The 124,349-nt window shown below is 37.8% G+C and overlaps 4 protein-coding genes across 8 annotated transcripts; 1 reads left to right on the top strand and 3 right to left on the bottom strand.

Annotated features, from left to right (window-relative positions):
- Nucleotides 1-4,047: 4,047 nt before the first annotated feature.
- LOC126380061 (PDZ domain-containing protein 8) lies at nucleotides 4,048-62,688 on the bottom strand. Of its 5 annotated transcripts, none has more exons than XM_050029243.1 (15): nucleotides 62,523-62,688; nucleotides 53,469-53,630; nucleotides 39,876-40,058; nucleotides 37,585-37,777; nucleotides 36,980-37,190; nucleotides 36,184-36,349; nucleotides 35,642-35,842; nucleotides 35,181-35,384; nucleotides 34,244-34,875; nucleotides 32,793-33,018; nucleotides 31,877-31,985; nucleotides 10,758-10,883; nucleotides 6,352-6,475; nucleotides 4,834-5,023; nucleotides 4,048-4,218 (listed from the first exon to the last, which is right to left on the bottom strand). In XM_050029243.1, the coding sequence occupies exons 2-15, from the start codon at nucleotides 53,619-53,621 to the stop codon at nucleotides 4,078-4,080; spliced, it is 2,859 nt and encodes a 952-aa protein (XP_049885200.1). In that variant the 5' UTR covers nucleotides 53,622-53,630; nucleotides 62,523-62,688; the 3' UTR covers nucleotides 4,048-4,077. The 5 variants fall into 5 exon arrangements, 1 of the variants encoding a protein (XP_049885200.1); XR_007568419.1 differs by lacking the exon at nucleotides 4,048-4,218 and adding an exon at nucleotides 5,651-5,713 and having other exon boundaries at nucleotides 4,961-5,023; XR_007568420.1 differs by lacking the exons at nucleotides 4,048-4,218; nucleotides 4,834-5,023 and adding exons at nucleotides 5,025-5,039; nucleotides 5,651-5,713.
- Nucleotides 14,399-17,264, bottom strand: LOC126380072 (uncharacterized). Its single transcript, XM_050029268.1, has one exon. The coding sequence runs from the start codon at nucleotides 17,256-17,258 to the stop codon at nucleotides 14,418-14,420; it is 2,841 nt and encodes a 946-aa protein (XP_049885225.1). The 5' UTR covers nucleotides 17,259-17,264; the 3' UTR covers nucleotides 14,399-14,417.
- A 5,490-nt stretch (nucleotides 62,689-68,178) lies between the features above and the next one.
- On the bottom strand, nucleotides 68,179-82,964 carry LOC126380484 (phosphoglycerate kinase). Its single transcript, XM_050029930.1, has 10 exons — nucleotides 82,795-82,964; nucleotides 82,501-82,704; nucleotides 81,754-81,980; nucleotides 80,964-81,081; nucleotides 74,032-74,170; nucleotides 71,750-71,884; nucleotides 71,234-71,355; nucleotides 70,278-70,378; nucleotides 69,817-69,915; nucleotides 68,179-68,288 (listed from the first exon to the last, which is right to left on the bottom strand). Exons 1-10 carry the CDS (start codon nucleotides 82,854-82,856, stop codon nucleotides 68,248-68,250), a joined length of 1,248 nt encoding a protein of 415 aa, XP_049885887.1. The 5' UTR covers nucleotides 82,857-82,964; the 3' UTR covers nucleotides 68,179-68,247.
- Nucleotides 82,965-83,413: 449 nt separating this feature from the next.
- Nucleotides 83,414-90,740, top strand: LOC126380618 (WD repeat-containing protein 5). Its single transcript, XM_050030154.1, has 8 exons — nucleotides 83,414-83,766; nucleotides 83,892-83,988; nucleotides 85,232-85,377; nucleotides 86,951-87,095; nucleotides 87,746-87,848; nucleotides 88,341-88,572; nucleotides 89,650-89,850; nucleotides 90,452-90,740. Exons 1-7 carry the CDS (start codon nucleotides 83,638-83,640, stop codon nucleotides 89,836-89,838), a joined length of 1,041 nt encoding a protein of 346 aa, XP_049886111.1. The 5' UTR covers nucleotides 83,414-83,637; the 3' UTR covers nucleotides 89,839-89,850; nucleotides 90,452-90,740.
- The last annotated feature ends 33,609 nt before the right edge of the window (nucleotides 90,741-124,349 follow it).

Raw genomic sequence — 124,349 nt, 5'->3', positions numbered from 1 at the left:
TCAATGGGGTAAACAGAGACCACGGAATTCCACTTACCTACTACGATCCTGACGCACCATCGATCACTTCTTCCACTTTCATCAAAGACTATGAAGTCTTTGATGAAAGTGGAAGAAACTGGTGGACTATGAAGTCTTTGATGACACTTTTAGAAAGAGTAAAAGTTCATTCACTGAGCCCAGCGAATTATTTGTAAACAGTTGTGAAATTATGAACCAATAGTTCTCATAATTATAAAATTTATGTTTTTGTAGGTGTTTTTGGTCTATTACAGAAACGACATGTAACCAGGAGGTGTTAAGTGCAACCAGTTAATTTATTAAGTACTTACTTACTTTGCAAGAAACTGATTGGACTTTTGCAGCTTATCATAATAAAATTTTGTTTGCTTTGTTTAATTCTTTATTGATAACATGACGTATAAACGATAACGACAATTTTATAAACGATAATTTAGACTTTTACTAGAGCAGATAAGTTGTTGTTACGATAGAATATACGTAGGTATCATTTTATTTAGATAATTTAGGTAAGTATAATTAACCATATTAAGTATAATATGTAGCTAGTATATTATGTGGCAATGTTAAAATATAATAACCGAGTAAAAACACAACGGTCATCGCCACTAAACACAAATAAATAACAAACAAAAACTGCCGCAAATCGGATAAACATAAAGCGTTGTTTTGGTTGATATAAAACAGCTGCTTTGCGATAAATAGTAGCACCTAATTTAGATTATCAAAAATACCAGTTTATTACGTTGTAGACGGAATATTTCACAAATAAGTAGGTAAATAAGTTGTGGCAACGATCGCTCTTGGCCCTTGACGCGGCTTACGCCAGATCTTACGGTACTGCGTAGACGCAGACATCGCACTACGAATTACGTCGAAGTAAATGATTACGGCGATGGTCTATTATAAGTCCAGTGTCGCATTATGCTTGTTGAACTATTAAGCAGTCAGTTAGATTCTTCACCGTTGTCAAGAATCGAATAGGACTATGGCTGCATAGCAAGCGAGCGAGGGAATATTACGAAAATTATCATAATCGGTCATCAAAGGTAAACTTCTGTTATCTGTCAATGCTTGGAATAACGATGCTTATAACTTGCGCGCGATTGCACTTGATATCAACATTGTGATGTCATAAAGGTTCGGTAATGATTTGTTTAATGATTTGAAAGGTCAAAATAAGTCTCTCTGTGATAACTAAGGGTCATAAATATAACATAAACAGCCTACTTATATACGTCCCACTAGGCACAGGCCTCCCCTCAAGCAACCGGAGAGGGTATGCAGCATACTCCACCAAGCTGTTCCACTGCGGGTTGGTGGAGGTATTTGGACTAGTAGCCCGGGACCAGCAAACAACAACTAAGGGTCAGATTATAGATAAGGCCGGTTTAAAACTATCTACACCAATCCGTTTAAAACGAAAAAAGCCGTTTAAAACCGAAATCAACAATTTATTTCGGTTTTAAACGTTTTTTTTCGTTTATTTGGGGTGTAAAACGACAACATTTGGTTTAAAACGTTTTAAATCGCTTGTTTTACATCTATAGGTCAGACCAAAAATCTAAACATCTCCAAATGTTTACTTTAAAACGTCATTGGACCGTTCTCGTGGCATATTTTTTGTTGCGGAAAATTACTTCAGCAGTTTTGTCGGCCGGTAAACTGTGAGTCTGTGACCAAGGTAATCCAGTCTTGCAAGACCTTTAGATGGGTTGTGGTTGTATGAATCATCCATGTAGGGCGCTTGAATAGTTGGCTCCTTTACGGATAATTGTTTACTGTAACATAAACGTACTTCCGTTTCCGCATATAAAATAAATTCTTACGACTTTTTGTAGGTGAAAAAAGAAATATTGCTATTGTTTCAATGTGGCCTTCATATTTGGTGTCATCATCATCATCATCATTATTAATGTCGTAAGACCTATTAAAGATGGAAATCTGGGAGTTACCAGGTTAGTGAGCTAGTAGGGGCCAGGGACCTATGCATCTTTTTTTTTTTTTTTTATTTTTTTTTATTTATTTGGGATAACAAACAGTTACATATTATAATGTTACAAATTGTAATAGCTTAAAACAAAATTTATCTTAACATGCAACCAACTACATTATCCACAGCTTATGTATACAGTTTACATTTTTAGGATCTCGTTAAGATGCGTGCTGACAACTGTACCCACATTTACGCATAACTATACGCAGTTATGTATAACTATACGTAAATGTAGGCATATGAAAATAGGTACAGTTTCTATTTAAGTATATAATATTGAAATATTGAAATAAATTTCCCAGGTGGATGGCGCCAGTGTTAGTAGACTCAACGTTATTTATGTAATTATAGGTTTTATTCTTGGGTGTGTCAAATTGATAAACTGAAACAAATCACTGTAACAATGCGCCATCCCTACAGTCCGGTTTTTTTCTTTAACCTAACAGAAATCTTAAGTACCTACTGATTATGCGATTGGCCGGTTAAACTGCTGCCGCTCATAGCACCAATTTTATTTAGTACTGAGGTTCTAAATGTAGGCGCAGGCAGTGAGAAAATGTCAATATCCTGGAAATGAACATTATAGGATGTCATGAGCGCGTTGAGCGGCGCGCGTCTACCAGCGTTTGTGCGACTGCTAATAGGCGCGAACACCGGGCGGGTTCGTAATGATCGCTGTCGAGCAGCTCGTGGTACGTTAAAACGCACCATGTTATGAATGTCGATACAATCTAACTTATGATTGCAGATCTTATAGAGCAGCATGGCTCCTAAAAGTAATCGACGGTTTTTTGTAGTGTGAAGTTTATATTTGATAAGCGATTGTACATATGATAAACGACCTATTTTGCATTTGTAAATCATAGATTTTAAAAATTTTCTTTGAACGTTTTCTATTATGTTACTATACTTATCGTAATATGGGTTCCAAATTTGACAGGCGTATTCTAATTGTGATCTAATTAATGTCTTGAACAGATACAGAAAAGTGTGGGGCGATTCAAAGTATTTAGATGATCTCATTACAAAACCATACATACTGAAAGCTTTATTAACGATCTTTTGGATATGAACATCAAAGTGTAGTTTTGAATCCAGATGTATGCCCAGGTCCCGCAGTGAGCGTACGTTCTTCAGTTGAATGTTGTTTAATTTATAGTTAAATTGAATTTCCTTTCTTTTTTTTGTGAATCTAATAAAATTGCATTTTGAAATACTAAGATATAGCTTATTTTCGAGACAGTAATTATCAAGGCGGTCCAGATCGTCTTGTATTAGATGGCAATCGTGAATAGACGTGATTGGTCGGAATATTTTCAAGTCATCTGCATATAACAGAAAATTGGAATGATGAAAACATTGGCCAATATCATTAATGTAAACGACAAACAACAGCGGTCCCAGTATGGATCCCTGCGGGACGCCAGAGGTCACGAGAATCGCTTCGGATTTATGCCCTGAGATGACTATTCTTTGACTTCGCCCCGATATATAAGAAGCAAACCATCGCAGTAAGTTACCTTTGATTCCGTTAAATGCAATCTTATCAAGCAGCATTTTGTGGTCCACCTTATCGAAAGCCTTCTGAAAGTCAGTGTATACCGCGTCGATTTGTATGTTTCTATCCATATTTTTGAAAAGGTTTTCAACAAACAGTAGCAGATTAGTGCAGGTAGATCGGTTTTTAACAAATCCGTGCTGCTCTTTAATAATAATTTTGTGAACAATGGGGTAAATTTGGCGATGGACCAGTCTCTCAAAGAGCTTGGACAAGGCGGGTAAAATTGAAATTGGGCGATAGTTTGCAATATTCTCTTTAGTCCCGCTTTTGTAAATGGGCGTAACATTTGCTTGCTTCCATATGTCCGGGAATACCCCTTCAGACAAGCATTTATTGAAAATAATGAATAGGGGTTTGCAGATATGACTCGCAGTGTTCTTGAGAAACAATGCTGGAACACCATCAGACCCAGCATCTTGTTTGATAATTGTATAAGCGTAGCCAGAAGTAACAATGAATAAAACTGTCATAGACAAACAACAATAATTTATTATAATAATCAAGTGGGGTGCTGCGCGAGTTGTGCGGCGGCGCAACAGTGCAGCATGAGCGCGGTGAGTGCGCAGGCGCGGCCTTCGCCCGCGTCATCGCCGCCGGGGCCCCCGTCCGCCGCTGACAACTCTTCACGTACTGCTTGCAACTGTGGGAGAAGTTTACATGATAAATTAGATAATCATCAAACCCAAGCAAGCAAACCCTGTGAAAAACGGGATAATGCTAGGGATGATGATCACCATCATCAAGAGCCTACGCTCGTCCACTGCTGGACATAGGCCTCTTCTATGGCACGCTACTAAGCTCGGTCCTCGGCCTGTTAGCTAGGTGGCTGGTGGTGATGGTTGTCGATGGGTTATGAAGGGTACGTACTCGCACAAACCCTTGATGAAGACGAGTTCTCGAGTGGAGACCGCGTCTTAGAAAACGTAGTGTAGGACGCCTTTGGGGATGGAGTGACGTCATCCGTAAGGTATTAGGTACTTCAGTTAAATTAGATGATTTAAGAAAGGATGGTTACGTGATCGTGTAGAAAGATGAAATGGTGAATTAATGGTGCATGATAATGGTAAAATACCTTGTGTTATCTGACCTAACCTACAGTTGACCTGGTTATTCCTTAGGAGATGAAACAGTACTCACTTTTGTAATAAAAAATGGTGCCTATTTAGTGCCCAACTGCTTTAGAACTGATAAGGAAAATGGCAGGATAATTTTCGATGGAAGAATACACAACACATTGAACTGGCAAACTCCTCACCATCTCATGTATCTGCGTGGGAGACAGCTTAGCAGCCAGCTCAGGCGCAGAGTCCCTTGCGGCCGCGAGCAGCGCGTCCGGGGGTAGCGCGCTGCGCAGTGCCGGCGTCAACATGGCACTCACGCCACCACGCTGCAGCCACGTGGCGCCGCAGCCCGCGAACGGGTTCCCTTGCTCCAGCGACTGCTTCCTTTACGGTACACAGACTGAGTGAAAACTAAAGTCACTTTATTTAGTTGTGCGATCTCTAGCTCGGCTACGCATGCAAGGTTTTGGTTTTCAGGGATATGCCATCTATGCTACACACCAAGACATTTAGGATCGAGTTATTAAAGTCGTAAGACCGAATGTCCTTTCAAAATCCAAACCCCATTGTTTAACTATTGTGTCTGGAAATCTCGGCCTTACGAGATTAAAGTTGTTGTTTTCTTGAATATGATTTGAAAATGTATATAAATTGGTTGGAGAAAGATAGGTATTCTGCGGGGTCTGCACGGGTTGCGTTATCGCGCACAGCATAGTAACACATCGACACAGCGAATGCTGTCTACGTGAATAAACGTACGGCTGGCCACACTATATAATTCGCACCGAGCGCGATAGTGTACCCGTGCGGCCGCAGAAGTAGTGTATAATATCAGAGTTTTACAACAAATGTAAATAGGGTTTTGACGACATTTATAAAAACGGAATATCTTTAGGTATCTCTTACAAGAATTTAAACTAGAAGGTAGAGCCGAAATGCGGCTACACTGAGACTAGCCATCATTGGTACATGTTAACAGTTTACCAATACTAGATCTAACCGGATTCTAACCTGCTTCACCCTGATGCCGGTCACGGTTAGAACTAGGTGCAACCGCTGCGTGTCGTCTAATATCTAAAACAAGGATTTTCGTCTTACATGCATGGGGCTTGGTTAGCAAACAGTCGGTGCAACCTTATCATGTCATTGACGCATTTATGAGATTATAAGTAAGTATGCATACGTATACGTATGGCGAAAAAGAAATTTAAAATTTTTGAATTCTGAATCATTTGAATGTATCTACGTATAATTCTAAAGGATATAAGAGCTTGCTTTCTGCCATGTTTTTGACTTGACTTGTATTGCCTCAGACACATATAGCATTTACTAATTGGTCGAAGGACAGCCCACGTGACTATAAACACTTGTTTGAAGCAAGTTTTATGATAAATATTGGAGTATAGTGTACTACCATATTAGAATAATACTACGTATACTACGAATGCTAAAGCTCCGCCCCGCATCGACCTCACCCCCTCTGGATCTCTCTTTAGTCTTAAAAGGAGTAAGGTGGAGAATGCAGACTGTCTGTCTCACTCGCACTAGGCGGCATGTAGTAAGGATGAGATTCTTGTAAGTGTCTGAGGTGTGGCACTACTTAAACTTTTGTACCAGGGGCCGTATTACATGACAGGAAACAGGAGCTGGGTAATTTCACTTTCAAACAGTAGGTAAGGTAACCTTATGTAAAGGCTTGTGTAAAGGCTCACCTGGGGGTGTGACTCGGAGAGGGCGGGAGGGATCGCGAAGAGGCACATGTCTTCGGAGCCGTCAGCGAGTGCGCGGACCCCGCGCGGCGGAGCCCGGCCACCAGGGCACTCATAGTGCCCCCGCCTGTATGGTGAGATAAGTATACTGAGATTCTGCTCTTATTGGCATATAGTCGTACTCTGAGGTCGTACTGCACTTTGTTAGCAGATTTACTACAGGATTTTTATAAAAACGTATTATTATAAGCATTTTTATTAGATTTATTTTTAAATGCATCTTAATACTCTTATTCTTTTCTTATGTTTGGCGGCTCAATAATAACCCTGATACCAGGGTTGATGAGGTTGGTTATCCACCTCACAACCCACACGATAGAAGAAGAATGAATAAAATGCAATCATAAGCAGAAGAATAGCTAGATAGAAGCAATATTTTTCTTTACTTTATTAATCTCTGATGTCTTTTTTTCTTCAAAGACTACGGTAGAATTTTCGTTGGTTACAATGCAGTAGAATTACGGAATAGAAGAAAGAGGCCGTCTCAAACTATTAGCCCTGCAAACAGATAACTACGATAGCTCTAAGGTTTCTCAAATTCCATAGCCACTTTACCGGAAATATAATATTATTATATATTTTTATGTTACAGATTTTTCGTAAGATACTGCATACAAAATTATTTTTTTTATAAATAGTCGATCATACTAAGGTTTTTAGCTTTCCTGTGATAAAGTGGGATCTCCTTGCATCATAGTCGATATTTGATTTTTTATCTATGCTATCGCAGAGATCCGTGCGTCGTAAAGTTTGCGGAAGAGTGGAGTGTAAAGTTGAAGTATGAACTATTTGCTCATAACTACTTGTATGGCGCGCGTTTCGCGCTCACTTGGCCCTTTCAACCTCTTTCTTCTATTCCTTGAGTAGATCTTAGGCAATTTATATCGTTACTATATATTAAATTCTCCACCAACCCGCAGTGGAGCAGCGTGGTGGAGTATGCTCCATGCCCCCTCCGGTTGATTGAGGGGAGGCCTGTGCCCAGCAGTGGGACGTTTATAGGCTGTTTATGTATGTATGTACTATATATTATAATAATTATGTGTACGGCCTTTGAATAAAAATACTGGTCAATCTCAGTGGCCGTCAGGTTACAACCTGACTATATACAAACAGATGTCCGTTGTCGACTTATTAGCTTAGTCTTATTAAAGGAAATATAGTATTTTACAGAGTTTGGCGTGTTTTAGTATATAGTCAGATTAATCAATATAATTTACTTGCTTATATAGGTACCTGATGGGTAATGGCGCACCAAAACGCGGGATCGGGCATATTATAAGGAAGGGCAGAATTTATGAACCTTCTTGACATATCAGTCCAATAAGAAATCATAAATAAAGTTGTCAATCCAAGATTATTTGAACAATGTTCTTTACGGTTAAAAATAAATACAAACAACAAACGAAATGTTGAACCTTAAAACAAAAAATACTACTCATACTTATAACGTCCTAATACAATTTGTAGTAACTTAAAGTAATTATCTAACAGTAATCTAGAAATAGAAGCCAGCCTAAGATGATCAGAAATCAATCTCACTTTTCTTTTTGATTTATTTGTAGTATTGTTTCTCATAAACATAAATATGAGTGGTGGTGACCAGGTGTCCCAAAACACAGGTCCTTCCTAGTTAGGTTCCTAGCATAATGTAAGTTAATGTAAACTGTTCTAAGGGAGAAAAAAAACCATTTATTTTATTATTCATTTTTAAAATATAAGCTCACGACTATATTCCTGATTGGGCTAGTCAGAGGTATATCCATATTATCCATCGCAAAGTAAACTATAACTGTACGTATATACACTACACAATTTATGAAATATATCTATCAAGATTTGCTTTAATTTTAACTAATTAACATGAATAAAAAAACGTTGCATATGCGTTGACCAACAGTTTCGATCGTAAGTAGGTAACGTTATAAAATATATCCCCACTATATGTATAATATTACAAATACAAAAGTAACTCTGTCTGTCTGTTACCTTTTCACGGTTAAAACGCTGAACCGATTTACATGAAATTTGGTATGTGGAAATGAGTCCTACGGATGAACAGGGTAGTTTTTATACCTGAAATCGTCCCCTAATGGCATGGAAAGGGGATGGAAGAAACGCGGAGCGCGATGGCCGAAATCCACGCGGACAAAATCGCGGGCGGAAAGCTAGTAAGCATGTAAATCTTAACTAATCATTAGCTCACATTTTGTGTCATGAATTATGATATATTTCTGTGGAATCGTATTGCGTTGTGTTTACTTAAGTTTTACACACTTGTACAAAGTAGAGTGCAACTTGCAATCCTTGGAATCTTGCTAACTAGAGCGTTAAAGGACAGACTCGTATGGAAATTTCTCAAAGTAAAAGTCTAGGTTAAAGGAATGTTTTATAACAGTACAGAAGTTAGCAGTAGCTAAACAAGCAATTAAACATTTTTAATTATGTTTTGCGTAGAAAATACCTATCGTTTCCGACGTCGATGAAATTCAGATTGAAAGTATAAGAGAAACCACTTTAAGGAAAAACATACTATATTTACAATAGTAGAGATTTTGACCGTTTTAAGATTTATACAACATTAGTAGAGGCAAAATTAAAAATGTTAGCTAATAGCGGCCACTCACGATTTCGACTGCATAATTAAACTTTATAAATTATAGCCTTTGGTGTTGGTTTCATACAAGACAGAGACAAGAGTCACCTTCTCTGCCCTCCTTTGGGGCAATTCCGGCGCGTCCTTGCTGCGTGGGTGGGATCCTCTTACTTCAGTAGGTCGGAGTAAGATGGTGGTTGAGTTCGGATAGGGACCCAGACCTACGGGGTATAACGTAGAACCCTTGCCCAGGGATACGGGTGAAGACCTCAACGGTTGCAGAGGCGGAGATGAGAGCCATCGGTACGGCAATGCAGATCGGAAGAGGCGCGTCACAGGGACTGTAACTACTACAGTACTATTCAGAGGCGGAGGACAGGCGTCCTAGTACGGCTTTTTCTGGGCGCCTTCCCACTCACGTCAGACAGAGTACTGCGGGGCGGAAGGCAAGACGGAACCTACCCTATTTTTCCCTAAAAAGTAGCATGGAGAATGCTACATCGACAAGAGCGTGGCTCTTAAATTGGTGATGATGAAGATGGTGTTATTCTGATGTATACATTTGTTCAGCAGTTTGAAAGACTAACAAATATACATCTCCACATACTGTCACGTTTATAATATTAGTAGGATGACCTGATAGCAAAATAACAGTAACAACGCAAAGTGTATGTACTTAGAATAGTTTATAGTCCATCCGATTGCAATCTATGGCCGTTATTTTACGCTGTATAGCCTGTTTCCTACTTTCCAAAGAAAATATTACTCATTGCGTTATAACTGAACGTTACCTTTCGACAACAGATAAAAATGTTTGCAAAAATTAGGTTAAGTACCTAGACACTGTTGGAAAAAGTTAGAGGAAAATCATAAAATGAATGGGTTTTCACACATGACAAGATTAGAAATATCCAAACACTACAATGGATGAGGGTGACACACTTTTGTAAAACGAAAGGCGTTTTTAGGACACAGACAATTCACAAAACTGGATATTATTCGTAAAAGAACCTGTGTTTACATGTGTAGGTAGAGTAGAGTCCACTTATAGAGCAATAACTCCATCTTTGGTCAGCATTCCCATAATTCGTCTGTGCACAAACAAACGAAAAGTAAAATACTTACATAAAAACCTAGTAAAATATAAAAAAGTGCGTTTATATAATTATATAAATTAGATGAAATGAATTCTAAATACAACTACTTATACTGTTTTTAATAAGTAACTACGTGCTGCAAATCAAAGCTTTAATAAACAAAAATGTTACAAATTCTTTCGTGTTTTTAAAATAACACATTTATTAATCCAATAATATAGTATCTAGTGTGTGTACAGGTATATAGTATATCTATACACCCACTCCTCGCCAGCTATGTTTTAAGACCCATGTAACAGGGGACGAGTGTATTTTCAAGTTAACAGATTACTGAGTACTTAGGTATATTTTTTATTTTATTTTGTATTGAGCAGTGGTGACTGCTTTTTTGTAGAAAGTCATAGGCTACGAGTGTTTTATTTAAATTAAATTTAAAACGATGTTGTAAGAAGCTTCCTTTTTTCTGATTATAAAGTAAAGTACTGATTCCTGATATATTTAAGTACTGAAAGTTTTCATATGGGGATACCAACTTCTATAAGCAATTTTGTAGTTACAAGACGTAGCTTTAAATGAACCTAGTGCTTAATATTATATAAACAAATTATAGCTTTGGTTATTGTGAATTTTATAGATAAAGTATTGGCGTGTCCTACCTTCTTCGTGCACGTCAAGAGAGTCCTTCCTCTCTGAGGCCTCCTCGTCGGAGTCAGGGTCGGCGATGGAGTCTGCCTCGGTCATGATCAGCTCTGGTGGCTGCATTCCGCTGCCTGCTGATGAATCTAGAAGAAAAAAATGAGTGAAAAGATATTTTGGGTCCATTTACTTTTTTATTTTCAGGTTGAATGACATCATAACATAAGCTCACGACTATATCCCAATTGGGGTAGTCAGCTTTCTGCTAGCACTGTAATAGATGGTCGAGCTAACTATGCTAGTGAACACACTGTAGTGGAGCGTTTTAGTGGCAACTTTTAAGAATGGCAGTGGACGACTTTATACACAGTGAATATTGTAAATTCAGTGCATATTACGGAGTGTTTATTGGGATTGTTCTGTAGTTTCACATTCATTACAAAACTAACACCGACTTGTATGTTGTAAATTACAATTGTCTTGTTTATGGTATAGTGACTTGGCTAAAGTAATTTAGCCCGGTGTCGACGATTTCCCTCATTCAGCGCTTATCACTATCGAGCCACTAGAGTCGATTGATTCTTTCAAATGTCTTCTCAGACGACGCCCTGAGCCGAGGTTCGCGCCCGACAGGGTACCCTCTGGCCTGTTGTCTTAAATGTTGTACCGAGTGAAAGCCCAGCGCTGCCCATTTGTCCGGCCAAGTAGTTTATGCCATTTGCGGCAAATTTACTATAGGTCACGTCAAAAAAGATATCAAATAGGTAACCTAGTTATTTTTGTACCGCAAACTACTGTAAAGAGTTAAAAATGTATCTATTTAAAAAAAAAAACATGTTTGAATAGTCTTTACGATGTACATGACCTATTTTTATCGCTCCCAATAAATGACCTTGTTTCCGGAAATGGTGTCGCCCAGTACGCCTATAAAACGTAGCAAACACAATTTACAACGCAAATGCTCGTATGTTGCCAAAAGAGTTTAAGGTCTTTTTAATAAGCTGAATATTTCAAAACTTCACGTTTCACAACTTTATTTTTAATATTTATGAGATTTTAAAATGCAGTAGGTACATTCGAATAGGTTGTAAGTACTCGTACATTTACATTTGCCTAAGTATCAGCCGAAACAACAGATATCTCTTGCTTCAAGTTATATTGTCGGGTAAAACCTTAGACGCGTGGGAAGGCCGAGGAGGATATGGCTGGAAAACATCAAGGAGTGGACGAATGTGGCGACCATGTATGGCCAAGGAGAAACAAACTCTATGAGTTGATCGCTAACCTCAAGAGAGGCACAACAAGAAGAATCTTAATGTTGAGATGGGTGCAGTTTTGTCGCATACTTACAAGGAACTATTACGGGGTGGGTCAGGTGATGCTTTTTAAAAAACAATTTTATTTACGCTAAAAAGATTTATTTAAAGAAAATGTATTAGAATTATACAAAACGTAGTTGCTATCCGAATTCCAAACCCGAACTAACGATTTCCCATTGAAATGAAACTTGATGGTTCCGGAGTCCTATTGCATTGACGTCAATGCAATAGGAATTGAGTATGCAGTTTTTATTTTATATGATTACCCTGTAATTTAATATATAACAACCCCCCGAATAAGATCGAACATCACCCTTAAAATGATGTGAGATTAAAATCAGATCGAACTTGGATTTCGGTTACATTATATTAAAAATTAGTATATTAATAATAAGTTCTTATCGACGAAAATAATAAGTATGAATTTGAAGTTAAGGTGAGTGTTTTTGAGATGCAAGGATTATATTCCTTTTGACTGTGACTGGTGTCCTTATCTCATCTTCCGTGTCTGAGAAAGATTCCTGCACATTCGACATCACTACGGTCTGTGCTACTGGTTTGTTAGAACTCTTTTTATTGTGACATTGGTTAAATATCTGGACTAAGCATGTGGAAGGATTATTTCGACACAGACGTTTTCTACATCTATAAAGTAAATATAACAAAAATATTATTCCTAGGACATAGCTTAACGATATATAATGAATGCCATACTTTTGCATATGAGTTGGACTTTCGATACTATTTAATTCCTTTTCCAGGTAATCTAAATGCACACTAGCATGTAACAGTGAATCTAAGTTATCAATATTTGTAAGCTTATTATAAGGTAATTTTGACAATGTTTTGTTCAGTTTAGTCCTTTCACAACAATCATCGAGTATTATGTTAAAGTCAGAAATTGAGTTTGTTACATTGGAAATGTAGTTTTCAGTAATAGGATCAAATTGTAAAGTTTTGTAAAAAGCTTTACAGTTTTTTGGCAATTTTAAAATACCAATAGAAAACAAAATTTCATCATAACTGATAGGGTTGTTCTTACAAGTGATATGGCATTTGCCTGGTTCGGATTGGGCAAAGAGCCACCTATTATTACTTATCTTATGAAAAATATCTACATGTCCATGTAACAATTTAACTTCACAAGAATCGGGTAAATTTTGTACTACTTCGGTGATTAAGGTTGTTTCACACGTAGGATTCGCAATTGTCGAATATACGTTCGTTAACACGCACACGTAACACTTGCCACTGATCACTTTACACTTCTCAATATCTTTTATCGGTGAATAAAACATATGATCAGCTGTAATTGCTACATAAGAACTTGTAGGTGCAATAAGTACAAAAGTATCTGGTTTTGAAACGTCGTAAGGAACGGGTAAAGGGATTGTATTAAATAGATTATAGGTTTGAGGTAAGACGAGCGGTATCTTGATTAACATAATTATTCTGTTAAGGTGATAATAACAAACGAGTTTAGAAATGTCTAATAGCTGATGAATGTTTTGCAGAGTTAGTGATACTGCCAATTCATGGTTTTTAGGAAGAGCATTCCTATGCTTATCTAACTCGTTATACAATTGATAAGGGCTAAGCACAGTAGGATGTAATATATTTAGCTTTGCAAAAAGGATAGCATTATTTACATCATCTATATCGAAAGATAATGTTAAAATTATAGCTTCTAAAGAATTGAATAAAGAACTTAATTGAGATTTTATTTCTAGCTTATCGTTAGAGTTACTAATCTTATTTAACATATTATTCACGGTGTCCATATTCTTAAGTAGGTTTTGTTCGTTTTCATTGACCTTAGACATAGAATTATTAAAATTTGAAATAGTTGACTTAATTACATGTATATTGTCTTTCATTAGGTAAGACAACTGTTTTTCGTCTGTCTGTACCTGGTTAATTGCGTCAGTGAATTTAATCGCATCTTCATTGTCCAAAGTGCCGAAAAAAGTTTTCAGGATGGAGCCCCCAAAATCAATGAGACCTCGTTTTTGACGTCGGGGTTGTTCATCGACAAGTAAGTATGATATAGAAGAAAATTTATTGACATTAGTTATATGTTGATTATGTAAAGCAGACAGAGAGTTAGTACAGTCTGTTTTTAGCTTTGACGATGAAAACGAATTGCAAAATAAATTTACTCTTTCGAATAAGAACTCCGCTTTATCTAAATTAGGTTTAATATGACTTATATCTAAATACGTAACGACATTCCATTCGCCGTTAGTGAATTTGACATCTAGAAGTTTGTCGAAGAAAAGTCCAGGACTATCTCGGATTTGTGAAACGAATTCACAAATAACCGGTGGTGCGGCCCTGGAATAGATAGAGACGCGCGTTATGTTACGGTGTTAAGGTTTGATCAGCTGCGAGTTTTATTTCGTCATAGTGATGACGTACATGTTTTCTATTTATAAGTAATGTAACGGTGTGGTGTCCATTTAGCTTAATGATTTGAAAAGGACCTTTCCACACCGGTGATAAGGCTTTATTTTGTTTGTGATGGCATTTAACGTATACCATATCGCCAATTTTATAAGTTGTAGGTTTAGTACGTGAATCATAATAGTTTTTTGAGCGTTCTTTTGAAGATATAATGTTTTCTTTAGCTTTTTGGCGGCTGTAACATAGGCGATAATTAAGGGCTCTGATGTAGTCGGTATATGTATTATTATCTAGCGAGTCAATACTACTCGGGATATAAGGTTTAAAACCCAGCAAAAGTTCCATAGGCGAGAATCCTGTGGTGCTATGGACGTTTGTGTTATACGCAATCATAGCGGTAGGTAAATACAGATTCCACGTATGCTGGTTTTCTCCAATGTAAGATCTTAAATATTCTTTAAGAGTCGAGTGGCTCCTCTCTAGAGCACCACATGTTTGAGGGTGATAAGGAGATGCATATATATGCTTTATACCGAACAACTTTTCTAATTGCTTAAATACATCAGAGCAAAAGTTAGTTCCCTGATCTGTGACTATCATTTTGGGAATACCTATGTGAGATATATACCGAACGAATAATCTGGCCGTTTCCTCGGCCGAGCATGTTTGCAATGGATAAGCCTGTGAATATTTAGTCAGGTCGTCTTGCAGTGTAAGAATGAATTTGAACTTATGTTCGTGAGTTTCAGGGAGAGGACCGACTAAATCTAGGAAGACCTTTTCGTTAGGCCTTGTGGCAGTCGATGTTATTATCATCGGCGCACGATTCACTTGGCGCAAAGGCTTATTTATTTGACACGAGCGACAATTTTTTACATAATCATCAATATCTTGGCGCATGTTTTTCCACCAGTATTGAGATTTGATTCGATCGAACATGCGAGATACGCCGGGGTGTCCGGCTGAGACAGAATCGTGATTTTCTTTTAAAATGTTTTTGACTTCACTAGGAGTAGGATATAGTATTGAATTTCGATAGATATTTACTTTGATTCCGGTATCATGGAATAGGAAAGATAGAATGTTGTAAATTTTAGTGTAAACTATTTTGTTAAAAGGATCGGAAAAATCTGAGATTGCGAATTCCTTTTCCTCTAAATACCAGTATTTGATCATATCTCTGTATTCGCGTAAGACATTGAATATATCCTTATAAGACATTTCGTCATAGTGATTGAGACGAATAAATAGATGAGTAAAGACATGCTTATCATTACTTGTGGAATAATAAGTGTTAAGTTCACGATCGATGTCTCGGATATTTGGTTCGCTTGTGGAGGAATTGATGATTTCTGTACAGTATGGGACAGATTCATCTAAGTCAATTGACGTTGGATAAGCTATCAGTTTACACTTAGCTTTAAGTAGAGATTGATTGTGTTCTTCAATGATTGTATTATAAGATACGTCTGGCTGACGGTTTATTTGTAAAAACTGTTCATAAGTTTCGGAAATAGAAGGACTCGGGTCATCGGACACGCGAGGTGATGAATTAGTAGAATTAGAATTAGAAGGATTACGAGTTGAATCGGGATCTCCAAAATCATTTAGAGTGTTGACAGGGCAACGAGATAAAGCGTCTGCATTACAATTAAGTTTCCCTTGTTTATAAATTATTTCGTAGTCGTACTCCTCCAATTTTAGGCGCCACCTTATTAATCTAGAACCAGGGTCCTTGACATTAAAAAGCCATACAAGTGGCCTATGATCGGTGACGATTTTAAATTTTCGACCATATAAGTAAGGTCGGAAGGTCTTCACTCCGAAAAGGATAGCTAGAAGTTCTTTTTCTATTGTGGAGTAATTACCTTCGGCCTTATTGAGTGTTCGAGACGCATAGGCAATGGGTTTATCCTTACCTATGTCGCCTTGCGATAACACGGCTCCGACAGCGTAGTTGGAAGCGTCGGTAGTGAGAATAAATGGTTCGTTAAAATTCGGATATTGGAGGAGGGGCGCAGATGTTAGTTTATTTTTTAGAATATCGAAAGATTGTTGTTGGTCGTATGACCATTTAAATTCTGCGTCCTTTTTAAGAAGGGAAGTTAAGGGTTTGGTGATTTTGGAGAAGTTCTCGATAAATCGTCGGTAGTAACCAACGAGGCCAAGAAAAGATTTAATGTCTTTGGCATTCCTTGGAATAGGGAAGTCTGTGACTGCCTTGATTTTATCGGGATTAGGTGACACACCTTTATCCGTGATTATATGGCCTAGATAAGCGACCTCGCGACGTAAGAATTCGCATTTATCTGGCTGTAGTTTTAGATTAAATTGACGAAGTCGGTCGAACACGAGTTTTAGTTTTTGAATGTGTGAATCGAGATCATGAGAATAGATTATGCAGTCATCGAGATAAATATAGCAATGTAAACCCTGGAGCCCTGTTAGAACAGTGTTCATCAATCTTTGAAATGTTGAAGGGGCATTTTTCAGCCCGAAGGGCATACGGGTGAATTCATAATGTCCTGAAGTGCCATTTGTGATGACGGTGAAGCCGGTTTTCTCAGCGTCTTCCTTTTTAAGTTTTATTTGATGGAAGCCGCTGACGAGATCAAGTGTCGTAAAATACTTGGAGTGACCTAATTGATCGAGGATGTCCGTTATTAACGGAAGTGGATAGATCTCGGTAACGGTTGCGTCATTAAGCTTCCGATAGTCAATGACTATCCTCCACTTTTGTTTCCCTGACGCGTCCTTCTTTTTAGGGACTACCCAAACTGGAGCACTCCAAGGTGACATTGAAGGACGAATGATATTTTGTTCTAACATTGTTTTGATTTGGCCTTCAACTTCATCCTTATGGCATTCGGGAAAACGATAGGATTTTACATGGATAGGAGCAGAGTCCTTTGTATTGATTGAATGTTCCAGTGCACTAGTGAAAGATAATGGTTCTCCCTCCAGATGAAAGATATCTGTGTACTGAGAACAACATTCAAGTAGACGTTTGGATTCCTCATTATTAAGATGATTTGCTCGTATAAGATCGAGGACTTGTTGATTCCTATCGGAATGTAAAACGTGGACATTGTAAATGTCTTTAAAATTATCATGAGATGATATTTGTGTTGAAGACTGCTTATCATATGGAGTGAGATTCACGCGGTAATCTCGAATGATGATCTCTGATTCAGTAGTATTTAGAACAGATAAGTTAACTCGACCATTAGGTTTGAGAAGAACGATACAATTTGCAATATATACGCCGTCCGAAATAAAATGGTCAAGGACCAAACTTTCTTTAAGATTTTCGTACTCCTTTAGATCATTAGAAATTGAGCATTCGATTATGGCTTCTGATCGCGGAGGAATGGCATATGTGGGCCGATTGAAGCGGATTGGTAGAGAATGACCTCGCATATACAAACAGTTGCGAGAATATCTAATATCGACATCTAAAGTTTTAAGAAAGTCGTTACCTAATATGCCATCGTAATTTAATTGAACATTGTCACTAATAGCATGAAACTTGAAATCGAAAGTTATAGTGGAAGGATTTTCGGATGACGTAATGCAATTGAAATTGATTTGGAATGACCCTAAGGTTTCACAATATGAGTCATCATCGCTAAGTCCCTTTAATTTAATTTTTTCGTTGGATAGTGAAGGTTTATTCGTAAAGTTTGCTAGTTTAGCTATGCTGACGGTTGAACCGGTGTCGATTAAGAAACATAAAGGGTGTTCCGCATAATTTGTTTTTAATAATATATGCGGTAATGAAATTTTATGTGAAATTGTGTTTACTTTATATATAGTATTATTTTCCGACGAAGTAGAGATAGAACTTATAGGACCTTCACTATTTTGAGGGTTTTCAGGATTTAGCAATGGATGACTATTTTGACTCAACGAAACAGTGTCTCTCGTAATATGAGAGGGTTGAGATTTAAGGGATGCAATATTTTTATTGCGACTCAACGAAACAGTGTCTCTCGTAATATGAGAGGGTTGAGATTTAAGGGATGCAACATTTTTATTGCGACTCAACGAAACAGTGTCTCTCGTAATATGAGAGGGTTGAGATTTAAGGGATGCAACATTTTTATTGCGACTCAACGAAACAGTGTCTCTCGTAATATGAGAGGGTTGAGATTTAAGGGATGCAACATTTTTATTGCGACTCAACGAAACAGTGTCTCTCGTAATATGAGAGGGTTGAGATTTAAGGGATGCAATATTTTTATTGCGACTCAACGATACAGAGTCTCTCATATGAGAGGGTTGAGATTTAAGGGGTGCAATATTTTTATTGCGACTCAACGATACAGAGTCTCTCGTATGAGAGGGTTGAGATTTAAGGGGTGCAATATTTTTATTGCGACTCAACGATACAGAGTCTCTCGTAAGAGAGGGTTGAGATAGAGATTTTGAATTAGATTGGCTCTTAGATACAGTGACTCTCTTTGGAGAGTTTTGAGCACAGGCTTTAGCGTAACTTAAGGAAGCAGTGACACGAGAGGATTTAGAATTTACTTTTGTGTCTAAACGAGCAGAATTACGTCGACACGTGTCCGTAATTCTGTTTACTAGTTTAAATTATCGTTATCACATAGTTCGCACGGGCCATCCGAGTTGTTATACGACTCCGGCTCCGATTGCGCTTCGTCCGCAACATGATTTATAGGAGCCGTGGGATTGTTGTTTTGATAATTAGAATTTCGTTTGGAATTATTATGTTTTCGTTTAAAACATTCCGAAATATCATGGCCCGGTTTTTTACAATATCTACAATTTTTTTGTGATATCGAATTTTGTTGCGATGATATAGAATTTTGAAAGTTGCGTTTTGGTTTGGAGATACCTTCCGAATGAGAATGAGCTTGCTTGTTACGATTAACCTTGTACACGAGGTTTTCAAGCTTCTCTTCTTCGAGAGCTATGTTGATGGCATCGTTCAATGACCTCGGTTCTCGGCATCGAACGATTGTGCTCAATCGTGGTGATAATCCTAAATTGAACGTAAACAAGGCAAGGTCTTCGGTCATAGCGAGTCGACCGACGAGCTCCTTTTTTAGGGAAGCTGAATTGTGTATCTCCGATTGCAAGGATGTTAAGCAGCTTTCGATACGCAAAGCGAATTGTGCAACAGTTTCGTTAAATTGTTGTTTACATGATTGAAGATCTAACAACAGATGATTATAATGCTTCCTTTCTCCAAAGTTTTGATTTAAGAATAACTTTAATTCGTCAAATGTTTCAAACACTTTGTTAGAACATGCTACCTGTGCTTTGCCTTCTAATTTAGCTATAATATATTTTAATAATATTATTTTCTGGCAAGGTGAAGCCAGATCAAGAGCATTTTGACAATTTGTCAGAAATGCGGTTAGGGTTTCTCGATCACCCTTATATGGATTAATGAAATTACAGAGAACCTGAAGAGGACAAGGTTCAGATATGAAAATTTCAGGAACCTTCTTCGAAGCTGAAGGAGTTGATGGAGGTTTGCTTTCCGCCATTATAAGAGGTAAGTAAGTACGTAAGTATGTAAATAGGATTTAGGTAAGTATTAGGGTTAGATTATTATTTTAGATTTTGGATTATTAAGACAGGTAATATAGAGATATTTAGGAATCGACTAAGTGATACAAAATTTAGAATGTTAAGATTAATTAAAAGAGAGTGGCGAAGCAATTACAGTGAATCAAATATTTTACTCACATTAACGCCAGCGCGAACACCACGTTGTAAATCTTCATTTCCAGCGAAATCAGGATACGTGCAGGAAAGCGGCAGCGAGGTGACGGCGGCGGCAGCGCAGCGGCAGGAAAAATATATGACGGCGATCGACTGGCAGGCTTACTCTGACAGTTTTGTTGTTGACCCCAGGATGCAGTCTCGGTGGTCCACCAGCAGGCTTCTCGAAGTAAGGCTTACTGTCGTGGTTAGACCTCCAGATAGACGGCGAGTATCGGCGAGCTGATGCGGGGAAGGTAGACTGTCGCCGTTTAACCGTACTTATTAATTCGACGGTGAGTTAGAAGATTTTGAGGAGTTTGACGAAGTGACGAAAATAACTTGAGAACTTGGAAGTCACTCCGGAGTCGGGTTGGCGATGACGAGCGGACAGGAATAGCGTATTAGTTTATAAGTTTGTAATTTCACAGACACATCACCAATGTTCCACACAATTTTATGAGATTCGTTTACGCGAACGCGTTATGGAATACCAGGAATCGACGAAGAAACGGTAAAAATTCACTGGTATCCCACTTCTGACACCACTATTACGGGGTGGGTCAGGTGATGCTTTTTAAAAAACAATTTTATTTACGCTAAAAAGATTTATTTAAAGAAAATGTATTAGAATTATACAAAACGTAGTTGCTATCCGAATTCCAAACCCGAACTAACGATTTCCCATTGAAATGAAACTTGATGGTTCCGGAGTCCTATTGCATTGACGTCAATGCAATAGGAATTGAGTATGCAGTTTTTATTTTATATGATTACCCTGTAATTTAATATATAACAGAACGGTTAGATTAGAGAGACCTGTTTATTGCGATGGTTGCAGTCTCTAAGACCAATGTACAAATAAATAGGTTATTTATAATTCTAAGCCGAAAGGCGTGAAGTATAGATAGTACAAGTTACTTGGAGAAAATATTGTGTTGGCCTTACCAAGCATGACAAGACTTCACAAAACAAATTCTGCTGCAAAATGATTTAATATCCTGAACGTAATTATTCGATGAATCACCTGCGAAATTAGTATACTTGTCAACAACAAATCAACGTCATTTTCACGCATTGTTCGTTGTTAACCCGTTATACCAAATACGTGAGTTGTTCTGTAATTTATAGCGAAAAAAACATGTAGAGTTGTTAGTGGGTCGCCTACTGTGTGAAGTCACTTTGTACTCGATAGACGCCAGGATAACGGTTTAGTAGATTTATTCGCGAAACGTCTTACCCCTAAAAAAAGGTCTATTCGTACAATGACTAATGATGATGATGTTCTTCATTCCAAAATTACTAGTACATTAATCGGACTACATCAGCAATTTGATAAAGTCGGTAAAAAGGTTGACTTATTTAAAAGTAAGAAGTACCTACATAACACGTTCCGGTACAGAGCGTCGAAAGGCACGAGGCAAAATTAACTCTGAATGATTTTTTCTTTAGATTTTTCACACATTTCTTCCTGTAAAAGTTTATGGTGTGAGACTACTCGGCTCCAATATCTCACACTACGTCATTATGATTGCCTGTTCTTAAGCGGTGTGGCATATATTCAAGCTCAAACCCTATCGTCGAAAGATGTTGGGTTAAGTATATAAAATTCTATTTCTATGCTCTGCCCTGGAACGTGTTAAAGAAGATCTAAATACTGTTGGAAACATTGTGGGACGCACATACATCACATGACATACAGCTCCATGTTATGAGTTATGCTAACGAATTTTACTACTAGCATTAGTTTCGATCAACCAGAAAATACTATTCGTATGTCAGGGGTTAATCCAGTATATACCCCGAATTAATTGTTCTAATTTCAAACTACTACAAAAAATCTACAGTGACGTGTGATTGTCACACGATTTACTTCATACAAATAGTAGAGGCCAGTAATAAAGCGAAGTGGAGCATTCTTTACTCTTCCGCGTCATTCGCAACGTTCACGCAACAGCCTTTACTTATACTTGGCATACTCGCATGTGTAATATTACACTTATTTTTATTGTGCACTTGAGACTTACATTACTTCATATTGCCGTCTTTATAACCGAACGTGTAATTCTGATTTGTAGGTATAAATCTTGCTCTAATTGGCAAATTGCGTTTAGGGAGTCCTCCGTCACGGAATGGATGCTTGATAATAATATAATATACGTAAATGGTTTTTTAACTTTGTATGATATAAGCTGTTACGATGATGTCTTTCAAATGGAGTCTGTATTTTCTATTCATGAGTGGAATGGATACTGTTGGACAATAGGTTTTTCTTATGTGCATGTGAAAGGTCGATGACAGTTAGTAATTATTGCGCTGCCAAAGGCCTCTGACGTGACTCGTGTAGCTACTAGACTCCTAAAGTATACATATTGGATTTTTGAAGACTTCATGTACGAATGTGGAATGAATAACCTCGATAGTCCACTAGGATTCCCGCTTTGTAGGTCCAGAGAAACACATTAGCAGAACATAGAATGCTATTTAATGAGACCCCTCAGGTACTACTGTTTCAACAAAGTGTCCAGTAGGGAATCGACCCCTAAGATTCCCTACTGAACTTACCATTAATGTTCATAATAGTAAGTTTTGTGGTAAAGAACGAAGGGGGATTCGGACTTTAACGGATTTTACGTTCGGACATCTCGAAAGTACCAGATGATAACGTTAAAGTACCGTGATGTAGGCGTGTTCTTCGAGCTGATTGATCATTAGCGTTAGTAATACCTTTAAGAAACGATATTTACGTCCTAGCTATTTTTGCGTGATCACGTGAATACTAGGAATTCGGAGGTCATTGTACAGTTCCGAGTTAAATTGAGTTTCTCTACTAGCTATAGAAGTTTTAATATAAAAATAGATGGCGACAACCTTGTGGTTATCTTTGATATTCTGAAGGACAGAAAAGGAATGCTGTGAATAAGTACTTTTTCTTTCCTGGTTTGCCTAGGAGAACATTTTGTCGTCTCTCAATAAGGAATTAGGTACTGCATTTAAAGGTATCGCTTGATGTGTGGATGGTACGTTTAAAGTGACTTTATAGACAATACGTTGTTACATTTCATTGATTTGTTGGGCGTAATTTCATTCCATGCTCAACATACTTACTAATTTTCCAGTAAACACAAAGGAGATGAATCGTTAAAAATAATAAACAAAGCTTGAACGCTTCAAAAACATCGGCATTATTCGATGTTTAAAAAGTACAATTTTAAGAAAATAAAGAAAATTGCGCACAGTTCAGTGACCGTACGTGGTCACTGGACTTAATTTTGGCTACCTCATGACTACCTATAGCTTAACGATGAATTTTGGCACTCGATCAAAGGAGATGGAACATATTTAAACATACGTGAAATACACGTCCTTTAGGCGATAAAAAAGAAGATACGTATTTTGTTACTTTGTCGGAATTTTAAAGCATTTGTTTGCGATGCTGGGAGTGACAGGCATTACCTTTCTTGAAGCTTCTTTTTGATATTACAATTACACACTGTTTAAAAGACATTTTTTCAAAGTTCTTTATACAACTATCCATTTACGGAAAGTGTTATATCTATGGAGAAGAAGATAGGAAAAGAAGCAATGATATCGCAGAATAATTCAATGATAATGTTGATCTATGGCGCTTAATCTAACTAAAATATAAAGAATAGAAGTTGGAATTTTCCTCGTTCATATTTGAACGGAGTGATGCTAGTGAATGCGGAAAGTGCAAATACTCGTATATATTTCACGGAAGCAATTATTTACCCGTGCCTATTAGGTGTACACTTGTACATGTATGCTATATTTTATTACATGACAAGTTTTTCGTCCATGGTTTAGTCATAATCATAACGTTTTTGGATAATTAAAAGGCCTATTTTACCATTTGATCCTGTGGTTGAGCGATGGGTTCACCATCCGGAGGATCCCGGTGGTGTCCATCACAGTTTAGTTAGGGTATTGCAGGGTGATCTTCCTTTCCGACTGCACGTTGGTCTCGGCTACTATTTACTTAAGTGTGTAGTCGTTACATGAGTCATATCAGGGGCATTTGATGGCTCAATAGTAACCCTAATACCAGTGTTGATGAGGCCGATCATTGATCTCACGATCTACACGAGAAAATAAGACACCATTTGCTGGCTCTTATGATCTAAGTGTTTCATTAACATTATATTCCAATTCAAAAATAACTTTATTCAGTAGGTAACATAGTTACACTTTGCATCGTAAATTTTTACGTAACGAACATCTCTAACAACAGCAGCTTCTCACAACCAGTAGGTATAGCCGAGGAAAAGAAGCTGCAAGAAAAACCTCGGCACAGCGCTCTAGACGTTCTTAAGCTGCTTAATATCGGTTCCCAGACAGCCAATCAGATGCCTTCATATCTTTTAAATAAATCATAGTTACCTAATTCTTTATGCAATTAGACCAACTTTGCATACGCAATAAAACTCGAGCAAGGAAAGCGTAGTGAGAGCTTTATTTAACGGTGATTTAGCGCAATGACATTACACGGTTTTGGAAGGTCACGCGTCGCTTAAGAATTCTAGGAAAAGGAAAATAGTTGGAAAGTCAACGTCCAATGTCAAACTTGGCAAAATATAGACGAGGCGAAATAATTTATGTTACTATCGTAACAAGATTCGTAATTTATGGCAGCCACGTGTGACTATTTGCGTACTACCTAACTGATGTATGCCGGCATCACTAGCGAAACGCTGATAAGGTAATAGGGATGTCTGTCGAAGTATATGAACGACGTGAGTTGTCATATTCCGGTAGAGCGGGTGAGAAATAACATGGCAGTATTTCGATAGATATACACAAGTGGACCAGGCGATAAATGAACCTCGGTCTGAGCTTGTATCGGGGATCATTAAGGTGACACGTACTTACAGTCACGAGCATCAATATGCATAGATTTTGGTACCATGTCACATGAATTTTTTTGACAAATTGCACTGTAAGTCTCACTAAATGTCAAATATCTTAGTGCGACAGAGTCCTAAAGTGGGTACATTATATTGCTCATGCACGCTAACCGTGCCGCGCGCGGCCTGAATTATATTAAGAGCTTCGACCAATAGACACAGTGAATGCTATCTACGTAGATAGACGTCGTACGGCTATTGGTCGAAGCCTTCGATATAATTCGCGCTGCGTAGTAACAAAGACCAACAGCTTAACATGCCTTTCAAATATTAGTAAATAGAATAGTGCATCACGTAGACACGACTTAATCTCAGCGACGTTTACGATAAGACAACTATGACGTCAAAGTTCAATCTCCTCTAAATGTCAACGAAAAAGTAAAAGTTCCATCCCAAATACTGAGAAAGTATTTTTGAACAAAGATATTTATACGGTTAATAATCTGGATCATTGGACGTCAAACAAAGGTTGTTTTCTAAACATAATTTATTTACTTGATATAAGTATTATGCTTCTCACACCTTGACCAACTAAACAATACGTTCGAGCTGATTCATTTTTTATTTTTATTTTTTTATTAGGTTTGCCAACAGACAAAAACACTTTTACATATAACTTAACCTATTTACAAATACTGGACTAGTGCTCGTCCAATTATAGGCAAACACAACATGCTACTTTATTAACGCTACAAAGGACGACAATCTACATAAAAAATAAAAAAAAACAACAGAGAAATAAATCCTAAAAAGAATAAAACAACACTTAACTTAAATGGTTAAAGATCACTCGGCCAAACGAACATTCACAAAATTATTTAATATTTTTTTAAATTTAGGTAAGGAACAGGATAGCAAATCGACTTTGGATTCCTTATAAAAGTTATTATGTTCACGACACATTCTAGGTACAACGCTAAAAAATCCAAGATTGGTTTTAAAGTTCCTGATTAAAAAAGGGCGGAAATTTTGTAATCTAGCATTTGATCGTGGTATCGAGAATCTTAACTTGGCCAGCAATTGTGGACATATTATATGACCATGTATAATTTTATACAATAACACTTGGTCCGCAATCCAGCGCCTATCCCTTAACGAAGTAAACTTGAAATACTCGAGCCTTTTTTTATATGATCCAACCACAGATAACTTACGCTGATGTACCGTTACTAGAAACAAAAATTTCTTTTGAATTCGTTCCAATCTATCGATGTGGCACTTGTAGTGGGGACTCCAAACAGGGGAACAGTACTCCATCAAGCTTCTCACCAAGGATGTATACAAAATCATCAAGGGCTTTATGGTCCTGAATTTTTTACAATTGCGCCATACAAAACCTAGCATTCGGTATGATTTTTTAATTATATTGTTTAAATGTGTATTAAATGTTAATTTGGAATCTAAGACCACACCCAAATCCCTAATTTCACACACTTCTTCTAAGACCGTTCCCTCTATTTCGTAATAGGTGCTCAGTGGATGAACCTTTTTAGTGAACTTTATGTGCTTACATTTCCCAATGTTTAAAGGTAGTCTGTTGTCAGTGGACCAAACTGCCAAGCGTGTAACATCTTCCTGTAATAGCCGCGAATCACAATCGTTTTTAATAATTTTACAGATTTTAAGGTCATCAGCAAAAAAGGAGACACTAGAGTGATGAATAATTTTCGATACGTCATTAACAAAAACTAAGAAAAGTGCTGGACCTAGGTGTGAACCTTGCGGCACACCTGATGGCGCTGCAAATATTGACGATTCGTGCCCACCGACCACTACTCTTTGCGATCTACAGGACAGATATGAACGAAACCAAGAAAGCAACATACCATGAATACCAATACCATCCAGTTTTTCGATTAGCAGATTGTGGTCCACTCTGTCAAATGCTTTACTAATATCGGTGTAGATAGCATCAACCTGCAAGCCGCTATCAATTGCCTCTGATAGTTCCTGAACATGGCAAACCAGGTTAGATACCGTAGACATATTACTGCGGAAACCGTGCTGCTCGGAAACAATTAGTGGTCTCAGATGCGCCGATAAAACTGTGCAGACGATGGACTCAAAAACCTTACCTAAAAGTGAAAGCAAGGAAATTGGTCTATAATTAGATATAACCCTAGCATCACCACTCTTTGGTATCGGTATTACATTTGCTATCTTCCATAATAAGGGAAATGTACCCGTCGCCAACGAACAGTTGAAAACTAAAGCAAGAGGTCGTGAAATAGCCTTCACACAATTCAAAATAAAGACAGCGGGTATGCCGTCAGGACCAGCTCCTTGTTGCTTTCTCAACTTCCTTATTACGCTCACAATATCGCTCTCTGTGATAAAAAAGCCTCCCAAAGTATTACTGCAAACAATGTGCTCTGAATTACAATTCTTATTGGAGTAGATATTCTTAGAGGAAGTCGAGGGGTCAGAAACGTAAACGGAAGAAAACTGCTCTGCAAATCCGTTGCATATGTCGACAGGATTCGATAGTTTCTTCCCGTTCAAAATCATTTCATTCGGCATTGTACCAGAATTTTTACGTTTCGCATTAACGTAAGACCAAAATACGTTCATGTTATTGTTTGATATAGAATCCTCTACCGACCGCATATACTTTGAATAACATAATTTAATTAAACAGTGGCATCTGTGACGTGCTAGGTTATATTCGAATCCGTCTAGAGGATTCTTAAATTTTTTATAGGTAATTCTAAGTTTTTCCTTTTCTTTGATGAGTTTAATAAGATTCCCAGTATACCAAACTGGATATTGGCGTCGTGTGGATTTACGTGATGGAACATATTTTTCAATAATATTGCGAATCTTCAAATAAAAATGATCAACCATCCGATTTACGTCATTCTCGCATGAATTCAAAATTGTGTCCCAGTCAATGCTATCCAGTTCCTTATTTATACTAGTATAATCAGCGACAAAAAAGTTTTTCTTATTAACTAACAGTTTTGGCAAAAATCTAATCGATGTAAAATATAATTCTATCGAAAGTGCAGGGTGATAAACATCTATATTGGTAAGAGGATCGTTACACATTTCAATATATATATTGTTCATTGTAGATAAAACGAGATCCAGCAATCTTTCATCTTTATTTCGGATTCCGTTAAACTGTTGGAGATCATGTAATGACATGAAATCGGAAAGAACTTTGCCATAACCTAAGTCATTATCCTTCATGGCCATTTTGCTGCAGTAATCAGAACTATTAGAACCAGCTAACCAGTCCACATACCGACCTATATTGAAATCGCCTGCAATAAAAACCTCACCATCTTTTAATTTAGAAATAGCACAACTAACATTATCACAGAGTTTATCAAGTTTATCTACAGTTACCACGTCTGGGAGGTAAACAGCACAGATGTGGATATTTACAGGTCGTCCGTGGGTAGTAACTGTAATGGTTACCCATAGATCCTCACAATTTCTGCTCTCGCAACTGGATTGTCTGTACGAACTGAACCTTTTTGAGACAGCGATCAGTACCCCACCCCCGTCAAGTTTGGAACTATTTCTAAAAGAGCGATCCTTACGGTATATACTATAATGACTGTGCAAGACCTCTGTGTCCAAAACACTATCATTTAGCCAAGTTTCAGTAATAATAATAACATCGTAATTACTGTTTAAGCTAGACAAATATAAACTTTCTAACTTACCACGTATACTTCTACAGTTTTGATAATACAAATTTAAACTAAACATCTTAAATTAAAAGTTATACAAAACAAGTTACGCTTAACTGCCAACTTAAGAAATCTTTTTCCTAATGTTTTACTCTTTCAGCTCTAGAAGTATGTTATCATTTTTAACCCAAATAATAGGTGAGGATTCGTCTTTCCTTAGCAAAACTCGACCATTGCGCACCCATAAGTACTTAAAGCCCTTTTCCTTTTTGAATGCACGTGCTTTGGCTTGTAAGACTCGATTCATGGGGGATAGATGTTCCGTTACGTATACTTGCTGTTTTTCGCCGCCCATCCCCAAGTGTGAACTGTTTAGCTTATCTGACGGGTTCTTCTTGTTAAACTTCAAACATGCTGTTAACAAGGTGTCCCGTTCACGCGGAGAAGACAGTTTTACAATTACGCTTTTTGGTCTGCTTGACTCAGGGCTCGATTTGGCAACTCGCGTGCACAGTAATATATTTTTCTCTTCAAGCGGACAAGTCACAACTCTTGCCAATTGTACAACAGTGTTGACCAAGTTCTCATTTGGGTATTCAGGAAGGCACTGTATTTCCACGTTGCTATCACGAGCATGCTGTTCAATATTCGCCACTCTTGCGTTTAAGTTTCCGACCGATTCGCGCAATTTAGAGTTTTCTGAACGCAATTCTGTGGTTTCGGAACGAAGTGCCGTTAATTCTTTGTGCATTTCATCATATCTTGAAGACATAAACTCGACAGACTTTATAAGTTCCGGAAGCAGATTTAATTTTTCCCTCATTGCAGAAAATTCCAGATTCATACTTTCCTGTATTGAAGTCCTCAACATGTTGCTGAACTTGGATAACAAGTCTGCCTCAAACTCTTTTAAACGACTATCCGTTAAGGTAATATAGAGAGAATCGACATCCTCGTCGGTCTGCTTCAAAGGTGTTTCACTGTTCCCCCCCTTTTTACGAGAAGCTTTGCAGCCCGGGCATTTCCATGAACTTTTTAATCTTACAGTCAATTTAGAGTATTCATCTTTACTCATATTTACGCATCCATGGTGATAATAGTTGTCGCAGCCAGTACAGTGTATTTTATCAATAACGCTAATAACACTACTACAACCACCACATAGACTCATCTTTACTATGTACCACGATAATTAATTATCGTTTATGATCGCGTAGCACACTGGTACCGGCCTTCCACGGCTCGTAGAGATGTAAAATTTCGCTGGGTGAGTTCCACAAACTTTGGTCCAGCGGTCAAGCGACCCGCCTCTTCTCACGCAGGCCCCGGGTTCGAAACTCGCACAAACGTTCACTTTTTAACTTTTCTAATTCACTTTTTCAATCTCCCACGAGCACAAGCGAGACAACGACACCAATTACAATATGGCGCCTGGCTTATATGACCATCTCCACAAGATAGTACGAGAGGAGCCGATAAATTGACGATTATGAAAATAAAATATTTAAATTAAAATTAAAATAGCAACTGCAGAACACAAAACACGTCCGAGTGCAGCGAGTGCAAAGCAAGGAAAAAAAAGGTTCATATTAGTCATTAGGTTATCTAAGCTGCTCTATATTTGTAGTAGATATCAATTAGGAGGCTAATTTATTGTTGGTATTTCTTTAAAAAAATGACACGATCATAAATTACAATGGTGGAGCACAGACCCTCGCCTCGCCTCTGTGATCGGGAGCGGATTTCTGTATGAATTGGGCCATACAAATTCGGAGAATTTGAATAAAGAATACGTATAGAATGGTACTCCCCCCTCCCTCCTTCTCCGCAAGTCATAACGACCGCCAACCTGGGTCTTCCATATATAAGGCAAAGGGAATTCCACTGTACGATACTGACGCATTAGTTTTCTTCCACTCGCATCAAAGACATTACATACAAGAATGGGGTCTTTCATTAGTCTTCAATGGCCGCTAAGAAGTAAGGGGGAGAGCGCGCGGCCTGTGTCTCGCTCGCGTTAGGTGCACACGATCAGAATGAGATTTTTGTATGGAGTCTCCGGGGAATGGCTCAGGTTAGCCTTTGTGTGCACTGAGTGTTTTTAGCCGAATAAAATTATTTCTCAGAAATCTTTTTTGTCTGTCTTCACTTTTTGTCTCGGTACTTGTTGTGTTAACGTAACGTTGTCACTCAATCTTATTCTTAGATCCGACTGCTAATTAACTTTCTAGTAAGCCAGTGACGAACTTGGCACAATGTTCTGAATATAAAATTTTACCTACATACCTATCCCAAGTAGCTGTTCAGAATTTCGTATCCAATATAACAACATTTATGAATATTTAAGAAGCATTTATGAATATTTAACAATATAATGGTGCTAATTCCTGTAAATACCATCTAATTTTATTTTAAGTTATATCTGTCATTTTCTTATCCGCCGAAAAGGAAAGGGACGGGTAATCGACAAGCATAAAATTTATGGAACACACGTCAATTTTAAGCACAAATCTAAACTAACCGTCTAAAAATTTTACGTCAGTCAATAACCCGACACATTAATTTACTCATTCTTCCTAAAATTAAGAGCTGTGAATCATCCGTCCCTTTCCTTTTCGACGGATATGAAAATGACGGATATAACTTAAAATAAAATTAGGCGGTGTCTGCAGGAATCGGGGCCATTAACAGTATAATAGTAAAATCGACGCACCTGTCTGAAATCTTCCCAGTCTCTTGGACAACAGTCGAGATCATCACGCAATCCTTGCCCATGTCTGCCCAAATATTATATTAAAAATATAATGTATGTATTTGAATAGTAAACATTCAGGACCCCGTTACCGATCCCGTCAGCGTGGTCGACGATTTCCCTCAATCAGCGCTTATCACTATCGACCCACTAGGGTTGATTAATTATTTCAAATATTTTTCCTCTCAGACGACGCCCTGAGCCGAGGTTCGCGCTTAACTGGGCACCCTCAGGCCTGTTGTGTTAAACGTTGTACCAGGTGAGAGCCTTCAGCGTTCTCCATTTGTCCAGCCAAGTAGTTCATGCCATCTGCGGCAAATCTACAATAAGTCACGTCAAAAAAAAAAAGAATAGTAGACATACCTCGGTCCTGTTTGGACACGCACGGCGAAGACTCCTGGCATTTGGTGACGCATTTCTTATGACAGCACAATCCGCAGCTGCGGCACTGCATTGCATCTTTCAGCCAAATCTGTTTGAAAAACAAGGATGTAAGTATATCATTCTTCTTCTCTCGTAAGGATTCTCTCGAAATGACCAACGTCATTAACCCTGGTGTCGGGGTTATAATTGATCAGTCAAAGGTCCATGGCTTCATAAATCATTTCTTCGGGTCAGGCTGGAAGCTCCACACTTCCTCATTGACATAGCTAGGATTCACTAATACTACTGTAATGAAAGTAATACTTAATAAAAATATAAGTTTAAAAACTAAAACCCGACTACGGATAAATGACGCTCTTCAAGGTATGAAACAAGAAAATAGGTATATTTATATCAAATTCTTAGGACAGATTGGCATACATTTTGCTTCGCCGAAGTCGGGTAGTACAGTCATGAGAAATATAATTTAGGACTCTGTCGCACTAAAATATTTGACTTTTAGTGAGACTTACAGTTCAATTTGTCAAAAAAGTTAACGTGACATGGTACCAAAGAGTATACATATTAATGCTTGTGACCATACAGGATTTTTTTGCACCACAAAATATGTTTTTTGATGACCATATTTCCATTTTTTTTCTGGATTGTGATAATTGCTGTTGGTTTTCACTCCGTTCAAATACCAACTTTAATGTTCAGCACAGATACCATCTGAACGGAGGTACCAGGAGCATTTTGTGGGGTGTGAATTTTTGTAATGTTCAAGATTGTATGCATCTTTTTACACGTTAATCGGGGCGTTAGCCTTTTATGCGGTTCATTTCATGCATTTGTGTACATAGCTACGTCAAAAATTGTGTACTTACATTGAGATTGAAAAGAATTTGTAACATACCTTCTTATTACAAAAATCGCATTGCGTCGACCTATGGAAGTGTGTGCGCACAAAGTCATGGGCCGCTCTGATAGGTTTAGGCCGCGGAGGGGTGTCCCTGTCCTTGGAAGGCGCTCGCGGTATACTCCTAGCGTTGCCGGCTCCCTCCCATTCCCACCATACTAGCGCGTCGCCGAAGCAGAGGCAAGGTTCAAACCCCGCGTGTGACGCTAGCTTGTGGGTTTTGCTGAAAGGAAATGTTAGAAGATAAAATTGAAGTGTTAATTGCAGCTAACCTAATACCTATTACGTCATAAGCGCGATATGACAAATTGACTATACTTCTGCGGTGCAACCGGGAACACAAGGAGAATTGAAGAGTTGTAGTTTTAAAGGCAATTCCGTTTGCCTATTAGAAGAATAAACAAGAAGAGGAAGATGGAGAAAAATATTGGCTTCTTTATAATGAGTGGTTTGAAATTCGACTAATTAAGGGATTCCCTACATATTCCTCAATAATAAACAGATAGATTAACTGGATTCGTCATACAAATTGCTATGAGTCAACTGTAATGAGTAACGACGAAGACTTGTCTTATCTTTATCAATATGGTTCATCGATAGTTGTAGGTCTAGTAAATCTTGTAATTAGAATACTTGTACACAATACGGTATGCGTAATATTTCTATTACGTATACGTCACATCACATTTCTTGTCCTATAAGACCTGGGGGGTTAAAATGGCCACATCGAAGCAATATTGCTATTTGACATTTGATTGCATTGCGCACTTACTTTATATGCGCAAATGTCAAATTGCAATATTGTTTTTTTAGAGAAATTGCTTCAATGTGGCCTTTTGAACACCCCTGTATGCAATGCTCCAGAGTGGGATCGTTAAAACTTCTTATGCTAGTGAATTGGGATAGTGAAACTGTTATGTTCTAAGCAATGTACTTTCAAGTGAATGAAACGGCCTCCGTGGTCCAGTGGTTTGAGCATTGGGCTCACGATCCGGAGGTCCCGGATTCAAATCCCGGTGGGGACACATCACGAAAATCACTTTGTGATCCCTAGTTTGGTTATAGGACATTACAGGCTGATCACCTGATTGTCCGAAAGAAAGATGATCCGTGCTTCGGAAGGCACGTTAAGCCGTTGGTCTCGGTTACTAATTACTGATGTAAGTTGGTAGTCGTTACATGAGCCATGTCAGGGGCCTTTGGCGGCTAAATAGAAACCCTGACATCAGGGTTGTTGGGGTTGGTAATCCACTTCACAACCCACACGATAGAAGAAGTGAATGAAACGAATGAATGTTTAAACCGTCGGTTAGACTAGCTATTAGCCATCTTAGACTACCAGTAAGTGACCGTTCTGTTGCTTTATTATATTCTTATGTTGAGTTGTAGGTTGAGTTACATATTTTATCACAATTAGCATTTTTATTAATAGAATTACTAGCACTTACCTAAACTTAATATCAACATCAGGTGGTAGAAACTGGTATCTCTTCATATGATGTGGGACCGTAGAGTCCTGACATTCACTCAGCAACGCCGCGAGCGGTATATTCAAATATCCTAACAAAACTTCCTCTTTCTCCCCCGGCACCGTGGCCCACACGTTTAAATTCAAATATTTATGATTCTCATTCAATTTGAATTCTGTTTCTTCGTCGAAAGGTATTATGGGTTTTATTTGCACGTTTTTAGTCCAAAACATTTGGCATATTTCTACGTGTTCTGTTTGTCTTGGGCCTCCTGTTTCAAATAATTGTTCTTCTTCTTCGGGGCCTGTATCGACTTTTTCTGACACTCTGCATTCTGAGGAATCTGTTCTTATGATAGGTATGTCTGGATGTTTGACGGTTTTGTTGGTAGCATTGGCTTGTCTGAGAGGGGTGCTTGCTCCAGAGGCAGGGGGCGTGCTTCCGGCAGAACTGTCGGAAGATTTGTTCTCGACGGAACATCGCCGCTTGCGAAGACCGAAGTTTCCTGGCGCTTCGGAACTCTTCGACAACTGTCGAACGGGCTCGGCTTTCTGTTTCGGTTCCTCAATCTCTTTTGGTTCTGGGGATTTTGCTGGGGAGCCTTCTGCATCCTTGGGGAAATTATTTATATATCAAAATAAAAGTAGGTTATTATGGCGAACTTGTAAATCTCTGAGTTTGGATTACTTTTACAGGCCTACTGTTAAATAATCTTAAAATGGAAGAATTTCAGGAAAGACGTACCCTAGGAAAAGTGTGGGTTAAGAACTAAACCTAATAGTAAATCCAAGTCAAGATTTTAAATCATCGCGATGATTGTCAACCTTCGCTAGTAATTCAAACTTCAAAAATAAAGCATGTTTTTGTTAAGAATTGGGTTCAACCTAAGGCGAAAAATAGTACTTTTAATACTAACCTGTAAACTAGTTTTAGAAACGGCAGACCGCATTCCTTGCATTCTTACACCCTCCATAACTTCCGACACACGTCGGAAGGAAAAGTTGGCGCGCATGCGCTTGGGCTCCGTCAATTCTTCCCGTCGAGCCGTGCTCGTATTGCCTCCGCGACGTACGCGCACTGTCACTGCGCGCCGCTCTACGCAGCGAAGAAGTTTGCCTACCTGAGAAGTATAATACATAACAAAATTACATTTAATTCTCACGATTATACCCCAAATGAGGTAGTCAGAAGTACATCCATCGCAAGATGAACTATATAATTCCGGATTGTGAATCCAACGTTCAACAACTGGACTGTTAACGTGGTCACTTACTCGGATGATACTGCGTAACTAAGATAATAAGCAGCTTGAAACATTCTAAGTTTGTCTTTTCGTCCCTGAACATGGATACGCCTTGAAGTTCATAAGATACTAACCTGAGCAACATTATTGACAGGTTTATTATCTATGGCGAGCACGACGTCATCTCTGCGCAAGTCAGCGCGGTAGGCCGGTGACATCGGCACCACAGTATCTACCAGAACCACGCCCACACCCTGGCAACACACGAGGCCCAGCGGCCCGCTCACTGCTGGCAACACTATGTCTAGGACTAGCACGCCTCGGCGGAGAGATACCTGCAGGAATAATGCAATTATTGGCACTATACACAATATAACACAACGCAAAATAGCTTCACGCCATCCTCAAAGGGGTAGAAGGTGTATCTTATAGTACACCCACACCTCGAGTATAAGTCCCATGTAATAGAGGGCAAGCCTATTGCGATTAATCGGTCACAAAACCTGAAAACCATGTGATATGACGGTTTTTAGGTTATGTAGATTTGGTAAGATGATACGTTATACGTTGATGTACCTTTCGGGGTTATGACCAGACTATGCCGACGCTAAGCTGTGGGACTTAGAACTCAGAAACAATACAAATTGCTTCATCTTCTACATGTTTAGAATCTCACCCAGCCGTGCGAGTCCACAGCCAGCGCCGCGCGCACAGTGGCGCTGGTGCCTGCCCATTGCAGTCGGGTCACCTCCACCAGCCGCACGGTCAGCTTGCCGTGCGGGGTCGGGCCCTCCTCGCCTTCTGCGCTACCCGGCTCTGACTTTGGGAAGAACGGTTTGTATCTGCAACGAGCCGCAATCAACACTTTATTATAAATATATATACCAACTGTTACCCGCGATTTCGTTCGCGTGAAACCCTACAATTTAAACTATAGAAGGCATCTTAGGGGTTGAATCTGGCAAAATCCCGTATTAGTGAACAGCTACGTCCTGAAGTCTCAATGGCGTCGCATGGGGTTCACTCCCATGCAAAATTTGAGACTTCTAGCACTTGTAGTTCCTGAGATTTCGTGATGAGTGAGTTACTGACCTTTTACTTTTATAATATAGGTGAAATATAAGGTTGATTGTGTCTAAGAAAGGATTTTTACAAACATAACTCCTAAGATGGCGAAAGAGAGTGAGATTCTATAGAGATGAAGTCTTCAGCAAGAGCTAGTTCCTGACAATAAGTAATTTATGTTTTTCGAAGTGTGCCTCGGTCAAAGCAAATGGGATTTCATAGTCTGATCTGTTGGAGATAGGCAAGAGTTTACGTATATATGTGTACCCAAACAATAGAGTAATAGGTACTTAATCTACCTATCGCATGGAAAAGAACTCTTCTAGTTAGTATAGAATCGCGAAGACATTGACAGTGAAAGCACAGGCGCGACTACGGTTTACTGTCTCATAAAGTAATTCCCTTACCGTATTTTGTAATTTGGAAGCGTATGTCTTTGTGCGACGGCTCTGCGTATGTGCGCGGCGACCAACGAAGCCAATCTAGGCTTGAGCTGTCTGCCTTGGAAGCGGCCTCGTACCCGGAGCTCCAGCTTCGGCGGTGCCTCGAACGCGATCGCCCAATGCATGTAAGGTGTACGACGGAACATTACTCGTACATTACCGCTTAGGCTTTCCACTGCGAAAAAATATATTCAGCTTAAAAAAATGTGTTTAGATAATGTTTTATTTGTTCATCGGGTGTTCAATAAAATGAACATAACATTTATGACGTTTTTCCTATTAGGGTAGTCCATCGCATAATAAGAGTACCCACGCCTCACCAATGGCATAAGATTATTCTGTAAGTTTCATCATCATCATCATCATCATCAGCCCATTAACGTCCCCACTGCTGGGACACAGGCCTTCCCTATGGATGGATAGGGAAGGCCCGTGCCCGATATTAAAATATGGTAATATAATTATTCATAACGCGATACGTAGAAACCAGATAGTCCATCGTGATACATAGCTTATCAGAAAGAAAGAAGAATTAAAAGTAACAATAATAAAATGTAAATAAATCTTACCAGTAATAGATATGTTAGCAATCTTTCCTAGCAGCATAACAGCGTCAACATCGATTCTGAAGTTGCCGTCGTACGCCAAGTCGAACTTCAAGTCTAAGGACCGCAGTCTTGCTCCGTCGTCTTCCAACTCGCCGCTAAGAAGACGCAAGTTATTGATGCTCGGAAACTCTGAGCCCACTTCTAGGGAACGGAGCTGTGGGGGAAAATTCAAAAGTTGGAGCAATTCGTTTAAAAAGCAATATTGCTTTTTAGATAAATTGCTTCGATGTGTCTTTTTTAACCCCCCTGGTTTTAAGATGTAGGTAAACTGTATTATGAAATTAATAAAGTAACAGAAGTTATTTGAAATAACGACAAAGTGATAACCCGATGTAACGAGACTAGACACCTCGCGTCAAACGGGGTTGCATATCATTTGAAGAGACATGGTCAATAAATAATTCTCTGCTCTATAAAATGTACCAATTGTTTAGTGTATTTTACGTAGGTATGAATAGGACTATTATAAAATATAGAATACGTCGATAACGATTACGAAGACGAAATATTTTCAAACCCTATAATCATGATAACTACACAAATCTGAATAATAAATATGAGAAAGCATTTTCAGTCGTATGTACCTCGTATTAAATTTCCAATTACTGTGATGGAAACCTTATCTACCGCCTGCCCTTGTGTCCTTCATCCCTTCACGGTTGCTGATAACAAAATTTACAGAGCATTACAAAATCCCTGTGGCGACCTTTAGTAATTCAGTTTGTAAATAAACCTCTAGCGACGGGAGGGTAAACGAATTAGTACTAAGTTTGTTTCGCCTACTGTTTTGATGTAGATGTGGTTTTAGTGATTAATAGTAGATGAACTGCTGAAGATTGACTGGAATAATTGTTGACGTTTCTTACCTATTATCTATTGCGTAGTAAGATATTTATTTTTTACCCTCTTATTATATTTTAACGTCAGAAGAGACGCATTTTCAGGTTAGCTATTATTTGTTGGGATTTTCAATCGGGAGTCGATGTTTGAAAAATATATATTCTACAACTTTGCGAGGCAGCTGCTGCAGCAGGTCAACCATACCAATGGATCCGTAGCTGTCATTTACGGGCTTCATTATCATCTCTACGAACCATCCTACAAGTTTTCATCCAGGAGGAAATGACTAACGAAATTTATGCCTGGCCTCATGACTTATCGCAAGATGAACCATGTACCCATACCGCACCTATCTTACGACTACGACTGAGATTACGATTTTAAACGAAATATTTTAGTTTCTAAGGACGCGCTTACGAAATTACTGATTTGAAAGAGCTACAGATCAAAAAATCATATTGACCCAAGTAAAAATAATTGCTACGTCACTGTGCTACGCTTATAAACATAATAATGGAATGGATATATCCCAGTGGGACTATCAATTCCAATTTGGTCAACAAAGTCCCACGTCTAAACAAAGGTCTCTTAATTTCATTTGGGTCATTTCGCAGTCCTGCGCAATAACTTAACTGGATACCTATAATAATATTTCATACTCATATCTAAGTAGAATTAAGATTTTTTTGAGTAAGAAAGGAAGTGTTATTGTATTAAATAAAATCTCGGGACCCCGGAAACAACTAAATCCGAATTTGTTCCCAAATCACGTGCCTAACGGTAAAGGAAATTATGTCTGACTTTTTGTCCGAGAAAATGTTTTGGGGGTATGTGACGTAACTTGTAATTAGGTTTTTCTCTTTGGGGTAGCAGGCCATCGCTCTATGCGCTAGTGGTTAGAGCGTGGCTTACGATTCGGAGTCCGGGTTCGATTCCCGATGTGCACATTGTCGAAATCGGTAACTCCTATTAGTTCTATAGAACTGTGACTTCATAGAACTGTTAAAACTTTCTTGTCCCTGTATTTCTATCCCAATTATCAAATTTTGTCTGTATAAGACATTGCAGATTAAATCACTTGAGTTTTTAAAAATGCAAGTTGGTTCTACATTGCGGGAGGTAGGATGACATGTTGGCCCTGGGTACTAGCTCGAATACCACCACCAATCTGCACTGGAGCAGCATGGTGGAGTATAGTATATATATTCAAATTCGAATTAAAAAATATATTTATTCGCTTGGTAACATAACTACCTACACTGAATTTTTACATAAGGAACGTCTCATCCGTCCAAAAACTGCTGCAGCTTCTCACAACCTGTATAGCCGAGGCAAAGTAGTTGCAAGAAAAACTTCGGCACTGGGTCCTAGACGAGGTTTTTCTTGCAGCTATTATGTCATGTAAAGCTTACAGTCAAGGACTCGAAGATCTTCCCAGAGGATGTCTTGGCGAGCAGCTCTGCTAGTTCCGTGGCCATGCGGCGTCGCAGCCAGCGGGTGTCGGCGGTGCTTTGCTGGAAGATGAACTGCAGCATCGCGTTCAGAGCGCCTTCCGGGGTGCTGCCTGCGCCTCGACTCAGTTCTGTGAGGATTTCCTGGAAAAAATAAGGAATTAAAAAGAAGATTTCAGTATTTTCAATAGGTATGGAACGACCCGCAGTGCTTGTAAATGCCGTCTTTGGAAAATCTACAATAAATAAACTCACATAACGTAAGCTCAAAACTATATCCCAATTACGGTAGTCAGAGTTACATCCGCCTCGCGGCACCGAGGCCAAGCATCACCTAGCTATCTGTTAGGCCAACGTGATAGGGTGAGCCGTATTGCCGTCTATAATGGTGGAGTCAGCTGTGTTAGTGATCATCGTCATGAGTCAGATTCGCAGTTAACCGACAAACATCGGTTAACTGCGAATCTGACTCATGACTAGTAAATAAACCTAATATTTGGCCCGAATATTAAAATCTATATTTTTACTTTTTCTGACGCCTTAATAATATAGTAGAGCTATGATGCTCTTTTACTGTTTTTATCAAAAATCTTATTAGGCGTGGTGTAGTCAAGAATATACCTAAATGTGAAGAAGGATTGAACGAAAAAGTGGTCAATATCAGGATTGTTTTTTTTTACAAAACGTTTTCGCAATTTGTATTTTTCATTAACCTTAACATGGCGGAAATAGGTTAAGACCGGTCTTAAAAGAGCAACGATAGTTCGAACGATTTGAACACGCGAACTTTGCCACAAGAACCGTTTACCTCACCTTTCGTGACCTCATTCGCTAAGATTCTTCGAAAATTGAACTGCAGCATGCAGGTGAAGCTTAAGAATGTTTATATGAAAATCTCTCAACAGATATGCAGACGCCTCCTAAGAATTTGAATTGCATGTGGAATTATCGGAATATTTTACTTGGTAGTAGGTATGTTGGGAACTTCGGGGAGTGTGCACAGGAGCTCCATCAGCTCATTCCACCAAGTCCATTCCATCTGAGGACATCCAGACGTACGGCGGGTTACCATCCTTACTTGGTTGACATACCACTAATCCGCACCAAGCGCTTCGCTTCATCCTTCATAATGCGCACAGCCAAGGAATGGAATGGGCTGCCGGCGTCGATGTTTTCTGAGTCTTATAACCTGGGGTCCTTTAAATCACGGGTGAATAGGCATTTTCTGGGTAAGCTCGTTCCAACGTCGATCTCTTCTTCTTGTGGAAGAACGAAGTCAAGAGCAAACCCATCTTAATTAAAAAAAAAAAACTGGATAATGTCAGTCTGATGTCCTTACGTAAGCATAACAGCTCAATGCTTTTGCATTTGGTCAATCTGTCATTTCACCACAAATGTGCGAATGTCCATATATTAATGGGAAAAGTTTCTAAAGTATAATAATATTTTTAGTCGTGAGCTACATCGTATCGTAGGGCCACAAGTTCGAATTCCGGCTCTGGCTATAAACCACTGAATTCGACTTTATGAGTTCGAATTCATGTTTGGATCATAGATAATTGATACCATGTGTTTCCAAGATTTCTGCCTGCTTAATAGCAATAGGCTCGCCCTTTATTACATGGGATTTAAACATAGCTGGCGACAAGTGGGTGTATATTCATATACACCCACTTCTGACTACCCCTTCGGGGATACAGGCGTGATGCTAAGTCATGTTGTTGTTTAGTTGTGACCGTACGTACTCGACACTACGCGTCAGTAGTCTTGAAATTGATCTGCAATCTGCATATTGAATTGAATAGTGAGCGACTACACTTAAAGCTCATTACGTCATAATTATATCTTCCGCCCTTACTTAGAACCTGTACTAGCATTATTGTGCATTGCCGTGCACAACATTTTCATTTTATCGTGAGTAATAGAGTCGTTACTTTCAAAACTGCGCTATGAATTCGCTGAAATGTAGAAATTTAAAACAAATGGCAATCGCATTATGTAAATCACCTATCGACATAGCCCACATCTCTTCCTGCGCGTAGATAGCGAGGCAGGTTAAGGTTAATAGAGGTAGGTTTGTAGGTTATAGACTATCTATATAATATGCTTTTTATGGGCGATAGGCTGATCCCTTGTAATCATAGCGTTATTCATATCCCTCTAAGGACTTCGTATCAAAGGCAGTAAGTCGTCTTTGATTACTTGTGCCTGGATTACAGGCGTGATTTTATGTATGTAAATGTATATGTGTGTCGTAGATTTTACCTAAATAAACTTTTTTATTATTATTATTTTATGTATGTGTATAGTCATATCCGTTTGTATAATGAGAGCCGTGGTGGCCCAGTTGAAAGAACGCTTGACTCTAATTATGAGGTCGCAGGTTCGAATCCCGGCACGGGCCTAAAACAATGATTTTAGAATTTGTTTTCGAATTCATGTTTGGATTATAAGTGATTAGCACGTTCTCAGCGGTGAAGGAAATTATCATGAGGAAACCCACATCCCCGAGAAATGTGTTTCTGTGACCTAATCTGTATTGGGCTGGTTTTCCCTTCGCGGGTTTGAAGGCCAGACCGGCAGCGGCAGTCGCTTCTGTAAAAAACCGGACCTGTCAAATCTTCAGGTTAGAGATCCTGTGAGAAACGGGATAACGCTTCGGAGATGATGATGACATGTATAATCACATCTTAACTATTACAGTACTATCCATTTAGAAGTGAGGGAAACTTTTTTCAACGAATGAACATTTATTTTCCATTGCTGGGCACATGTCTCCCCTCAATCTATCGGAGGTAGATTCTACGGTTTGGTGGAGACTAATTAATACATAAAATGAATAAGCAAACATTAATTAAGCCACATTCTATAGTGTTAATCACCATAAAATGACAAAGCAATTATCAAATTTATATGTGTTTGTTGGCAATTGGGGTCGAACGTGGAAAGTTCTATTTTAGGGCGGGAACGTTTAATGGAGGACATTATGTTGCTTTGGCAAAAATACTGGCAGAACACCTAACATGCTACCGAGGTTAAGCATATGATCGGCAGACCACAGGCAGGGCGAAATAGGGCTCGAGGCAGTGACCTAGCTCGATGAGATAGCACCTCGAGGCATAAGATAGGATGATCCCGATGGGGACATTGTCGAAAACACTTTGTGATACTGTCCTTTGTTTGGCTGGGACATTGAAAGCTGAATCACCTGATTGCCCGAAAAAGTAAGATGATTCCGTGCTTCGGAGCGCACGTTGAGGCGTTGGTCCCGGGCTGCTAGTCTAAACATTTCCACCAACTCACAACGCAGCAGCGTGGTGGGGTATGCTCCATACCCCCTCCGGTTGATTGAGGGGGAGGCCTGTGCCCAGGGGTGTGACGTATATAGGATATTTATGTTATGTTGGGTACTGGACGGGGCTTAAGATAATTTCAACAGACGTATTTGCCATTGCAAATAACAATACCAATACAAACAAGCTGCATTCGAAGCACAGAAATGTATAATAGTTATAGGTAACTGAAGTTAGATAATGATAGCTTACCGGCTTTGATACCGCACAATGCGAGGGTGCGAACTAAACCGTCAAATTAATGTAAGGTCAGCTATAAAACATTACGATAACTTTGTTGAAACCAGAATTTTACGTAGTACGAAAGGTTAAATGGAATATCTCCAGTCCACGGAAGGCGAAAGTAGAACGGACAATGCTTTAGACTTTATGCCTTTATTATATTGTGAACAAAGGTGAAAGAAAACGAAAAATGTTTTTTAAAATTAGGTTCTTTTCACGTTTTAGAGAAAGTATCATTATAAAATAACATCATGCCTGTATTCCCGCAGGGGTAGGCAGATGTGTATAGCTATAGTATCTACACTCACTTCTCGGCAGCTATGTTTAACTCCCATGTGAGCAAGCCTATTACAATGACAAAGAACAAGACCAATTTGATTATCTTCATTACAGGCTGATCACCTGAATGTCCGAAAGTAAGATGATCCGTGCTTCGGAAGGCACGTTAAGCCGTTGGTCCCGGTTACTATTTACTGATGTGAGTAATCGTTATATGAGCCATGTTAGGGGCCTTTGGCGGCTCAATCATAACCCTGACACCAGGGTTAATGAGGTTGGTATTCCACCTCACAACATCTCAACACTACCAACACCTCAATAAGAAAAAGAAGATTATTTTCATTATAAAAAGTATTCAGTTTTTAGTGTCACAAACCATGTACAGAACTAAATATATAAGTTATACCTAGTAACTTAATAAAAAGCCTACTTTATATTCTAGTTGTATTTCGACTAGCAACTCTAGACAATAACTCAGCAAAAACTTCGTAGAATTTAAAATCGCACTTTACTAATTGTATTTCTGCCCATATTAACTGCTTTCGACTCATGGAAAGTTTAAGTAACTGTCAACAGCCCAGTTTGATGATTTCCCAATTGGCCTTGTTAGGTAGATTGGGGCTTATCCAAAACTTTAACGGTAGCTATAAATAAGGGGCCGACATGGCTTAAAATATGGGCTTTGGATACTACAAACTATGTAAATAAAATATCCACATACTCGCTATTGGGATAGGTATAGCTCAAAATTGTTGGAAATCTACTTGTAGACACTTGGCTCGAAAGAGCCGTGGTAGCCCAGTTGGTAGAACGGTTGCCTCTCACTTTGAGGTCGCAGAATCGAATCTAGCACAGGCCTAAACCAATGATTCTCGAATTTGTTTTCAAATTCATGTGTAAGCCTCTAATAATTTCAGATTCACTTCTTCATACTTTTCTTGTAAGGCTTGCAAACACTGCAAGGGCCTATATCTTACGGTACTCTTCCATTCGTATCGATGACAAGTCATTTAAAATCTATATACGTATATACCTCTAAAAGCGAAAGGTCACTGAACTAACTCACTCACTCATCACGAAATCTGCGGAACCACAAGTGCTAGGAATCTCAAATTATGCATGGGGGTTTTTAACAACCCTTAAAGGCGTAAAAAAGGGGTGGTAAAGTTTGTATGAAACTTCTTCTATCGTGTGAGTTGTGAGGTGGATAACCAACCCCATCAACCCTGGTGTCAGGGTTACTATTGAGCCGCCCAAGGCCTCTGACATTGCTCATGTAACGACTACTAACTTACACTAGTAAGTAGTAACCGGGATCAACGGCTTAACGTGCCTTCCGAAGCACGGGAAACTAAAACTTAACTATATGAAACTTCTATAGTTTTAATAGTAGGGCTTCACGTGAACGAAGTCGCGGTTAATAGCTAGTGGTCCTATAATTTGCCAGCCCAATATGCTGCCACGGCCATATTGACATATGGACGGAAGCGCTCATCAGGTTCCGCGAGCAAGTTAAGGCACAGTGGACATGCGATTAGGTGGAGCATGGTCTGCGGAGTTGCTCCACACGCATAAGGTCCGCCTCACATGTGTATCCCCACCACTTACGGAACTTTGTAATTCGAACAAAATAAAGAGGTAATAATAGTCAGTTAGTCAACAAAAGTCTTTCTAATGACATACAGGTCATCTGTGTTGGTAGGCTAGGCCAAACTGTCATTGGGGGCTCGTCCGGGATGGATACATAGTTGACGATTACCAAGTTTTACAAGGATTACGGAATGACAGGAAAATGGCGGACGGTTGTTTGAATAAGAGAAAAAGTACAAAATTATACCACGTTTAAAATAAAGAAAGTTAAAGAAATAATAATCGTTTCCTTCATGCCCTATCCCACAATTTTCACAGTTTCCCTTTGGCGAGGATAGGTATAATAGTATAGGTAGGTGTTGTACGTATCTTTTACTCTATAAGGAAATTTTGTCCCCCAACAGCCTTGAACGATAGTTTACCTTTTTATTTATAGCGTATCTTCTTTCAACCGTATATTTTACTTCGACATTTTATAGCATCAAGGACTTATGTCCCACGCTTAGGGTTATTGGATGCAAAGGTTTAGATGTGAATCTATATTTATATCTTAAAGCGAAGGGTGTAGGGTTAATTTACAGTGCATTTTTCTGTTGTACAATGTCGTCTGTGTAGGACCAAAAAAAATATATATTTTGATGTATGAGTATTAGCTGAGAAGTGTCCTCCTGAATACGGTCCATTGAGGACTTTCTAATATTACAGCGTAGGTCTAAAAAGGGTTCTTGACAAAACAGTCTTTACCTCTGTTGTCAGAATTCTTTTTGATTCATTAGACCTGGGGGTTAAAAAGGCCACACTGAAGCAATTCATCTAAAAAAGCAATATTCCTATTTGATATTGCGCACTTTTATATGCGTAAATATCAACGAATATAGTCCTTCAGGTATAGGAAATGAATTTAATAATAGCGTAGCGAGATAGACAGTGCAAAATAAAAGGTAATAATGATTATAAAAGTATACAAATGCGGTTATACATACATTACTATAGAAAGAGGAAAACATGACAGTACTATATCTACTTTGTAAAGAAGATGTAAGAAGAATGGAGAAGAGGAAGAAAACGTTATAAAGAAGAGGAAAGAGAGTTGAGAAAGTGCTGCTTGACTTCCCCTTTAAAAGCATGTAACGACGGAGCCCTTTATAAATGAATTAATTAATTTATACAAAACATTATTATCCAAATATAAAAGCTATCAAAATGATATGCCCTTTACAGCTTTGAACTTGAAGCGTTAACCTTTCTAGAAAATGTGATAGTAGATACCGATAAGCGAACACTTAGGACCAAAATACACGACACACTTTCCTTTGACAACAAATAGAATAAATCAATACCTAACCACAAGTAAAACGGTTTAATTTATTTAATTGAGTTACGAAAACAGGACAACGGTATTTGTAAGAATATTTTGGCTTTTGGAATTGGAAAATTCTGTCCATTCGAATTAAATATAAAGTCGAATATATTCTGAAGGGTTTTTGAATGTTATAAGTACATTGAAATTGGATGACGTTTTTCCTTTGTTTTAGATCTGCGTGTTTTTTTGTAGGTACTCAACTGGGAGTAAAGCAAAACTATAGATATAATGATACTTGCCAATAAACAAAAAATCTCAAACATCATAATAGCAAGACATTACATACCTATCCCGTGTCACAATAGTCGATTAACTGACTAAATATCGACTGTATTATAATAGAAGACGGCGACTACGGACAGGTAACCAACCCCTGCCATCGTATCCCAAGCTTCTCTGCTATGTATCGGTCAAGATGGTCCATAATGATGGAAGAGGAGAATCCCTAGACGACTTTTACTATATTCGGGGAATAATAAGCAGCTAAATGTGGAGGAAGCAAGAGGGTGTAGAGGTAAGTACGGTCACGAGCATTAAAATGTATATGGTACCATGTCACATTAACTTTTTTGACAAATTGAACTGTAAGTCTCACTAAATGTCAAATATGTTAGTGCGACAGAGTCCTATAGTGGGTACATTATATTGCTCATGACTGTACATCGCAGCAAATGGGATTCCATAGTCTCTGCTTAGGGATATAAAACACGTGTACGAACAAACTTTTGCATTTTACTAATTTAGTGACGAGGTTTCTACATATTTTAAATCCACAATCTAATTCAAACTTTTAAAGTACGTTCTTATTTCAGTAATCAAATACAGGTAAAAGGAAATTGAATTACTTAAACTCAATTTATTTCGTGGTTTCTATTAGGGGAAATAAAACGGGGAGAAACGTTCAAAGGATACCCTCTGCAAAGGGAATTAAACGTTTTGAATAACTAAATAGCTAAATTATATTTGCATTTCATTTGTAAGGCTGCTGTCTTATAGGACAGGTCATCATCTCCCTAGAGGTATCCTGTATTTTATAGGGTAGAGCTTATGTAAGTGGACTTATCTAATCTGAAAATTTGACAGGTCCGATTTTTTACAGTTGCCTGTCTGACCTTCCGGAAAACCAGCGCAATACGAGTTAGGTCATATACCTCCGAAACGCAATTCTCGGGAATATGGACTCCTAACACTATTTTACTTCCCCGCTGAGCACGTGATAAAACATTCATGATGCAAATATGAATTCGAAAACTGCAAATCATTGTTTAGGCCCGTGCTGGTATTCGAAACTGCGACCTCACAGTACCTATTCTTCCAACTGGCTTAACATAACATAACAACAACTGGCTTAAAAGTGATTTATTTAATTAGTAGTGACTTAATTTATTTAAGTCTCTAGCCATCAGTTCTCTCTCTATTTAGGAGCTGCGCTCTTGTCGGTGGAGTAACCGCCATCCCTCTCTTCTTCCCGCCAAAACCTTCACCTCCCGATACGACACGACCTGCACCTTCTCTTTTATTTGTTTCATAAATGTTATCCTAGGTCTACCCCTTCCTCTCTTCCCTTCAATTTTTCCTTCTATAATGTTTGTATGTAGCCATCAGTTATTTAATCATTAAAAACTATGGTCAGCGTTTGCTCGCTGTAAAAATAACACTAGTTTTTCCCATCCCATTTATACTTGGGGCATAGAATAAGAAATAATAGGTACTACGTATAGAACGGCAACTATCCGCTCCCCGGCTGAGCTAGGTTTACCTCACCCCCCCTCGGACATAGTTTAGACTTGAATAGTATGGCGTCAGAGGTCACACACACAGACGCGCGTGTACAATAACGTCAGAGTGTAATGTCTGTGTAAAACGAGGTTGTTTGTATGAAGTGTCCGGGGTGTGTTTGGGGGTTAAAATGCCACATCGAAGCAACTCACCTAAAAAAGGAATATTGCTGTTTGACATTTGTTAACTTTGCGCGCAGTTTTATACGTGTAAATGTTATATTGCAATATTGCTTTTTAGATGACTTGCTTTGACGTGGCCTTTTTAGATCCTCTGCCCTCGCGGCACAGCAACCGCGCCGCGCGCAACGTGCTTTGCAAACTTTAATAAGTAAAAGCTAAAAAACTAAAGTCCGTACAAACAGAGACGATCGGGGATTATTATGAAACCGCACCTTACCATCATCACTTGGTAAATCTTAGATAAAATATTTAAAAATAGATATAAAACCTTCATTTAGGTTTAAGACGTGACGTTGTACCGGATTTACCGTAGTTGGGTTTTTAGTTTTTACACATAATTATACACCAATCGAACATTACAAAGAAATCCCGGCGCGGTACTCTCCTGCTTCCGCCTCTACATTCAGAAACAAAAGAAAAATAAACATTGGAAGTCGAAATTACTTCGGATAAGTGTACAAAGTAAGTACAATATTGTTATTAAGTTATAAATGTATGGAGGTTTGCGCGGCATAAACATAAAGTAAAGAACCAACACAGCGAAGTAAAATATACAGCTGTTGTTACTCGTGTTAGACTTTGCTAGCAAAACAATACGGTGTTATTACGTGTAAGGTTTGTTTTCCTGTTTATTTTTAGGCACTTTTATTTTTACCAAACTAATCAGCTCCATCGCGCCATAACAAATGAATAACAAAGCTCGGAATAACAGGCATACGTTTAAAATTCTCATTCATTTCTATTTAAATCCAGATGACAGCATTTTCACGGAACCCGATCTAGAATGCGCCAGAATGTTCTATAAAATTCATGTATCCATAAAAGCTCTTGATGATTTTTTGAAAAATTCCATCAAAATATGTTATTTTTAGAATATAAAAATTAAATAAAATCCATTCTCCCTTTGTAGCATGTTATGTACCTCCACACCTATGTTATACAGGGTGTTAGTGACATCGTAACGAAAACTTTGAGGGGTGATTGAGGCCATGATTCTGAGATGATATCAAGTGGAATTTTCCGTCGCAAAAGTATGGAACTGAAAATAATTTAAGAAAACACAAAAAAAATCATGAATATTAAGACTGAAAATTCCACTTGATATCAACTCAGAATCATGGTCTGAACCATCCCCCTCAGTATTCGTTACGGTGTCACTAACAACCATACCTACTTGTATGGCTACCGTATGTGCGGGGTGTAAGTGACATCGTAACGAATACTGAGGGGGATGATTCAGCTGATTATTCTAAGACAATATCAAGTGGAATTTTCCATCGCAAAAGTATAGAATTGAAAATAATTTTAAAAAACTAAAAAAAAGCATGAATTTGCGACGAAAAATTCCACTTGATATTAACTCAGAATCATGGTCTGAATCATCCCCTTGAGTATTCGTTACGATGTCACTAACACCCTGTATACATCGTCTCCCAAGCGTTATCCCGTTTTCACAGGGTCCGCTTATCTAACTTGAAGATTTGATAGGTCTGGTTTAATACGAAGGCGATTGACTACCTGTCTAACCTTCCAACCCGCGAAGGGAAAACCAGCGCAATACAGATTAAGTTACACACATCCGCAAAACGCATTCCAAGTCTAATTACATATCAAATATGTTAATGCGAAAGGGTCCTAATTTTTTTGATAGATCAACGTATTATGTGGCGAACCGTACGTAGATCAAGCTATTTAATAATGTTCGATAGCCAACTCATCGTCATCAGCCGTATGACGCCCACTGCTGGGCATAGGCCTCCCCCAAGGATCTCCACGACGATCGGTCCTGCGCTGCCCGCATCCAGCGGCTTCCCGCGACCTTCACCAGATCGTCGGTCCACCTTGTAGCGGGCCTACCCACTGAGCGTCGTCCGACACGTGGTCGCCACTCCAGAACCTTTCCGCCCCATCGGCCATCGGTTCTCCTCGCTATGTGTCCTGCCCACTGCCACTTCAGCTTTGCGATTCTTCGAGCTATGTCGGTGACTTTAGTTCTCCTGCGGATCTCCTCATTTCTGATTCGATCGAGCAGGGAAATACCGAGCATAGCTCTCTCCATTGCCCGCTGAGCGACACCGAGCCTCCTCACGAGACCCATAGTAAGCGGCCACGTCTCACTGCCGTAGGTCATCACTGGCAACACGCACTGGTCAAAGACTTTCGTCTTGAGACACTGAGGTGTTTTGGACGAGAAGATATTCCGCAGCTTCCCGAACGCTGCCCATCCGAGTTGGATCCGACGAGAGATCTCTTTCTCGAAGTTGGACTTACCTAACTGGATTATTTGTCCTAGGTAAATGTACTGGTCTACAAGTGTACCGTTCCCAACCTGAACTGGAGTGGGTGCGACATGGTCGTTGGACATAATTTTTGTCTTTGCCATGTTCATGCTAAGACCCACTCGTTGGGATGCGTTACTGAGATGCTCGAGCATGGTGTTCAGGTCTTCCAGGGTCTCAGCCATTAGGACTATATCATCGGCAAATCGAAGGTGCGTCAGGTACTCGCCGTTGATGTTGATGCCAAATCCTTTCCAGTCCAGAAGCTTAAAAATATCCTCCAATGCAGCAGCGAACAGTTTCGGAGAGATGACATCTCCCTGTCTCACTCCTCGCTGCAGTTGGATCGGATTAGAGCTCTGGTTCTGTACTCGAACTGACATAGTGGCATTTTGGTAGAGGTCCCTTAGCACTTCGATGTACCTATGGTCCACTTGGCACCTCTGAAGAGACTGCAACACCGCCCAGGTCTCGATCGAATCAAAGGCTTTCTCATAGTCCACAAACGCCAAGCAAAGTGGCAGATTATACTCTTCGGTCTTCTGTATAACCTGCCGCAGCGTATGGATGTGGTCTATGGTGCTAAAGCCTTTTCGGAAACCGGCTTGTTCGGGAGGCTGGAAGTCGTCAAACCTGCAAGCGAGACGATTCGTAATGACCCTCGAAAACAACTCGAAAAGACATGGCTCAGAAGCGAGATAGGTCTGTAGTTCTTCAGTAGGGCTTTATCACCTTTCTTGAAGAACAAGATCACCTCGCTTCCGCTCCATGCCCTCGGCGTTTTGCCCTGAAATATGACGGAATTGAAGAGCCTTTGGAGGACTTTAAGTATTGGCGTTCCGCCCGCTCTCAGAAGTTCTGCTGTGATTCCGTCATCTCCTGCCGCTTTGTTGTTTTTGAGTTGTTTGAGGGCCATCCTAATCTCGTACAGGCTGACGTCCGGGATATCTTCAGTGTAGTGTCGGATAAGCTTGGCTCGAGGGTCTCGAGCCATGCTTTCGCCTGATGTTTTCGTGGAATATAGCTGTCTATAGAAACTCTCAATCTCCCTCAGGATTTCGGGAGTCGACGAAATGATTCTGCCGTCCTCAGTTTTCAGTCTCGCTAGTTGACTTTGCCCAATAGACAGATCTTTTGCGAACACCTTGGAGCCCTTGTTCCGCTCTATAGCCTCTTTAATACGTTTAGTATTAAATTGGCGAAGGTCGGTCGTCAAAGACTTCGAGATCTGTCTATTAAGTTGTCTATAACGTAAGACATCCGCTGAGTCCTGCAGCCTCATTTCGTGTCTCTTATCCATGAGTTCGAGTGTGTGTGCGGAGAGTTTCTGCGTTTTGGTACGGCGGGTTCTAAAGTGTTTAGAACCTACCGTACGGACAGCATCCACCATCAGGTCGTTTATATCGTCCACGTCTGCGCAGTTCTCAAGGTACTCGAAGCGGTTTTGAAGCTCGAGCTGAAAGCGCTCGGGGTTTTGGATTTGGGCTGGCGCCGGTCGGAGCGTGGATTTTATCAGTCGCGATCTTTCTAGCTTGATATTGCTATTCAATGTGCCTCTTACCATGCGGTGATCGCTTCCCGTCTTAACGGCATTGATCACAGAGACATCATTGAATATGTGCTTTTTCGTCGACATGATAAAATCGATCTCATTTTTATACCTGCCACTGGGACTCATCCAGGTCCATTTGCGGGTCGCGGGCTTCCTGAAGAAGGAGTTCATCATATAGAGGTTCTCCTTCTCCATAAAGTCCGCAAGCATCCCGCCTCTGGTGTTCCGGACCCCAAATCCAAATTGCCCCACTCTCAGCTCGTTACCGCAACGTTTCCCCAACTCTGCATTAAAGTCCCCCATCACAATCGTGTAGTGGCTTTTATGGCTATGCATGGCTTTAGAAATCTCCTCATACATAGTCTCCACTTCGTCATCATGGTGTCCCGAGGTCGGAGCGTATACCTGGATGACAGCCAACTACACATCCACAATAATTTGGTGAAATGCCGACGTCTAGTGGTTCGCAGATGGAACGGTGGTATCAGTGGCTGGTACTCATGAAATGGAAGAAAGAGGTTGGAAGGGCCAAGGTAGCGCGAAACGTGGGCCATACAAGTATGAGCAAATAGTTCATACTTCAACTTTGCACTCCACTCGTTCCCAAACTTTACCACCCACGGAGCTCCGCGAAAATATAATAAAAGGTCGTTGTGTATTTGAACCTGCAGGGCAATAAATCAAATATCTACTATCATGCACAGGAAAGCTAAAAACCCTTAGGATGATCAGCTATTTATCGAAAAAATACTTTTGTATGCTGTATCTTACGAAAAGTAATGATAAAATTGCAGTCTATGACATAAAATACGGTGAAGTGGCTATGGAATTTGAGAAGCAAAGTAGTAGTAAAAGAGAGTGGGGTTGAACTGGCGAAAGTGGCCCTCATACAAAATGCGCCGTAGGGTCTTTCCAACCCCTTTCTTCATATTCGTGACACTTAGTTAGTACTTACAGGAGGTATCGTGACAGGCAAGCTGTACTGGTGGTCGGGCTGCTTCTTCTTCTCGAAGGGCCGCATGTAGTGCACCAGGAACACCAGGGGGATGGTCAGCGCCGCCACGGCTCCAAACACGGCCGCCGCCAGGAGCCACAACCAGTCCGGCATGTTGGATGGCTTGGGGAGGAAAGATTGAGGTTAGTGGAGTTTAGATATAAAATAACTCACCTCTGTAATCCCTGTGTGTGTAAGTGGCTGAATGACGATTTTCTGCAAACTCAATATTTCTAGTTCCATCCATAATTTATTTTAGATTTAGTTAGCCTACCTGGCCATCGGCACTTTTTTTAGGCTTCTGTACCCAAAGGGTAAAACAGGGCCCTATTACTAAAACTTCGCAGTCTGTCCGTCTATTTGTCACCAGGCTACAACCTGATAGATAATCCATTATGTAAGAGAGTACGTACGTAATCATTAATAGACTTTAGCTACATATTCGGGATAACAAGATAATGATGACTTGAGTACTCTTTGAAGAACCCCGATTTGTCGACGATTTCCCTCATTCAGCGCTTATTGCTATCAACCCATTAGGGTCGATTAATTCTTTCAAATATTATCTTCTCAGACTACGCTTTGAGCCAAGGTTCGCGCCCACCGGAGCACCCAGGCCTGTTGTCTTCAATTTTGTACCGGGTGAGAGCCCTCAGCGCTCTCCATTTGTCCGCCCAAGTAATTAATGCCATTTGTGGCTTGACTCTTTGGAGAAGGAATTTTGCTCGCTCCTCCGAGGACGAATTCCGTTGCGGAATATTGTCTCCGCGATTTATTCGCGGCACGGTGCTCCAGGCGGTTCCTCGGCAAGTCTAAGTCATACGGGATAGAGGTATAGGTCACGTCGGCACTTTTTTTTTGACGTGACTTATTGTAGATTTGCCGCAGGTGGCATTAACTACTTGGCCGGACAAATGGGAGCGCTGAAGGCTCTCACCCGGTACAACGTTTAAAAGACAACAGGCCTGAGGGTGGCCAGTTGGACGCCAACCTCGGCTCAGGGCGTCGTCTGAGAGGAAAAAACACGTCGGCACGTATCATATAAAATATATTTTGAAATGAATTAAATGATGAGGTCGGTAGGTATTTATTTTTTAATTCTGTGCAATAAAGTATATTTTATTTGATTTATAAAGCGGTTGATAGTGAGCAATAAAAAATGAGACATGCGATTTAATGGATTGATAAAATATTTTGAACAGCGCCATCTATATTTTTTGGGGAACGTAGTTTGGAAAGTCCCTCATTGATGCCATGTACCTTTGACTACCCAAATTGGGAATATACGACTGTATTTATATTATGTTGTTCTTAAAAATGAGCAAACATTATGCTAGCTTGGTAGAGATGTTTAGCTCTTGCGGTACACAGCTTTTTGTATTATTAGGTAAGTATTATTTGTGCCGGTTGTATATTTATATTACGATTTTCTAATATTCAAGTTGAGGCTATCCAAGTTGGCATCAAAGAAACTGTAATATAATAAGCAAACTTTGAAGAAGATCGACTTCTAACTCGAAGCCTCATTACAAGTTCGAAAAATTTTCTTTGGTGTAAATCATCCCTCTTGGTTTAAAGTTCTACTTTCTACAGTTAAGTAATGGAAATATATAATTATTATGCGATTTTACCCTATGGTATTACTATTGCTAGTACAACTATTATTAACCATAAAGGCAGTCAATAAGCTCGGGACAACAAACGCTTCAGGACATCTTTTCTTTGACGTGACTTATTGTAGATTTGCCGCAGATGGCATTAACTACTTGGCCGGAAAAATGGGGAGCGCTGAGGGCTCTGATTAGAATTGGATTGTTTATTATCATGAATGATAGCCATTTTGTAATTATATAACTACTTTCTCATCGTCATTAATTTAAGAGCCACGCTCTTGTCGGTGTAGCATTCTCCATGCTACTTTTTAGGGAAAAATATGGCAATATATTATCTACTACTATTAACTTGCGAAAACTATTGCCTATTTTTCGATAGATATCAATAAGAATAGGTGCGCATACTTCAGAGTACAGGAATTCAATATCATTTGTAGCACTACAAACTTCGTAATCGTCTTGAAACCATCCAGTTGGAAATTACGTAAGTTGGTAACTTACAATAAGTTAAGTTATTACCTAAAATGGCTGGTCCTACATGTGTTCCTCTGGTTATAAAAAAAACCTGTAATGTAGCCTACATTGATTTAAAAGATGTGTTGTTGTTTCTGTTTCTTGTCATTTCTTCTTCTGAGCCATAACACCTTGCGAAGTTATGTAGATTCAAAAATAATAAATTAACCTTCAACAAATGTATCCATGATAATTAAGTACGTTGAATAAATGAGTATGATCCTGTTACAACCGGATATTTGCAATAAGACGAACCTACATTGATTTTCTAGTTATTTCTTCTCCTCAGCCATAAATGCGAAATGGCGTAGGTACAAAAATGTTAAATTGACCTTCAATAAGTTTATCCATGATAATTACGTTGAATAAATGATTCTGATTCTGTTACAACCGGATATTTGCAAGAAGACAAGTTATATTGACGTTAGACGCGATTTTGATGTTATAACAAGCTTTTTAGCAATTTATCAGTAATCTTAATACCTAATTGAAACGTTGATAAATCAGTAGATAATATTTCCTTGTCTCTTACAGCTACTTTGACAAGTAAAGATGTAAAGTTACGAACCCATTAACATTTCTGAGATTTCAATTTACAATCATAGGCTCCGATTCCTGCAAACACCTCCTAAGTTTAAGTTATACCTGTCATTTTCTTATCCGCCGAAAAGGGCATCTCCCTGATATGCAACACGTTTTACGTGTACTGTCAACTTAATTCTGTCGGGTTATTAACTCCTTATGGAATGTAAACATTTTAGACGGTTGTTTTAGATTTCTGCCTAAAATTGACGTGTGTTCCATAAATTTTATGCCTGTCGATTATTCGTCCCATCCCTTTTCGGCGGATAAGAAAATGACAGGTATAACTTAAAATAAAATTAGATGGAGTGTACACGAATCTGGGCCATTGTATCATTGATTTTTGTCTGGCTGGAATACAACCGAATTTCACTCTCAACCTGTTAGCAGTAAAGCTTTTAAGGAACAATGTAAATGTAATTCTGGAGTTACAATTAGAAGAAGATTAAAGTACATTATTTTTCCATTTATGTTTAAAATTGAGTTACGTTGGCAGTTTTTCGCGTAGGCAATTTAATAAGTATACCTACCTAAATATTCTCTCTGATATTTAAAGGAGTAGACAATTTTTGTATCTACAGTCATTTCAATGTGTGCTTCATATAAGTTCATAATATGAGGCTTGCAAATTTTCCCTCCGGTATAATTAGTAATTTGCATGTTGATTAGAATTTAGTCCATGGCATTCTTTACAAGTCTTATAATAGGCACCATTAATCGTGCAAATTATTGATCTGTTGATCATGGTGGAATTAGGTACACTTTTTTGGGCAATGAAACATATGGCAAACATTATCAAGAAAAATGTTGGTTGGCAATCAAAGCACTTTGTGAAACGTTTATTAGGTAATGAAAATGACACCGTCTACGGAGATTATGCCGTGTCAATGTACCTACAAAGGTCTCTTAACCTTCTTACTGTACAGTACGGTACGTATACCCAAAATAGCTGCAAGTTGTTTTCTTAGGGTTTGTGGTCCTAGCCACCTCAGAAGAGATTACTAACGCAGGTTTAGGTATTATGAGCAAACAGTTGCACTAGAATAAAGAATACGAATATTACGTATAGAACGGACACTCAGCTCCGCAACAATTCGTACCTATCAGTGCCGAGAGAGAATTACCTCACCTCCCCAATGGGAGTCACTTTAGTCTAGCCGTATGTCTTTAAGGAGTAAGGGAGAGCGGACAGTGTTTGTCTCGCTCGCACGCACGAGGTAAGGAGGCACATGTTAGGAACAAGATTTGTATGGAGTATCCAGTCTGTGCCTTAGTTACAAACTATCTGACATTGGATGTTTTTAAGAGACTGCTATTCGTCTTTCGGTTCGGGGCGAAGGTAAACTGTAACACGGACCCAGATATATGTCTTAAACTTTTAGTTAAAAGGTGCTTAGTATTCAACGAGTGCCTTGGTGCCCGGGATAGGATTGCGTTAAATTGATGAGATTCTTGCGTTCTTTATAGCTGTGCAGAACAATATAATATGATTTATTGTTCTGAAGTGACGAAGTATAGGATAGAAAGAATGACTCAGTATCATATCATGGCTGACTTTGCAAACTGACGTATCTGCAATTTCTTTGCTATAATAATTTGTGTCTTATTGTCAATAGCAAAAGGTACAAGTCAGAATCGCGAAAAAATTCAGGTACGTCATTTAGCGACGTCAGCGACGATATATGTATCTGCATGCTGCTTGTTAACCCACGAGTGTGGTAGTCTCTTGTACATATCGTGTTTTAAAGGTATGTTTGGTAACTGCACTATAACATACATCCGCATTGTAGGTTTGTAGTTTGACCTCTTGTTGTCTACTTACTTCATCCACCTAGCATTATCGCGTAATCCATAAGGTCCGCTTATCTAACCTGAATATTCCACAGGTCCGGATTTTACAGAAGCGACTGCCTGTCTGACCTTTCAACCCGCGGAGGGAAAACCAGCTCAATAAAGGTTAGGTCACATACCATAATGTGGGTTTCCTCATGATGTTTGGTGATGTTGTCTACTTACTTATTTTTTACTATTAACGTCTAAGGTGATTCTGTTATCTAATAAGAAATCTCCCACGAATGTTGGCAAACTATGGGAAATTACGGAACCCTAAATTGTTTTATTTTAGCCCTACAACATAAAAGATCATCACCAATGTCGAGATTCGTAAACTTTGCATACTTAAAAGCTGCGCAATAATGGCATTACAATATAAAACGCTTTTTTTAAAATAGGAAGCAACAATCTTCTTATTTAATAAAGTACAAAGGACATAGCAAATGTGCAAATGTAAACCGTTGAGGTACAAAAATAAGGACGAGATATATTCGTCTAAACCGCAATAAGTCAAATTAACGGTCTTCCTTGAGACAGTGCAACGGAACACGTAGAAAGCATGTATATAACACTAGTACGTTACCTATCTGTGTTCACAAGCATTCTGTAAGAGGATAAGAAGAGTTCCTTGTATTAGATTGAGTTCGAGAAATAAACCTTCTAGAGTTCGAGAAATAAACCTTCTTATCGATTTGACAGATCTTTATAGAGACTATAAGACCTTTGACAAATATTGACGAGAGCTTTTCTGCTTAACTGGGAATAAACGCTTATCATTCCGAGCATAAGCAAGTTGACGGAAGGGAGTCAGTCACAAAGTCAATGGGCTGGGAACCTGTCACTATAACACTACCACATGGTACATCAAATCCAGCTCTCACTAAGCTTCGAGTTCGCACATGCGCTTATTTACTTTTTCTGAACACAAAGGTCAACGTACTCGTTGTTTTATATCCCAGTATTCCACCTTCTGGGATAGCAGTATACAAGTAGGAACTACCCGTAACTGGCACACAAATGAATGCGCACCATCCTTTGTTCTCGTCCATTCACAAGATATGAAGGAAACTAGAAGCAACAGAAAAGAAACTGCAAGACAGATATGTTTTTATACAAATTCTCTTCTGTTACCCGTTGGTGTTTCTGTTTGTTTTATTTGGTATGTACATAGTAAAATACAGGGTATCCGGCTAAGTTGTTAATGCCATCTGATGAAAACCTACAATGAATTCACGTCAAAAAAATACAGTTAAAGTTCAACGTTTACAAATTACCTTGTCTTAACATAATGTTTATTATTTATTTTAATTTTAATTTATTTGGGCAACTTACAGCGATTATAAAAATAGAACCAGCCTTTACAAGTTACCACGTAATATATTTATGGAGGGAATAGAGAATTTCCTTCACTATTATCTGAATCTTAAAAATGGCTTTGGCTTTTCTAACGTAGCCAACGTTGGTCGTTTTAACGTTTATATATAATTATAAATATATTTTGTGGGTCCAAGTTCATCATCATCAATTTAAGAGCCACGCTCTTGTCGGTGTAGCATTTTCCATTCCAGTCTATCAAAGGCCAATTCCTTGACTTCCCTTAACTTGACTTAACCTTTTCTTTAATCTGTTCCATGTAAGCTCTTCTTGGTCTTCCCCTTCCTCTCTTTCCAACAACAACACAAACAAGTTAGTGGGTCCAAGTTACCCGTAATTAAATTTATTTTATTTTTTTAGAATACCACCGTCGAGCATGATGATACGAGACCGTTGAAGGATAAAAAGAGGGTAGACATACAGACGCGTAAATTTTTAACCATGCATGGAATGTTGATCCTAGCCTTTAGGTACAACATATTACATACGAACATAAACTCACGCCCGTAATCCCTAAGGGGGAGGGTAGAGACACAAGTAATCAAAGACTTGCAACCACTGTTGATATAATATCCTGAGCTGGATATGATGAACCTTATGGTGATAAGGGATCAGCTTATCATAACCCATAACAGTAGTCCATCATAATTAAAACACATCCCGTGAATCATGGCACTTGCAACAGTGTCGAAATATCGGGAGTCTCATATCCCTGCTTTAAACGCGGTAAGAACCCGTTATTATGTATTTTAATTATGATACTAAGCGCGTAATAACCGCGTAAACTTAAAACAATGTATAATAGTCCATCATGTAGGAAAGAGCAGAATCCCTCTGTCAGGTTTTACGACATGTATAACTTTTAGGTAGTAATATTCCTTATAGTTTCAGCATAGGTATAATTTTCTTTTTCTCCACTAATGGAGTTGTTATCAGTCACGTCGTCTGTCAGTCAGACGGGAACAGATGAGATCGCGATGGCGTTACATCCCAAGTTGGGAGAGTAATCGAACATTAATTACACATCGATCACAACTTTCGCATCTGTGGTTATACGAATGTTATTTACGGATAGGTACCTAAATTCTAGATGTTGTGAGATGAAGGATGGCGAAAGGATTGGTGAAGACAATACATTTTGGGAGGGTTTAAGTAAATAAGTTTTTTTGTCTTGACTTAATATTGTAGATTTGCTGCAAATGGCATTAACTCCTTGGCCGGACAAATTTGGAGCGCTGAGGGCTCTCACCCGGTAAGTAAATACGTAAATTCTTTACTTCAGATAAGAAAACGATCTAAAAGTCCCCTTGAAGATCTATATATGTATGTGTGTATGGTTGGTAATTATTTAGAAGATATTAATGCATGTGATTAACTATCTGAGAAGTGATATTAGGCAGCTAAATTACTCAATTGTATAATAATATTTTATGTTTATTTGTTTTTAAAAAGAACGTCTAGGGCCTTGTGCCCAGGTTTTTCTTGCAGCTTCTTTTCCCCGGTTGATATATTTCCCGGTTGTTATACAGGTTGTGAGAAGCTGCAGTAGTTTTACGTTCGTTACGTAAAAATTGACGATTCAAAGTGTAACTATGTTACCTACTGAATAAAGAAATTTTTGAATTTGAATTTGTAAGGCATGTAACGATAGAAGCAAATGGAATTCCATAGTGTCTACTTACCTCAGTGGGAAATAGGTTTGAGTTTATGTTTGTATCAAACTCTATGTCATTCATCTTAGAAGTTCAATTTCGAGTGTGACTCCGGAAGTTATTTCCGGTAATATGTATTATACCTATATATGCGCGTATCCCAAGGGCTACGGGCGTGGGTTATATCTGTCTATCTGTGGTATGAAGAAAAAGATAAATTGTTCAAGAATGGTGAAACATTTTTCATAATTCTATCTGTTTCATCAAGTCACAAGAGAGCAGGAACTTCATTGTGTTCTCAGAAAGCAGCAATATGTAAAACTACGTTCTTCAAAGAATCAAATTTGAATAAATGGATAGCAATGCAATGGTATTCAAATCCAATCGTTTTAATGGTAAAACTGAATATTTTCTATCTTGCTGGTATACAGGTACGACTGGTTGAAATGTTATAAGATTTTTCAACTTTCGTATCCCTAACAACATATGCAACTACAATACAATATGCTACATACTTCATTTTCCTTTTAATGACCAAATATATTAATGATAATTAAGTATATACATAAAACTACCTACTCTATTGATTGACTGAAGCGCGAATTACTCAAGCAAGCTGTACCTACATTTTTACACAATAAAAAAATAATCAAGATTATAATGTTCTTATTTGTTGAAGTAAAATCATAACCTTCATTAAGTTTAACTATATTTCGACTTAAGGCGTTTTGAAAAACTTATATGTGATTGGGTTGGCTATTAGCCCAAAAGCCTCCACCGACCCTCAATGGAGTAACGTGGTGAAGTATGCTCTATACCAGTTGATTGAAGGCAGGCCTGGGCATAACCCTAAGACATACCCATGTAACCTGTCTATATATGCCATCACGATAACACAATACTCAATAGAATATTCATTTCAGAAGCCACCGGTGTTCAAGTTGTATCAAATAAATCATTCAGTAATTTCGTAGAACATCGTAAACTAAAATTTATTGCTGCGGTGATTTCAGTCAAGTTATAAACTTATGACTGAGTGGGTAGGCAACTTCGTCAGAACAGAAAGCAATTACTCAGCGGTAATCGTAAGTAATTAGTGCGAATAATTATTTAATTTGACGAGGTGGAGTCTTATGAACTCATTTTGTCCTTAATTTGTACAAAATGCCTTGACTTTTATACGTATTTACGGTCAAAAAATTTAATAGAGTTCTCAAATGAAAAGGCGTTTCAATTCAAGATCAAAATAAAAAGGAATTACTTATGCTAATTCCAACAAAATGTAAATGAGATCAAAGACAGTCCGTGGATTGAAAGGTACGAGTCTCAGCCGGGTAAAAGACAATAGCTGAAAATCTCTTACACAAATTCGGTGTACAAGAAATAAAGAGTGCTGCGAAACGAAAACAAAAGCAAAATCATCATGCCCCAAGCACGCGAGCACTCACCTGCTAGATTTACCTATAAACAACCGTCTACCTAAGTCTAATCGATAACACTAAACAACAATTGACATGAAACATTCACTAATATAATAAACTAGTAGTTTTAGAAGTCATATAGTAAAACTGAGTGTTAATGTCATCTTGCCTGCCGGGTAACCGGCGGCGGACGTAGTCCTTTACATAACTGGCACGATAGCCGTGAAATGAGTATTTTGTTGAACCTCCGAGCCATGGAGCATGCGCATAGCCTCGCCAACTGGACCAAACTCGTTTAGATATCGGAAAGGTGCCACGTTGTTCGCGCGACAACGCAACAGCTGTCTACTGTTATCGAAATTAATTGCCGAATCATCGACCATTATTTTTCTCCCCCATTTCTTCCAATCTTCATACTTTATTACTCCCTCATTCCATGGAATCTATTTTCAATATAGATAGTGCATAAAGTGCATAATGCAACACACTGCATGTCATATGATTTTGGGAATAGGCATTGATAGAAGGACGCTTGCGCGCAGGGCCGATCGATAGCCGCCATATTTCTTTCCATCAAGGTACGAAAGGTACATCTTCACAATTTGGGAGTTGTTCGCTGTCTCTATCGACTTTGAGTTAGGGGTTTAACTCGACGGATTAGAGTTCAGAATAGGATAAAAACTATAATTCTGAGAGAAAATATAAACTGGTTGATAAATTGTTTATAAAGCAGATAATATGTCAATAGGGTCTCAATTGAGCGTGTCCTTCTATAAAGGTTGATGTATCTAACCTACCGTTGAAAGGGCGGTTAGGTTAGTGGAAAATATATTTCCAGACACCCTCCTCATTGTTATAGCGAATCGCTTAAGTTTTATGAGCATTTTATCCCTGACCAAATTGTTTTCAAAGCCATTGTCTCTCATAATTTGCCCATTCAATGGAGTATTCTTTTCAATATTTCTTAAGAGTTCACGATAATAAAAGTATCTAAGATGGGTTTCAAAGAAAGTTATAATGAGGTCGTGGCTTATTTGCGCTGGACTGAAAATATACTAGCTGCAACTCGCGACTCAAACAGCGGGGAATCTTACACGTCTTAGGGATTCCAATTTCCAAAAAAAAACTTTCTTTGTAAGTACTTGCCTTTGAAAGTTTTGTCAAAATTTTCAACTCTCTGGTCTTGGACCGATTAATACAAATTTTAGTCTGTATTTAGCTCGCAGCTGGGCGTAGTCTTTCTCTCAATCGGAATAAGTATGAAACATACTCCACCACTTTGACGCGTATGTATTACCTAAGACTGTTTATGTTTCAGAATGTTATGTATGACGGATATAGTTTTTTTAAACGTTGCGCTGCCAGACGAATAGTTTCACTTTTCTCTCTCTCACCCACAATCGCAGAATGCATAAATGCAACATTTGAAACCGGTCACCAGCTCATAATAAGATTTATTACCTACGATAAACTATGGCCGTTCGCTGGCGCGGAGCCAATTTTCATGAATTTCAGCTCTGGGTTTGTGGGTAGATCTTTTTCGTAAACGTGGAGCTGAATGCTAGGTCAACGGTATATAAAATCAGCAAAGGTAAATTATTTATTTCTGGAAAATACGTGGAGATAATATACCTGTCGCAAGAAAAACAGGTACGTTTTAATACTTAGAATGTCGGAAAGTAGGTCTCAACATGTTTTTAGATTTCTCAAATCGTACCTAGCTATTTACTACTTTGCCGGGTAATATAGGGAGCACTGAACGTCTCACCCGGTCTCCGTCAGCTCATGCTGCTGTTGCTGTGGCGTCCTCTAATAATAATAAATATTAAAACGGCCTCCGTGGTCCAATGGTTGAGCGTTGGGCTCACGATCCGGAGGTCCCGGGTTCGAATCCCGGTGGGGACATATCTCAAAAATCACTTTGTGACCCCTAGTTTGGTTAGGACATTACAGGCTGATCACCTGATTGTCCGAAAGTAAGACGATCTGTGCTTCGGAAGGCACGTTAAGCCGTTGGCCTCCGTTACAACTTACTGATGTAAGTAAGTAGTCGTTACATGAGTCATGTCAGGGGCTTTAGGTGGCTCAATAGTAACCCTGACACCAGGGTTGATGCGGTTGGTAATTCACCTTACAACCCACACGATAGAAGATGTCGGAAAGCAGGTCTCGATTTCTCAAATGGTACCTAGGTATTTCCTACTTTGCCGGATCATATAGGGAGCACTGAGCCTCTCACCCGGTCTCGATCAGCTTATGATGCTGTTGCTATGGCGTATTTTTCTTTCTCTCTTTCTTTAAAACAGCGTAGAATCTTTTAGAAAGGTCAGGGGGTAAGTCGAAGGGGATTGGGGAGCGCTAGCTATAAATCCGGCGGCTATTAGAGGCCTTTACAAACGGAAATTTGGGATTAGCTTTAGGCACTATTGGGTCCAGATATTTCCACCAATTTCGCAATTAATAGGCTCTGTATAAATGTATCACAACCTGTGTAATGTATTGTGTAATCGGTTTATAATTAAGTAACTGTAAACTAGAATATGTATCTGCTTCACAACGGTTGCTGTATCCGTTCCATGCTACGGAACTCACGTTACGCCGTTGGTCCCCTGAGGGTTACTACCGCAAAACCCTCCGGTTGAGGGAAGACCTGTGCCCAGCAGTGTTTCCAGTTTTCTTACAATCCACAATCTACTTTCTATAATAATTCTTGAGTCGAGCGCATAACATTGACCTGAGTCGTGTCGTTTGTGCGTTTGAATGTGACCGAATTGAGGATGTATAGTCCTCAATTCAAGAATTCGGCGCTCGACTCAAGAATTATTATAGAAAGTAGAATGTGGATTGTAAGAAAACTGGAAACACTACTGGGCACAGGTTATAATGGAATGTGTGCGTAATGAATCCCTTAGACCTACAATGCAGATTATGTGTCCTGAATTTTATCAGATCGCTGCATGTAACAGCATTTTGGCTTTTTCGTTATTTAAGGAGGCCATGCTATACAATTTGATCAAGCGGGGTTTGAAATTGAGATGTGAGTGAATACTTGCGTCTGGGTTTCAAGCCTTGTTTTATTTATTTTTTCTATGAGGCTGTATTGAGCGGCATTGTCACTTTTGAGATAAAGCTCATTAAATAAAGATAAAAAAAAAAAAATTGGGAAATATGTGTACTTTCTTTCCATGCTTCTGTATTTAGTTCTGTGCAATAAAGTATATTTGATTTGATTAGATTTTTGTTCATCATTTTACATGGGCTTCTGATTTTTGTAAACTCTTTTATTGTGTTTTCTTTCTCTTTTTGCGTGCGGTGCTCACCTATAAATAGTTACGTAATTAGACTGAGTTAAATGTTGGTGTGCTAAATAAATAAACTACTACCACTTTGCAATAGTGATGATATACTTAGCCACGCTTACATAAGTAATAAATATAGTAGGTAAATTGCAGTGTCGATTTCTAGGACAAACTGAAACTAGGTCACATGTGTAAGGGATAGCTGTCGCAGATGGATTGGAAATCATATTTGCCGGTCCCTGAAGGAATCACGGCCGATATTGACCGGACGTACAAATGAATCACATGAGCGTCGCTGGGATGATTAGATGTGTTATGTGTTTCTTGTTGGGAGGTACAGTCATGAGCAATATCATGTACCCACTTTAGGACTCTGTCGCACTAACATATTTGACATTTAGTGAGACTTACAGTTCAATTTGTCAAAAAAGTTAATGTGACATGGTACCAAAGTGTATACATATTAATGCTCGTGACCGCACCTACAGGGTGTTAGTGACATCGTAACGAATACGGCGGGGGATGATTCAGACCATGATTCTGAGTTGATATGAAGTGGAATTTTCCTGTCGGAAAATTCATGTATTTTTTTTAATTATATTCAATTCTATACTTTTGCGAAGGAAAATTCCACACTCAAAATAATGAGCTGAATCATCCACTCAATATTTGTTACGATGTCACTTACATCCTGTACAAGTCCATACAACTATCCATACAAGTAGATAGGGTGTCAGTGACATCGTAACAAATACTGAAGGGATGATTCAGATCATGATTCTGAGTCGACATCAACTTGATTTTCCTGTCGGAAAATTCATGAAAATATTAGTGTTTTTTTTAATTATTGTCCTTTCCATACTTTTGCGACGAAAACTTTCACTTCATATCAACTTAGAATCATCTCTCAAAGTTTTCGTTACGATGTCACTAGCACTCTGTATAACAAATATATAAATAACAAATAAGAAAATAGCTGTGGTAGTATGCTATAGTAAGCGGACTCTTACGACAGATTGGTATACACCTTCATAGGTAGGTAAGTATTTAATAAGTAATAAGTATTAGATATAGTTAGTGATGTTCAGGAGAAAGTCGTTGTTGACTGCCATGCCAATATGTCCTAAGAGTTCGCTTACTACGGCATATGACCACAAACTAGGGACCACAAAGTAATTTTTGTGATATGTCCCAACCGGGAATCGAACCCAGGACTTCCGGATCGTGAGCTCAACGCTCAACCACTGGACACGGAGGTCGTTGGAGGCGGTGCAGTACGATAATACAGTAGAAAGACATAGAAAAATATTATTCAATAAAAGCAGAGATATCTTGTCGTCTTATTCGAGACTTGTCTGAGAGCTACGACTGCAATTAACCCTGCTAACCGATCTCATTACTTCATTGTAATACTCTCCAATGAAACACTCTTAGCTTAAAAGAGGTAATTTACGATATTGCGCCGTTTATAACTTGATTTGAAGGGTTCGCAATGGATAGAGGTGGCATTGAAGATGTTAGGAGTGACGTCGTAAAATGTTACATACGCGACATGATGGTTTGAAATTATACCTACATATTTGTGTGCAAAAGATATTTATTAGGTACTAAAGTAAACGTTGTCACTTTTCTCAGCTGACCCATAGAATAAGGAATAATACTACGTATAGAACGGCAACTCTCCGCTCCCCACTAGCGTATGAGAAAAAATATATATGATTTTATTCTCTTTTTGAGTTTCACTAAGTACGGATGAGTGCTATAACAACAAAAAACCTTTAAGTCGAAAGCCTTTAGGAGAAAGCATACTACTTATATAAAAAGAAAAATCACACTAACACTAAAACCCTTACACGTAAACCCTCCACACACACACACACGCACACACGCACACACGCACAGCCATCCGAGGCAAAGCGACGAATTTCTTCTATCGCGTGCATTCTGAGTTCGTGGACCAACTTCAACAAATTTGGCGTCAGGGTTATTATTGAGCCGCCGTAGGTATCTGACATGGCTTATGTAACGACTTTATTAGAGTAAGTAGTTACCGAGACCAACGGTGTAACGTGCCTTCCGATGCACGGAATCATCGAAACAGACGATAAATCACATTTAACAGAGTTCGAGAGATTACGAAGCTAAAGAAGATGATAACTCACTATCAATATCAAAGATTGCCCAAGAAATATAATATGCCTAAATAAGTTTAAAGGTTACAATTACAAATACTACAATAACATTATTCAATATTTATTACAACATTCGATTTAATGACACAACTTTCTAGATACTTACTGGATAATCTCACTTACACTTACTTTTCAAACATAATAAATGATAACAATTACAATATTATTATTATAAATAATAAAAACGTGTAACTATGGCATAATACATAGAACTCACAAACTACTTATTAATTATAATTTGTATTTATTTTGTATAATTATTTATGCGTCGGAGAGAGCGGCAACGCCCGGAAGAACTTTACCTGAAAATAAATATATTTAAAACACGTAAATACAATATACTATCTACTTAGGATACTACTATTTATAGTACAGTGTAGTCTAGTTTAGTTTAATACTACTCATAATATATGATATATAAATAAATTATGATACTATATTAGTACTTAACTGTAGCTACAATTACTTACTTACTACTATCAAAAAGAGAAGTGAAGAGGTAATTACACAAGATAACAATTTCGTCAATGGAGTCCTTTAACACGTTCAACGCCACACAGAAAAAAAAATAAAAAAATGTTGATTGTTTCATTCAAGCAAACGGGGACATGGGTGAACCAAACTGTACTGATGGGTCAGTGGGGGACCCGTGAACCAAAAGAGGGTTTCGATTTAAACACGATTTACAGGCCACAATGCAGTGATTTCACGTCAAACTGTTAGAAGACATTTAGATGAATGGGTATTCTCTCTTGGCCCACCTGTGGGCCGTGTGGCATTGAACGTGTTAAAGGGCAGGTCAAGGCGCATTTAATTTGTTTTATTTCCTCTTCATCTTCATAATCTATCTACTTCTTTTCTTCTATAGTATATGTAGTAGTTTAGTGTATTATTATTACGTGGTTTATGCAGATTATCGTATAGTCCGTTCAAGAATGATCTTCATAAAAGGTAAACAAATATGGCTGCCGATATTTTTTATCTGTGTCAAACTGCAAACTAGTGAAGTGCTGAATTGATTTTAGCTCAAGTTATTTTATCAAAGTGAACTGACTCTCTTGGGTTGTTTGAATATTTTGTATGATAATATTAAAATATATATTGTATGTTTCTTTGTGGTTACACTAACTCACTTTGAAAGTATTTTTTTCTGCGCATTTCGGCTTATTAAGTACAGTACACTCACTTAAGTTATTCACGGAACTGACTCGTTTTCCTGACCTGAATGAAATGTCTCATCACTAATCGTCAAATTGACAGCTAGCCACAGATTAACAAGAATTTATGATGTCAACTTTTTTGTGTGAGGTTTTGTTTGATTTTTGTTTTTACATGAAAAAATGTGTTTTTAATAATTATTTTACGTTAATTTCACATTGAGCTAAGAAATCATACATCTATTGAGTGCTACGGATGTTATTAGAAGAATACTTTGCGTAGTTTAGGTGAAATTCGAACATTCTTTGTAGAAACAGGTTTGTTTACCTTTTATGAAGATCATTTTTGAACGGACTATAAGTGTAGGTATCTATCTTTGTATTTTATTTTTATATAATGTACAAGTATTCCTATGCTGCACTATCCCGCTACGTTATATAATGGAAGACATTGCTACTTGGCAATAAGGCCGCATATTGTACTCTTTCTATTTCTCTTTTGTTTTGTATTTTGTATATCCGTTATATTCCGTTATATATTCAGTAGTAATTCCGTGTTTTGATGATTAGTAACAGATTTGACTAGTTGCAAACTAGCCTATTCGCGCCCCGCGCGGCTAAGTTGCGTGCCGCGAGGGCTGGTCTGTTATAAGGATTACGATAATTAACTTACCCTCAAGCAGCTCGAGGGAGGCGCCGCCGCCTGTGGACACGTGAGACACCTTGTCCTCGGTGCCCCACTTGGCGCAGCAGGTGGCCGTGTCGCCGCCACCTGTTCAATATTGTTTATATTTATTGGCTTTAAATGTACGCAAGAAAAAATAGTTATGTAAAATTTTACCATTCAAAGTGTAAAGAACTATGTTACTAATTGAATAATTTAAATATTCTAAATTTTGAGTTTGAGGTCTATACAAAAAATCGTTTACTACTAAAGTCAATTCAATTCTTGTACTAACAAAGTCTCATGGCAGGCAGTTAAAAGAACAATGAAATTTCCACAGACGTCTCTGCTTTCCCTGGTGGAAAATCATCATCATCATCATCATTAGCCTTATACGTCTGTTTCAGACGCTTTATGATGATGATTTGGAAAATAGGCGTGAGCTAATTTATGTGTGTAATTTATCTTACCAATGATGGTGACAGCCCCAGCGGCGGTGGCCTTCACGACTCCGTCCATGAGCGCGCGGGTTCCGCCCGCGAACTTCTCGAACTCAAACACACCAGCAGGCCTGATTGACAAATATAACATTATTACAATAGTTCGGTCACGAGAACTTCTATGTATACACTTTGAAACCATGTCACATTAACTTTTTTGACAAATTAAACCATAAGTCTCATTAGACGTCAAATATGATAGTGCGACAGGGTTCTAAAGTGGGTACATGATATTGCTCATGACTGTATCTATAACTTTATTTATCGGTCTAAGGGTGGTATTAATAAACTAATCTCAGCTGAGACTGCTTCCAAGGTCATGCTCAAGTCCCAGTTTTTATATAAGAACTGTCACATTGACAAGATCTTGAGAGCAGTCTCAAAGCTGAGATTAGTTTATTAATACCACCCTATGTAATGTTAGTAAAGTTTATTAGAGCTCAATATTCTATGTAGATGGCGAAGGTGTATGAATGACGATACATAGATCGAAAGAATTTCGTATGGACAGAGGGACCCGGTGGTGTAATAGTTAACACGTTCGTCCCGGCTTGACACGAGCTGCGGGTTCAAGTCCCGTCCAAGTCAGATTTTTTTTTTTCGATTTAAATTTTCCCTTTTAGAGTTTCCTTAAACACGGCTGAGAGCTATAAAACAAAAATCGGTATAACTTTACTTAATTCTCGGCATGTCATTGAGCAAGCTAAAGAGGCTACGAAAGATCGCGAGGAGTGGAAATCTGTTATTCGAGACCTACATTCCAACAGGGGATGAAAGGATTAGAAGAAGAAGAGATAACTTTATTTCTAGCACTTCTTTCATTTTTTTATTACAAATGTATCTTAGTGTCACGGGCTCCACCACTAAATTCGACTTTGCGAATTTGAATTTACGTTTGAATCACAAATAATTAATACAGTACTAACCCGTTCCATACAATGACTTTGGCCCTGGCAATGGGGTCCGCAAACAGCTCCCTGGACTTGGGGCCGACGTCGAGACCCATCCAGCCTTCAGGAATGCCACTCTCCACGTCAGCAGTACCAACCTAGAGGAAGTATAATTTATTAATTTTGCGACGGGAAATTCCACTTGATATTAACTCAGAATCACGGTCTGAGTCATTCCCCTCAGTATTCGTTACGATGTAACTAAATTCCTGTATTAAGCATTCTATGCCTTGTGGGCGTGCAAAAATATCAGTTTATAAGGAATGGCATCAATGGGTTAAAATTATAAAATATATTTTTTGTCGCGGTCATACTATACAAGGTGTTAGTGACACCTAGTGGTACAGAGGGGTATGATTCAGCTCATGATCCTGAGTTAAATAATATCAAGCGGAATCATCTCCCATAGTATTCGTTACGATGTAAATTACACCCTGTGTACTTTAATATTTAGCAATTAAAACAGTGTAAGGTATAATTGTAATAACTTACCTGTGCGTTTTCGTCGAACTTGTCGGCAGTGACGAAGTCCACGGGCAGGTGGACCTTGACATTGTTCTTGGCAGCCTTCTCCATCAGTTTTGTCACGATCTTCGCGCCCTCCGCGTCGTACAATGAGTTGCCGATCTTAAACGGAATGTTAAATTCATAGCAACATTTTCCTAGCCTAAAGTATTTTACACCCTGGCCTGGCCTAGCAGAACGATGCCTAAGACAAAGATGGTTGGAAAGAGAAGGGGGATGCCTTTGCAGATAGAAAAAAGGTGTTTTAATACACTTCTCATCAAAAAAATCGAAACACTTCCGTTTTCATTGTTTCTGTCCGAATTTAACACAAAAAAGAATTCATACGATGAAAAAAAATACATAAATGTATAGCTGGCAGTTTGGCCATTACAGTAATAAGCGAAAATTCAAAATTCAAAATTAGAATTTCATTTGTTTATCTTATAAACGAAATGAATCACTGTTTTGAGACAAATGTGTGTTTAGGGTTGGAGTACATTTAGCGTTTAAAAACTAAAAATTGGCGCCTATCCTTAAACTTTTTGTTTTTTATTTCAATACTGTGACTTTGGGACGTCTGAAAAAAGGTTTTTTTTCTAAAACGTATGGATACTTCGCCCACAGAAGCCGCCCAAGTTGTGGCATTGCTGGATTCTGGCCTTAGTCAGCGTGTTGTGGCTGCAAGACTGCATCTAAGCCTGTCATCTGTTCATAGAGTCTATAAACGTTATCGGGAGACTGGTTTGTTCACGCGCCGTTCAGGATCTGGCAGGAATCGGGTCACTTCTGAGCGAGATGATCGATTTATTGTAACAACTTCTTTAAGAAATCGACGCCTTAACGCTTTTCAACTGCAGCAGCGGCTTCGTGTTGTACGAAGGGTGGCTGTAAGTGACTCTACAATTAGAAGAAGGTTGAAGGATCGTGGACTGGTACCGCATAAGCCAGCAAATCGGCCGAAATTAACTGCAGACCATCGAAGAGCGCGCCTTAACTTTGCACGTGAGCACCTAAATTGGTCATACCTACAGTGGAGCAAAGTTCTCTTTTCTGATGAGTGTAAAATTATGCTGTATGGTAACGACGGAAGGAACAAGGTCTACAGAAGAGACGGAGAACGCTATGCACAATGCTGCATTGAAGAAAAGGTCAGCTATGGTGGCGGTTCGTGGACGGTTTGGGGAGGAATCAGCGCCGACGGTAAGACAGAGCTTGCTTTCGTGTCTGGGCCACGTCTGCCTGCACTAAACTGTCATCGGTACGTCGAAGAGTGTCTCGAGCCTCATGTGATGCCCTATGCACATTTTATTGGCAACGGCTTCATATTCATGCACGACAATGCTAGGGCTCACACCGCGGGCGTCGTACGAGATTATCTTAACGAAGTCGATATCTCTATTATGGAATGGCTAGCAAGAAGCCCGGACATGAATCCCATTGAACATCTGTGGGATGAATTAAAGAGACGAATTCGAGCAAGAGATCCTGCCCCAGAAACACTTAGCCAGCTGCAAGATGCAATCCAAGAGGAATGGGACAATATACCACAGCATGTGATCGTGACTCTCATCCGATCGATGAAGAACCGTATGGAAGCAGTAATTAGAGCTCGGGGAGGGAATACAAGTTATTAAATAAACGTTTTTTAGCTTTTTTTTCATTTACGTGTGTTGTTTTATCCATTTCCTTTATACTCCATACGGAATAAAAATGACTCATTTAACAAAATACGAAACCTATGAAAAATTCATTTAAATTTAGAACATTAACATTAAGATTTGATAAGCTCATATTACTCACTATTAAACGACATTTAACATTTATTCCTAAATGTACACATTTTTCTGATAATCCTGACAAAACGTAAACTTGCAAGGTGTTTCGATTTTTTTGATGAGAAGTGTATAACCGAAATAGACTTCTTTGTTGTATGGCAAGTAAAGGTGGGTTTATAAGTATACTTTATTGCACTTAACAACTAGTTACATCACAAACAAGAAATGGACGTTTACAAGGGTGGACTTATCTCTAAGACTTATCTTTATATCAGTGCTCTTGAACTTTTATTTATTCTTTTTTTATTATATATATATTTTTTTATATTATCTTCGTTTTAGGACGTTGGTGCTCACTAAGACGGGATTTTGATAAATTCAGCCCCTAAGGGGCAAAGAGGGATAGCAAAGTTTGTATGAATATTGGTTTCACGCGAGTGAAGTCTCGGATAACAGCTAGTAAAGAATAATAGACAGTTTTGTTATACTTACAGCCATTCCCTTGGTTTCCTTGAGGAAGGTGTAGGCCATGCCGCCGCCGATGATCATTTCATTCACCTTGTCAAGCAGGTTCTCAATGAGGAGGATTTTGTCTGCCACCTTGGCGCCGCCCAGGATGGCGAGGAAGGGCCTATGATGAATTGATGACAATACATCTTAGAATAGTAGTCATACGTTAATGGTCTCCATAGTCGAGTGTAGAAGATTTTGGCGACAACTTATCGCGTGTGACGCGACAAACAAACCTATAGAATTGGTTTGTTTCATTAATACATCGCAAAGACATACATATACAACATACATTGAGACTGAAATAGTTTTAAGCTCGCCAAACTGAAAAACATATTTATTTATTTAAAACCACAGTGTATTTTTAAATCGATAATTAAAAATATCTTGGTTCGCTCGAAATAAAATTGACGGGATAAGTGGGAAAAATAATAAGATATCACTTTCCCAAACATTCTTATTTCAAACTCTACCCGCCATTTTCCAATTTGCCGAAATGTAAAAAATCAATCAGAATCAGAATCATTTATTCAACGTAATTATCATGGATAAACTTGTTGAAGGTCAATGTAACATTTTTGAATTTACGTCATTTCGCAAGGTGTTATGGCTGAGGAGAAGAAATGACAAGAAACTGCAACAGCAACACATCTTTTAAATCAATGAGGGTACATTACAAGTTATTTAATAACTAGAGGAACACATTCAGGTGATTCGTTTTCCATACAAAAGTTGATGCAGTGCTACAGGAAAACGGATAGAGGAATATTGTTATAAAACCGATAAATAGTAATATTTTGGTGTATTATTTTCGCAAACTAACAAAAATTTAGGGTCCGAATACGAGAAGTACCATATTTCAGACCCTCAATTTTGATCAATTCTACATTTGTAGTGGTGCAGATTACAGTGTATTTGCTGAGCGTGTAGAGGTGTCAATGTTAGTTTGTGTGCGTGATAGTTTTTTTTTCTCTAAAGGCTTTGACTACTTGACAAGTGTAATAGAATGTCAGTGACAATTTATAAAGAGATTTTGTATGAAGAGAATAAATATAAATAAAAAACTAAAAATACTACAATCTGAGAAAAGGAATATTGGAAAAATATTTCTGTTTTAACGCATATTATTTAAACATTTTTAAATAATGGGTAAGTACCGTGTTTTAAAAGAGGACATATATTATAATAAAAAATCAATACATAAAATGAAATGGCTGTATGGGCATAGTTCCCTTTGCCTTACCCTTCGGGGAAAACCAAATAAAAAAAAAGTTGTTGCATTTGCCGGCCTAAATAGTAGTCATTTTTAATTAATTGTTTTTCCATCCAACATACAGATTTATTTATATTATCTTAGCCGCGGAGTTTTTGGTGGAAACGGGAACGGGAAGGTTGATTTCTTCGTTGAATAAACTAAATAATCAATACGAAGTGGTGTTTTGTGGTTAATGATCACATTAAGTTAGTCGGAAAACATTCCCGATAGTATTATTAAATCGGAATATTCAATAAACAAAGTGTACCTATCTATTTTCGCTTTGCGCCAACAAGCCGCTTACTTCGTTTGGGGTTCGGAGTAGGAGTCTGCTCCGAGGGTGGGGGCTTAGGTTTCATCATTTCATTAATCATCATCAAGAAAAAAAACACAAGACATGGCTGTATAGGCATAGTTCTCTTTGCCTTGCCCTTTGGGAAAAAAATAAGATAAATTTTGAAATTCTTATGTATAATAAACAAACATCACAGACATCATGACAGATCCAAAACTAACGAAAATCTTTTTTCTTTTTTCTATTTGACTTATTTATGAATTTTAATCAAGAAAACGTGATAATAAGTTCGACAGCAACCAGTTCAGGTCCCTGAAACAGCCCATTTCAGGCCGCGTATATATGGAAATACTACTTCAATACGTCCCAGCCTCGTCCTTTTTTAACGTCCTCGTTAAAAAAAGACGTCCTAACCTGAACTAACTAACCTAACAATAAACACCACGCGTAAATATAAGTCCAGAAATGCGCTGCAAGTCGTCTGGACTGGGCGAGAAAACAACATAGAATTCGATTAGCTGCTAAGTGTCCCGCATGCTATCACCAGCTGTCACTGACATGCGTATGAAGTCCCGCGGATTTTATTGGAACTAAATGACAAGTCATAATAATTATATGCGGATACTGCGACATCAGCGCCGTGCTTGCGGGACGTCCTGAAGCGCTATTACATCTTTCAAACGCGATGCGACAAAGTTTGAACCGACGCAATTTAGGAAAAATCTACCTTATTATTACTGTACTGTGATCGTTATTTGTAAAATCATACAATACATATACACAATTCTTTATACACAATATAATTATTATGACATATTGTGGACTTTTCGGTAGACCTACAAAAAAGGAACAATTCAACCATACGTTGTTTTGTTATATCTCAATGGGCTCAGGCAGTGTTTACGCCGAAAGCTCCAAGTCGGCTATATTTGTAACGATAATTATGTTTGACATTCATCATCATTTTTTGAACCATTTTATAAAAAAAAAAAAAAAATACCTGTATAAATTATATACCCTAAAGGACGCCCATGAATCACTCTACTCATTGGTGAAAACCGTATGAAAATCCGTTCAGTAGTTTTTTAGTTAGCCGCATGTTCACTGATGCGATTAATGCCTGTTAGAATTTTACAAAATAAAAAATACGGAAATTACGGAAGGTACTTTAGTGCAAAGTACATTATTGTATAATTATAATATTATTGGTAAAAGTGATACTTTTTGAAAATTCCGTAACAAATAGACGGGTTCGCCAAATTCAATTGTAAAAAAAAATACAAAAAGTAAAAACAATTAAAACATGCACTTGGGTTTGAACCGTGAAACTTAAGAATGGCGGCGACTGCTTTACCAAATGCGCCATTTAGAAGTTAGAAGTAGACTTCAAATTATGCATCTCTTTTAATAGCTAACCTAGTTCGCATGTGTGTGTGACAGCTTCGTGTTTGTACACAAATTGAAATGACACCAACTTTTGATGCAATGTTTCAATATGATATCTGCAGTAAATACTTCAAAATTGTAGCTTAACTTAAAGATAATGTATGTAAGATTTCGCCACCTAACATTTCACTGGGTCAGAACTCAACACTAAACGAATAAATGGAAAAAAATACGAAAACTGCAGAAGTAACGCCATCTGCTGACGCAGCGTTACCTAGCTGACTGAAACGTATCACCTTCAATACCAGACATTTTTATCATTTAGGTAATCATTAATCTTATAATAGGCTTTTTTACATAAAGTAAGTTTCACGTGAGCTTTAAATTTGTTCTCTGACAAATTTAAAATATTATCTGGTATTTTATTGTAAAAACGTATACATAACCCCAAGAAAGATGAATTTAATTTACTTAAGGTGATACGTTTCAGTCAGCTAGGTAACGCTGCGTCAGCAGATGGCGTTACTTCTGCAGTTTTCGTATTTTTTTCCATTTATTCGTTTAGTGTTGAGTTCTGACCCAGTGAAATGTTAGGTGGCGAAATCTTACATACATTATCTTTAAGTTAAGCTACAATTTTGAAGTATTTACTGCAGATATCATATTGAAACATTGCATCAAAAGTTGGTGTCATTTCAATTTGTGTACAAACACGAAGCTGTCACACACACATGCGAACTAGGTTAGCTATTAAAAGAGATGCATAATTTGAAGTCTACTTCTAACTTCTAAATGGCGCATTTGGTAAAGCAGTCGCCGCCATTCTTAAGTTTCACGGTTCAAACCCAAGTGCATGTTTTAATTGTTTTTACTTTTTGTATTTTTTTTTACAATTGAATTTGGCGAACCCGTCTATTTGTTACGGAATTTTCAAAAAGTATCACTTTTACCAATAATATTATAATTATACAATAATGTACTTTGCACTAAAGTACCTTCCGTAATTTCCGTATTTTTTATTTTGTAAAATTCTAACAGGCATTAATCGCATCAGTGAACATGCGGCTAACTAAAAAACTACTGAACGGATTTTCATACGGTTTTCACCAATGAGTAGAGTGATTCATGGGCGTCCTTTAGGGTATATAATTTATACAGGTATTTTTTTTTTTTTTTTATAAAATGGTTCAAAAAATGATGATGAATGTCAAACATAATTATCGTTACAAATATAGCCGACTTGGAGCTTTCGGCGTAAACACTGCCTGAGCCCATTGAGATATAACAAAACAACGTATGGTTGAATTGTTCCTTTTTTGTAGGTCTACCGAAAAGTCCACAATATGTCATAATAATTATATTGTGTATAAAGAATTGTGTATATGTATTGTATGATTTTACAAATAACGATCACAGTACAGTAATAATAAGGTAGATTTTTCCTAAATTGCGTCGGTTCAAACTTTGTCGCATCGCGTTTGAAAGATGTAATAGCGCTTCAGGACGTCCCGCAAGCACGGCGCTGATGTCGCAGTATCCGCATATAATTATTATGACTTGTCATTTAGTTCCAATAAAATCCGCGGGACTTCATACGCATGTCAGTGACAGCTGGTGATAGCATGCGGGACACTTAGCAGCTAATCGAATTCTATGTTGTTTTCTCGCCCAGTCCAGACGACTTGCAGCGCATTTCTGGACTTATATTTACGCGTGGTGTTTATTGTTAGGTTAGTTAGTTCAGGTTAGGACGTCTTTTTTTAACGAGGACGTTAAAAAAGGACGAGGCTGGGACGTATTGAAGTAGTATTTCCATATATACGCGGCCTGAAATGGGCTGTTTCAGGGACCTGAACTGGTTGCTGTCGAACTTATTATCACGTTTTCTTGATTAAAATTCATAAATAAGTCAAATAGAAAAAAGATTTTCGTTAGTTTTGGATCTGTCATGATGTCTGTGATGTTTGTTTATTATACATAAGAATTTCAAAATTTATCTTATTTTTTTCCCAAAGGGCAAGGCAAAGAGAACTATGCCTATACAGCCATGTCTTGTGTTTTTTTTCTTGATGATGATTAATGAAATGATGAAACCTAAGCCCCCACCCTCGGAGCAGACTCCTACTCCGAACCCCAAACGAAGTAAGCGGCTTGTTGGCGCAAAGCGAAAATAGATAGGTACACTTTGTTTATTGAATATTCCGATTTAATAATACTATCGGGAATGTTTTCCGACTAACTTAATGTGATCATTAACCACAAAACACCACTTCGTATTGATTATTTAGTTTATTCAACGAAGAAATCAACCTTCCCGTTCCCGTTTCCACCAAAAACTCCGCGGCTAAGATAATATAAATAAATCTGTATGTTGGATGGAAAAACAATTAATTAAAAATGACTACTATTTAGGCCGGCAAATGCAACAACTTTTTTTTTATTTGGTTTTCCCCGAAGGGTAAGGCAAAGGGAACTATGCCCATACAGCCATTTCATTTTATGTATTGATTTTTTATTATAATATATGTCCTCTTTTAAAACACGGTACTTACCCATTATTTAAAAATGTTTAAATAATATGCGTTAAAACAGAAATATTTTTCCAATATTCCTTTTCTCAGATTGTAGTATTTTTAGTTTTTTATTTATATTTATTCTCTTCATACAAAATCTCTTTATAAATTGTCACTGACATTCTATTACACTTGTCAAGTAGTCAAAGCCTTTAGAGAAAAAAAAACTATCACGCACACAAACTAACATTGACACCTCTACACGCTCAGCAAATACACTGTAATCTGCACCACTACAAATGTAGAATTGATCAAAATTGAGGGTCTGAAATATGGTACTTCTCGTATTCGGACCCTAAATTTTTGTTAGTTTGCGAAAATAATACACCAAAATATTACTATTTATCGGTTTTATAACAATATTCCTCTATCCGTTTTCCTGTAGCACTGCATCAACTTTTGTATGGAAAACGAATCACCTTAATCTAGAATTTTGAACAACAATTTTATTTTTATTCCTTGTATTGTAAGTATGTATGTGTATATATGTGTATGCCTTTCACAGTTTCTCGGAAGGAGAGATACATTTTTACGCACATACATAATGTTTTCATAAATATATTGACTTGCGACCGTCAGTATATTTATTTCTTTAAACAGCTCCCTTAAAGAGTCCCGACAACGCAGATTATAAATAGCGCGAACTGCCCTTTTTTGAATAATGAAAATAGTTTCTACATCAGCGGCTCGACCCCACAATAAAATACCGTAAAACATTATGCTGTGGAAGTAGCTGAAGTAGACAAGTCTAGCAGTGGGTACATCTGTGAGTTGTCGGATTCTTCTGACGGCATATGCTGCTGAACTTAGCTTGCCCGCTAGTGATACAATATGTGGGCCCCATTGAAGTTTTGAATCTACAGTAATTCCTAAGAAAACGGTGTGTTCAACAAAATCTAGTTTCTCGTCGTTAATTTTAATGTTATTATTTACTTTCTTTACGTTTGGTAGAACAAATTTAATACACTTCGTTTTCTTAGCATTTAGAACTAGATTATTTACTGTAAACCAGCTTAGAACCTGCGACACAGCAATTTAAGGCAAAACCCAAAGGCAACCTGTTTAAAATTTAACTTTATACGCATTTATGTAATATATAAAGAAAATAATTCCCTGTACTTAATGGTGACTTGAATTGGTATTTACAATGCAATTCAAATTCAAAAGTACCTTTATTCAGTAGGCAACATAGTTACATTTAGAATTGACATTTTTGACATAAGGAATGTCTCATGAATCCACCTAAAACTACTGCAGCTTCTCACAACCTAAATAGCTGTGGGGAAAAGAAGCTGCAAGAATAACCTCCCCCTCGATGTTCTTTGTTTTTAAAAAGCATAAAATATTATTATACAATTTATTAATTTGGCTGACTAATATTAGTTAATCCCATGCAATGACTGACCTTTCTGGCTCATGCAGAGCCTTGGCAAAGTACTGGAGTTCCTTCTTGAGCAGGAACCCGCTGGCTCTCTGCTCAAATCCTTCTCCCATCATGGAACTGTGAGCTCTGTGGGCTGTGCCTGTATGATGGAGTAAAAGCTATTAGTATTATAGTTGTGCTAGGGTTTTATGAGGAAAGTATAGTAATGAACTGCATAACGTAACATAAAGCACAAATAGCCTATGTCTCACTGCTGGGCACAGGCCTCCCTCAATCAACTGGAGGGGAACTGCATAGAATTATAATTCTTTTTTTTTAATTTGTTTACCCCCTTGGGGAAAGTCAAAGGCAAAGCTTTGCAGCCATTATTATAATTCTTGTTTAATATTATCCATGTTGACAGTTGCAGACTAATTGCACACTATGTGCAGTTTTGCAGACAAACACATCAATTTCATAACAAAACTTTTCATCCTAGTTTTTGAGCATTCATGGTCTACATAGTAGTAGAGGTAGACCAATATTTCAGTCAGTTAGGGTCCACAACAGTAAGTTTCGATATATCTTTAAAAAGTGCAAAAAAATACGCAAACTAACATTGACCCCCCTGACTCCAATATTTAGCAAGTTCTTTCACCTAAGGTTGCCAGGGAATAATTACTATTTAGCAGTAAGGCTGCATTTGTAATAGTTTTTTTTTAAATGTTGTGTTTATGTGCAATAAATTGTTTTATATTGTATTGACAACTTAGTAAAATAACGCAGTTGAAGTCACAATGTCTTGAATAACATAGGTAATCAACATTCATACCAAAAGCATCATTAATGTAGACATCTCCCAATTTCCTGAGGCTCGCTCTGAATGCTTTGACCTTCTCAGGATCAGCTTTGACTTTAGCACCGCTAGCATCTACACCCTTGCCCTCCTCTTCAACATGGAATCGCAGGTTCTCGAGAAGAATGACGGAGCCCACTGGGGGATCGGCACATGCAGCTTCTACCTCAGCACCAACACAGTCAGGAAGGAATGCAATGTCTCTGTAGTACAAAGAGGTTTAGATTAACAGTTAATAATTGTAAATAATTTGTGTTATTTTTTTATTCTTGTTAGTACTAGTTTGAGTAGTATATTTCTTCACTGTAACTCTTTTGTTTATGGTGTAAATAATTTATAAAATTAAATTGGAATAATAAGTTATTGTAAATTTCATTTGATCATTTTTAGTCGTGAAATACATAAAGTAATGTTGCCTAAACTTATCCAGACTCCCACTAAAAGTCTGAGTTTGATTATTAAATTGGTTCCACCCACTTACATAAATCTTCCAATTAGAATCACATAGGAGCTTCCCAAGATCTTGACCAACTTTCAGGTCTGACACCGGAAAAAATAAAAAACCTAGTTTATGCCTGTGTACAATATCGATTATAGTAAAAAAGCCGGCTTGTCATACAAATGTCCGTTTTAACCTTCAAATGTGTGATAACTTTTGTATTATCTCATATGTAAGGAAAAAAAATAAGTACCTGTATATCTTTAGCATATTAAATTGATTACCTGTTTAGAAGCTTTTTCAGCTCTTCAGCAACCGGCTTCAGGGTGTATTTGAGGTTGGCCTGGCCGTCTGGTCTCCCCAAGTGTGACATAAGAACCACCGACTTAGCACCTTTATCCAGGGCATATTTGACAGAGTCTAAGGCTGCGACAATACGCTGGTTGTTGGTAATAACGCCTTCTTTAAGGGGAACATTGAAATCCACTCTGAAAGAACCCAAATAGATCACAATAATCTTTAAAATATGACTTACATGAAAAGTAACTTTCCAACACTTTTAAAAAAGTTTTACGTACCTCATCAACACCCGCTTGCCTGCTAAGTTAAGAGCATCAATACTAAGCTTATTTAGAGCCATTTTGAGATAAGAATTTAATTTAATTCACGTTAAATTGCACAAAATAGCGAAAAGGAACAATTTCAATTACAAAATTGTCAAATTCAACCTTGAAGTGTCAAAAGGGTCAAATATTCTTGCCAGTGTAAAAAAATCAAACAAACTCAAAAAACTGAATCAATCAGTGAATTGAACCAATCCCTTCGGACTAAATTATTTTATTTATCCAAAGAAGGCCCAAGTTATTACAAAGAGAAAAGAATAGTACTGAAAATTAGTACTAAAATAGTGTAAAGTATTTTATTACACCATAAACAAAACAGTTACAAAACAAAAATATTTGAAAATAATGAAACAAAACAAAAATAAAATTCAAATAAAACTAAAACAAATAAACAGAACTCAAAATAAAATAAATTATGTACAATTAACACTTTAAATTAACTATACACTACACACACTATTATTATTTTTTTGACTAGTTCCGAATCAGTTCTCTTTAATGTCGCATCTCTAAGGGGAAACATAGAGTATAGACGCTGGTGGGAGGACCGTGGGAGGGATTTTAGCATACGTCATGTTGGCAGCATTGCTCTCTCTACGCGAAATATGCACGCATTGGGACGCCCGGAATTAGAATGTTCTTTGAAAATCTACGTTAAAATATATGAAAACTCGCGAATTAGTGAAGATTTACGTGTTTATCCGTGTCCAAAGTATTGTTTGAATTGTGGTTTAGTGTGTGTTAGTGATTGCGTTGGCTGACGAACAAAGAAAAGCGTAGTGCGTCGAAGATTGAAACATGGTGCCGCTAGGACCGGGCCCAGGCCATCCTGCCGCACACCAAACGCACGGTGGGCCATCTACCAATCTTGCCGGCCCAAATTCGCTATCACAGAGCACACCTCAGTCGAACAAGTCATCAGTAGCGGTAAGTTATGGCATATGGCGCGTATTTCACGTCTTTGCGTCAGTATGCGCCGCACATGTTTATGTAACTTCAAGTTCTAAGTCGCGCACGTGTGATTTGCCGCTAAATTCGTTATCGGTTTTCAGAAGCCGAACTACACCCTAAAATTCACCCTTGCGGGCCACACCAAAGCTGTATCGTCAGTGAAATTCAGTCCTAATGGAGAATGGCTGGCTAGTTCTTGTAAGTATATGTGACATTACATTGTAAATAGTTCGGTAAAAATAGTTTGGCCTGAATGTGCAGTTTGCTAGAACAGTCTACAAGTAGATTATCAGGTAGCCGGAGTTCTAGATGACTGTCTTCATAGTGGCCTTGACTAGTGGCGGAAGTTTTTTGCCTCGTTTATACTTTATTTTGTTTCTATGCAAACAGTAAACTTTTGTCATATGACAGTTGCTTGGGCTGACCCAATTCTTGTGCAATTTTAATAGACCACAGATTAAAATAATCTGTATCAACTATCACTCTCTTGCATCCTGGTACTTAGGCCAGCATGTGTAAATTTTTTCATGGCTTTTTTGCAATCATAGTTTTTTGTTTAACTGACTCATACGTAGTAAGTGTATGTACCTACTTGTTGGACATTAGTTAATTATGGCTACTTAGCTTATGATAATTTATACTTAAACATTCATATGACCCTGTAGGCAGATAAGTTAAATGGTCAGCACACTGAGTTTTTGGGTCATTCTCACTGCATACCTACCAATACCAACCTACCTACATGAATAATGTAATAGTTACACAATGTGTAGATTATTTAACATGTACAGTTACTGCCTATTTCATTCTTGACAATTCACAGTAGTTCTGTAATTGGGATTTGACCAAGAGTTCACATGTGAAAGATGTGTACTTGTTTACTGATTTTCAATTTCACAAGTTACCTAGTATAAATAAAAAAATAAACAAATAAATAAATAGTAAAATGAACAAATCAAAATTACAAGTTACTATTGTACTGGCATTAACCAGTACTATTGTACCTATAGATATCTTGCATAAATATCTATAATCATTTGAGTAATAAAAATAAAGAAAGTGATAAATATTTGTATATAATGGTATCAATAGCATTGTAGAGTTGAAAAATGTACCAAAAGTGTGATTTAAGTAGGTAGGTACTTAAATCATACTTTTGGTACATGTAAACTTTTTCAAATTACTTAATGTTATGTATAGACATCACATCAAATTATACATTGTTATTATGTGCTTTAATTATCACATCAAATTGTTCCTTGCATCCATAGAATTTATTAACTTCCAAAAATATTAACTAATATAAATGTATCTTATATATTTATTAACTTCCAAAAATATTAACTAATATAAATGTATCTTATATAAATGCAGGTGCATTTAGTGATAAATTAACATATCCATAAATATATTGTTATTAATTTAAATTGTATGATTCCAGCTGCGGACAAACTTATTAAAGTGTGGGGTGCATACGATGGCAAATTTGAGAAGACTATAGCCGGACACAAGATGGGCATCAGTGACGTGGCGTGGTCCTCTGATAGCAGGTTGATAGTCAGTGCTAGTGATGATAAGACCTTGAAGGTTGGTATAGAAAACATAACTTATTTAAGTTGCACTCTTACATACATACATAAACTCACGCCTATTTCCCACTGAGAGACACTATGGAATTCCATTTGCTTCAATCCTGACATACTTCTCTTGCTTCATCCAAATTCATTAGTTGTTTCATACACAATTTGACCTTCAACAAGTTTATCCATGATAATTACGTTGAATAAATGGTTCTGATTTCTGATTTTGCATGCTGGTTCAGAGTCGATTGTACTGAACCTTTTCTGAGGACATCTCCAATTTAGTCCATGTATCCTTCAATGGTCCTTCTTTGGTCAATAGTCCTTCTAGGTCTTTCTCTGCCAGCTCTACCAACACCCTTCGCTTTATATACTGCTTTCGTAATCCTATTATCCTTCATCAGCTCTATGTGTCCAAACCAACTTAACATAATCATCAATCATCATGATCATGTCATAATCTTACATTTACTTTTCTAACTTTCTCACGGTAATTGACCTCTTATCACTTACAACATAGGTGTCTTAATAGATAAGTCTGTTTATCTTGTCAGTGAACTGATAAAGTTTATAGAATCTCACATAGCTTCCTCATGAATTAAATGAGGTAAAAAAATCTTTATCTATAAAATCTTAGTCCTGTATTGTTTATACAATTATTATTTTTTTATTATAAATGTTAGCTATAGAGGGAGTCCACCAAGGTCTGTAGTTATTCCCAGAAATCAAAATTATAATGATTGTTGTGTAATAGGCTTGAGTTCATCTATGTACGTATATATTATGTATATGTCTAACACAATACCATAAATTTCCAGTACCTACAAAAGCAGCTTTTTCTTTCTCTAGCGACATAATCAATTTGCAACTTGTGTACTTTGCCCACTAGATTTGTAGAGATAACATTTTTAGCGAATGGTTACTTATTATATAAATACAACATAAGTAAATATGATAGTTCGAGGGTTCTAGAGTGGGTATATGATATTGCTCATGACTGTACCAATTTAAGACTAATTTGCTGAAAAAAGAAATAAAAATAAAAATGTATTTCCAATACTAGTTATACAGGGTGTGAAATTAGACATCAAATTCACCCTCTTTCGGGACTGCACTTCATCGTGGGACACACTGTATAACGGTTGTCCTTTACACTAGTCGTTCATTTACAACACAAGGCAGAGACTATAGGTTGAGTAAAGCTGTTGTCGTTCGACTTACTGCCCTGTTGAAGGACTAGATGCGTAGATTATGCAACCAGTGTCCACTCACATATTCGTAGAATGGTACTATTGCACGACGCTATAACTATTGCACCATGTTTTACAACATTGCCATAGAATAAAGAATAATAAGTATATATAGAATGGACACTCCGTCCCGCACCAATTCGTATTGTTGTCGAGCCAGGTTTACCTCACCCCCTCTGGGTTTTACTTTAGTCTAAATGGCTGTAAGTCGTTAAGGATTAAGGGAGCACGGGCTGCCTGTCTCGGTCGCATTTTCGCGGTAAGGTGGCACGTGGTTATAATGAGATTTCACGTTGCGTAACATTACTAAAATCATCTCTTTATTTTCAGGTGTGGGAATTGAGCTCGGGCAAATGCTTAAAGACACTGAAAGGACACAGCAATTACGTGTTCTGCTGTAACTTCAACCCTCAAAGTAATCTTATCGTCTCCGGCAGCTTTGATGAGAGTGTCCGAATATGGGATGTAAGGACAGGTGAGAGCTTGCTTTTATTTTACTCTAGGCGTAGAATAAAGAATAATACAACGTATAGAGCGATAACTCTTTGCACTAATGCGTATCGGGCGTCGACCTCTGCCGAAGAGCTATTCCGTATTGCACATGTTCCATGAGCTAATTGCGAACCTCAAGTAATGGGGAGGCACGACAAGAAGAACTCGATTTCCCCCCTCTAGGTCTTACTTTAGTCTTAAAAGGTCGTAAGCACCCAAAGACCTACTCCTTGGGAGAGTGCGCGTACTAAAACTCGTTCGCACTTGCGCGTTACGTGACACACGGTGAGAATTTTCATTTCATTTTAATGAGATTTTTGTACAGTGTCAAGCTCTAGTTTTCGATTTACTAAGTGCCAATTTTCACCCAAATCAATCAACCGCATTAGGTGAAGACAACAAACAGACAGACGTGGTCACTTTCTCCATTAATATTATTATTGTAGGCCATTTTTTTTGTATGACATACCCAGCAGGCAGAGTAGAAAGGTTTGTTGTGCATGTATAGTTCTATTAGATATGCATTGTTCCTTTAAATTGTTGGTAAGAATCTCAGTTGCTTAAAAAATATCATCCATTAATTTTTTATATTTTTTCGTGGCATAACAATAAAATTCCGTTATTGTTTAACAGGTAAATGTTTGAAGACGTTACCAGCACATTCAGATCCAGTTTCAGCAGTACATTTCAATAGAGATGGGAGTCTTATTGTATCTTCAAGTTACGATGGTTTATGGTAAGTTATATATTTATATAATACAAATATTAAAATGCTTGTTTACAATAAAATTCTATTTAAATTTAGATGGTTCTAGGCACTGGCGCGTATTTATGACTATTCTAAACTCTAAAATATTCAGTGGACAGTTATAAAACGAAAAAGAACTGTTGAGTTGTCTCAATGTATCTCTACTATTACTTTTATCATCTTTTCCTATCCAAATAAAACAAAATTACTAATCTATCCTTTAGAGCTTTGTGAGATGCGGATACTTAATTCGTCATACCTCTAACTACCCCAATTGGTAATATAGTTGTGAATTTAACATAACATAAGATCACGATTATATCCCAATTGGGGTAGTCATAGGTACACCAATTGTAAGATGAACTAAGTACCCGCACCTCACTGAGCTTTCTGTTAGACCAACGTGATAGGTTGGTGAGCCGTATCGCCGTTTATAATAAGCTATAGTTGTGAGCTTATGTTGTGATGTTTCCTTCACAGTCGAATCTGGGACACAGCATCAGGGCAGTGCCTAAAGACTCTGATCGACGACGACAACCCTCCGGTTTCCTTCGTAAAGTTCTCTCCCAACGGCAAGTACATCCTCGCTGCTACCCTGGACAACACGCTCAAACTGTGGGACTACAGCCGTGGAAAGTGCCTCAAGACATACACGGGACACAAGAATGAAAAGTACTGCATCTTCGCCAACTTCAGTGTTACTGGTGGAAAGGTTAGCGTCAATCAATCAATATCATTTATTGCACATAAACATACACGGCTAGTTCTGTAGTAGCTCTTGCTTTTTTATATAAGTTAATCTTTTCTTCTTCTATCGTGTGAATTGTGAGATGGATTACCAACCTCATCAACCAAAAAAGGAAGATAAGGAAGGAGAATAACTTCTGAAGTTTTTCTTTGTTACTTTGTGTCCTTTTGAAGACCATGAACAGGTCTGTTTGTTCACTTCATCAGCAAATATGTTACGAATGCTGTATCTTAAATTCTCCCCAACTATCTGATGAAATGAAAGTTTGAAGTAATTAAGAAGTTGGTTGTTTGGGTAGCAACAAGAGAAGTGTAGGTTAGTCTTAACCACAGCTAAAACAGTACAAGTATAATAGTATAACAAAGGGATGTAATACTTTCATGAACACTGACCACAGGCCTTTCATTCATAGTGGTATGACATATGGAATCGGGCACAACTACAGAAAACGCGTCCGTGCAAATGTTTACAAGTATCTGATAGCAAATCTGACAGAGTAAAATACTGATTATCTTTTTGGACACATTTCCGTACGAATTACTACAGGGCATGCATATTTACCCGTAAAGGAACAATACTATCTTTTAAACTATTATGGCACACTTAGTTCTGGTTGGACGTCACGAACCAGTCTTCGTACAGTATACGCATGAGTGTGAAAACGCAAAAGGTCGGTCGAAAGCGCGACCTTATTCTTCAAAATCATCATCACCAGCCCATTAACGTCCCCACTGCTGGGGCACGGGCCTGCCCTATGGATGGATAGGGAGATCGGGCCTTAAACCACCACGCGGGCCCAGTGCGGATTGGTGGTTATTAACGACTACTAGTGCAGCCGGGACCAACGGCTTAACGTGCTTTCCGAAGCACGGAGGAGTTCGAGATGAAAACTTTTTTTTTTGTGGTCACCCATCCTATGACCGGCCTTTGCGAAAGTTGCTTAACTTCAACAATCGCAGACCGAGCGCGTTTACCGCTGCGCCACCGAGCTCCTCATTCTTCAAATTCTTCAAAATACTTAAGCATATTTTTCTTCCACAGTGGATAGTATCCGGGTCTGAAGACAACCTGGTGTACATCTGGAACTTGCAGTCAAAGGAGATTGTACAGAGGCTGTCCGGCCACACTGACACGGTGCTCTGCACGGCGTGCCACCCCACCGAGAACATCATTGCGTCTGCTGCACTTGAAAATGATAAGACTATCAAGCTTTGGAAGAGCGATACTTAAAGAATTATAGTGGTGAGTAGATTTGTCTGTTTCTTTGGAAATATAGGGTTGTTTCAAGCCTGCAATAGGACAAGTTGCATTTGTTGCTTTAAAAGGTTATGGAGTAGACAAGTAAAATTATTTTGTTTATTTTTATTGCCATGAGAACAGGATAGATACTTTTTTATTCATTCATTCTTTTTTATCTTGACTTTAAAATTAAATTGATCAACTCTTGAAATTACTTGTGCTGTACAAATTCTATCTATCTACACTGTTAATACATTGCGTCGACTGCAACACCAGCCAATATAGGATGTGTTTTTCCGTATCGCGTTTCTCGAGAATGTGGGTTTTCTCACAATGTTTTCCATCACCGCTGGGCACGAAAACAAATTCTAAAGGCACAGTGAAATTCAAGCGTTTCTCTGGGATACCGCGCTCTCGTCATAAAAATGTAATATATAAACATTACAAGTCGATCTTGTGCTATTGCTCTGTATTGCCGATTAGTCTTCAAATTAGCCGCATTGCTTATTTATAGATTTATCAAGGGCCGCGACATAAAGCGGCTAATTTGAAGGCACCCTTAAGTTTTTAATATGTGCACTGAAGTTGATCTCGTTTGTTCCAGGCTAGCAAACAGCCGCGGGTGGCCTGGCTTCATATTGCAAGCGGACGCCTCTGTGAATATATACATAAGATACCATAGTAAGGTACCTTAGTGCTGACTTTGTTTTATCTAATAGCTCGAAACGTGTGCATTTTCGGTTGTTATAAGATATACATATTTTTGTATCTGACATGCTAATGAGAGGTATGAAATGTTCTAGCGATTACGTTTTAGTTAAGATTGAGTTATTAAGGATTTTGCTTAAGAATAACTTGTTGGATCCGATTAAAAATTTAGTAGTTGTACTAAATTGTGTTTTATTCACCTGAGTAAATGATATCCCTGACACCAGGGTTGCTATGGTTGGTGATCTACCTCACAGCCCACACAATAGAAGAATACCTAAAAGAAGAAATACTGAAATTGAGGACTAAATCTTACCCATATAAAAGGATAGTAGGTATTTTATGTCTATAAGTTAAAATCGTGCGTGTAAATTATTTATAAAAACAGTGTAGAAACGTTACCATCAAAGAAACATTTTTGGTACCTACCTCAAGCTTATTCTAAAATAAATTACGCACGACTAGGGAATTCCCGCTTAAAAACCTTAATATAAAGGGGGATATCCCGGTGAAGCTTGATTGAAAATACATTTTACTCTGATTTTTCCAATAAACATTACAAATAACTAAGGTATTTTCAGACCAAAATAGAAGCTTGCGCTTGTGAATGAAATCTTGCCGTACTCCTTGGGGAGTAGGACAATAATGACGCCAATATTATACGGAGTCCATTACCGCAGTAAAGTGAAGAAATCAGGTCACCCTCCCAGAGGACTCGGGTACCCTGGTACACCGTAAATAACATAATCTGGTTTTGTAATAAGTTTTCTGGTACCCTAAGTAATTATTTAATTTCAGAAATGATTAACGCTTTCGCAAATCAGACAAGAAAATGAAAAATGACCCACGTAAAGCTATCTCTTGGGGTAAGTAGAATTTGACTCGATTATTCTAATCTTATTCAGACTTATTTGGTTATGGCCTGTTAAATTATATAGTACGAAGAGTATATGGTCGGTCTATCTCAAATACTGGTCGGTTAGTAACGCGGGCCTATGGCGGACTGGAGTTTAGAAAAGGTAACGTTGTTTTCTGCTTAGTAGATTATAGTGAGCGCCTTCTTTCTCTTGTCTCGCTTATATTGTGGAGTTGGCTGGACTTTAGAAAACCGTAAGTCAATATCATTCGCGCGAATATCGTAGAATCTTTTGTCTTTTTGCGTAAATACCTATATCAAGTTAGAACTTTATATAAGTAGGTAAGTTGGCGACGTACATAACTTTTTTGGACATTATTTTGCTCTAAATCTGGATGGTGCTCTCTTGAGATTCAGCCCCATACGTTAATTTTCCATGAATTTATGTCAATAAAATGGGACTGTTAACTCTCTCAACCCAACATATACGAAGTGATTTTCCGTAGGTAGATAGATGCTCTTTGTCAAACTGAAATAATCCGTTTGCCATACAAAGTTCAAGATTTACCGGACTGAATATAGCGAGAATAGAAGTTTAGGCACAATGCGCAATGGGTTCGGCCGAGATTATGGTGGCTCATAGTATAAGCCAAGAAATCGTATTTCATTTTGACACGGGATGGGATATTTCCCATCCATAAGTATGGAGTATTGGGACTTCCATTATCTACTGCGCTGATGCAATATCTGAAGACGCTTGATTCTCTGGACTGGGAACGAGCTCCGGAACATACAGTAGAAAACGCAAAATGAATGAAAGTGACTATGAAATTTTGTGAAGCAGTAAAGCTATTGTAGTTATCTGGTTGCAGGAGTAGTAGTAAAAGAGCGGGGTTGAACCGTTGATAGCGGATGCGGTTTTTATACAAAATGCGCGTTAGGGCCTTTCCAACCTCTATCTTCTATTCCGTGCATAAGAATGAGATTTTTTAATGAAGTGTTGGGATTGTGGCAGTTTATAAAGCATCACCAGTAACTAGTATGTATATTGTATAAACTTTGTCTACGGAATTTGTTCACACGTTTTCCCACAGGCTAGGCGGCCCTCTGACGAAGGGTTGGCACCTGTCTGTGTGTCGAGGACCCCTCATTACCCTAGAGGAAATACTCTAGTCGTTAGACAGGTTTTGTTTACGATGTTTCACATCGGATTTGAGGAAAGCGGAATGTGATAAAATAGTTACTTAAAATCAATTATATTTGATCTTAGCAATAGGTATACTGAGAGTTATAATAGCTTTCTATTGATGCTGATAAACATGTTTATGTTTATGGTGACTGCATAGTAAAAATATCATCTTTAATTTAAAAGCCACGCTCTTGTCGGTGTAGCATTTTCCATGATACTTTTATAAGGAAAAATAGAGCTGGTTTCCCTCTCGCTATCCGTTCCGCAGTAGGTATTCTGTCTGACGCAAGTGAGATGCTGTACTAGAACTGTCCTACGCCTCTGAATAGTACTGACAGTTACTGCTGCCCTCTGTCAGGTATATTATACCTAAATAAAATTATTTTAACTAAGTAGTTGTTCCCACGACTTAGCTATTTATTTCAGAAGGTATTTCAGAAGAAGAAAGTATGGCAGGATCGGAACGAATGAAATTAATACGACAGTCTGCTTACCTCGGTGAGAAAAAGCGTGAGTTTACATGTATGCAAGTATGTAGGTGTTTCACGAAGATGAGGTCGTACGTAGGTGTCTCCCGGATGAGTACTTTCGGAGATTACCTATTACATCCAAACCCACAAGCTTAATTCTATAAAATATTGATGCAGGAGTTATTTTTGGAGCCGTGGTGGCCCAGTTGGTAGAACGCTTGCCTCTCATTTTGCGGCCGCAGGTTCGAATCCATGTTTGGGTCATAAATGATTATCACGTGCTCAGCGGTGAAGGAAAACATGAGGAAATCCACATTCCCGTGAAATGTATTTTCCGGATGTATGTGACCTATCCTGTATTGGGCTGGTTTTCCCTTCGCGGGTTGGAAGGTCAGACAGGCAGTCGCTTCTGTAAAAAACCGGACCTGTCAAAATCTTCAGGTTAAGTAAGCGGACCCTGTGAAAAACTGGATAATTCTAGGGAGATGATGATGTGTTATTTATAGAACAGGTTTGATTTTATCACATAATATTGAGTGGATGTCCATGCTATTATGATTATGACAAAGATCATGGCACAGTGACGGCCGACATTGAGATCTATCACTATGCCTTAGATATGGTTTTCATAATGGATATTGTGAAATTTTAATGTGCTCAATAGTTGGACATAGGTAACATGAATTCAAAAATGATCAAGTTACTTATGTTAGGATAGAAACGCTTTGTATTCTCGATCCTTATAAGAACTGTAGAGGCCTGGAATAGCCTTCAGCAGTCTCTTTCCTCTAGATGTTAGGTACTTACTGACCTACCTATAAAATGTAAATATAACAACCTAGATACCGTTACATCGCACAAATCAAATAACCGAGTAAAAATGAGTCATTGTTTCTTGGTAAAATATTATCCTTATAAAACCAACTCTCTTTTCTATTACCCTTGTTCTCCGCAATACCTACACAATAGTAGGTAACTACGTTCTGCGAAGCGTGCATTCTCCGATCGTCATGGAGATCCTTGGGGGAGGCCTATGCCCAGCAGTGGGCGTCGTACGGCTGATGATGACGTTCTGTGAAGAGGTCTATGAAAATATAGTATTTCATAACCCGGTATTTCTTACGGAAGTTTCAGTAAACAACAAACTGTAGGTACTCTTCTTGTATTGTATTGGACTAGGCGATCCACCCGTGCTTCACTTCTCGGCTTTTATTGACCAGCTTCTTATGGGCAGATTGCAAAACTTCCCAGATAAATAAGCTTTAAAGAAGTATGCTGTTGAATGCTGGTTTGTAGGTTTAGGTTTATATTTTGTCCTATATAAGTGTAAATAATTTCTAAATAATTTGTACGCGTATGTACTCTATATGATATTATACGTTGAATGTCTCTCTCGTCACGTAGGTCAGCTGGAAGAAATCTCTTTGATTAGAGATAAGCTTACCTGTAATATCTGTTTTCTTTGTATGTTCCTTGTGTCTGTTTTATTGTGTACAAATAAATAAATAAATGCTCAGCTGCTTTATCTTTCGCCTTTATTACTGGCTTAATTATTTCTGTTTCTTCCATACTTACAAAGTTTTGTTATGTTTTGCAAAATGCAAAATTTTTGACAACTTGTAATTTTGCTTACCCGATGATAGCAAAGTTTATTTACGTTCTGACATGATGTGTGAACCACCTATTGCGAGTGGTTCGGGGTAGTTCTATTTTTATTAGTATTTCACCTTATATCTTAGCTCTTTACAAGAGCGGAGAAGCGAGAGAAAAGGGACTAATAAAATAAAATAAAAATCCTAAATAATATTTAAAGTATACTATATTTAAATATACGACAACGTGCTCCACTTATATAAGGAATATTTTTACTACTGTAATATAATAATGATAATAATAATTTTACGAGCAAGACGTGGCGAAGTGTTTTAATAAACAGAAATTATAACTCATCGTTTGGAATGGTAAAGTGCCCAAGTATTTAATAGTTGGCCATAAACATTAGGAGTACCCAACACACCACGTGAGCGATAAAATTTAAACGACTAAGCTGTATTGTGAACTTTAGTGCAATTACTGGAAAATTTGTTTCAAGTTCCTTGCTCGGGACGTAAACGCTTTTATTTTTATTTACTTGGATAGTTTATCTTCTACTGTATTATCCTATTGGGTATAATATCTACAGCTGTTTAATGCTACCACCCGGGATGCTCCATAAATCTCATTCTAGCCGTGTACCGTTTAACACGTAAGTGCGAGCGAGACAAAGTCGACGCGCTCTCCCCCTTACCCCTTAGCGGCTTTCGGCCATTTATGACAAAAATAAGAAATAATGTTGGTCTCTGTAATAGGATTCTAGCTTTCCCAACATGTGTGGAAGCTAGAGGTCTATTCGGAGTCGTTCAGAAGGGCGTAGAACGTTAGATCATAAGTAGAATTTTTTCAACAGTTTTTTTTATATATTATTTGCACCACTACGAGGGTGACATTTTCTTTTAGAAAAAAACCCTTTTTAAAATAAAGAAAAAAAAGGACTCAGAGGCGTTATGTTTTCTAATGTGTTTAACATAAGTACTTATAAGCAAAAGCCACCGCGCTGCAGTAGACCACGAATCTAGGGTTAATAGCAGTGCCCTTACCGGGTCCATGTTGATACTTTAATACTTATTTCTGTATTTTTATAGTACTTATCACATTTTGTACGACCACATGTTCGCAATAAAACATTTCTATTTATAACACATAATCACCAAATAAGTGGTAAATGAAATAACAAATACTTATTGATTTTTGTATAAAAATTTTTTCTTACCCTATCGAATTCCCTCTTGACACAATCAATAGTTCAAAAAGTCTCACTCGAAGAAAGAAGAAAACTTGTTCTGAAAATTATCGTCACACTCCGTTACACGCGTAGCTCGTAGGTACGCCCCGTGTCGTCTCAGTTCAAAATTCAATCGTACGAGAATTGAAACCTCGACGGGTGGACAATTTTGAATAAAATACCTCGTGGCTACCGGATTTGTCCACCGCGTGATCCAATATAGTGGAAACGGGACATGAAAGAGCTTCAGATAATACTTTTACTCCCCTGGGCACATTGTAAGGATAGGACACGCTAGCTGTTCACAGTACCTATTCCAAATGAAATTGTAGGGTTTTGTAAGACCTATCGTCATGATTTCTTTTTGATTTAGGTACCTACTGAGATATGAGATAAAATGTCTGACTTAATAATAATAATATCGGCCCCACGCACGCCTTCCAAAAGTCCGGGCCTCCATAGGCCCGAGATATGAAAAAGACATATAATAATAATAATAAAACACTTTATTGCACACAAATACTAACTTAATTATTATTATTTATTGTTATTATTTGACTTAATTTAGTTTTATGTACAATAAATACATATTATGCAAGCAATTCCTGTCGAGTAATAAGATAGCTTTTTATATACACATAACAAGGATAACAAAACAATAAAAACATTATCAAAAGGCGGGTTTATCACTAAAAGAGATCTCCCAGCCAACCCTGCGTGGTGGGAATTATAATGGGGTTTAGGAGGTCACGTAAAAACTACAAGATAAGACATTAGTATGTAGTCAAAACACCTTATCTACTTACGTATCTAATAAAAGTAGGTACCTACTTACTTTTTTATTTGTGACTATAGCTTTAACTATCACCCTACTACCGGGTACTGAATTGTCCAGTCAAACAGAACAGTGAGGCTAGGCGCCCACTATCGGTGGGTACCGGTGCGGCTCGATACCGCTCGGGTGCCTTACGGCGGCTTCGGGCGCCTGAGAGTTACCTCGGCAGTCGTAAGCATACTTAAGGACGCCGAGCCTAGTTTCAGGTTAACTTCGACAAAGTATGGTTACGACTGCCGAAGGCGCCCGAAGCCGCCGTAAGGCGCCTGAGCTGTACCGAGCCGCACAGATACCCACCGATAGTGGGCACCGGGCATTAACTGAGAGCAGCTGGTGGGCACATAACTTATTTCTCAGTCGCCAGTCAGTCATACCTACTTCTTTTATTTTCAATGGCATTTGTGAAACTTGTATTTTTTCCATGATTTATTGTGGTTTGGGAAATGGAGAGCGCTGGTGGTCTCTTTCACCATATGTATTAACTAAAGTTACTTATTTGTTTATTCTGTGCTAAAGTATAGACATATACTTGCCGAATGTTAAATAGTTATCATATTTGAAAGTTCCCTTATTTTGGCACGAGATCAAACAAACTGGGATCTCAAGTAATCTTCATCTTCAATCTTCGTTTAGTCTTGATGTTCGTTCTACTATTCAGGTATATACCAGGTTTTGGGAGTATGCAATTTGCGGGAGACTTTGGCATGGAATAAATAAATTAAGGAACTAGTAGGCAAAGATTCCATAAATAAGCTAAACTCACAAAAACATAATTTGCTCCACATATACGAGCGTGAACGGAAATCGTCCGCGCAAAGGGAACATTTTCAAGATAGCTGCATTCTAACGGGAAATCTCAAAAGATTTATAAACGTTAGGAAAGGACTTTAGGCTTTTAGCCCTAAATTTCAGCCTACCGAGTCCTTTTTGGGACTAGACCAGTAAAATAGGGCTTTAAAAGCTTCGTCATTTTAAAAAACTTTTAGCCATTTTTAAAGTAGTAGGCTTTAAAAAAGCCTATAGCCTTTTTAATGTAGTAGGCTTTTAAAAAGCCTATAGCTTTTTTTAAAGTAGTAGGCTTTTTGGGACTGGAGTCTTTATTATCATTTTTTAGTAAAAGCCTTTTTACCGATTTCAAAAAAGGGAGTTATCAATTCGATACGTATGTATATAATATTATTGGAGCTACATAAAATTCACACATGATATTGGCCTTAAAAATCGGTTGTTTTCGCCACGTTTTACAAATATTGAGGGACTGTCTGAAATTGTGTATCACTGGTAGTAGTCCCTTAGTAAAAAATATTAAATAAAAAGTAATTAAATATAAACTTCTAAAAACCACTTAAAAGAATACAATTAAGTACCTTAGTAAGTTTAGAATTTAGTTGATTTTAATCTATCAATGGCCCCGATTCCTGGAGACACCGTCTAATTTTATTTTAAGTTATATCTGTCATTTTCATATCCGTCGAAAAGGAAAGGGACGGATGATTCACAGCTCTTAATTTTAGGAAGAATGAGTAAATGAACGTGTCGGGTTATTGACTGATGTAAAATTTTTAGACGGTTGGTTTAGATTTGTGCTTAAAATTGACGTGTGTTCCATAAATTTTATGCTTGTCGATTACCCGTCCCTTTCCTTTTCGGCGGATAAGAAAATGACAGATATAACTTAAAATAAAATTAGATGGTATTTACAGGAATTAGCACCATTATCAATGTAAAATAAAAACTAATTGTTATGATCAAGTATATTTTCATTTAAGTACCTAATATACCTAATAGTCTATTACTATACTGTTACCACAGAGTACTATATAATACTGGCGTAAGTAATTTGTATGGGGCTGACGGGACGTGCTGTTACGTATTACTATAATTATTAGACTATTTCCATACTAATTGATAGTAAGAAGTTATTTTCAATATTCATAGTTAGTTAGCTAGTTGTGCATCTAACAATAAATCAATTTTTCACAGTGTTTGTGTAGGTATATATGTTTTTAAAGTTTGTTGTACCCACCCACACTTTTACTTTTTTTTACTTGAGAAAGGGACTGTATGTATAGCCTAAATAACCTTAAGGTCTAAGAGCTTCATAGGCCTTTTGAGCGTCTTATTTTATTAAATTAGTCTTAAACAAGGTTAGGCCTTTTTAAGGCCTTTAGGCTTATAACCAATAGGCTTGAATAGGCTTAACCCTAGCCTAGCCGCAAGTACTAAATGGCTTTATAGGTTTTTAGCCTACTAAGCTTTTTATTTAACAGTCTAGTCTTAAAATAAGGGCTAAAAGCCTAAAGTTCTTTGCAGCACTAGATGTAAACGTTAGGAATGACATCATTTTGGGTAGTAAATCCCTAAGTCTTAAGTTTTCTTTGTTATAATGCCTTTACTAAGTATATCTGCGATTGCGTGTATGTGTTTGTGTATCTATCTAATACTGAGCAGAAGATTTAGAAAATGAAAAATACGATAATCTTCCTTTAAGAAACTATTTACTACTTTACTCTTAATAAAAGGTTCCGTATCAACAGTGGCTGCAAGTTGTCTTTGATTACTTGTGGCTCTGCCCACCCCATTAGGGATTACGGGCGTGAGTTTATGTATGTATGTATGTAATAAAAGGTTACATTAATCGTTTTTAATCAAATGATAGCGGATGACTAGGTACCTACCTGTTACTAAACTACGATCATAATACCAGGTACCAAAAACCCTTAACTCTACCCAAAACATACCACATAACGGCTTAAACTCCATCACAGGCCCACACGAAAACCCCACATAATTACAAAATAAACAATAACTCAATTGATACGACAGTTTCCCCCGTGGGAGTAATTTGGGGTTTAATCCTCTGAGGCCTTCCCGCGACAGGATCCACTGAAATTTGTAATTGAAAAAAATACCTGACTACCAGCCTCGTTGGAAGCTTAATATCGAAAACTAAAGGACTGTTTTCCTTTTTAGACTAAAATATGTGTTGGTACTACAAGAGTGGATCCACCAGCTTTTATGTCAGGGGGTAGGGGGGGAACTCTGTCACATTAGCATATTTCTTAATCAGGTCAAGTCAAGTGGTTGTTATGAATTATGGTCTTCCCACCCCGATAGAGAATATGGTCCTATTCTTCTTCTCTCGTGTGAGTTGTGAGGTCAATGACCTCATCAACCTGCTCCGCAATTTGCGCAATTATTAATATAAGGAACTTTTATGTGATGTGAAATAAATTTTAAAAAATAACCCTGGTGTCAGGGTTCCTACTATTGAGCAGCCAAATATCCCTGATAGGGCTTATGTAACGACTACATAAGTATCTCTGATCGACTGCTTAACGTGCCTTCGGAAGCACGGGTCATTTTAATGTCGGACAATTAGTTGATGAGCCATCAGCTGGTGTCAAATATCAACTAGAATTTTATGAGCGTCGACCTATCATGAAAATCTAGACCTATCATAGAATGCCCATGCATGTTTTGTCTGTATAGTGTCTGTTTATTATGATGTATAATAAGGCAGAGTTAAGTATACTTATCAACTATAGAGTTTGTTGACTTGTCCTAAACTAAACATCAACATGCGCGAAGCCAGCTGACGCCACTGGTATGTGTTTAAATGTCTTATCCGTCTCCAGACTTAATACATATTAATAAGCGGAATATCAAGTTATGTTAGTTTAGACATTTATTGTCACCGTGCGCTAGGGTAACCATAATATAGAGAACACATAATAGAAATAGAAATGTTTTATTGCGACCAGGTTCTTACTGCGTTGAAAGCAGGTATATGAGTCTCCCCATATTTTTAACCGCGTAAACTTAAAACAATGCATAATATAGAGAATTTAAAGGATAGATTGAAATCTTAAATAACAGGTCTGTTGGACGGGGAATAATTAAAACATTTAGTACGGTGCTTATCTTTATCGGGATGTCGTAAAAACCGACAACTCTTTCTAACATGATGGAACATTGTATGGGGCGATTATCTGTCTGATGATGAAGTGTCCGGGCTGTATCTGCATGAGTAGGTTAGTATGTTATACAGGGTGTGTTATATAGGGCAGTGCTATTTAGAGAAAGGGAAATGAGACAAATATTGAGAGTTATTGAGGACAGAAGAGGCAAGATGATTGGACACTTAATAAGACACGACGAATTTATTAAAAACATCATAGAAGGGAAGCTATAAGGAAAGAGAGGAAGGGGAAGACCAAGAATAGCTTACATGGAACAGATTAAAGAGAAGGCGAACGTCGTGTCTTATAAGAAGGTGAAGGAACTGGCCTTTCATAGACAAGAATGGAGAATGCTACACCGACAAGAGCGTGGCTCTTAATTTAGTGATGATGTTATATAGGGTAATATATTATACATAAACTAATTATGGAGATGACATTTTACTGAATATAAATTCCGAAGTCTTAGAAATAATGGCCCCGATTCCTGCAGACATCTCTTAATTTTACTTTAAGTTATACCTGTCATTTTCTTATCCGCCGAAAAGGAAAGGGACGGATGATTGACAGCTCTTAATTTTAGGAAGAATGAGTAAATAAATGAATAACCCGGGCGAATTTTTAGACGGTTGTTTTAGATTTGTGCTTAAAATTGACGTGTGTTCCATAAATTTTATGCTTGTCGATTACCCGTCCCTTTCCTTTTCGGCGGATAAGAAAATGACAGATATAACCTAAAATAAAATTAGATGGTATTTACAGGAATTAGCACCAATATTTCTATAATATTCTAGTTAATTTTCCGTAAGATAACAACCCTAGCATGTGGGTTTTCATAGCGGGAGTTTGACGACTTACGTAGGTGGATTCGATGTACTTATAGAAGACAAGCAACGTAGGTATGTTGGCGAAGTTCATTTAGATTTTCTTTATTTTTTACTCTGGAATATTCTGAACTCTTAAATCATAAGCGCGTAAAAGTGTAACAAACAAACGCACTTTAACATTTATAATATATTTTTTTTTATTTATTTATTAGGCACATCAACAGTACAAACACAACAATTAATAAAACTTTCTTAAGGCTAGTACTAGTGTTTGCACCAATTACAGACGTGCACAACTTATGTAATTAACATGTATGTAGAATTTGTTTAAAAAAAAAAATAATAATAAAAAATTAACGGAATAACAAAAGGTATGAATAGTTACAGCCAGGCAACACTACAACAACAAAAAAAAAAAAGAAGAATAGGTACAAGAAAAAAAAAACTGTTAAACTAACGGTCATGACTAGATGATTGCACAATAAGTTTCTTGAATTTAGGCAAACTGTTATGAAATATGTCAAGATCATACTCCTTCCAACATCGGTTATACGTTCTGAGCAGTCTTGGGAGAAAATGTTTATTAATAAGGATCCAGAAAATAATCCTATGCTCGACTGGTCACGGGTAAAAACGTTGGTCTAACAGAAAGCTCGGTGAGGTGTGGGTACCTATTTAGTTCATCTTGCGATGAATGTACCACTGACTATGTTTATGACCAAGTCAACCATAAATATTTTAATACTACAATAGTTTAGATTGTCTATGGTGAGTTAAGAAAAACTCAATGTTATAAAATGGTGTAAGCTTTTTCGTGCCACAAAATAAATATCGTGATTCTATAAATCCGCCTTTTTTTCTATGTTGCCCTCATCGAGCTACTCGAAGGACTTAAAATTATATTATGTAGGGCGCAAGATATAGCCGTTTTATGTTATGAAAGTTATAAATGAGTTACTTAAATGTAAGCGTAGGTGGTAGTAGAATTTGGTGTTATCATGGTCTTACTGTGAGATTATATTTCTTTAAATGTTAAAGGTGAGTGTAAAGGTACGTTCAAATTAAAATGTACTTATCTTTATTCAGTAGGTAAAAAAGTTTCACTTTGAATCGTATTTTTATATAACGAACCTCTGATCCGTTTAACACGTTCACAGTCCCCATACAAAGTTTTTTTTCGACCCGGTAAGTCCAACTTAGATAATGTCGAATTCGTATGTTATTATATGTAACTACGACGTATAAGAAGTTTCATTTCCGATAAATCATTTTTCCTTTCAGTTTTCAGCAGTTTTTCCCGTGACCCACATGTGGGGGCACGGACTTATGAGGAGGAAATAATGTGACCCCACGGACTTGGGAGTAAATTTTTTATTTTACTTTGCGAGTAGTTCAACAATTATTATAATTCCCACACTTATCAGAGACTCGAAACAGTTGTTGTTTTGATTCCGATATAGTACGTTCACTTTTGCGCATAAAATGTCTATTTTACCGGATAGGGATATCCAGAGGATTCTGGAAGATATAGACGCTGAAAGCATCATTATCAGATATTGAAACTGTTATATGAAAATGAATATATTGAAGACAAATTATAAAGTCGCGGAATTTTGATATAAATAAATATATTTTTTTAATAAAATAACGTTTTTGTTTTACTCAGTAGAAAATAATTCATATTTCCCGCACGAAAAACAAAATGTGGATTGTTTTTTTTTCATCCTATGACTTCATCCTTTGCTGATAAGTCCAGTAAATTACATAAACGTACTCCTAAGTCCAAGCCCGAAAACGTAGTTCGAAGTTATATGAACCCCGTGACCCACACGTGGGGGCACGGACTTGCCATCATATTTTGTGGTGCCCCCACGTTGGGGGCACTGGACTGGCAACGTGTTAAAACTACTGCAGCTTCTCACAACCCGTTATAAAGAATTTATGTTTAAATTCCTTAATATTTAGATTTAGTGAGATAAAATATTGCTGAATGTGTTTTAACATTCAACGATGCGACAAAACGTTGGTTATGTAAAATTTGACGATTCAAAGTGTAACTATGTTACTATTGAAGAAAGGTATTTTTAAATTTGAATAATCAACAAAGATTTCGTTTTATTCTAACTCCCAACAGCAACGGTACATATACGCGCATTGACCACCCTTCGTTCGGTAAACTCCTGTAACACGTAGGTAACAAAAAATAAAACGTTATTACAATGTATCCCACAAGTTCTGAACAGAATGAATCAGTAATAAAATACGGAAGTAACGTACGAAATAAGATCCCACGTATTCACTTTAAACTTTAACTTTGTTACGTCCATCCACTTTTAATACGAATTTAACAAGTAAGGAGGGTTGCACTCCACAGTTTTAAAACCGTATAAAACGCCAATTTATTACAAATCCGAGAGTGCAGTCGATGGAATAGGTACCTATACCTATCTCTAAAGCTGTGTCAAAACTAGGCACCTCTCTGAAAGTGAACCGTCCTTTCTGTTAAATAATATTTGAATCTCTTTGAATCTGTATACAGTAGCTAACGTAGTTACACTTTGAATCGTCAATTTTTAGATAAAGAACGTCTCATACGCCTAAAACTACTGCTGCATTGACATAACAAAAACAGCCTACTTATAACCTTCTCACCTACGACAAATGCTGCTACTGGGCATAGACATTCCAATTATTATTATTGCGTATGGCAGACAAAAATTAAATATCCTGCGTGGATCAAATATCCAGCTTAAGCTCCCTTAACCAAGTCTCTGCTGCATCCGTCACACAATGCAGCTCGGCTATACCACCTCCAATCCATTCATTCTAATCCGTAAGGGATATATAGTATAACGTTTTGGGGTGTACGCTTACCTCGCGCAGATCCGATGCGCTATGTAAAGCCACAACACACATATAGTGTTTTTTTAAGCTCATATTTCACTAACAATAAGGTGTTAAATGCTAGGGATTTTTCATACATATTACAGTGTTTTGGTTTACACGATAGTGCGGGTCAGACCAACTTACTCTGAATGCTACAAAAAATATGTTTAGGTATCGCCCAATGTAAGTTGCACGCACGCGTCTACCCGAGCGTGGTCGCGTGGAGCTGACTAACTTACACTGGGCAATTAACTAGTTTGTAGAATCATCCAGCATTAGTTGGCCAGACCCGCGCGTGTTTTAGCGTACTACCTTACACAAACAGACGCTTAGAGGCGGTAGAGGAACTGCTCCGGGCCGGGAAGCGAATCTACAGAAAATAATGCAAAAAAGGTTTAGAAAATAAAAACGATCTACATCACACGTTCCTCAAGTACTCAAATATTGAAGTGTGGATATGATCGGTCCTAGTGTTCCCTGCTTTTAATTGCAAAACTGAGTGTTGCTAGGGATATTTCAAAGGTTTTTTAAAGTAGGCAGTACCATAGATATTCAAAGGAAGCGATTTCTGGCTGAAGATCTTAATCGTACGGAAGGAAGTCGTATTTCTTTGTGCGTTTTTCCTTCGCAACTACTTTGTATTTAGGTATGTCTGTTTAGATTTTACAATATTTAGAATGAAGCCGTAGGATTTTATTGACATAGGTAGATTGTAGACTGAAAACACAGTTTAGTGCTTAAGCAAAATATTTAAAGACATTTCATCTATAATTTTATTAACAGATTAACCTTTAAAGAAAGGTTTTAATGATGTTGCTGAAGAAGAAAATCCTTTTTACTCAACGCTGCGCGTGACTGAGAGTATTCCCATATTAAGCAGAGGAAATAGCTTGAAGGAAAATGCCAAGAGGAGCCGGGAAATAAGCGTAGTTATTTATAGTTTTATAAAATTGAAATAAAACGAAGACGACAGCAGACAACCTCAAGTTTTTCACGATCTGCGGTGCTTTCTTTTTAATACTTCTCTACGTAAGATTTTTTTTATTTATTTCAGTCTTGAGCTCTACTGATAGCACGATCACGATTCGAATTAAAAAATAATTGAAATACCTACACCTGGGTTTGAAGTCTATTAGTACCACAGGAGAGACCTTGTTTTTTTTTTCTACACCTACTAATAGAGGACGATGAAAAAAACAATATTTTCTTTATTTCTTTCTTAAATAACAATTTGACTATAAATTAGAACCTCTTCTCCTTCTGGTAGATCACGGGGAAGCCTATGGTTATTGCATAAAGGTCTTTGGTGTCTACACTGTGTCTTTCTAGCAACTTAAAACTAGAACTAGAATAGGTATAAAAATGTTGTTTCACTAAAGACCCTATCTTACTAGGACACCATAGTTGTGTCACCAACAAAATGTATGCAGTTTTAGAAAGGACACCTCACCTGGTATCAGTTTGGTTGTGCAACTTTGTTTTCACCCTTGAATAATCCGCTGGTGGCGCAACTCTAACCGGGTGAGAGCCCTCAGCGCTCCCCCATTTGTCCGGCCAAGTAGTTAATGCCGTTTGCGGCAAACCTAAAAAAACAGGCGCCACCCTGAGTTTAACTTTGTTTTTTTTTCTATATATTCTACATATACATATCGTTTAGCAGAACTCACTCACCAACATGATGGACCATTGCCGTCATTGGCTGGTATGATCACTAACCTACTTGTCTTCTTCTGCTCACTCCGATATTGATTACAGATGTGAGTTACGACTCTGTTTATGTCGCTTGATCTCCGAACCATTATCATCTCCCTCTAGCGTTATCTCCGTTTCACAGGATCCGCTTACCCAACCCGAAGATTTGACATGTCCGGTTTTTTATAAAAGCGACTGCCTGTCTGACCTTCTAACTCATTTCTCGGGAATGGATGTTTCCTCACGATGTTTTCTTTCACTGCTGAGCACTTGATACTTAATCATTTATGATCCAAATATGAATTCCAGAATCCTTCGTTTACGCCCTTTCTGGGATACGAACTTGCGACATTACAGTGCGAGTCAAGTTTTCTTCAAGCTGGTCTGCCACGGCTCTCCGAACCATAACATTTTTAAAAGCGTTCTTTTCGAGCTTATTGGTTTGAAAGCCGAAAATTCAGCGGTTGAAAAATATTTTTTTTTTTACTTTCACCGGCCAGAGTGTCCACTCAGTAATAATTTTAATGAAGAGGAGTCTCTTACTTAAGGTAATTAATTTTGGGGTTTCACAGAAAGGAACTTTAAAATTATGCGGGTAATGTAGTTGTCGTTTTATCTTGCTTGTTAGAGAGTGAGTGAAACGCCTCCACCTACCCGCACTGGAGCAGCGTGGTAAGTATGTTCCATAGCCCCTTCGGTGATTGAGGGGTGGCCTGTGCCCAACAGGGGGACGTATTTAAGCTATTTACTTTATAAGGCTGACGAATATTTATGTAACTAGGAAATAACATGAACTTACGTCTTATCCTGAACTTATTAGGCGAAAACCAAGGTCATCCGAAGCCAACACACAGCCAGGGACATCCATCGGACGACGAACTAATTACCTACGCTTTTCCGAACCTATTCAAGTTTGCTCGAGCCTTTTTTTATTCAAAATTAGTATCAATTAGGGTTTCTTGATTATGTACTCAAGTGGTGCTCAATAATAAAGAATACACCTTCCTCTAGAAGCCACCCAGATGATCCCAAAATCACGATATTACAGAAAGAGCCATTCGATTACGAAGTTTGCACTCCCAGTACCTTCGCCCCTGGAGCATGTCAGGTTATCCCGTGACAGCCCATTCGCACCCCCAAACTTAAATTTGATTTTCGCTTAAATGCACCCCGTGTTGGTACTTAAACGACTTCAACTCGAAGCTAATTATCTCTTCGTTTACAAACTTTAGAATCAATATTTTCCAATAACAATTTTCAACCACAAAGTTGACGGCTGGAAATAAAATTACCGAAATACATTATAAGGTGGCGTGGTTTAGACGTTCATGAATTTTGATGGAATGCTACTGGAGTTTAATATTCTCTCGATTTTGCTAAGTAAAATTTAATATGGTGACGCCGACGCCTTTTGGTCGGAAGAGATTATCTCTGTACTTGCAGATGCGAATTCGGCAGGAGTGTTGAGTGAATTATTATGTCGTAGAAATGTTTGTAGCTCATAAGCTCTTACGATTAATTTATTAAATAACCTTCTAAGTCACTGTGGTCTTGTGGTACATCGGCTTGCTGTTCAAACCGATTGGTCTAACAGAAAGCTCGGTGAGGTGTGGGTACTTAGTTTATCTTGCGATGGATGTACCTCTGACCACCCATATTATGTAATATAACTGACTTTCTATACGGTTACGGTTTTCTATGGTTATTACTTACTGATGTAAGTACGAAGTCATTACATGAGTCATGTCAGTGGCCTATGGCGACTCAGTAATAACCCTGGCACCAGGGTTGATGGGGTTGGTAATTCACCTCACAACCCACACGATATAAGAAGACTGACTTTCTACTACTGTCTGTCTTCGGCTAATTATAGTTAATGCCTTATGCCGCAAACATACAATAAGTCACGTCAAAAATAAAAACGTCTTCGACCGGAGGATAAAGCGCACTTACTCGTCCAATGCAAGGCAAAATAGTTTTTAAGTTATAGTCGCACAGAACAGTAAATTATATCGCTAGATCGAACTATAAATAATCATCAATTCAAGCTCATGCACCATATTTCATACTATAGAAGACGTCGAGGTAAGCAGAGACTATGGAATTCCATTTGCTTCGATCCTGACATACTTGTCTTGCTTCCACCATATACCATTAGTAGGTAATTTTATTTTCAGTGCGACTTTTTTATGATAATTAAAACACATAATAACGGGTTCTTGTTCTTACCGCGTTTAAATGGGGATATGAGACTCCCGATATTTCGACACTGTTGCAAGTGCCATGATCACGGGATGACCCCGGGTAGAACCCGTTATTATGTGTTTTAATTATGATAATAACCGCGTAAACTTAAAACAATGTGACTTTTTTATGTTCAGAATGTTCGTCGTCAGCGATATTTTGTCATCGCGTTGATTGCCAGTAATCAAAGGTATCGAGTGGTCCCCTGTACGCGTGATTCATTACCCGCACCTAGTAATTCTTTTTGGCAGAAATCATTAATCATGGCATAATCCAGTGGCGCCGCACACCCACCTGCGTTCACTGAATTACTCAATAAATCGACATGATTTTGTTACTGGCTGTAAAAGATAATTGATTTGGTTTCTGTGCAGATTGAAATTAAGCTTTTTACTTTTTAGGAATTTGGTTTGAGTTGTTTTTCGGTATATCTGCCGTGTCCGTTATTTTTTATTATATAGTTTGATTGAAAATAAAGAGATTTATTAATTAAATGTAATTATTGCATTTCAACCTTGGGAATCTTCAAAACTAAAGTGAATAGGCATTTACTAGGTAAGCGTGTACCGTCAGGTGAGAATGTTGTCAAACGCAAATCTAAGTTAGTACTTTTTATTTATAATACAATAAAGTGATTCTACAAAGGTTTCCGTTTTCCTTTTAGAGGTTCGGATCTCTAAAAACAGAAATAAAAGTAAGAAGCAAGTGTGCCGTTTTTTTAGCTATTTATACGTTAAAAATGTATGTTCTTACACGTAACACCAGTATGTAAGTATTTTCTACATCGATAAAAAATTACGTAGATACTTACCTATCTAAAAGAGATATCCGGCTTTTAGTGTAGGTAAGGTACTAGACAAATCAGTGCTTATTTAGATGCCTTCCTCGATTTTGTTCTAGTAAGTTATATTGGTGATCACTAGACAATGTGTAAATAGACCGCTACAAAGCAACAGTTGGAAGCTGAAGCACAATTTCAACAGAACCGGGCTTTTGAGCCGAGCGCGTAAGATCCGAGAGTGCGCGGGAAACCTTTCCAGCCAGTAACCGCCGCGATTGAAACCTGTTTGGACGCGGCGCGAGACTGGCCGGCAGAAACGCGCGAAATTCAAATAAAAATTCAAAATTTAAAAATAAATCGATCCTGCTGTTTGTGATCGCTGTCATAATTTCTGTGGAAGAAGCGTTATTTAAAGTGTATTTTTTTTTTGGAATTCAGTGTATGGATTTTTTTGGTGACATCTTTTTGAATTCGGGTAAGTATTTTTTACTTATGATTTTGTAATTAATTCATAGAAAAAAAAATCGTAAAATGAGCTGTTCACAGGTATGAGAAAAAAATGACAAAAATAACAGGATTTATAAAAAAAAATCCGATTATTTTCTTCTGTTTCGTAGGTACCTTTTATAGAAAATAAGGTATCGCCTATTTTGGTCAAGGGGTAAAAGTTAATGGAATAATAATCATCGGTTAACCGACGGAGGGTTCCCGGAGGAACTTTGAAGGATAAAATATTAATGTACCTCACGCTACACGGGTTTGCAAAGTTTTTATACCAGTTCAAAAAAATGGAGAGAATTTTGAAGGTAATTTCAAAGAGATTAAGCGGTATGCTGATAAACTTATATCCCGTCGCGTTGGACGTTGCGAAATCAAATCAAGTTCTGTGAATCAGCCTGCAATGTCCTAACCAAACTAGGGATCACAAAGTGATTAGTCCCCACCGGGATTCGAACCCGGGACCTCCGGATCGTGAGCAGAACGCTCAACCAATGGACCACGGAGGCCGTTAAGTAGGTAAGTACCGAAAAATATTTATTTAGGACGATATACTTAGACGTTCTTAATGAGCAGTACAAATTGTAAATATTATTCTATAAAATTATGGAACAAAGTCTTCCCGGTCAAGTCAATTAGGATCCTCTTTTTACCCCATTAAAAAAGCGGAAAAATAAATCTTACGTAGATTAATTTAATAAATGAAAAAACATGGCGCCTGAATTGAAATATAAATATGTAAAGTAGTAAATGAAAATGTTATTAAAAAGGAAAATAGAACCAATGGTAACCGAGATTACCTTCCTAACATAAAGCCTCGTCTGTTATCCTAAATGGGGTGGGCAGAGCCATAATTAATATCAATATAACCATAATCAATATACGTCCTTCTAACTCCCGGAAGACCTAGAAGTACGTATATTGACCAAATTAGGAATGTCCTTATGTCAGAATCGAAGCAATATATTTGTATAGTATCTGCTTACTCCGATGGGAAAAATGCGTGAGTGAGACGGTTATATTCCACTCTACCTGAAATTGGAGGAGGGGGAAGAATAAAAACCAAGTCCACCTTGCTATATTGGATGGAACCTTGTAAATGCTTTCCGAATAGAGCTACTTCTGTAATACGTAAATTAATGTGCGGAAACTCTCTCAAGGCTTCAACTTTGATTATGATTATAGTCAGTTGAAAATTTTACCGGTACCCGGAAAAAGCTCTCGAAAGAAAAATAATTAGACCGCTCGCTTCCCATTTTTCTTTACAAAGTATGTAGACTACTTTAATGAAAATCTGAATAGGTAGGTACATGTGACATACGTATGTAGAAGTGAAGTGATGTTATAGATGGCGAGGAGATGATGCAGGTATGTTGATGTGAAGTTATATCACTTCCGAAAATAGTTAGGTGCTTACTCATCTAAGAAGCTGATTTGGGGGTTTAGTGTAAGCAGTGAAGCAATTTTTTGCCTCGGTCGCTGAAATTTTGCTGGGTTGTAGTATAGAATTAGGTGAAACTTGTATAAAAAAATCCAAACAAAAAAGCATGCAGAAGTTAGGTATTTATAAAAGTACGATTAAGTATTTTAATATATTGGGCCGAATAATTTGTCAGTCCAAAATTATTTTACTAAATGATGTATTGCCATGATGCTATGACATCATGAAAATGCAAATTTTTCTTCAAACAAAACTGTTATTTTTTAAAGATATATTTTTTGTCTCTCATTTTTCCCAAGAAAGATATAAACTATTTATGAATTTAGGTAAAGATACCTAAATTCCGGTATTTTTTGGATATTTATAAAGTACGTTCATTTCACAATACTTTATCAAAGTTTGGTCGCCTGAGGAATTAATGTTTTTTTTTTTAATAATAATAATAATAATAATAATAATTTATTGCCAAAAAAGTAGGTACAATTTTTTTCCTTAAAATAGCTTAGTCTTGGACACAGGTATAAATAGGTAGGTACCATAGCTGACTAAGTATATGAATACTTGTATTACAGCCTATGATGCCTCTCTCCTGGATATTTATGTTACTTAAGCTAGCTAGTTTACGCACTTATGTTTCCAAAACAAAGAAATACAAAAGTTTTTAATGACTGGCTTAACAAAATAAAAAGACAAAAAAAAAAAAACAGAAAGAAAGAAAGATCCTCTCTTTGTGTGGAATGTAGTTGTACGTGAGTGTGTGTGATGTTGGGGTCCACTAGCTTCTTTTCCTACACTAGTAAAAAGTATTAGAATGCGTTTATTTATTATTGTATTTATTGGCGTCGTGGTCGACCGAGAAAAAGATGGTGTGACGAGTTGGATGCATATTTGACATTTTCGAAAGAGAAAGCCATAAATCGGAAGGAGTGGAAGAACGGGAGCTTTTGCCCTGCAGTGGAATAGTCTAGGCTGGGAGTGTTTGTTAGTCTAAAAACTCTGACGTCTATCCTTAAAACCCGCACTAATTCAAAGTCAAACTAAAACTTATTCCGAAGTAGACTTATAATAATAAAAACCTTCACCTCTTCTATCGTGTGGGTTGTGAGGTGGATTATCAACCACCTACCTTTACCTACCTACCTTACCTTATGAAACCTAACCTTACCTTTCCCATAACCTAATCTAAACCTTACCGAGTGATACCTTAAAATTTTGAAATTCCATTTGCTTCGATCCTGACACACTTCTCTTGCTTCCTCCACATTCATCAATCGTTTCATACACGCACGCCTGTTCAGAGTGGATCGTTCTGAACCCTTTCTAAGGACATCTCCAATAACAGTAATAGTAAATCATAATTACAAGGTCGTATAAACATTTTATGCTCATGTACTCAAACACAGAATATAATAATATTGTCTAGAATACTCTAGGAAAACCACTTCATTTCGTTTCACTACATTCAAGTCGGAAGATTGTCGCGTGAACATCCACTCAACTTGTTTCTGCTCCGTCTTCCATATGAATGGTGTTCACGGAAAACCCATTAGGCGACGACATATGAAACACTCCTTGTTTTGTGCTTTCACTGATTTTATACGACCAGGAATGTCTTTCGGATGTTGTAAGTGCCTATTACGGAAAAAAAATAATCTGTAGAAAGGAAAACATGTTTTTTTAAATTATTTTCAGTTCCATACTTTTACGACGGTTAATTCCACTTGATATCAACTCAGAATCATGGTCTGCATCATTCCTCAAAGTTTTCGCTACGATTTCACTAACACCCTATCTACTTGTAAGGCTATTTGTATGTACTTGTACAGAGTGTAAGTGACATCGTAACAAATACTGAGAGAGATGATTCAGCTCATTATTCTGAGTTCATATCAAAAATAATTTTCCAGCACCCTGTATAGATAAGTATGAGAAATATGTCAGAACGTATTGCCGAGAGCTGGGTTGTTCAATGTTATTATTACTGCCGAGTATAATAGGCACAAACTACCAACGTAATCTTATAAAAGATGATAAATCCGACCTTTCGTTTCTATTGCTAAAGATATGGTAATCTATAATGTTATAATAATAATAATATATGTACTTAAAAATATATTTTCAGTACAAACTATCGATACTGAAATTAATCACCTAGGTTAGCGGGAAGTAATCTCTTTGTTTAGAGTTAAGAATAACTGTACTATCTGTTTTTATGTTTTTTGTGTCTGTTTTATTGTCTGACACACACACACACCAAGGCAATACACAGTGTTAGTACTTACTGAAAATCCATTGTGACTCCAACCACGTTAATCCATCTGTGATCAGATATCGGCAAGCATTTTTTGTAGATATCCCTTCAACTCCCACAGATTCAGATTTTCGGAGGTATGTGACCTAGCCTGTATTGGGCTGGTTGTCCCTTCGCAGGTTGGAAGTTCAGACAGGCAGTCGCTTCTGTAAAAAACCGGTTAGGTAAGGTAAGCGGACACTGTGAAAGAAAAAACGGAATAATGCTAGGGTACTTGCTATCCCTTCAACTCCGACAGAACATACTTCATATCCATTCTGCATTATAGGTACTCGTATTTTTCTGTACTCTATGTTAAAATGAATGTGGTTTAATTATTTTTATTACTCATATAATGTTGTAAAAATGCTGATTGTTTTGCCACTTCGCATCAATTTACTTTGAGGAGTTACGAAGGCTACAAACACATCCGACAATAAGAGATAAACCGATGAATATAACATGAATTAAAAAGTAAAGAATTATTATTTTTAATCTACTTTATTATACCTTTTAAAATGTATTTTTATATTGCGATTCTCTCTCTATATTTAAGAGCTACGTTCTTGTCGGTGGAGTAATCGCCATTCCTCTCTTCTTCCCGCCAAAACCTTTACCTCCCGATACGACACGACCTGCACCTTCTCTTTTATTTGTTTCATAAATGTTATCCTAGGTCTACCCCTTCCTCTCTTCCCTTCAATTTTTCCTTCTATAATGTTTGTTATAAATGAATCGTGTCGTATCAGGTGGCCAATCATATTTCCTCTCCGGTTCTCTATAGTCTTCAATATGGTTCTCTTTTCTCCAACTCTTTCCTGCACTTTTTCATTTGACACTATTTCAGTCCAGCTTATACCCTCCATCCTTCGCCAACACCACATCTCAAACGCTTCCAATCTTTGCGTTCGCTTGCTGCAACGCTTCTAATTGCGATTGTCAACACTGTATTTAATATTTATGATGACATATTCCGTAATATATACCCCTCCCATCTAACTCCCGAATCCTCTTCTCTCCGTCTTCCGTAGATCCCTTTGCAGTACGAAGTTGTTTCTTATTAGGAAGCGAGTATGGTTTATTAAGTTTATTGTTCGAACATTGCTTTCAATATGTAAAGTACACTTGCGTATTCTGAAGTAAATTAAGTTTCCATACTTATTCAATTGTATGCCTTGTTATCGAAGATATAATAGCCAACGTTGAAGGGAAATGAAATTATTCAGGCAACGTCAATCTGATAGCGTACAGTATAGCGGATACGAATTAGAATTTTATATACTTAGAGCAATTTACTTTCATTTGTTTTCAGATTAACATACATAAAAAGTATTTACGTTTATGTATGTATTCATACATAAAACTCTTATACTCGTAAAATTCGTACATAAAACACGACTCCTAACGTGATGTACAGAAATGTAAATAATCTGATTGTCTACTATATGTTGTATTCAGAGGCGGAGGACAGGAGTTTTGGTACGGCTTTGAAATATACTACTCTGGGCGCCATCCCACTCGCGTCAGACAGTACTGCGGGGCAGAAGGAAAGAGGGAAACCACTGCTTTATTTTTCCCTAAAAATAGCATGGAGGATGCTACACCGACAAGAGCGCGGCTCTTAAATTAGTGATGACTATATGACGACCGGTTGCCATAAACCATAAAGTTCAAGTTGAAGAAGTTGAGGATGATCATAATATCTACTTGTTGCCCTTTAGTTTTCGAAGGTATTGGTCCACCGCTTTTATTAAAGTCTCATATCTATCTATCGCTTTATTGCCTTCTATCGGATAGAGAAATGCTTATTAAATACGGAACAGCATTTCATATTTTAACGTAATCATGAATGATGGATGACTGAAATCCGGATAAACGTTGACAGTCGGTGAGAGGCATCCCAAATGAGATCTGTTGTCTTCTTTCTGATATAATAAAGTTTATATTAAATGTATACCTAATACTCGTAGGCTTTTCGGGATTTATGTAAATGTAAATATTTGATTATTATCATTCTGTGTGATAATTTGTATGATTGCCAAACTTTTTTCAATGAAGGTTATTTATTTTTATTTAGTTATTTAGATAGGTATACCAACAGTACACATATTTTAAAGTTATAAAATGCATGTCTTAAATTAGTATTTGTATATGTGCCTCAATTACAGCTACACACTGCATTCACAATTAAACAACAAAACGTATATATCTAGGTGTATATTATTATAAAGTAAATTCAAACTTCCGACTACACACACAACATATAACATAAGCTTACAACTATATCCCAGCTGGAGTAGTCAGAGGTACATCCATCGCAAAATGAACTAAGTACCCACACATCACCGAGCTTTCTGACAACCACACACGATTATAATAAAAATGAGGAGAAGGAAAATGTCCCCCCAAACTGCCCCTCCGATTGATTGAGGGGGATTCTGTGCTCAGTACTGGGATATATACGAATCTATTAATGTTTTCTTTCCATGTAGGGAAATTAAACGACACCAATCCGAGCCTAGTTCTAAGTAGAGTGTTGATTTTTATTTATTATTATTGCGAAACTTACTGCCACTATAATTTTTAATGATTCTATAGTTACTAGATACTACATACTGTAGAAAAGGTTCAGTACGATCTATTCTGAACCGCCTTGCTTGTATGAAACGATTGACGAATGTGGAGGAAGCAAGAGAAGTGTGTTAGCATCGAAGCAAATGGAATTCCATAGTCTTTGTTTATGAAATAATCGTGAGTTTATGTATGATGTATAAGCAAGCGACAAACGTCCACATTATAAAGAGAATTTAGTTTTCGTAAGAAATACTTTCATTAGTACATAATACATTTTCATAGTCTTAGGACTAGTCCCATTTATAACAACTTCCACTTTACAAATGTCTCTTTACAGCTTAAGCAGTCTTTCAGAGTTCTCAAACAGATTTTTCCTCATGTCCCTTGCTCTACAATTTTGTCTCCCGGTCCGCCTTAAAGCCGCATAGTGATGTAACCCATCGCACACGTTGCTAACTCGAGTAACTTTATTCACAACTTTTGAACCAACGGTGTACCACCGGAAAGTGCTATTAGTGCACATTTTAACACTAAATACGAGTTTATGATTTTGAATTCATGTTTGAATCATAGATAGTTGATATTTCGTGGTTTTCAGAAATGGTACCCGGTTAGTGGCAATAGGCTCGCCCCTTTTATATGTTATGTTTGACATTAATTGGTGTTTCAAGTCAACGTCTTAGGTTCTACTTATTACGATAAGTTACGCCGGATTGTTTCAGCGTCATCACCAGCCCATTAACATCCCCACTGCTGGGGCACGGGCCTTCCCTATGGATGGATAGGGAGATCGGCCCTTAAGCCACCACCCGGGCCCAGTGCGGATTGGTGGTTATTAACGACTGCTAATGCAGCCGGGACCAACGGCTTAACGTGCCTTCCGAAGCACGGAGGAGCTCGAGATTATTTTTTTTTGTGGTCACCCATCCTATGACCGGCTTTGCGAAAGTTGCTTAACTTCAACAATGCTGCACCACCGAGCTCCTCCTCCTGTTTCAGCGTAAGTAATACTTAATGGTCATCATCACGGAGTGTAATATCCGTCTCAGGAGTTCTGCAAATAATAAATACGTGATTGCTTCTAGCTCTGCCTACAATTGTAATTTTAATTGTAATTTTATGTTGTTGTAATTGTAGTTGTATTGTGTTATTATTGTTATTGTATTGTATTGTTGTTTATCGTAATGTTTGTAGTCATGTAGCTCAATTGGGTTGCGAAAATGTTTTTCTGTTTTTGCACTTTGATGAGAGTGGAAGAAGCGATTATGGTGTATCAGGATCGTAGATTTAATTCCGTGGACTCTGCCTACCATAATGGCAACGGGATATTTAAATAATTTCAAAACTGAGAACAGCTTCATTTAATTTTATTCATTCAATTTAATTCATTTAATTTTATACTAAAAACTCATGTTACTAAGTTTCATGTTCATCTCGATAAATCTCGAGATAAAATCCATCTTCGTTACCTACATCACTAATTAGTCGTCCCACGTTCTTACTGTAAATAGCAAATCCCATTCACTGAAAGACTCGTATGTTTCACAAAAATACGTTCCTGACTTGGCAATTACTTTAAACCCCTAAATCTATGGATTTGCGATTACGGCCCCTTTTTATTCGATGTCGGTTTGCGGAGAAAGCGATAAGAGGTGGCTGAAGTATTGCTTTTAAGAGTAATGTATAAGTAAATTTGCTATTGCTTTTAATTTGTAGGGGCTGAATAAAGTTTGTAGTGAGAATTATGAAGTTTTGCGTTTTTAAGATATTATGTTGTAGCTGTTACATTAATTGTAAGAACTATACAAAATCCTACGACGACGTATGAGTAGCAGATGGGCAAAATATTTTAAAGTTCTTTTCAGTTTGTATTTATAGTAACGTAACTTATTTTTTTAATGTTCAATAATAAAATTGTAATCCTTAGAATGTTGGAGATACCAATAATGGTAATACTTTGATGACGTCTGCTTTGCAAAAAATTGTCATTCCGCAAGAAAAAGGAGGTAAATACCTTGCGTAGTTTAACACCAGGCTTTCATCATTTGGCAAAATAAACTACAAAATGTGATACCTGATGTATAAGTAATACCTAGAAATTATAGTACTTTAGAAACGTATCCAACATAATACTAACACTACTGTAAAATTGTGCTACGCACGCTACGTCGTAGCAGTTTGCTACGCCTTAGACTCAACGTACACCACTAACCACTACTAGGAAATGATTTTCTCGTAATCTTCGCAATAATATTAAAATCAGGTTATGGCTGTCTTGAGAGGCAAAATATTTTATTTAAATTGTTTTGATATTCGAATACCTACTCTCGAGTACCTATGTTGCAAAATGAAACCTCCAATGGCTCCTTCTCTATCTATTTTGCAATAAAATCTCAAACCAAGTACCTATGTACTAATATTTTATATATAACAGCTTTAAAGTAGAATGGTAAATGAATATACATTTCAACTTTGGACTTTCAACATTGGTTTCAAAAATCCTTTAAGTTCGAAAATCTTTAAGACGATCAGTTCACATGACTTTAAATTTCAACTTCATAGAGTATGGATTTCGTTCAAAAGAAATTATGTATAGAAACTTAATAATAAATAATTATGCTGAATTATTAAGTCATCATCTCTCTAGTGTTGTTCGTCGTTGTTTTTCACAGGGTCCGTTTACCTAACCTATAGATTTGACAGGTCCGTTTTTTTACAGAAGCGACAGTCTGTTCGACCTACCAACCCGCGAAGGGAAAATCAGACCAATACGTAGTTAGGTCACATACCTCTGAATCGCATTTCTCGGGAGTGTGGGCTTGTTGTCGATGTGTTCCTTCATCGCTGAGCACAATATTATTAAATTGAGAAATATATTTTTCTCCATTTGCAACTACCATCTCGCGATCTTATATTTTTACTTGTTGAATAGTATTTCTCAGTATTTCTTTTCTTTATTTCAAAGCTTCGTCTAATTGGGATTAAAGTTCTCTGTTCTTTGTATCCTTTATTGCACAGAAATATAATTCAATACTCTGAGAAAGAAAGTATAGAATGGGTTCTTATAACGAGCTTGATTCTCCTACAATGTACAATAAGTAGGTTATTATTGTTATTTCTCTGTATGTCACCGCGAATAAAAATTTGAAAAAGAAAGTAAGAAAGACAAAGGTCTTCTATCGTGTGGGTTGTGACTTGTTAGGTGATTTTCCAACCTTATCAACACTGGTTTCAGGGTTGCTTATTAAAAAAAATATGAATTAACATAACATAACACGGCACCACGCCTGTTTCCTTGAAGGACTGTACATATCTGCCTAGCCAGTTATGTCAAGTCACCCGGACACAGCTCCTTTTACCTAATTATCTCCCATTACCTAACAAACCCGCAGTGGAGCAGCGTGGTGGAGTATGCTCCATACCCCCTCCGGTTGATTGAGGGGGGGCCTGTGCTCAGCAGTGGGACGTATAAAGGCTATTTATGAATTACCTATGAGATACCTATGAAATTTTCACTAACACAGTTGGGTCGACTTTTATCGACGGCGACATGGCCCACAACTCCTTGGCTATGCTCGGTGAAGCGTGGTCACTTAGTTTAATTTGCGATGGATACATCTGACTACCCCAATACAGCCGTGAACTTATGTGTGTATTATAGATTTTCGAACGGTATTAACTACTTGACTACGTACTCGTTACATGAGCTACGTCAGGGGCCTTTGGCTGCTCAATAGTAACCTTAACACCAGGGTTGATGAGGTTGGTACTCCACCTCACAACCTACACGATAGAAGAAGAAGAACTACTTGACTGGGCAACCGCGCAAGTGGAGAGATTTGAGGGCTTCATCTGGTATATATTTTAGTTTATAATATATTATTATATGAAAGATGAGTTCTCTATAAGAGCGATAGCCAACTAGTCAGTATGGGATAATTGAATCTATAACTCCAATATCAAGCATGATTGTAAGTTGTCTTCTAGTAGCTTTGTGGCTCTACTCACCCCGATAGACTTACAAACGTAAGCAACGTCTGTCGATCTGTGCAAAAAATCACGTGACCCCTAGTTGCCTCGTTCACCATTCCTCACCCTATTGAGAACTAATAGTGATTGACAGAGCAAAAACCGATGTCAATCGAAGTTTTCCGATTAATCGACTGAGGTTATAGATGGCATTGCGACACGCCCCGCGATGATGTGGCGACACTATTGTTAACAGTACGGTTGCCTTTACTTTCACAAATACCTACTGTGCGGAATGGAAATGCGTCTTAGTACCCGTATGTTATTTGCATATCGTGCGCGATAGATGAGCCAGTAGGCGCGAAACAATACTGGCAGTGCCTATAGTTTATCGTGCGACGCAAGGCGACATGCTGGCAGCATATTAAGGCTGTCTAACACCCTGATACTTACTAGAAATATCGGTACATTGCGGTAGCAAGAAATTAAGAAATCATCTTTAGGTTCAGCACATTAGAAAACACAAGGAGTTCCTCGTAAGCATGCACGAAATGTAATTAATACTTGAAATATTGAAAGTATGTTTGGTGGCCAAAGTAGTAACACAATTCGATCATGTTAGCTACAAAGATACCCGAACAACCAAAAACACCTGAGAAAACCGACTTATAATGGTCCATCATGATAGACACGACAAAGTCCCTCTCATATCGAGATGTTACAGAAACTATCTAAAGAGCTAATAGAAAATAACTGACAATCGACTAAATTTCTTTCCATATTAAGGTCAATTGTGGATGTCAGATTAAGTAAATGAAAGGGTATCGATATTGAATGTGCGGCGCGCCCCAGGCGACGTGGACGCCCAATAGCCATCTGTATTTGGGTCATAATATGGTCATTGCGGCTTTTAGTGACTTGGGCGCATAAGAGTTAGGCAAAAGGAACTAAATTTGGTGGAGTGGTCAACATTTCGTACTATTACGCAACCCACGACAATACCGGGAAAATTTAAGTTACGTGTTTTGAAAGCGGTTTGTCTTCTATTCGCACGATAAAATTAACCTGTATGAAGTCACTGCTAGGCACAACTATCCTTTTATGGATCAGATGATACTAGTATCATCATCATCATCATTGTGGCTCGTTGTCCAGTTTTGGACGTAGGCCTGCTCTCCTCTTCTCCACTTCCGACGGTCTATTATTACCTTTAAAATTATTATGAATATCAGCATACTCCACCGTTACGCTTCTAAGTCGGGCACCTAAGGCACATGCTCCGAAATTACTGATATCGCCTGCTTCAGGTTACCCTGACGGGCAAAATCTTGGAAACACGCGTGAAAAGGCCAAGGATAATATGGCTGGACAACATCAAGGAGTGGGCGAATATGGTGACGAACGAAGAGCCACTTCGCATGGCCCGAGAGAGACGTAAATTCCACGACCTGATCGCCAACCTCCAGTAATGGACAGGCACGTTCGTGGATAAATACATAGAATCTCATTTTAAAAAGTTACTTTTCAAAAACGGAACTGAGTAGGTATCGTATCCGAGACTTCTAGCTTTGTGGTGTTTGTGTCTAGTCAGTTACATAAGTACTACCAACGCCATAACTTACGTTGAATGAGGCCCTTTTATTCAGGACGCCCGCCCTCCCACAACATGTACTGTGGCGTCCTAAACTAATAAATATTTATTTATTTATTTCCTAATGTAAGATAATGATATTAAATATTCGTTCTATGTATCTACGTATCTAAGTACGGTCACGAGCATAAATATGTACACACTTTGGCACCATGTCACATTAACTTTTTTGAAAAATTGAACTGTAAGTCTCACTAAATGTCAAATATGTTAGTGCGACAGAGTCCTAAAGTGGGTACATTATATTGCTCATGACTGTACATAATCATCCTATTAAGTAATAATTATATTCTCTGTTATGTTATGTTCATTGAAAGTAATCATTTTTTGATTCACGTTATCTGCCTCTTCCTACTTAGATAGGTTAGGCTAGTGTTAAATACTGATGCCCGATTCTGGCAGAAAACTTTATTTTATTATATTCTGACAGCTCTAAAAATAATACCGTCCTTCATTTCTAACGAATGTAAGACAGAGATAAAGCTACATGTATAACCTGCTAATGTATTTCATAGTTTTTATTTATTTTCCAAGTCTAGCTACGGTTTAGCTGTCTGTGCAACTGTGCAAATGAGTGTTTTTTTTTAATGAAAGCTAGTTTTAGTACTGTTAAACTAAAGTAAAATTAAGTTGGGATCGGAATCCGTATCACAATCTAATATTTTGATTCTATATAATATGGGTACTTCGAGTACCTACATAGCTTTAGTTTTGTAAATAACACAACGTCATTAATTCAGCTGACTCGTTAATTTGGGCAATATTACCAGATTGCAGTTTCGAAATTCAAGTGAACATTATTATTTTCCACAAAATTACGGCACGAGTCAATCAGAAATTGCAATTTACGTCGGTTAATTTGCTAATTTTAAGGTAAGTATTCTAAAGCTGAAAACATAATATGTTAGAATTAATGTTGTAATAACATGGATTACTGATTATGTTGCCGACAGTGAGCTAGCTCCAAATTTTTGTTTAGGTAATACATACATAAACTCACGCCTATTTCCCATCGGGGTAAGCAGAGACTATACAATTCCATTTGCTTCGATCCAGACACACTTCTTTTGCTTTGTATAGGTAATAAATATACCAATTAGCACTATCCCGTTTCTCACATGGTCCGCTTACCGCTGGATTTGAACTTGAGACCTCAAATTGAGAGGCAAGCGTCCTACCAACTGGGCTACCACGGCGCATTACATTTGTGTTTCGGTATGGTATGATAAATATTTTGCATTACATATCTACATGAAGATTTCGTACCAGTCTATTTTTTATTATTGCTTCCTATCCTATTGATTTTATTATTTTTATATTGACTCAATCAATAGGAATTGCTATTTTCACCTCTCTATCCCAAAAAGGGTGCTTTGAACGCCTAAGAAAATTACAGTAAAATTATATTTAATCAATATATCTAACCTTAACATAATACAACAAATACTTTATTTTACACATACACAGGAAACACAAAATATAAAAGATAATTAGAAAGAGTATAATAGGCGGCCTTATTGCTAAGTTGCAGTATCTTCCAGGCAAATAAGTAAGGTGGTGTTACTTTGCTTTTGTACACACACGGTTGTACGATTTGTCCGGCTAAGTAGCTAATGCTATGATGTGAGGCAAAACTCACATTACGTCAAAAAAAAGGCTGGATGAAAGTACATTTCAGAGACGGCAAACATCCAACTATCAAAGGCTTTCGAGGAACTCCGGATATTTTAAACTTATTTTAAACTGAAACGAGTTATTAAATTCAGTTTCCGTATTACTGGTCACGAATGAACTTATTTCTCGATGTTATCGTTTATTTGCCGTAGCTCTGTGAGTGGAGTGGTTTTTTTAAATTTTATTACCGCTGAGTGCTGCGGTATTGAATTTTACAGGGTGGATTTTGAAGTGGCTTTAAAATGTTTTAAAACAATGTAGTCGTGCTGAATACTATGTTAATGAAGCCTTTTGGATGATTATTATCTAGAGGGTGCCAATTCCAGCCGACACCAATCAATCAATATATTTGACATATAGAAAAGGCCAAATTCAAACTGCCTGAAAGTAGACAAAAGCAAAGACACATAATAACGGGTTCTTACCGCGTTTAAATGGGGATTTGAGACTCCCGATATTTCGACACTGTTGCAAGTGCCATGATCACGGGATTATGATAATAACCGCGTAAACTTAAAACAATGTAAAAGCAAAGACATCATATTAGGACAGTTGCATTTTTTTTTCGCCGAAAAGGTAAGGTGTAACTTCAAATTCAAGGTGTAACCTCAAATTCAAGGGTCTCTGCTGGAATCAACTCCACAGCCGTATCAATTCTCTAAAGATATTTTATTTGGCGGTAACTTGGTAACGTGTTATCTACTTTAGAATTGTAATATCAAATGTGTGTGACTGAAATAGGATATATGAAAACACGACCCGATTACTCTAGCCATAGAGGCAGCCAATCAGCTCGCCACACCAAACACTTCAGAACCCCAATACCGACCCCGCCGGCGTGGTCGACGACTTCCCTCAATCAGCGCTTATCGCTATCTTTCAAATATTTTTTCCTCTCAGACGATGCTCTGAGCCGAGGTTCGAGCCCAACTGGGCACCCTCAGGCCTGTTGTCTTAAACGTTGTACCTGGTGAGAGCCTTCAGTGCTCCCCATTTGTCCGGCCAAGTAGTTAATGCCATCTGTGGCAAATCTACAATAAAAAAAGGATATATGAAACCATGTATGTATGTAGTGTATATTATAATACATTATTAAATAGTTATGGTAAGTGTATTAAGATTATCTAAGTACTT

Source organism: Pectinophora gossypiella, chromosome 3, assembly GCF_024362695.1.
Source record: "Pectinophora gossypiella chromosome 3, ilPecGoss1.1, whole genome shotgun sequence".
Classification (NCBI taxonomy): domain Eukaryota; kingdom Metazoa; phylum Arthropoda; class Insecta; order Lepidoptera; family Gelechiidae; genus Pectinophora; species Pectinophora gossypiella.
This window is presented reverse-complemented; position numbering and strand designations above follow the sequence as displayed.

What these genes read in the sequence shown, in the direction of transcription:
- LOC126380484 (XM_050029930.1), bottom strand. Translation starts at nt 82,856, where the DNA reads ATGGCTCTAAATAAGCTTAGTATTGATGCTCTTAACTTAGCAGGCAAG. An exon ending in GCTCTGCATGAGCCAGAAAG is followed by an intron (nt 74,171 to 80,963) that starts GTCAGTCATTGC and finishes AATTCATCATAG; the next exon opens with GCCCTTCCTCGCCATCCTGG. An exon ending in AGTTCGACGAAAACGCACAG is followed by an intron (nt 71,356 to 71,749) that starts GTAAGTTATTAC and finishes TACTTCCTCTAG; the next exon opens with GTTGGTACTGCTGACGTGGA.
- LOC126380061 (XM_050029243.1), bottom strand. Translation starts at nt 53,621, where the DNA reads ATGCCGGACTGGTTGTGGCTCCTGGCGGCGGCCGTGTTTGGAGCCGTG. An exon ending in TGCCTGTCACGATACCTCCT is followed by an intron (nt 40,059 to 53,468) that starts GTAAGTACTAAC and finishes TATTTTTTCCAG; the next exon opens with GAAATCCTCACAGAACTGAG. An exon ending in TCTCCGAGTCACACCCCCAG is followed by an intron (nt 5,024 to 6,351) that starts GTGAGCCTTTAC and finishes TGTACCGTAAAG; the next exon opens with GAAGCAGTCGCTGGAGCAAG.
- LOC126380618 (XM_050030154.1), top strand. Translation starts at nt 83,638, where the DNA reads ATGGTGCCGCTAGGACCGGGCCCAGGCCATCCTGCCGCACACCAAACG. An exon ending in AATATGGGATGTAAGGACAG is followed by an intron (nt 87,096 to 87,745) that starts GTGAGAGCTTGC and finishes ATTGTTTAACAG; the next exon opens with GTAAATGTTTGAAGACGTTA. An exon ending in TCAGTGTTACTGGTGGAAAG is followed by an intron (nt 88,573 to 89,649) that starts GTTAGCGTCAAT and finishes TTTCTTCCACAG; the next exon opens with TGGATAGTATCCGGGTCTGA.
- LOC126380072 (XM_050029268.1), bottom strand. Translation starts at nt 17,258, where the DNA reads ATGTCACCTTGGAGTGCTCCAGTTTGGGTAGTCCCTAAAAAGAAGGAC.